This window comes from Tasmannia lanceolata, unplaced genomic scaffold (assembly GCF_043159265.1).
Source record: "Tasmannia lanceolata isolate RefF3 unplaced genomic scaffold, GAP_Taslan_0.1 ptg000018l, whole genome shotgun sequence".
NCBI classification, from domain to species: Eukaryota; Viridiplantae; Streptophyta; class Magnoliopsida; order Canellales; family Winteraceae; genus Tasmannia; species Tasmannia lanceolata.
The window spans coordinates 6,848,899-6,986,268 of record NW_027518695.1 but is presented as its reverse complement, the minus strand read 5'-3'; the positions used below and the strand labels follow the sequence as shown (position 1 = coordinate 6,986,268).

Sequence of the window (137,370 nt, the reverse complement as noted above, 5' to 3'; positions counted from 1 at the left end):
AGTTTGAAAGAGGTGTAAAATTCTGAATTTTTTTATCCTGGATTTTAAGTAAGAAATTCAGGTTTTAGAAATCTCTCTGAGATTTCTAAAACCTGAAAACACGGGACGATCTCCTACTCTCTCGCTCGACGGAAAAAACACTGGACGATCTCCTACTTTCTAAAATGAGCATATCAAAACGACCCCGTAAGGTTTGAGAACCCATCGAGGACCATCTTTATTTTCTTGAGTGAGGGAGGAAACCCACCTAAATGAAAATGGGCCTCACTCACTTAAAACGTACACTCATGTTTGTAACTTATAACACGGGATTTACAATTTTACACCCGTCCCACGGTGAAAAATAAAATAAAAGACAATACATCCTTTCATAAGATATGTTTACAAGTATGTGGGTCAATGGTCTACTCATACCCTGCACATAACATTTGCAACACTTTCAACACTCCCCATAAGCTGGCCCATGGATATCGTGAGCAATACAAGTTCTCTTACCCTTTTGTAACGCAATGGGTAAATCAGGAGATGAATTTGGAGTAAAAAATATTTGAGGAATGATACTTGGAATCCAAGGCCTTTGACTGTTGGATGTCATTTGAATTGTTCGTCGATCCAGCACCCTTCTTTATTTGAGTTCAGACCAGAAGAGGTGTAGCATATCTTGATGTCACATCAATTTCAGTAACAAGGGGTAGAGGAATATCATTCGCCATAGGCATCGAAGGTGGGAAACTCTTTCCAGCAGACAAAAAATAGGGAATTTCTTCATGAAATGTCACATCCATTGAAACATAACTTTTCATGGTCTCCGGGTAATAGCACATGTACCCTTATGGGAATGAAAGTATCCCATAAAGATGCATTTGGTAGCTCGAGCTCCCAACTATCTTTTCCCTTCCAGGAATTTGAAGAAAACAAATTTAGCCAAAAACTATGGGTTTGATAGCACATAAGGAGGTTTGAGGCTTAAGAATTTGAAGAAAAGATTTCCTATTGAGTATTCGTGAAGGCATACGATTGATAAGGTAGGAGGCAGTAAGAATAGCTTCATCCCAATAAGATTTTGGCACATCCATGCCTAGAAGTAAACATCTAGTGACTTCAAGGAGATGATAAATTTTTTTCTTTGCAACTCCATTTTGTTGAGAAGTATAGGGGCAAGAACATTGAAACTCAATACCATTCTCCCTGAGATAACTGCGGAGGTTATGCGATGTATACTCAGCTCCATTGTCCGAGGAAATGATTTTGATATTGTTTTCAAATTTGTTTTTAATCATCTTATGAAAGATCTAAAAGATGGTATAAATTTCATCTCTAGTCTTAATAAGATAAATCCAAGTGGCTCTTCAGCAATCATCAATGAAAGATACACAGTAGTGTTTGGCAACATAAAAACTACTAGAGATGGCCCCAAGCATTAGAGTGCTCAGTATGAAATGGAATTAAACTTTTATTACCATAAAAGGAGAATGAAGTTCGACAATGTTTAGAGAGTTCACATGTCTCACATTGAAGAATTGTTATATTATTGGAATTAAAAAAAATAGAAAACAAGATGCGCATATTGGGTAAAGAAATGTGACCGAGACAATGGTGCCATAACATCACCCGATCTTTATTTGAAACTAATTAATTCAGAATGAAGAGAAACAGAAGTAGACGGTCCATTGTGATCCAAGAGATAGATGCCACCATTTTCATGACCACCACCAATCATTCTCCTCATCATTAGGTCCTGAAAGACATAATAGGAAGGAAAAAATTGTTATGCTGCAGTTTAGCTCACTGGTAAGACTACTGATAACAAATTAGAAGAAAAAGACGGAACACGAAGAACAAATGACAATATCAATGAAGGTGAAAGTTTTAGGGACCATTTATCAAACGCGGCAGTAAGGGAGCCATCGACAATTTTAACATTATTTCTATTGGGATAAGAGGTAAATGAGATAAACCTATTATTTTTACCAGTCGTGGTCTGAAGCTCCTGAAACAATGATCCAGGGGGTAGGAGATAACAAGAAAGCATGATGGGTGGAAGTGTGGTGAACCCCTAATGAAGGCTTTGTAGTGGACAGGAAGCTTGATGTTGTCTCCAGACTAGCAAGGCTCCTATGTAATTCATCAATGACTTGATCTTGAGGGTCACTGGATGGATTACCTGTAGTGATGCATCCATGGTTCTCTTGTGTTTTCTCCATCAATAGTAGTGGTGTGAGCATTAGATCCCCTGAATCTATGACGGAAATAAGGATTAAGATCCCAATACATCTCTCTGGTATGTCTCCTTTTTCCACAATGACTACACTTCAATTTATCCTAGTACATAGCCATCATGTTAATTCAGTTTACTCCTCTACTAATACTTCCATTCAATAGTGGAGTAGGGTTGGAAACCAAAGATGATCGTTCAGGTGGGTCCATAATACCTCGAATCAGCTTAGAATTGTGTCTCCTGCGAGTTCCACCTCTGATGTAGTTGTAGACGGGTTCAAGAGGTGGAAGTATATCCTTCCCAAGAATTTGAACTCTCTGTAAACTCAAAAATGTTCTTTTGCTCAGTTTGTTTCTTCATGTATTTTGGGCTCGGTACATTGAGTTGGTAATAATCCAACTCCTCCCACTTACTTTTGAGCGTGATGTAATATTCCTCAACTGTCATCTCCTCTGGGTGAGATATGTCCTGATGAAGTTGATGAACTCTGTCAATGACGTACTAATTTAGTATTGTTTGTGCCGCAATATCCCATACCTCCTTCGTTGTTCGCAAGAAAAGAAGAGCCCTGCCGATGTTTGGTTGCATAGAATGTAGCTGTCGGAACATTATTGTGAGATTTTTAGCTTTTACTTTTCAAAGTTGGGGTCATTTTCCCTTGATTCAATGATCTTCCCATTGATGTATCCTAACTAGGACCTGCTAACAATGAACATTCTAGCAAATTAGGCCATTCAAGATAGTTATTTATTCAAACTAACAATGGTGATGGACTCAAGGGTGGTCCATGTGACTGCTTTTCAGGGTCTGATTTGAACTTGAACGTGTCACAGAACTTCACGAGGATGTAGTTTTAGACATTTTCTATGTCTTAAAACTTCAAAATAATATGCCGAAAAATTTCAGACTCAAATAGCCCTCCTAAAATAAGAAATATGCCACCCGAGAAATAACAACCTATCATCAAAAATACCATCTAAAAATGGTCATATCTCTCTAGGAACGACTAATATGAAATCATTTCCATTAACCCTCTAGTATTAATCCAACTACATTTAAAAAATGGTCCTCTTAGGTTCCAACTTCCAATATGTGCAGATCTATGGGTCTAAAACAGCCCTCAACTTTCCTAAGAAAACCAGAAACAAATCTTACCTTAACATGATCCTCATCCTCAATCCTTGATGGCCACTCACTTAAACGGTACACTCATGTTTATAACTTTATAACTTAAGTTATAAACATGAGATTTGCAGATTTATACCCGCCCACCCCACCCAATAAAAATAAAAGACAAGCAGCCCTTCATAAGACATGTTTACAAGTATAAGGATAAACATGAATTTCATCACTAATGGATCAATAGCTCCAAATATAATGCCTCAATGCAATGGTGAACTATCGGCAATTTTTTCAAGCTTCTCGCACACATCAAGGATGAAAGAAATAAAGGTGCATTTTCCAGTGTTTCATTCAAAAATGCTTGTGTACATTACTTTTTTCATTGAAAAAAATGTTTTTCAGGGAGCAAGTGAAGATAATTTGGATCACAAAAGTGAAACTTCGATGCTAGGTTCAAACTTCAATGCTAGGTTCCAAGCTCCAATGATTTGAAGAAAATAAAGTTGAATTGCCAGATAACTTCTTCCATGTTAGTGTATTGAAACTCTAATAGGACTACGAATTTAAGCTTCACTGTGGATTCGTCATTTATAGTTGACGAATTTCCTTGGCAATCTAAGGATGACAAAAGTTTGTTGATTTTGGCCAACTTCACACATGATTAACATGGGTAAGATAAACAGGGTTCTTCTCATGACACTTAAAAATAGAACGAAATATTGTAAAGGGTACGATGGTCAGATTCAGATGATTTCGATATCGAGTATGCCTTACGGACATATTATAAAAACCGTGGTTAGGATGAAGGTGTTGAAAGAAAATGAAGATCATAAAAAAATGCACTCTTTACAGACCAAAAAAAACTTACACAAAATGATGAAAGAATTTACATGAAAAACAGTAAATGGTCACTTGAAACTGACTGTTATGGGTTTGGTTTTCTCCCATGTTTCCATGTTTGCATGTAAGTGGGTGAATGTGAATGAGTCTATGTAACTGTTAAAAACCATGTAGTAGATGGTTGTAGAGAGTCCTAGTTCTTAGGAAGTATGGGTTAGTGCTGTCAAACGTGGGCTGAAGTCTCTATTGTGAAACTGCCAGTTACTTCAAAAGCTTAAGCTGTTGGAGAAGGCGATATTTAATCTTTTATACTTTAACACTCCCCCTCACGAGTGGCCCCTCTTTCTTTCGGTTGGCCTACACGTGGCACATGTGGCCCCTCTTTTGGGTTTGGCCATTGCATGTGGATTTTTGCTATCAAGGAGGTTTGAACTCAGGACCTTTGGCTTTGATACCATGTGAAACTGCCAGTTAATCCAAAAGCTTAAGCTGTTGGAGAAGGCGTTATTTAATCTTTTATACTTTAACATCTATGACTGTTGTGTTGTTCGTAAAAAAAAAAAAGTTTAATCTAATGAATGTTCTGCTTTGGAGGCTGGTTTCCCTCAAAGAACAAAGGAGAGAATAACATCCAAGGAAACTTGGATTCTGCCATTCGGATCACTCGATCAGGCTTCCGTGCACATAACACTGATGACTGACCCCCTTTAATAGTAGAAAATTCTTGATATATGTAGTGTAACTATCATTAGGGTCAATCAACGACGTCTGCACAAATTTGAATCTTGAACTTGCTTTTTGTTCTTTATATTCCTCCCCCATGTATGATTCTTGGATACCTCCAGGCAACTAAGTCCGAGAAACATTTCACCTTTCCAACAACACAATTCGATACTCGATAAAGATCCTGCTTCGCAAAACCACCGAACCTTATAGAAGGTCTCGATACGAACGGCTTCTCATTTATATGTCGGGAACTCCAAGAATGAGAACATGGGATTTCATATGTTGATGAGACTGGACCAAAGATAATTTCTATCTCAATATATAATACAGATCAGTAAATGAAACCTCCCCTTCCTGTACAATTTCAGCAAATGCCAATGCAAGCACATGTGTTAGGCCATAAACTTCAAAGTTCTGGCCAGATAATCTGTAAATCATCTGTGCATGATTGAAGAATAATTCCAATAAACTATAAGAACTTCCTATTTGGGTTCCATTAAATACACACTTTTCAGGGTGTTGGGGGGAACTAAACCCATTACAACCTTACCTAATAATTCAGTTGGCTGTTTCTGAAAATCATTCTGTAGCTGGTCTTTCCTTCGAGATATTTTAACAAGCAATGAGTAGGCAATATACAATAAATGTAAGTGTTAATATGATTTTATTTCTAGCAAAAGCAGTATGTTTAGCAACAAATGGAGATATTAAAAAATCATTTCACATTAATCGTAGCTTTTAAGAGATAAGAAACATCAAATAACAGATAGGAAAAAGCAGAAAAAGAGCTCACAGTGAAACAAAAGGGTCCAAACTCTCTATGTACGGATCTTGCTATTTCGTAGAAAAAAGAGATGGTTCCTCTTTTGAGAGTTCTGTTCTAGATATTTTTTTGAATGGTAGTTTTGTTTTAGAATATTCAGATTAGATCAGATTCTGCCCAGAAGTTGCAGGTACTTGATTCTGATTCAGTTTATATCTCAGCAGGGAAACCATGTTTTGAAAACACCTTTTTCTTTTTTTAAGTTCTCTATTGGTTATTCTAATCCAGCGACTGTATACAAAATCAGGACTGTTCATTTTGTGGGCCCCTTTGTCAATGGATCATAGCTTAAAATTGACCTTGATCGATGTCCCTAAGCATCTAATTCGGGCACCACCACCCCGCCGGTATGGGACTTGGTGGGACCCAGCCTGGTATGGGACGGGTTTAAAGGGCCTTGACTAAAGTCACCCATACGAGGGAGGAAAAAATAATTCCCATGCCCAGGTTTAGACACGCGTGGGTGGCATTTGTTTTGGGTTTGAGAACCGATTGTGAGTCCAAAACTGATTATTTGCAAGTTGAAGGTGGACCTTTGTTCGTCAATGATTCTCATTCTTCACCTTCAGAGTGGGTGGAATGGAATTGCTTGGAGTGACTCCGCATTGAGAATTCAGCCCACATTCATGTCAATGGAGGCACCCGGCAGTAAAAAAAAGGTTAGAAATGGACCAAATTTGAGCATATTCATCCCAAAAAAGGCTCACCGTTGGAAAAAAGATAAACGGGTGCAGAATTCAAGGAACAACATTCTCCTAACTTTTTTCTTCCCTGCAATGAAAAAGGCCCAAAAGTGCTCTCCAGAAGAGATAGAATGGTAGAAATCCTTGGATAACCATCCGAGGATTAACTTTTTTCGGGTTTAGCGGCTAAGAAAATGAAGAATTGTGTTAGTGCAGAAGTATTTTTAGTTTCACTGAAAACTCGATCCTCCTCCAAGGAAAATGAGGTTGACGAGTTTGTTAATGCTCTGGGTCTTGAATTATTTCCAACTCTTTTGCCTTCCATAGTGCAAAAAGTCTCGGATTTGGTTATTAGAATAAAAAAAGGGAAATGATTTATGTGCTCAAGTGTTTTGTAAACATGCGCTCCACTTTTCAGTCGTGTAATATTTAAAAGGATGTCAAAGGATATTAAAGTTCTCAAAAGGCTCTTAAAAAAAAAAGACAGGGAAATGATATCAGCATAACCAATTTTTGACATTTGCACTAACTCATCTTGTCTTTTATTAATTAAAGAGCTGCCAAAGGTTATTACAGTTCCCAAAGAGTCACAAACCAATTAAAAAATAAATGACAAGCTGAGTTTGTGCAATTATTAAAACATAGTTGTGCTGATATCATTTCCCAAAAGATATTATCTCTTTTAAAGAAAAGTATATTGTCCTTTGGGAATTGCTAGCGTCCATCACAATTGGCATTTTGCGGTTGGTTTGTCGCATGTCAGACCACCCACGTCGTGAATGGTGACAAAGCTGTTGTCTCCATTCACGAGGTGGTAGGTCTGACCTGCGACAGACCTGTGAAATGCCTTTCGTGATGGACCCTTGCATATCCCTTGTCCTTATGAGGTAGAATCAGTATCATCAATGCCGTGCTGGCTAAATCTTTCAATTACTAGCTGCTATTTCATTGTCCAATTTCGGTGATTAGGTGAAATGGGTTGCTTTAAGGAAACTTTCTATGGAATTTCAAATAGAATTGAATGATATACCATTTGATCAGTTGGGATGAGGCATGACTCGTGCTAGCAATTACCCTACTTTCAAAACTCCTTTATTAAAAATCCACATCTAACGGCCAACCCAAAAGAGGGGCCACATGTGCCACGTGTAGGCCAAACCCAAAAAGAGGGGCCACACGTGAGGAGTGTTAAAGTATGAATGATTAAATAACGCCTTCTCCATTGGCTTAATCTTTTGGAGTAATTAGTCATTTTACAGTCATGGCATTAGAAGATTGAAATTTATGAATAAATCTCTATTCAAAAAATGACTCCAGAAATTTGGGGAGGATCCTCGGTTTGGAATGCAATTGGGAATTACAAGGGTCCTACCTAGGGGTGCAACTCTGGGTCAATTTTTGTGAATTCGGATTAAGCTTTTACCTTAAAATCGGGTCAGGTTCGGGTTGATTCCTATTGATTTTTAAGCAAAATCTCAACCCGACCTGACCCATGTTGCACCCCTAGTCCTTACCTAAGGAAGGCATTCGGTTCAGTGTTGGCAATGGGATAAGAAACTATTTTCGACATGCGAGTGGTGTGGTTGTATTCCTCTTAAAATTGATTTCTCTCTGCCGTTTAATATGAAATCCAAAACAAGAATAAGCGTAGCCAATTCATTTTACACAAAAAATGAGGTGGGTCGGAAGCTTAGATTTTAAAGGATTTTTTTTTACACAGGTATATTGATATGGCTGCTTCCTCCTTAACAAGGATTGAGTCAATTTACATTTGGAGACAGGATTCTAATAAAAGAGTATAGAGATGGTCCATGCCGTGAAGTTTCTCCATACCAACTTTTAAAAATCATCTTATTAGTCAGACATGCCCCAATAGAGTTAAGGCTCTGTGTTGGACCACATGTCTTGATAGGACTCTTGCCACTGACCATCTTTAGCATAGACAGAAGATCATCTTATTATCGAGGGTGATTCTCTCAATGTGATCAGATGAGTAAGAGATATGGCTTCTTACTATTTGAGATTCACATATGTATATGTTATTGAGGAGATTCTAAATGTGATTAGGGGCCAAAAACGGAGATTTTTGGCCTGCCTAACAACCAGCCCATTGCAATGCAAATTGGCATGCTTGCTCCAGGGTTGAAAGAAATGGAATTTTAGAATTTGATTCCCTCCTGTGGAGCTTTGGAATGTTCATTTTTGCCTCTTTTTTTTTGTTTAACTTGTTACTATTTCTCTTGAGATCTCATTGCTCTTGGTGTTTCTTAGGCTCTTATTTTTGCTAATGATGCCACTACCATTCAAAAAGAGGGGAAGAGAAAGAGACCATAACAAGCATTTTATTGTACTATTATGCAAAAATTTCACTAATTTGCTCTCACTCATATTATGCCAACTAAATGAAAGCCTACAACTCCCTCACCTTACTTTCAAATCTCATCTAGCTACCAAAAGGAATTCCAACTAACATGGTATGCTGTCATTGAGAAACAAAAATAAAGAGACAAGAAAGAGAGGACAGTGGAACAAAACTTATTGGATTGTTGCTTCATTTAGTTCCTCAATTATCTCTTTCTTCTCTATTTGTTTAGATGCTTCAGGTTCCCCACCAAAAGCCTTCCTATACTAGAAAATGGAGGAGAAGAAGGATTTCAAAGCTGAAAAAAGGAGGGTTTTTCTACAACTCATCAGTTTTGCACTCCTCACCAATCAATGCAAGATGGGATGGCCTTCTAACAAATCTTCCCTGCAACATGAAAAAAGAAAAAGAAAAAAGCAACAGCTTGTTAACAATTAATTAGAAAAATAGAAGACAGAGACTAGTGCCATTATAGAAAAATATATCTTACTTGCCTTCATTCTGGGTCTTCTATCTGCATTCACTTTCCGGACTTGGTAACGAATTTTCTTTGAAAAAAGCCTTGATCTTCGCTTCTCCTTGTACCTCATCACGCTCGCCTCTCTCACACCGCCATTTTCATCGCTCAGTTGCCGCCAATTTCCGATGTCGGAAAATAAATCAAATTGCGCGAGCCTGGCCTGCCAAAAAATCCCCACATTATAAAAGGCTCCATTTTTGTAATTTTGTAGAGTACATATTTTTAAAGGGATTTGCTAGGCCATTTCTTTGACTAAAATGAATAAGACAAAATCTGCTAAAAAGTGAGCCTGTCTCGCTGTTCTGTTCTGCAAAAGTGAGCCGCGAAATGACTTTCCACGAAATTGCCTAGCAAATCCCATTTTAAAAAATATATAGAATGGAGCCGCTATAAAATTAAAGCCAAGTGATACCCACAGGCCACACCCCCTCACTTTTATAAGGGATTTGCTAGGGACAAAATCTGAGCATACGTGGCTGCACTCTCATGCAACAGCCGTTCCACAAAATGCCTTCTGTGATAGTCCCTAGCAAATCTCTTTTTATAATATGATTCTTCTCTTTATTAAACACGTTTAGGTTGGTTGTTGATAGGGTTTTGGAAGGGTACCAACCTTTTTAACAACTAATTAAAAAAGAATAAATAAATAGAGGGAGGTGATATATTCACCCCTTGTTTTAGTTGGGACATCCCGCCCCATCTAGTGTAAAAGTGAAGGCGTATGAAGAGAAATAATCTTCATAGGGCTGTCCCAAGTAAGAAGAGGGGACGAATATATAGAATGCCACTTTAAAAAGCAAGTCAATGTGTATATTATTTTGCAATGGAAAAACGTAACTGAGAAGACAAAAAAATTAGCTAATCATGTAAAAGTGACTGATAAAAAAGTGACTAGTCATAACAAACAAAATTCAAAAGTGGGACCCTGCCTTACAATGCGCACAGTGCGTAAACAGCACCGTGCGCGAATTAGCATTACTACACGAGATTTTGCTACCCTACGCTAACCCACATCCTTCTGCTCCCTTTTTTCCCTACTTCCTTCTACTTTTTTTTTGGCTTTTAAATTTTTGCAGCCGGGGATTAGAACGTACATTTTCCGGCGAATCTGTCATCGGAATTTCATCGGAAAACGGGGACCTGCGGTCGGACCACGCATTCAAGACCTCTTCATAATTCAATTTCAGGCACAAACCTGACGTTGAATTCTCTTCAGAGGACCCACATTCCTTCAATTCATATTCTTCAACTTTCTTTTTCTTTTTCTCAGAAGGTGAAGATTTGAATTTGGGAAATACATTCAAAACCTCAACGGTGGGAACTCTCCACCAATCCCCACCATCATCACTACGTCTCAATGCTCTCACATTTGCACCAAATCCAAATCTCCCGCCAAAACCCATCGGATTCCAATTCCCAAAGCAACAATTGCTTTGAACACTGAATTCTTTGGAATCATCAAAAGAATCATTGTTCACGCTGAGATTCCCCATGATGCTATCGATTCCCTCTTCGATTTCCTCATCTAGGATTGATTCCGCGTCAAAATCCTCCTCATACCCGTAGAGAGAATTCATGTGGAAATCCATATCTGTTGCAATTTGGCAGGTCTTTTTGGTGTAATTTGGGAATTTGGGCTCGATTCGGAAAGTGGGTTTTTCGGGGATTGGTTGATGGAGTAGGAATCCAGCATTATCAAATGCGGGAAAGCTCGGTAGCAATTCGGGCGATTCAGAGAAAGAATCATAGGATTTGGTGTGTTTGCAGAGTTTTCTGAGGTTTTTGGGTGAGAAAATGTTTGGATATATTGTAGAGAGGAGAGCCGCGGCCTCGGTGTAGGTTTGGTTAGGCCGCTTTCTAGGGGTTCGTGGTTTTCTTGTAGAAATTGCAAGGGCTGAATTGCTTGATTCGGAGAGAGTAGACGAAGGAGAAGAGGAATGGGAAGAACGAGATGAGGACGATGGGGATTTAACGATGTCAAGATCGAATCTGTAAGTCCGGCCACCGCCGGTTATACAGGAAGACATTTGAACTTGTAGAAGGTTTAGAAACCTACAAAAAGGATGAAATTAATGGATAGAAGTTTGAGAGAACCTTCAAAAATAGAGATGGAATCAAAGCATTTGACACTAAATTTAAACGGAATTCAGCTCTAGAAGAATAAGAACTCTCCAAAAGCGATCGAATTAAAGGTTTAAACCCTGAAATTGAGTGGGATTTCTATCAGTTTTGATAAAGAAATTAGTGGAATCTGTAGTGGCAGCAGACAATTATGCTCTGTTTCAAGTATCCAGAAAAGAGAGAATCAAGAGAAGTTGCTGGGACACTAAAAACCTAAATCCAGCACAAATCCTAAAATTTTAGAAATCCCTTTCACACATAGATTTCAATCAAGTGGGTGGAGAAATTGAAATGATTTTAGCTTCAGAAACCAAATAACTCGAATAGCCGAACTCAAATTCAATGAGATAGAAAGAAACTACTGAAATCTAGATTTGTAGTGAATAAAATACCATAAAACACTGACCATAAAAGCCTAATAACTCAATTTCCAATTCCATGGAACAAGCTTAGAACTTGTCCAAACTTCTTATTAGCATAAAAAAGGAAAAGAAAAAAAAGGAAGAAACCCTAAACCCCAAACTTCAAAAACTATATGAGATGGACTCTCCAAAGATCTGAAGACTCAAATATGAAAACCCCAAAAAACCCAACTCGAATTCAATCAAATGGGTCGAAAGCTTCAAAGAAGAAAACAAGATTTTCCGGACAAGGATTCTACAGATTCTTCTAAAACCCTAAAATTCCAGTTCGAATTCTAGGACAGATGTACCATCGAAGAATATATGCAAACTCAAACCCTAAAAACCCTATTTGGAATAAACCAACCTGATACATAAAAAAAAGGGGGTAACGGTTTGAATCTAGACTATTTGGAACTGGGCTTTGCTCCAAAGGAATGTAAAATGAAGTTGAAAGGAGAGGGTTGCCCGATTACGAATGAAATAGACGGATTTCTGTGTGGATACAAAGAAGAAGAATAGGAAGAGGTGGTCACGAGATGGCATTAGATAGAAAAGTTGCGTTAAAACTCTGTATAAATTGCAGGGTTTTCTGTCGACATGTTCAAGGTCTGAGAAAACAACAGAGGAAGCGACAACGTCCGTTTTCGTCAGCTTAGATCTGGACCACTGATTTAATCTAGACATCTCTTTCTACATTTCTGTAGAAATATTATTTTATACGCTCCAATGACAAAAACGCCCTTTAATGTTATTCGAATTAACCAAATTACGCCTTAGCCCTAGCAATTACTCTGGTTGTGTGAGGGCCGCTGCTTTTCTCTGCTATCTCAAAATGACTTAAATACCCTTCATCCCAGGCAGTTGAATACTTGAATTTTGAAATTGGGAAAATTACATTTACAGCCCCTCTAGTTTCTTACACATTCAACTCTAACCTTGACTTTCAAAACGTGACAAGTACACCCCCTGAGATTTCAAAACATGAGAAGTACTCCCCCTCCATCAACTGTCCGTCAGTTTAACCTTACGGAAAGACTTAAACTAACCATGGTTAATATTTTGATGACAGAAATACCCTATATCAAACCCACATTCAAGAAAAAAAACATTGACAAAAAACCAAAAAAGCCCTAAAATATTAGGGTTTATGTGCAAATCATGATAATGGTGTGAATGAGGGCAAATAAAACTCTTAAATCGATGGTTTATGTTGATAAATAAACAAGGGTTTGAATCCCAAATTTTCAGTTTTCAAGTCTGAAAACCCTAATTTTCAATTGGGGAGAAGAGAGCATTTTGGTCATTTCCACCTCGCCGTCTACTCCGTCACGTTAAAAAAAAACTTCAGGGGGTGTAGTTGTCATGCTTTGAAAGTCAGGGTTAGAGTTGAATGTGTCAGAAATCAGAGAAGGTGTAAATGTAATTTTCCCTTTGAAATTTTGATGTCAATATTGCAGGAATACTCGAAAAAAAAATGAAAATTATGGTCGTAGTAAGAAAATGAGAAAGTTGGGAAAATATGGATCTTGAATGTGGTTGTGTCACAAATAAATAAAAAAATGCTTCAAATATAGGAATAATATTTTATTATCTTGTGTTAGTACTAGGATGGGTGAACTCTTGCGAAGTCCTCGTGTTGCACCCTTCATTTTCTTTATTTTATGTCTTAACAACAGTTTACCTACCCATCAAGGATCTATACTTGAGCAATTTCTCATGTTGCACCCTTTATTTTATTTTTGTTTCTTTTATTATTAAAATAAAAAAATGAAATTAGCAAAGAGTTTGAGGAGGGAGTACCAAAAAATTGTACATTTAAAACCTAAGCGAACAATGATTTCGACTATCCAACTACATATTTATTCTGCAATCCAACGATCTACCTCACAGCAATTCAACTCGGGATTCATTCAAAACCTTCGGGTAAGTAAAAAAATAAGCAAAACCCCTTGTGAAGAGATTTCAAGTCTCAAGTTTTTTTTAAAATTTTCTCAAAAAGAAGTATTAAACAAAGCTTTCTTGTTCTTGTTCTTTTTTTCTTTTTCTTTTTTAATTATGAAGTTTTAAAGATTAAAGTGATAACAAATGCATTACGAAACAATAAAACTGAAACTATTTTTCGAAAAAAAATTCAAATTAGGCAGAAAATTATTATCGAGATCAACCCTAGCTATCAATTCTTGAGCCCTACTTGAGGACTTGCATGTATAATAGAGATCGTTAATCTGTAGACCATCCATACTTAGAGTAGGCAACCCATATATGGTCTTGATCCCATGCCGAAAGAACATTCTGTCAGTAAGATAAAGGCCTATAAATATCAATAATTTAGCATTTCTTGGCAAAACCCTAGACAGGCTTTGATGGATCAGGGGGTTAAGATCAATAGATCAAAGTGGGGTCATGACCATTGGATCAAGCTGGGGTCATCAACTACATGCCAGACTAGTGGTCCCCAGTCAAATCAACGGATGTGATCAAGGCCACGTGGCCAAATGTAGGGTTAGGAAAGAGAGTACATCCATCATCTTTTTAGTATTTTTCAAAGGAAAACAAATAGGGAAGGTGGTCTTGCATGTCGGGGTAATTTGGTCATTTTAAAGCATCGAAACTAAAACAAACATTCAATGGCATTTTAGTAGTTTACAGAACACACCAGGGTTGTTTTAGCAATAGGGGTTTTTAATCAAATCCATATAAGCCACGTTTGTGATTGGGGGGGTGTCTGCACCCATACCACCTGCAAATTTTGTGGATTTCCTGTTTTAGTTTTGCTTATCTGATGGCGTTCGTGGATTTCTTGTGTTATTTTTGCTTATCTGATGACGAGTCGAGCTATCATTGGTTATCCTTGATTTTATGTCCTACGTGGCTTAACCTTTATTGGATAGCGGATTTTCACGTGAATCTAGGAAAGAGAGTCGTTGTAATATTTTTGTTTTTTAGGGTCTCTCAAGTGGGAGCTATGATTTGAATCGTTTGGTCGTTTTTGCCCTTTGTGTGTGGCAGTCTAGAGTCATACGTTGGGTACTTCAGGTTCAATCACTTCTGCTGAGGATATGTTACTTCTATTTTCCTTGTTTTTCTAGAAAGTTTTAGTCAGGGTTTTGTAGATTCTAGGGTTTTCTATTTTTTGGATCTTAGGGTTTTGTGGTGATATTGATGACAAAGATACTTTTTGTATCAAAATATCTAATGTAAAGATTTTTTACTGTATTTATATATGGGAATGATATTTCCTGCATGTACACCCTTTGTCCCCGCACCATTTTGTTTGTATTTTCTTGAAAATAAAGTAGTTTTCAGTAAAATAAGGTGGGAATAACATTCCCCATTTACATATAGGGCACGTTTGGCTACCATGAAAAAAATTTTCATACTAAACTGGCGCCTCCAAGTAGGGGTGGTTATTCGGTTTAAACCGAACCGAAAAGACCGAAATGTGGTAACTGAAACCGAACCGAAATTATCCGAAACCGAACCGAATAAAAATTCGGTTATTCAATTATAACTGAATTGTCGGAGAAAAAGAGGGGAAAATCAAAATCTCGGTTTGGATCGGAGGGCTGGGATCATCCGATCGAAATGATTTTTTGAGCACAACCTAATTAAGTTGTGATCAATCAATTTTTTTGGAAAAAAAATGGTTTTCATCCATAATTTCGGTTATTCGGTTAACCGAATTTTATTTTTTTTAAGAAAACCGAAACCGAAACTGAATAACCAAAAAAAAAACCGGTTGGGTTCAGTTATTCGGTTTTAACCGAATAATGCTCACCCCTACCTCCAAGGGGTGAGAGAGGAGTTGCGCGGGTGAAGTGACTAAAAATCAGGAAACAAAATACAGGAAACTACGGTCTCTGGTGGTGATGAGGAGTGGCAAAAAACTCTTGAAACGAAAAAACTCTACTCAAAATCTATCAATTGTTTCATGATTTTTTTGTTGCTTCTCATCACTGGAGACGCTAGTTTCCTTGTAATTGTTACAGGATTTTTAGCTATTTCACCCTCATCTCCACTTGGAGACCCTCGATTTATGATGAAAAAAGAAATCATGGTAGCCAAACGTTCCCATAAGGTATTCAATTTCTAAGAGATCCAATGCCCTTTCACTCTTATGGATGATCTTAAATTATCAACTGTGGGTCCTGCATGTTAGCCGTCCATGTGATCGATTGATCTTGTGAGCCCAAACATAACGATCCCGATCCTAAGGAAAACGAATATTTCACCTAATTAATGTGTAGAAAACCAAAGGTCTTAGTTTACCATGATAGAACCCTAAACAATGCCTTACCGATCGAGGGGATAGGATAGTCCGATCAAGCCTGGACCGGCAAGAAAGTGGTCGATTTTTGGCATGCATATAATCAATGGAACCGATCAGATACATATGGAAGTTACTTGGAATCCATAAGAAGACATGGTGAGATTCACCCACATATGGATTAATATTTATTACAAGACTCAGTCATTTCATCAGATACTAACACGCATTGCATAATTTTTGTAATGATGGAAGAATAGTCTTATATTTATTATTGACTCCGATGTCCCAGAAACTTTTACACTAAAAAAAGGGTTTCCAACCCTTGGAAACTTCTAAGGAAACTATTTTAAGGTGGGCAAAGATGCTCTCAATCTATGAAAAAATGAGATATGGACAAATCAATCCCATTCGAAGATTGGAGAATAGTCAATTTATAAAATCATATTGTGCTTCTATGTGGTTATATAACGTCGTCATTATATACAATTGAACGTGTAAGTCACACCACCATTCCCTTCGAGTGAAACTCTAGAGTTCGCTTAGCAATTTTTCTGAATTTTCTCATATCATGCATTATGTGAAACAATATTTTCACTCCCTTGTTTTAATAATGGAATTCCTCTCATCATTTTTTACTTTTTAATTAGTTTTTAAGACTATTACAAGTTACAAATAGCTATCACCAGCCAATTAGAAAAAGTGGTCAATAAATTGAGGAGAGAGTATTGTACGTCCTGCACACCACAGGATCATCCTAACCATCCACTCGATGGGCCACAAAGTGCTGGAAATTTTAAAGAATTTGAAAAGTTAAAAGTGCTTTTTGCCTTGTCTTTAAAATTTAGAAGGAAATATTCAAAATTTGGTTTCCCTCTTATTTCAAAAGCTAGTGACTTTTGAGTGCTTTTTTGGTTACTTGAACCTAAAATCTTGGAGTGTGTGTGCTTGTTGTGTTCTCTGAACCAAAGGTAAAATAATAATCTCACATTGCTTTGAAAGGAAATGCTTCCCATCCATTTAAGATGGAGAGTTGGAGAAAGGCTTCGGTCTTCACTAACGCGCGCCCGGCCGGGCCGTGGTCCGAGGTCCATGTCTGGGTTTAAATAAAAAAAGATATTTTTAGTGCCCAAAACGGTTTCTATTTTACCCCACGTTTTTTGTTATAAACACCCCATTAATTGCATGAACGTTTTTTATATTTACATCCCAAACGATTGTGATAATAACACCCATTAAAGTTGAAAAATTATTTCATCTCCAACGGTCACAAATGTGAATGTTGAACGAGAAACGTTTCATGGCTTTAATGGTGGCTTTTCCCTCCCCAACAGTCACATCCGTGGGTCTTCATAAAGGGGAAGAAACATCTTTGCTAAAATGCAATTCTGTACGCTTAGTAATTTGAAGAGACGTGTTGAGGAGGCTTTTGCCAACACAAAAAGAAAGAAAGATATTTAGACAGAAAAAGAGTTATGTTTTTTCTGGGTTTGCTTGATCTCCTTCCATCCGTTCCTTCCGTATCCGAGCACAATTTTAAGGTGGTTCTGGGTAGACCAGTCAGCGAGTGCACGTGAACTGAAGCCATATTTAGCTGTTTTATCTTGGAACGTCGATTCGCGGATCCCGGTTGCACCAGTAGGGGCCGGATACAATTCTTAAGGAGAGTGACCATGTGGCACGACTCAGCTTTCTCTCTTCGAATCTGGTTTTTCCAAATGGTTTTCATGAAAAGAGATAATGCAATCTGTCTTTCTATGTTTTATTTCAATTATGGTTGGATTTACAGTACATGGATTTTTTGCTTCAAGTTGCACTATTTTGAGGTCGAGTAATATGTTTTCGATTTAAGTAACCTGTTTTGGGTTCTAAAAACTTGTTTTGACTTCAATTTTCTATCTTTTCGGTTTTACTAAACCATATATCATTTCTTCATTATTTGTTTATAAGATCCATAGAAATCTTATCCGTCCATTTTATCCAACAATAGAATCATAATGTTTAGGCTTCTTAAGATATTGATTATTTTCCAACACAAAGTAAACCTATATAGATCGGAGGAGTGTTGGAGCCACCTTATTGAAATGATTTTTGGGGCACAACCTAATTGTGTTGTAGCCCATCAAATGGACGGTTTGGATCATCCTTTGGTGTGGGCTGTATAGAGGCCCATCAAATGGGAGGTTTGGATCATCCTTTGGTGTGGGCCGTATAGAGGCCCATCAAATGGGCGGTTTGGATCATCCTATGGTGTGGACCGCACAGTACTATTTGAAAAATACTTTACTATACGGGCTTACACCATATGTTAACACTACTCTCTCTCTATATACATATCGTATGAGTGATCAAGGCCGTTGATCTTGTAGATCGTCATGAGGCGGCTCACTTGGTTCCATACCGAACGGACATCCCACCCGTAAGATAAGAAATTACAAAAATCAACAGTGAATCATTGCTTGTCAGAACGCTAAAGCTAAGCTCATACGATAAAGGGGCTAGGATCACCTGTTCAAAGTGGGGTTGATGCTGATCAGATCAACGGGTCTGATCACATCCAGGCCACACACGTGGGGCCCCAGAAGGGGTTGTTGGGAAAGAGGATAACATCCCCTTGACTTTTGAGCATTCTGTTTCCAATTCTAAAAGAGATGAAGAGATAAGATAATTTGAAAAACATTATGACCCTTATTCTCAATTGAATGGACATGAAGTGACTTGCTAGTTTGGTAGTCCTTTGGCCATTTGTTTTGGATAAACATAATCTAATAGACCCAAAACAACTATTAGTCCACGTGTCACTCCCTCCTATTTTACACTTAGATTTACCATTACGAAATTATATTTCCACCCCACTTTTCAGTATTCCCCACCCCTTTGTTTGTCTTTTCTAAAAATGACTGCCTTTTTCCTAGAAATGAAGTCATTTTCGAGAAATGAGAAACAGAAGGGGTGGAAATCCTTGAAAGGGAGTGGAAATATCATTTCCCATGCTTCATATCTCTTTTGTATTTATGGCGATAGAGACATTCATACCGTAGACTCTAAAGTGCCAAAAAAATGCCCCATTCATCTCAATATGGGTCTCTGGAGGACTAAAATGCCCCACATTTTTTCAAAGATGGGGGAGAATGGAAGATTTTTGGGTTATGGGTAACTCAAGATGGACGGTCTAGTAAGACTGAAGGTGGGCCCAATCTGTGTTATAATCATGAGTTTTGGGCCAAAGATAACTCAAGATGGACGTGGTATCAAGTCAAGTCGTCCCCATTTGGCATTACTTCAATATTTCATAAATTCCTGACAACAAAGATATTGAAAGAACAAGGTCATACGTGAAAAAGGAACAAATAGAGAAAAACAAAGAAGGCAAAGTAGCAGAGTTTGGAGATTGGTGCATATGAAATGAAGAAAAAATAGTTCTTACACTAGCATGGAGTGGAGAGATGCAGTTGCCATGTTCATGTTCGTCTGGGAGATGGATTTCGCCACTTCCCGAGAGACAGAGAGGTAACACGGTAAGAGTAGGTCTTTCAGAGTGAGGGTTACGCGATTACATATGAATACGATTTAGGGTTAAAACGAGTGAAAAATACAAATTTTGTTGGGTTTAGATTAGGATCTGATTGCGCGAGACCCCAACCCTAACCCAACCCGAATTTATGTCTGGTTAGACTTTTGCAACCCGAACCCGACACGACGAAAGGTCAACCCAACCCAACCCGCCTAAAAATTGGGTTATTAAGTTATCATTACTAGGGCGTTTCTAGTCTTTATTTTTTAAATAAAGATGAAATTACAATTGAATTAATTATAATCTTCTTTAGTTCTAATAACCAAGTTTTTATATGGTGGCCGCCACATCAAGTATAAAATGCGGAGAGAGAAAAAACCACCCACCCTTTTTTATCCAAACCCCTTTTTTTATTCAAGGGTTTGTTTTTTTCCTCTCTCAATCCTTTACACTTGACGGTCGGCACCATATAATTTCTCCTAATAAGCTTCAATTTAGGACAATCTTACTTATTTCTTTAGTGAATTATTTAATGATGAAATGAAAACAACCTTATTCTGTGCATTTACTTCATTCTCTGTCTTCCCTTCTTGAAAACACACTTCACATTTTCAAGGTTTTGGTAACCCCTCTCTCTCTCTCTCTCTCTATATATATATATATATATATATGCTTTAAATAATAGCACACCACTCTTCAATTTGCAGTTTTCTACTTAGTCATTAAAGGAGGTTATAAATTTCTATCGAGCTATCAATAGCTAACCAGGAAAGTGCTTGTTGAGAAAATCCGCCTATCAAATATGATCCGATCGTGCACAAATAAACGGAAAAGTAAAAGCAAGCATAAGGCGCAAGATGAACACCAAAATTTTACGTGATTTGGCCAAGATGCCTACATCAACGGGTGATAACACAATCTTCCACTATGAGAAAAACAATATACAAAGATTACAATGGATAAACTGAAATCCACAAACCCGCAACTCTTTCTTTGCTTCTCAACTAAGACCATACACGTAAGAAGAACCCAAGAAGACCCAAGAGGAACCCGAGAACTTAAGAGGGCACACTCCTTCTCTCTCCTTCTCTCTCTTACTCTCTCCTGTCTTTTCCTATCTCTCATTTTCAGATCTACACTCTTGCCTCCCACTCTTTCTTCTTGTGAGAAAGAGGGATTTTATATCATAGGTTTTTACAAAACCGTAAAGCAAGAATGGATTCCAAGAGAAAAGATGATTTGCAAGGATGCATATATAAACACTATTCCAGTGCAGAAAGTTCCTCACAAAGGAAAAGAAGAAGAGTCAGCCCAGACAAAGCATGAAAAAATCCTAGAAGAGGTTCCCCTATGAAATAATTTCAGTATTCTAAAAATTCATGAATTGTTGGAATACAAAGAAACTCAGCTAGAGACTCATGAAATTCTTTATAAAGGCCCCCCTCTTGCTTCTTCAACTCTTGAGAATCTTGAGGTCGACCCTACCCACAATGAAGTTGATGATTCAACTGAAAAGGAATGGCGGCTCAAAAACAACACCCATGGACAAGCCCCATGAACGGAAGAAGGTGGCCAAACAAAAGGAGACCCCCTCCACGAGAATGAAGCTTGGTAGGAGGTGCGTAGAAAAAACCATCAGAATTTGAGGAAGAGCCAGAGAGCCAGGAAGTGGAGCCAGAGGATGATAGACGCCTTTGAACAGCAGCGTTTAATGTGAGTCTTGAGATCCTTTGTCTTTTCTCTTTTCCTTAGATACTGCTTCTAAGGATTGGCCGTGTGTTTGTTCTCTTGGTTTGTCTACCTATTCTTATGATAGCGGTAGTGTTTTGTATGCTGATTGTAATATCTTTCCCATTATGATAAACCGGTAGGGATCCCCGCCAAACCCCAGCTTACCTATAAAAAAAAGGTTTTTACAAAAACCTAAAAATTATGTTTCAAATTATAGTACCCATCACCTAAATACATAAGGGATACACACATGGGAAACAAGGCAACTTTCCCATACTGTGTTTAATAAAGTTGGGAGTCAACCCACATCGGCTGGCATCTGGTGACGTGGGCTTGCCCACCATAGATAGAGTTTGAATCCCCGGGCTTATCCAATGCACGTGGTTTATGGGTGATTGCATGCATCTGTAGGGATTAGTCCTGCCCAATGGGTGGCTATACCCTGTGGCATCAAGAAAAAAGAAGTTAATAGTGTCATTATTAAATGCAAGTGCCCGCTTCATCAGCAAGTCCCCTCTTTGAAGATAATTAAAACAGAAATGACAAACTGAGTTTGTTTAATTAAAAAAAATATGGTGGTGCCAATATTAGTTGCCTTTCTATGTTATTGACGTAAATGGTATTTCCATCCCTTTGTCTTTTCCTGAAATGGCCACATTTTCACCTCCAGTGTTTTGTCTGTTTCCTCACTGTCAAGAAAAGACAAATAAATGATTTCCCATTTTATCAATGGGAATTCGTTAATCTAATTTATACATGCCAGTACATATATATTGAACGCAAATAATATGAGATTTCATATGATACGTTGGTGTGTATTTCCATGAAAATTCCAATGCAACAAAACGTACAATACTTGGATGATCTAAACCATTCATTTGCCTACCTACTTGGATGATCTAAACCATTCATCTGCTGGGGCCCATCGTAGCTAGATAGGCCACAACCTATAAATCATCCCCATGGGATGATCCTTAAACCTTGTATTTCTACCACTTTTTATTGTTCCTTGTAAAAAAAATGAGCATCTGAGTATCTAAGGCCATGTTTGGTAGTCATGAAAAATTATTTCATGGTATAATTCTTAGGCCTCACTCTGTGAGAAGGAAGGAGAGGTAGAGAATTGTATTGGCGGGGTAGAGATGACATAAAATAATCCCCAAAATTAGTGAAAAGAAAATACCTATTTAGAATTGGTTTTTGGTTGTCCTAAGTTTTAGAAACTTGTCATATTCCTCTTGCTCCCACACTGTCAATCCTCCCTCCATCTCCCCCGCCCCCACATCTCTCTTAAGTCATTACTGGCCCTACAAATATTGCATGAAATATTTGTTCATTAGGGCCAAACATGGCCTAAATTGAAAATTGGTTTGGACGATGATAAGATTTGGGTTTTTGATCACTTAGAGGAATGCCAAACTCACCCCTAGCCGGGAGAGCCCTTGTACTTTTTTTGTTTTGTTGACAAGGGCTCCTGTGTAGACCTGGCAAATGGGGTAACCCGGGCGGGTACGGGTAGCCTTTCATGAACCCGGAACCCACCCGGGCGGGTACGGGTATACCCGCTGGTAACCCGTCAAATTTAAAGAAGAAATTATATATATATATATATATATATATATATATATATATATATATATATACAAAATTATATGATGAATGGGTGTATGAACACATAAATGTGGTACGATGGATGTACAAGCCTTGATATTTAATCCAACAGCAGCTTCTTAACAAGTCAGTTGCTGTTGGATCAAATATCAAGGATGGGATGATGAGTACATGTTTATACGCCCATTCATCATACAATTTTTCATTTACTTTAACAAATGTTTGTTTTGGTACAACCAAAGATACCGGTCACCTTGTCTAATTGCTTTGACTTGTTTTTGTTGGCCCACCCACATAGTCTAGTTTTTAGTGTTTAGTGTTTAGGCCTTAAGAATAAAAAGTTAAAAACTGAATGGCGGGTAACCCGCGGGCACCCGCAAGCACTAGGGGAGTCAACGGATCCACTTCGGGTCGGATCCACCTATGTCACAGTCACGATCCATTCAAATTCCTTATCAGTCGGGTCGGAGTCGGATTGTTCTTCGGATCCTACTTTCCACGTCATGATCACGGTCAATTTTAATTCGGACCATCCATCGGAGTGTCCTATTATGTCCCACTAAGCTAAGTAAACAATTAATTTTAAAAAAAATAGATAGAATGGCAGTCCACTATTAGTGTGGCTCTATGCATTTTCTTCAAGTAAATTAAAAATTTGTCTATGATTAATCTATGTGTATAATAATGCTTGTAAACAATAAAACTAATCAAAATTACATACACAAATATAATGTATCACTATTATCAAAGAATATGATGCATAAAGAACAAAACCCCTCTCTCTTTTCCTTCGTGAAAGTATGAAATGAAACGACTGAAATGAGTGAAATCTCATTCCCATCCGATTCATTAAGTGATAAAGATGTTTTGACCAAAATACCCTTCATAGAATGGTTAGCATTAACAAAATTTGGAGGGTATTTTTGTAAACCATTTCGGATCGTGACTATCCAATGGGCATCTGTGGTGTGTCCATACACAATCCAAAATTTTTCGGATCCCAGATTTGATGATCCGAAATATGCCCATGGATCCTATTCATATGTTTAGATCCCGTTCATTAACATTCGGATTCGGACAATCCATAGGACCGTCTGGATCCATTGACACCCCTAGCAAGCACTAACGTCCGCCCACACCCACCGGCGGATCACGGGTACGGGTATTTTTTTTCGCGGGTATTGAAATTGGTACCTGTACCCTTACGGGCCGGGTGTACCTGCGGGTAGGGGTCCCATTTTGCCGGGTCTACTCCTGTGAGTCAATGAACTGCTTTTAGGGAATAAACTACTTTATTACCGATTTATGGGGTTGGATCGGCGATTTATCGGGATGCCGTTTTCCGACACACTTGGTTAACACATCGTTATCCTGTGGGGACTAGGTAGCGGCGGTAGTGGTGCAAAAACAAAAACGAAGAGTGAGTTCCGTGAAATGTCCGAAACACCCTTGATTATTTGACAGGACCATCACAAACAAAATGTCCAAAACGCCGCTGATGGCTGTAGTAGCATCATTCAGAACCAACCCAACCGTTTTTTAGGAGAAACATCACTTCCCTCCGAAATTACCAAATTACCCACAGCTAAGCACAGCACGTTGTCGGTTGACCGAAGACAGATCAAAATTACCCGGATGGCTGGATCTCCCTCATCTTTGCAGAAATTATAAAATGAGGATACTGATACTGGCACTATTTTAAATAATTGCCCAAACTCACCTGGTCTTTTCTTTAATTTTTAATTGGATTCTTAGAGCTTTTTAAATAACATTTGACTGCTGTTCAAATAATAAAAGACAAGAAAAGTTAGTACAATTATCAAAACATAGTGGTGGTAACATAAGTAGCCTTTTCATTAAAACATAGGATGATCCATTTGATGGACCACAATGTAAATAGGTTGTCTCCAAATAATCATTTCCATAGGATGATCTCAATCCTCCGGTCTATAAAAGTTTCTATGGTAAGCAGTTTCTCTATAGATCAGAGGGCTAAGAATATCATGTGGGAATGATATTTTGTAGACAACCTATTTAAGTTGTGGATCATCAAATGGACAATTTGGATCATCATATATGGAATCAGCTATACAGTGCTTTTTGAAAAAATATTGGGTCTCTTCGGATGCCACATGCCTGGCATCTTTAAGCAATTTCCAAGCAAAAAATCACTTTTCTTCAATTTTATGATGCTTGGTTGCCAATGTAGCATCGAACTTCCTGGAGACTACCATTCAAGTTTCAAAGGTAATAATTGCATGTCTGGTGACATGGCATCAATGTCCCCTCCCCGTACTTTCCAAGTCAAATTTCTCATCAAAAAAGGATGAATTTGGCTTGGAAAATGATGCTCTCTCATCTCCTTTTATATTTGTAATGACACCCCCCCCCCCCCCCCCCACTGCTCTAGAAGGTTTGCATACAAACACTACTTATCACTATTCTACCACCAGGTAAATTATAGGTAAACCCAATGTTTGTCTCCTCCCAATTGAATACTTATTATACATTTATACCACTAATCTACAAAGTAAAGTACCTGTATCCAAACAGGAAAATCACACGAAAATGGTGGGTAAGGTCATGGTAGGTTTGATTGTTAACAAAGATATGAGGGTAATTGGGTCATTAAAAGGTAAAGAGTGTACAAATGGAGACAGGAAGATGTGAAGTGTTTTTCAAAATATCTATTTTTAATTTTTTTTTAGTTCTGCTGGATGTTTTGTAGGTGACAACCAGTCAAAAAGCTCGATAGTGATGTCGATCGATCTCAACTTATGGCCATTTCTTGTCTCCCCTTGATAGGCCATGTTCCCAATTTTAAAGGTATGAAAATTTCTTCATTTCCTTCTTTTCTTCCTCTCTGTGTTTTTTCCTTTATTTTTCTGTAAGCTCTGAATCTGAAGTTAGGAGTTTAGATCTTTCAACTCTGCTTGTTTCCATAGAATGAGAATGTGGGTATTTTTGTATCGGAATTTGTGATTCGGGTTCTGCTTTTTTCTGTCCTTTTTCTACTTTGGGGGTCTGAATCTCGAACTAGGGTTTTCGATCTCTCTCTCATTTTGCTTTCCTTTCACGGAAACTGAAATGGGTATGTTTTTCTCTTCATTTGGGATATGGGTTCTGTTTCTCGTAATCTATATGTTGGAAATGTTAGGGTTTTGTTAGTATTTTGATTAAATATAGGGTTTTTTGTTTGTTTGAAGTTCTGAATGTTAGAAATGGTAGGATCTCTGTGAATTGCTTTTCTAATATTTACGATCTTTCACATTTTTCGTGGTTTTGCTGTAAATTGGATCATATGTTTGTTTTGCTTGGTTACCTATTTTTTGAATCCCACATATCCAAAATGGTAGGGGTTTTTGCAAATTGGAGCTGTTTTAGTAGTAACACGTATCATTCATAAAGAAAAAAGAAAATTCATTTTCATCATTTTCTTGTTTTCTGTAGGTTTTTAATCTTTCCCCTTGATTTGTTTAGCTTAAAATTGGATCTTGGGTGGGTTTTGCTTCTGCATTTGGTGTCCGGGTAACTGTTTGTGCTCCCAGATGTTGTAGATAAATAGTGGTGTTTATTTATCTGTTATTGTGTGCATACGTCTGCGGGTTTTAATCCTGTCCTTTTGCTCATTTTTACTGGGAATTAGATCATGGGTTGGGTGCATTAGTTTCTTGTTTGAAGTTCGGAATATGTTTGTTGGGTTTCATATATGAAAATATTGATATTCTGTTGAAGTCTCTCAGTGTATATGGTCTTGATTTTCCCCCTTTTTCTTTTTTTTTTGCTATAGAGAATGTAAGTATCTTTTGTTTCTTTATTTGGAATGGGGATTCTGATTTTCAGATCCTTTTTTTAAAAATGGTATAGTTCTACCAATTCTAGTGTTTGATCTTTCTCATTTTGCTCGAAAATTGAACACAGGATTTTGATATGGATTTTGAGTTTTGATTTTCAAATTACAGATGTTGTTTAGTTGGCTTTTATGAATATAGCAAATTAGAAGATTTTCAATTCGGGTCATTTTGTTGGAAATGGAGATCTCGGTATAAATTTTGTCGCTTGATTTGGAGAATGAGTTTGGTTCTTATCTTTCAGATAGAAATTACTGGGTGCTTCAAATTCTTGAGGTTCTGCAAAATTTGATTTGGGGAATCCTTCTCCGTGGATAGGGTTCTGGGTATCTTTTGTTTCTTGCTTTAGACTTTTGTTCCTGGTCTCTTTATTTGATCTTAGTTCTGGTTCTCACATTATTCTCAAAATGACTGATTTTGTGCAAGTCCTTGCATTCTTGTTGGGGCTTTATGATTGTGATCAGCTGCTTATTTTCAGGAATGATAGTCTGTTGGTTGCCGTTTTGGAGTTTTTTCTTAGCAATTTTTTTTTATTCCCTTGGATAAAATATACACGGGGTTAGTTTCCATTTTCCTCATTTTTTGTTGTCAACACTCAACAGTATATCTGAGGTTTTGTCTTGATTTCTTTTGCTGTTTGTGGTGTGGTCTGGTTTCTGTTTTCTGTTTTCTGTTTTCTGTTTGATCTATATTGATGGAAATGAAAGATAATCATCAGATTTAAGGTGCTGTTATGTTAACTTTGTCTGGTTCTACAAGTATTACTTCTTATTTTATGCATTTAATGTTTAGTTCTTGACATTAAAGACGTTGGATGGCTGTCCTGGCAGAATTTCTTTAAGTTCTCATTTGCAATAAGCTGTTTTGCATGATGAATTAGGATATGATCTTAAAAATTTCTTCCCTCCATTGGTTTTTGTTTCTTGAGCTGTTTTGCGACTAATTCTTTTGTACTTTTGGATATTTTGATTATTTTTATAATGGTAGGTGATGTTTTCATTGTTCTTTCCTTCCCCTTTTGTAGTTGCAGCTTTTCTCTATTCACCTCCCTCTTAGTTTCTTATTTTGCTATTTCTTATTGTAGTCAGTGAAGCTGCGGAATTGGAATTTTTCTTCTTTAGTAAATGAACTTTGCCTGCCCCCATGGATTGAGGAATATGTTGACTGTTCATGCAAACTGGTTTCTGAGATACCGACATGATTTGACACAGAAAAGTTTAAGTTTATCTGTCTGAACATAATGTGCTTGTAACTTGAATGAATGCCCAGAGTTCCATTGGTCTAGAACTTTGTGATCTCTCTGTGTAAATGTTTCTATAAAGACTATAAGTGCTTGAGGAATAATGGTGGTGGAGGTCTGATTCATCGTAAAAGCTCAGTTGTTTTAAACAATATGCCACTGCCCCTTTTTGTTTAAATATCGTATGGCTTTACTCTTTTAAGTTTGATGGACATGTGTGGACATATATCTTGCACACTTAAATATCATCTGATGAGCTCCATGGTTTTTTTTTATCAGAATGTCTTTTGAGTCCCACATCAAGGCACTGAGATTTTGTTGTTGTTTCTACCCAATCATGCTGATGCCATTGGATGTAGATCCCCTACTCTTATTTGGTGCTCCCGAGTCATAGTTGTAGCAGTTGGGTTCATAAGGGGAGTAATTGGTAGTTTTCAGCTTGTCGATTTTCGTCGGATCTTTTGATTAATCTTGATGGGTTCCAGATTCCCATCCCACCAGCTCAGCAATGGCCTCTACGTATCGGGGCGACCGGAGCAGGCAAAGGAAAGGCCTCCAACCATGAGCTCCACGGCTATGCCATACACGGGTGGAGATATCAAGAAATCTGGTGAACTTGGAAAAATGTTTGATATTCCTGTAGACAGCTCAAAGTCAAGGAAGTCTGGGCCTATAGCTAACGCTCCTTCAAGGACCGGATCATTTGGAGGCGCTGCTTCACACTCGGGACCAATTATGCCCAATGCTGCGGCTCGGGTGAGTTATTCTACTTCTGGTTCTGCTTCGATGGTCACGGGAGGATCAAGTAGACAGAAGTCTAATTCGGGCCCACTTAATAAACATGGGGAGTCAGTTAAAAAGTCATCAGGACCTCAATCTGGAGGGGTCAACCCAGCTGTGCGTCAAAATTCTGGACCTCTCCCACCAGTTCTCCCTGCCACAGGGCTCATTACCTCTGGGCCTATTTCTTCCGGGTCACTTAATTCATCTGGTGCCCCTCGGAAAGTATCTGGTCCGTTAGACTCTCTTGGGTCTCTCAAGCTACATAGTGCTTCTATAGTTCACAATCACGCCGTCACTAATCTCAGCCAGGAGGATGACTATTCCTTCAAGAGGGGCTTCCCCAAGCCAATATTGTGGTCGGTGATTTTGCTTTTTGTGATGGGATTCATTGCTGGTGGTTTCATACTCGGAGCTGTCCGCAATGCCGTTCTTCTTATTGTTGTCGTGGTTCTCTTTGTCGCCGTGGCTACAGTTTTCACTTGGAATACTTATTGGGGAAGGAGAGGTATCACTGGTTTCATTGCCCGTTATCCCGATGCCGAGCTTAGAACTGCTAAAAATGGGCAATATGTCAAAGTTTCTGGGGTATGTAGCCTCTTGAGGAATATGGCAGAATGCACTAAAAATTTAACCTTTAGTACTTCATACGGCTCTTTTAGAGGGGTGGGCCTGTTTAATTCTATGTGTTTTGTTGCTAACACTACATGTGGATTAAAATGGTAGGTAGTATATAGCATGTGCTGATCTGTTGTATTTCCTTTTGAACTTCCATCTTTATACAGTATTGTATTTTCTGTGCAATAATTTTATGCTATTTGTCACCATTTAAAAAAAAAAAAATTTTATGCTATTTCTGTAATTTTTATGATATTTATGCGTGATAAATGCTCTTCCAGTCTTTGTAGATTTTAAATATTAGTTTAAATGTGCTTCACTTCTAGTGATTAGTGTCAATTCATTATGTGACATGGACTTAAATCCCTTGCAGGTAGTTACATGTGGAAATGTGCCCCTTGAGTCATCCTTCCAAAAGGTTTCTAGATGCGTATACACCTCTACAAGTTTATACGAATACAGGGGATGGGATTCAAAGGCTGCCAATGCCACACATCGCCGTTTTACCTGGGGACTCCGATCTTTAGAGGTGGGTTAGCTAAACTATCATTTCAGTCAGGTTTAACATGTTCTTTAACATAAGTTCTCACATTTTTTTTTTCTTTATTTTGGAACAATAAAAGACTCCTTAGAGAAAATAAGAACATATTACAAAGGGGCAGATGTGTCCCACAATAAGTGGGAAATTATATATGCTGCCCCTTTTTTTACTGGGGACAGCCCCCTCTAGTGTATCTGATGAATTTTGTATATTTATCTTCAATGTCAATGCTTGTAGGGATTCTTTTTTGAGGAGTGAATTCTCAGTTCACCGTTAGCTTTGACTGTCAATTTTATTATATATATATATATATATATATATATATATATATATGAATTCAGATTATGGTGACGAGGAATCCTGTGTCCTTTATCTGCACTTTTTTAAATTGTGAAGAGGACATTGTGCTCTTTGGCTTTCTTTGAAAAGAATTCATTTGCCTAGGTTGTTCTCTTGGTTTTCATGTATTTATCGGACAGTCATTTTCATTCTGATTTTGGATTGTGGCAGAGGCATGTCGTCGACTTTTACATCTCTGATTTTCAGTCTGGATTGAGAGCATTGGTTAAAACTGGGTATGGTGCAAGGGTAACTCCATACGTTGATGAGTCCATTGTTGTTGACATCAATCAGAAGAACAGAGAATTCTCTCCAGAATTTATCAGATGGTTGGGGGAAAGGAACCTTTCAAGTGATGATCGTGTAATGCGGATGAAAGAAGGGTAATCTCAACTCCTTTACTAGCATCTATACTAGATCCTCAACTTTGTATTTCATGTGTCCTATTTGTCATCTTGGACTTTTTGAATTTTTCAACAAAATCACCTCTTAACCATACATTTTCTTATCTTTTTTTGTTCTTATGTTGTGGTTGCCCTATAATATTTTGAGTCTGACTTACCGGTGTTCCAGACCCATGAATCTCAAATGTTACCATTTAAGAGTAAATTTTTTTGAGTGGCGATAATTTCTCATTATTACATGATCATTAACCGTTACAAAAAAAAGGAGCAAGAAAATTTTCCTGGTCATTTGTTGTTTCGGAAGAACAGGTGTCTGGCAGTGATATATTGGACCAGTCATCGATCTTATGCGTATTGTTCATTGTAGTCTAGCTTATCTGAATATGGGAATTAGGACGAGTGCATTTTTTATCGTTCAGAGGATAACAAACTGAGCATTTTGTTTGCCGCGTCGTCCGATTGGTATTTCTATTGACTATGCTTCTATTTTTTCTGACTCTAGGTATATAAAAGAAGGAAGCACTGTTAGTGTAATGGGAGTAGTCCATAGGAATGATAATGTGCTTATGATAGTCCCTCCCCCCGAACCCTTCTCCACTGGATGTCAATGGGCTAAGTGTATCCTTCCCGCAAGTCTTGAAGGGATTGTTTTGAGATGTGAAGACGCTTCAAAGATCGATGTCATACCAGTGTAGGCGCTTGTGTTGTAGAGGTATGCACAGTTTGGGAATTTATTTGTTTGGTTGTTGATGCTGATGATGATGATGATGATGGGCCTTAAGCTAGAGGTGGTATTTTCAACTTGGGTGTATAGTTTGTGTTTTCTTTCTCTTATCAAATTTTAATGTTCGAAAGCTTTTGTAATGAGGATGGCTTGATTGATATAATGGATGTTTATCTGTTTGAAGAGGAGAGAGAGTGTGGGTTGGCTTTTTGTTGAGAAATGTTTTGAGTTGTTCTGACAAATCTTTAATTGTCATTTTCTCAAAATACCTCCTTAACTCATTATTGATCAATAGTCTCTTCATCTCTCACCCTTCCTGGCCCTCTCTTACCGCTTGATAAACTAATATTCCATGGAAAAAAAATATTCATGGCTGCCAAACGTGGCCTAACTACAATAATTGAACATGTGCTAAACAATATAAAAATAAGAAAATATGCATGGTTTAAGATGAAAGAGACTACCTAAACTAAAGAAAGAATAAAAGACAGTAAGATCTTGAAAACTAACAGTACATTATTAAGCAAGTCTACAAGATAAAACACACAAGCAAGATTACTAAGAAACTACATGAGAAAATGATATTTACACAAATACATCCGACGGAGGAACAAAAGAAAATGACCAGATAAATCAATCTTGGGTACAAAAAAATAAATGCAAATAACTAGAAAAATCAAACAAAAAAAGGAAATAAATATTAATGGAGAACACAAGATATTTAAGTGATTTGTCATGTTCAATGGTGATCAAACAACTTTCACTCTATTCAGAGATTATAATACTGTAGTCATAGGGTGCACATGAATATACCTATGATATAATTCGAGGGGATTTGCTAGGGACCATCGCATAAAGGCGTTCTGCGGCTGGCTGTTGCGTGTGAGAGCAACCACACAGGCCCACTTTTTAGCAGATTTTGTCTTATTCATTTAATACATCTGAGGTTGCTGCTCTAACATGCAACAGCCAGCCGAAATACCTTTCTGCGATGGTCCCTAGCAAATCCCTAATTGGAGACAAAATTATACAAAGGGATTGTCTAGGAAATTTCCCGAAAGTAATTTTGTGACCCCTGTCTATTTTTCAGCAGAGAAGTGCCACCTCACATTAATTAAATGAATAAGACAAATTTAAATCTGAGGTGGCTCTTCTCTCTTGAAAAAGAGAGGACCAGGTAATGGTTTCCTACGAAATTGACTATATAAAAATCACCCTTACTTCAGCACTGATGAAGGGGACCCGCTGATGACCTCTTCTTCCAAACTCATGTCATATAAAAAGGAGACATCGTTCAATTTTTTCTCACTCGTTACATGCTACAAGTGAAGAAGCGGTTATTTAAGCACTTAATAAAACTTTTAAAAACAATACCCTTATCATCTACTTATTCGCTGTGTATTTCTTTAATCAGTGATTGATTATACACACATCTTTTCTATGAAAACTATACTTTCAATCGCATCTACTACATTAAGAAAACAATAAAAGGCATTTCTTTTAGGGCAGTGATAAATCGACTCCCCAAATGGATAAATCAACTCCCCATGTGTCTTTCTCTCTCCTCTTTCTCTCTCCAACCTAGAGGAGAGAGAAAGACACATGGGGAGTCGATTTATCATTTTGGGGATTCGATTTATCACTCCCCTTTCTTTTATTATCACGTCATATTTTATAGGGAAATGATATCAACACTCAAACTTTTTAATAACAGGCGCTCAACTCTCTTATCGTTTAGTATTTAAAGGGCTGTCAGAAGGATGTTACAGTTTTCAAAAAGCTCTTTCAAGCCCTTTAAATACTAAACGGCAAGAGACTTGAGCGCCTCTTATTATAACATGTGAGTGTTGATATCATTTCCCATTTTATATTAGGAAAACACTTTTAAAACTGAGCTAAGGTTGCAAAAATAAGGGTTGCATTCACACTTTCAACGAGCTCAACAAGGCTTGAAGGGTTCAACTAAACCTCTTTTTTTTTTTTTTTTTTTACTTGTAGATCCTTTTTAGGTACCGTCATTCATGACGTGAATTGAACAAAATTTCATTAACTATAGATCTAAAAGACAGGTTCAAAATCGATATCATATACTTTTATAATGAGTTCTTTTCTATGTTATGTCATTTAGAAGGTGTATGGCTAAATAGGGTCCCTCCTATGGTTGATCAGAACCGTTTATTTGATAGGCCTTGGTTTAGATACCTTATGACCCAAATATCAAGCCAATCATCTAATTAAATCAAGTCTAACATCAAATAATATGCAATTTTTGTTGCGGAACTTAGGTTTTATACATATATAGGGATTTGCTAGGCAATTTTGTGGAAAGCCATTTTAGGCTGACTTTTGCGTGAGAGAACAGCCATGTTAGAATATGTGGGATCCAACGGTTGGATTGGGTTAAGATCTCACCGTTGGATCATCTTGGAGGTAGATTGGGTAAATTGGCTAAATGAAGCAACTAGATAAATTAGCCGAGTGGATTAGAAAAGGCAAGCAAGAGAGATTAGGAAAGTAGATTTGATTAGGTTAGATTAGAATATTCTAGTGTTATCTCTTTCCATAGTTGTCTTGATTTATTTCTATGTTTATTATTAAAGTGCTCAATAAAAGCACCAATGGATTCTCTTTGTAAGCATCCAAGATTAGTGAAATTTAATTTTCTGTTATTTTACAGCCACATAGGCTCATTTTTTATTCATATGAGATGGCTGTTCTCTCATGCAAAAGTCAGATGTGAAATGGCTTTCCGCAAAATCACCTAGCCAATTCCACAAATATGTAATACAGCAGGACAATGTTTTGATAATGGGACTAATTCACCTTCTTTTATATCTTTTAATCAGCTGTAAAAGGCTATCAAAAAGCTCTTCCAGCAGCCAATAGGAGAGGTGTAAAACAAAGTGAGTCATCCCATTATCAAAACATAGTCGTGCCAATATCGATTCCCTATATATTAAGAATGCTAAACAGGTGGGAATCCTTGCAAAACCGGGCTACAAGGGCACACCCATTGGACCATCTCATCAGAGTGCATTTATAATGGCACATAAAAATATAAAATTAAAGGAATAATAAATGTACTTTGGTTCATAAGGGATATATGTCTATGGTTAATAAATTCACTGCTAAAAATACACATTATTGGTATTTAGGATTGCATGATTGGCATGTTTTTCTTAGTGGGCGGAGATCGAAAGCCAGACCTATCAAATGGACGGTTCAGATCATTCAAATTGAGACCCCCTCTACCATAGTCAGCCTACCTCATTGTTTGTTTTACAATAAGGTCGTGACCTACCAAAGTACCAAGCGTTAGTCTAACTCTAAATTGATTAAATGTGGCTCCCACTTATAAAAATGAAAATATTAAACGGGTCCCATTCCTTCAAAATAAGTGTGTGGGACCCATCCTTTTGGGAATAAATTCGCATTCAAACAATCAAATTGGGTCATCCAATGGGGATAAATTTTATTCAATTTGATTTACATGGTAAGACCCTCTAAGATAAAGAACTCGATTAGCTTCATTTCATTGGATTATTTACTCTCTTTTTTTGAAGTTCAATGCAATGAAGAGTTGAAAGCATTCCCCATTCCTTGAAAATAATTGTGTGGGACCCATCCTTTTAGGAATGTTTAGGGCTGACAACGGGGCGGGGCTGGGCCGAATGTTGCATTCCATGTCCCCGTCCCCGCTTCGGAGATTGCGGGGAATCCCCGTCCCCGCCGGGGAAAAAATCCCCATACAATTCCCACCCGATGAAATAAGAAATGTGAGAACTACTTACATACAGAATATAAGACAAACTTAAATCATAATCATATTTTTATGGAAAATGATATTTGCACAACCTCAGTTGTCTTTGATTCATTAATTTGCTCCTGAAAGCTTTTGGGAAATGAAATGATCATTTGATAGATCTTCAAATTTTAAATAAGTTATTTTTTATGATGCAAGGTGCTAGTAATGAATCGGCGCGGGGCGGGGCGGATCAGGGCGGGGCCCAAGGTCCTCCCCGTCCCCTCCCCGAACGGGGCGGGGCGGGGCGGATCTCCGGTTTTCCGAGTTAAATTGCCAGCCCTATTCGCATTCCAACAATCAAATTGGGTCATCCAATGGGGATAAATTTTATTCAATTTGATTTACATGGTAGGACCCTCTAAGATAAAGAACTCGATTGGCTTCATTCCATTGGATTAGTTACTCTCTTTTTCTTTTTTTTTCAAGTTCAATGCAATGAAGAGTTGAAAGCATTCCCCAAATTATTTTAAATTTTCTAAATTCTCATTTTATGCTCTTTTTCATTTTTATATTTTATTCTTTTTATGTTGTCCACATGATCCAAGGCTGTTGATATTATTTATTTACTCCTCTTTAAATATGATAATTAAATATATGGTTTGTTTATATTTTTATTGTTTGACATGCAACATTGAACATCACTGTCATTGTGAAATGACATAATTAAACGTAATTTAATGGGAATTGCTAGGCAATTTCGCGGCAAGCCATTTCCTGGGTCACTTTTGCAGGAGAGAACAGCCACAGAGGCTCACTTTTTAGCAGATTTTGTCTTACTCATTTAACCTCAGATCTTGTCTAATTCATTTAACCTCATGAGACAAAATCTGCTAAAAAGTGAGCCTGTGTGGCTGTTCTCTCCTGCAAAAGTGAGCCAGGAAATGGCTTCCCGAGAAATTGCCTAGCAAATCTATTAAATAAAATGTATTTTCGAATCTATTCAACCTTACATACCCTCCCTGTGTTGATATTGGCATTCCTCTTTATTTTATACTTTATAAAGTCGGAGTGCCAATATAAAAAAACTAATTCCCATGCACATGCCTCTCCCTCTCTTTGTTGACACGACCTCTTCAAAAAAAACTATAATACCTTCCTCTTTAACATGAAAAGTCAATAACACCGCCAAATCTCTCTCTCTCTCTCTCTCTCTCTCTCGGCCTGCAAACAACGACAATCTGCCAAAGATGAAAACCGCCTCGGCATCTTCTCTCTCTTACTATTTTAAAACAAAACCTGTCGTTTAAACATCACTTTCTTTGGTTACTTTGCTTTGCTTATATTCTACCTCACTTTCTATTTTTCTTGAATTAATTCCTAATTCCCATCTTAGCAACTTTCCGAGATTGCCAATCTTGATTTTTTTTCTTTGAATGGGATTGCCAATCTTGCTTTCTTTCCCTTACTATTTACCTCTTATTGCCCAAATCGGATAGATTCTTCAAAAATATCCCCACCCTTTTGATCTTCTTGTATGATCGTTGATGGGTATTTCAATTTATGGGTTCTACTGAAGTATATGAATCTTTATGAGAGCAGATTTGTGGAGTAAGATTGGTGTAGGTTTCTCATTGTTTTGTTTTGGTAGAAATTGAGTTTCTAAGTCGCAGATTAATTGTGTTGACTTTGATTTTGGATTAGTTTGGATTGCAGAGTGCAAAATGAATATAGAATTTAGGACTTGTTTGTATGTTTTGGTTTATTTAGATCAGATTTGAGTTTCAAGGTTTCGCGGTGATCCTGAAATTTTATGGGCGGAGTACATCCGCCTGATGGGATTATTTCATGCATTGTCTGTTTGTGTGGATAGTTCTGTTAGGGCCCGTTTGGATGCCGAGAAGATTTTGATTTGAAATTCTCACATTTGCAGCCCGATTTGAGTTTCAAGGTTTCGCGGTGATCCTGAAATTTTATGGGCGGAGTACATCCGCCTGATGGGATTATTTCATGCATTGTCTGTTTGTGTGGATAGTTCTGTTAGGGCCCGTTTGGATGCCGAGAAGATTTTGATTTGAAATTCTCACATTTGCAGCCCTTTTTGCGTTGACATTTGGATCCCGATCAAATCCTTAAATTTCCAATTCAGCGACTGACAGTGAAAAAGATCAGATTTCCAAATAAGCTGTGGAAATAAGAAATTGGAAATCCACGGATCTGGCAGTTTCCTTCACCCTCTTGGCTCCTCAACCTCTCCCCTGCAGCAGGAATTACCCCTTTACCTCTCTGTCTCCCTCAACATGAGCTGGCAGATCTATTCATTTTGTACTGAAAACTCAATTCCAAATCCAAATACAAAATCTGAGGTATCCAAAGGGGCCCTTAGTGATTTCAAAATAAAAAAGTTTTTGAAAATGATTATTGAAAATAAAAAAGTTTTATTTTGCAAAAAAATGGGTTTTCTGGCAGAGGTGTAGAAAAGTCCCCAGGAAGACTAAAAGTCTAGTCTCACATTGGAAAGTAAGAAAAGTTCTTGACAATCTCCTATTTTCTCAACGATTTTTCATCATCTCCACTGTCAAGATTTTCTAGAAAGTTAGAGTGGGTCCTGATCCAATGAGGATATTTAGATTTTCCCAATGGATTTTAGGTTTTTCCATCGCAATTTTTGTTTTTGTGATTGGTTTATTGGTATTGGGTGCTTTTTCGAGCTCCTTTCTGCACGACCAATTCTTGGGTACAAGTGAGGAGTTTGAATTTGTGAATAGAGTTCCATCAAAGGGGTCTGGAAATCCTCCTATTTTTTCTTATTATATTTCGGGCACTCGCGGTGACAGTGCGAAGATTTTGAGGTTGTTGAGGGCAGTTTATCATCCAAGGAACAGGTACCTTTTGCATCTGGATGCTGGTTCTTCGAGTTGGGAGAGAACTAAATTAGCCCTCTCAGTTAAATCTGAAAGGGTTTTCAGAGCTTTCCGAAATGTCGATGTGATCGGCCAATCTTATGCAGTTGATCAGATAGGTTCATCTGCTCTTTCTGCCACACTCCACGCAGCTGCAATTCTACTGAAAATTAGCATGGATTGGGATTGGTTTATCACTTTGAGTGCTTCTGATTATCCAATTATTACTCAAGATGGTAAGCTGATACAATGGCTTTTGTTTCTATTACTTTATATTTTTAATTAATTCAGACAAATATCTATATAAACATGCTGGATTTCTGCTTGGTTTGGTTGTAGAAGCTGAAAACTGGAGGTTCAATGGATTAAATCCTATGTTTATATCTTATATGATGTCTAGCAATCTGATTCTTGCTATTGCTCTAATTAGAGGAAACAATACAATGCTGGATTTTGACAATTAGTGGCATATTGGGTATCTTTGAATCTGGATTGGTTCTTTTTTTTTTTCTAACTAGTTTATTGATAAAAGAGAAACAAACAACTAAACAGGGCCACATATCAATTCTCTTCCTTCCCAGAATAGCTAAATATGGCCATTCCTTTCCTTCAATAAGATTGGAGTTTGAACAGTGGGTCTGATTTAGATGACATTTTAATATCTCCAAAAGGTGCTCGTCTAATACAAATCTAAGTAGTTTAAGGCCTAGCCTAACGTGTTCCATCAGTCCTAGGGCTTTTGACGTATTGGTTAGGTACTAAACATTCAGTATCAGAGCCAACACTATGTCTCATGTTCGAGTCACAGAAGAGGGCACCAGTGAAAAGGGCTACGAGCAACTTGTGAAAAGGACTACGTCTCATGTTCGAGTCACAGAAGAGGACACCTGTGAAAAAGGGCTATGAACAAATTGTGAAAAGGACTACCTAGAGTAACTAGAATGAAAGCCATCACAGAATGGGCCACTGACAGAAAAGCTGACCCATGAAAAGGAGCCTCAAGAACATCTAGAGTGAAAGCAGCCACAAAGTAGGCCATCGAGGCGGTCAGCTGCAGAGCGTCGTGGAATGTTATAATCTTAAGTGGTTTAAGGCCTAGCCTAAATATGTTCCATCAGTCCTGGGGCTTTTGGCATAATAGTTAGGTACCTAACAGAATCTTTATAAGCTTTGAAAACTGGAACTACTTAGTAGCATGGTTGGGCAACGTGTAAGTTGAGTACCCACTTATTTATACTATCTTTGTTTTTCAGAAATATTCAAATGTTTGTTGACACTGTTTAAATCATAGTTTCTGTTGAAGTTCATGCTGTAATCTTGTTGTACTTATTTGCAGATCTCCTTCATGTTTTCACTTCTTTACCGAGGGATCTGAACTTTATTCATTACACAAGTAATATAGACTGGAAAGAGTGAGTATTATTGAAGCGTAAGAGCTGGTTTTCTGATTTATCTTTTCTATTTTTGAACCTTACAGACACTGAATAATCAACTAAAAATCATGCAGGTATGTTAGGATTAATCAAGTCGCTGTCGATCCTAATCTTTATTTGTCGGATAATACCCCAATCTTTTATGTTAAGGAAATTAGAGATACACCTGATGCCTTCAAGATTTACACAGGTCAGTTCCCCCCTATACATCCAACTATCCAAGTATTTTGAACTAATTGTATCGTGTTTTTATCTCGGTAGCAATTTCTTGTTCCACTAAAAGATATACCATATTTTAAGCTCAAGACACTTGCTTATAAGTAAGCCACAAGATAAGAATCGAGCTGATTATAGAAATTTTTTCCATTTTCAGTAGAACTGTGATATGAGACTAATTTGAAATTCACTGGGATCGATTCCCAGAAACAGACATTATAATTTATTCTCCATTTCAGAAAAAAGTGAAGGAAGTTTACCCAAATAAACAAATGCTACCTGAATTTTCATGAAATTGATGAACTGCCCATTCTAATTCGCAAATTTAAATTTCAAAATGGAAGATCAGCAAATGGATGCAGATATCTATCCCACTTTGACTAACCATCAGCATCATAAACTACCCATTCTAAATTTCTAATAAAAAAACAGAATTGCTGCATTGTTTTTCAATGGAATTTACAAAAAAGGGGAACCGTGTTAGAAAATGATTTCAAATAGTTCTGTTTTACAGAATTTCTGATTATTTGGGAAATTTCCACACTAGACTTAGCTTGTGACATTTTTCTAAAAAGAGGAATGCATCACCAATTTCACAAAATAAAATTTGCTTTCTGTAAATACCCCCATTTTATTCAGTAAGAAAAATGTGACTACTGGAATTTTTCATTAATCATATAGCGGGAATTTTTCTCTAGTAAAAATCTCTTATTTCATCATATGAAAAGCGAGGGACATTTTCCTTTTGTTTCTGTTGTATGCAACAGGGTCTCCATGGGTGATCCTCAGTAGGCCTTTCATGGAGTACTGTGTACATGGATGGGATAACCTCCCAAGAAAATTACTCATGTATTTTGCCAATGTAGCTTTCCCTATGGAATCCTACTTCCACACAGTCCTCTGCAACTCCCCTGATTTCCAAAATACCACAGTCAACAGTGATCTAAGGTACAGTGTTTGGGACACCCCTTCAGAGTTAGAGTCACAATTCCTCACTCTATCATCCCATTATGAGGGTATGGTAACAAGTGGGGCCGCTTTTGCCAGGCGATTCAAGGAAGGTGACCCAATTCTCCTCAAGGTGGATGAAGATATTCTTCAGTGGCCAATGGGTGGGGTGGACTGGGGAAAGTCTTTGTGTTCAGATCAAGTCGTTAATCTGAGCAGCAAGGAATTGTGCTCGAAATGGGACAACATTGATGTTATCAAGCCGGGGCCTTATGTAAAGAAGCTCGAAGCTTTGATGTCGAAGCTTGTTCAAGATCAGAAGCTAAGATCAAGAGAACACAATTCGCGATGAAGGGCAAAGAGCTCATTTTTCTGGTTTAAATGGGACTGCAACCATGGTTCTAAACTTGGCGACATTGCCAGAGAGTCAGGTGGTTGGCAGCAGAGTTTGTGAAGTGAGCTGACCCTGATGCTTGGGCATTGAGAGTGTTGGATTCCTGAGTCCGATTTTTAAACAGAGGGTCAGATTTTCAGATGGATGAGACTCTAGAGATCATCAACAGAAATGAAGTTGGATCTTCAACTATTTATTGCAGTAAGAAAGCTTAATGACATACTGTCGACTTGTTGTTTGCATTGAACTTGAATTCATTTGCACTCCGTTGGACATAAAAAAAGACATCAAATTTGTTTTATGCTCACTTTTACAACATAAAACAAATTTTACGTTCATTTTTACGTCAAAAGAAATGGAGCCTTGGAAACCAAATCAAAATTATGTAAGGAACTGGAATTATTGAGAAAATATTTACTCAGAAGATCTCTAGGCAAAGTTGTAAGTAGATGATTTACTTGTTCTCACGGGTAAGGCCCCAACACTTTAGCATGCAGTGGGCCGGGCCTAATTCTCTGACTGTTTAGTAATCAATATGGGCTGATGGCCTCTTCCGGACCAATCCAAAAGCCCACCCTACGTTCACTTAAAAAATTGGGTGGTGGGCGATCGGGCCAGATTCAGGTCCAGTTGGAAAGTTGACGTGTTTGGCTTCATCCATCTTAGCAATCAGGTCGTGTTTGGGTTCAACAGAAGTGAAGATAGATGCTAGATATGCAATTTTCAAACCTTCTTGCTTGGTAATTGTTATGTGAAGTTGCCTTCATTTAGTAGAATTATTTTCACATGTTGATATAGGCATAGAATGAGAGTGGTGATAAATTTATAAGCATGATCTACCCTGTCCAAGGTTATCTATAAAAGCAAGAACAATAAATTCTAATGAATACCGTGGTTTCCAATTAATATTAGTCATTAGATGGGAGGGTGACAAATTAATAAGATGAGAAAGCTTCTATGATTTTATTTTATTTTAATGGTAAGTAATTTCATTAAAGGTGAGAAAAGACCGAGGACGACTATACAAACAGAAAGCTTCTATGATTTCGCTCATATGAGTTACCTAGATCTATGTCGTAGAACCAAAAGATGTAAACAGGGTGGCTTGTAAAGATGACACAGACCCTAATCTTTGAAGCAAACACTAGAAAAAATGGGCATAGAATCTTTCACAAAAACAAGCACAAATGGGTACACAACTATTGATCTGATTGTAGAAATACATCAAACAAGACTTGTCTCAAGGGTTAGGAAACCAATAACTGTGAACTTTAGAGACAATTATAGGCATCCAGCCATTCCAATATAGGCATCCAATAATTCTCTCTAATAAAACACCTCAGTATTAATGGAATGGCACGAAACGAATTCATGTTTCATCCCTTAAATCGTTGTCCATAAACTAATGTGGCTTTTTCTGCCATCCATTGTGTTGTATAAAATAATAAGAACAGAACGTAGAAAACAGAACAATTGAATTTATTGGGCAAGGCACTTCTAGAAAGCTATCTTTAAGATAGTAATTTCCTACGTATAGTTGTAGATGGACTCTTGAAATTCTATCTCCAGGATACAATGCCCAACACTGAGAATTTTAACAAGACGGCACTTCTAGTATTCTCATGAATCAGAACCCACTCAGAAAAAAACTTTTAAACTTATATGAAAGAGAGAAGAGAATTACAAAAGAAGAAGATCCTAAACAAACTCGGATCGAGTCTAATTATAGACTTCGAATTGGTGCATAATGCACCCTCTCACGAAGAGACTCACACCCTCTAAAGAAGATGTGTAACTCTTTAAATATAACCGTTTAACAGATAATTGTTTCGACAATTAAAATTTAAACTGTTTGTTTAAATGACAGCTATAGCCATTAAGCTTAACCGTCTTTTTATTTCTTCTTCTTCTTCTTATATATATATATATATATAGAGTGAGAGAGAGAGAAAGAGAGAACGGTTCCTACACATATGTGTAGATAAGTTATCTACACACTAACTTAAAATTCAGTGGGGGCCACATTATTTGGGTGATCCAAACCATTCATTTTTAAGGCCCTCACATAGATAGGGTGTCCACAAAAAATCAAAACCATTCGAACTGTGGAGGCAAAAAATGGACTAATTTGTGAAGGTTTAAAGACATCCATTTGACCTCCACAAATCGTAGGGTTGGGATGATCCTATGGATCTGATTTTTTGTAGACACCCTATCTATGTGAGGGCCTTTAAAATGGATGGCTTGGATCACCCAAACAATGTGAGCCCCCACTGTATTTTAAGCTAGTGTGTAGAGAACTCTCTACACATATATATATAAAGTTCATTCATGGTGCTTTCTCAACAAAAAAAAAAGAAGCTCCAAAGAACTTTAATGTGATGCTCATCACCTATTTATAAGTGAAGGAGTTTGAATCTTAAATCTCCATATGGGATTTAACAAATTTCAAATAATTCCCCACCAAAGCATTTGAAAAGATTACAAAATGAAAAAGATGGAGGGAACTTGCACAACTCTTAAGATTTTGATTTTCCCTTTAAAATAATAGAGGGAACTTTCACAAATCTCAAGACTTTGACTTTTCCCTTCAAAAACATTATTGTAATATAATATAATTTATAATATAAAATACATTATTAGTAATATAATATAATTTATAATATATAACACATTGGGCATCCAGTTCTCTCTCAATTTTTTATTTGATGAATCACTTTACTCACATTTTAGTTTGCAAAGTTATAACCAGATTCAACTTAGTTCTACCTAATCTACATTGCAATTGATTATTCTATTGGTTATCCTAATCAGTGAAGGGAGTACATATGAAATCAGTGCTCATTGAAGTAACAAACACACATCCAACTCTCTTAAATTTAGGGGTGCAACTCGGGTCGGGTTGCCCTCAACCCGACTCGACCCGGCTCTCAACCCGAGGATGGTAAACCCGACCCAACCCTGATCTTGTTTATACTAACCCGAACCCGACCCGATTTCGTGTCTTTGTATAGATGCAAACCAAACTTATGTCAGAGCAAGTCATCAATATGGTGCAAACCCACTGAGTTGCTACTGAACTCAACTCATCCGAAGCAGATGGCTTCATCCCATTCCAAACCTTCATAACCACAAAAGAAATAACGAGGGAGAAATACTCATATCCCATTCCCCAAGCCACTCAACCACAAAAGAAAAAAGAGAAAGATACCAACAAAGATAGAGAGATACAGAGAGAGGAGAGAAATTGAGGGAGAGTAGAGAGAAGAGAGAAACACCCGTGGTTGTGGTGGTTGCAATCGGTGGCAGTCTACTTCTTCTTACGATGGCCGGTTCTTCTTATTATAGCGGGTTTAGTAAGGGAGGAATCACTAGATTTTCAGAGGTAAGGAAGAGAAAGGAAGAGGAAGACTCGACCAAGAGATAGTGAGAGAATGGAGTTAGGGTTCTCCTGTTTGGTGGAGTGGAAGAGAAAAGAATAAAATACTTAAAAATTGAGAAAAAAGAGGGAGATGATGAGACGTGACCGTTCTCAGTGCTCTATGTCAAAGTTCAAAAGTTAATTTTGAAAACATAATGGCGCATTTCTGAAATTTCTCAAAATTTCGGGTTCCGGGTTGTCAATGCCTCGACCCGAACCCAACCCGAATTAAAATCACCCAAAATCTGGTTGAACCCAACGGGATTAGTTGCACCCCTACTTAAATTATTTAGTACAGAGAAGCAGAGAAAGATATCAAATCACCCAAAAGGAAACCTGAAGTTCAACCCATTATATCAGCAGAGGTCAAAAAGAAGATGCACTGAACATGGTTATGAAAAATCTAAATAACAAGACAGAGAGACAATCCAAAACTTCTAATGGGCAAGAGCACAAGAAAACCACATATACAAATAAATAATTACAAAACTGGTAAGCTGGCCCAAAAGCTATCCCTGTCAACTTAACTTATCCTCTCTTGCTTTATTCCAAATCAAATCTTCTGGTTTCATCTCCACTATATTCAAAGGAATTTCATTTCTCCCTCTCTTCCCCATCACCCTCCCCACACTCGTATTTTGATGTCCCCAAAGCAGAGAATTAGTTGTTTGTTTCCCCCGAGGATAGGCGAAACTGTAACCCGCAAATGGGAAATTGATCTGACCGTCCATTTAGCAGATAACATTACTCTAAAAAAATTATACTTGTGTCCTGAAATGAGAAATCGATCTCTATCGTGTATTTGGTGTGCCTCGTGATGGATGGATCACATTGACAATTGGTGAATTGATCTCCATCGTCTATTTTGGTGTGCCTCGTGATGGATGATGGATCATGATGAAAGTTACATGGATTGCACTTTCTAACCACTTAACGGCGGTTCCTTATGTATGGGTTTGTGAGGAGATGGTGGGACTCACCCCATCAAAATGTGAGATCTATAAAATGGTGGGCCCCACCCATCAAAACATCATCTGTAAAATGGCAGGCCAAACCTTGTGCATAGGTTTATGTAGAGATGGATTGGCCCCACCCCTTAAAACACATGAGATGTAAAATGGGGGGCCCTATTCATGCTATGCATGGGTGTAAAATGGTGGCCCGACCCAGGCTATGCATTAAGTGTCAAAATATCATGTTCCATAAAAAAAAACCAAGATCTAGTAGGTTTGCAATTTTCCTTAAAAGTATGTAAAGTTTTGATCTTGGAAATCAATTTCCATAGAAAATGTTATTGCTAAATGCTGGAAGATGGCCGGCCCCACCATATGCATTGGTTTGCTTAGAGATAGTGGGCCCTACCATAGTAAAATATGGAGTATAAATATCCATTAAATTTTCCATGGAAAGAAAACACTTTTAGAAGCTTTGATAGGCAATTTTGCATAAAGTCCAGCTCACTTTTGCAGGAGAGAACAGCCACCACATATTAATTAAATGAATAAGACAGAATCTGCTAAACGTGAGCCTATGAAGCTGTTCTCCCCAGCAAAAGTGAGCTGCAAAATGGCTTTCCTCAAAATTGCCTAGAATATCCATAATCTTTATGCTAGTAAAAAACTCCGAGCGATGCACGGGCCGACAAAGAACTGTGCAGACCAGAGCACAGGTTGATCCAAACCGTCCATGTGATGGAGCACAACACCAATAGGTTTTGCCCCAAAAATCATTTCCATAGGTTAATCCTAGCCTTCCAATCTATAAAGGTTTCCATAATATGCTGTTCCTCTTAAATCTGATGGTTAAGATCATCCTATAGATTTTTTTTTTATTAAAAAAGCATAGAGGGGGGTAGGATCATTATGTGGCTCTAATGGGTGCCTTCATTAAAAAATATAAAGGAATGAGATGTGATTGAAATTATGTGGCTCTAATGGGTGCCTTTGTTAAAAAGAATAAAGGAGGGGGTAATATTACAAATATGTGGGTTGAATGAGTGCCTCAGTTTAAAAAGGTCAAAAAATTGTGAAGAGATGAAGGGGAGGGCTGTCACATCAGCAGTTAATAGATTAGAGAGATAGATTAAGTAGATCGATGCTAGATAGTTTATAAGTGCAATGTCCCCTTGTAGACGGTTTTTTGCAGCCACAAGTTAGAGGAAGATATTTAAGAGCATGATATGATATAGAGCCACAGACTCGTGGCCCACCTAGATATTCAAAACCATTTGATATATGGCCACAAACTCGTTGTCCAGAAAGTGGGCCAGGCCCATAAAGATATCAAATCATATAAATTTCAAATGGGCTGATTCACGTGACATTGGAACCACAAGTTTGTTTGCCGTTATAAAAAGCAACAAATATCTTACGTGTAGGAGGATTCTTGGATAGCAAGAAGGGAGACGAATAGTAAGAGGCGAGGAATAAGGTCGTGAACCAACAAGGGCCGTGTTTTATCTTCTTCTCTTTCTTTTTCAACTCGGACAAGAGAAGAAGTTCCTCATGTATTCTTTTATATAACGCCAGAAATACAAGATTCGGACTTCTGTGCCCGAGAGGCTCTAACCATTCATATTCATTCAGCATAAGATAAGAACCACCGACCCATTAAGAAGTAGAAGACTAGGACTTTTGTGTGAAGGAGGTTCAAGACTTCTTCCATTTCATTCGACACAAGATAAGAACCACCTAATGACATCAGTTATTTGAAGTAGACACCACACTTTTAATAGAGTTGGAGCAATGCTAAGAAGAGGAAAGTTGTTTGGTTACTTCTTAACAGCCACTTTTCTGGGTCCACCTGTGTCATATGTGCACGATCGATCGTAACCCTTTATCCGTCAAGACGTGATTTAGGGTTTCAAGAAGGAAAGCTAATTAAACTGTTGATTTTTTGTAGTGCTTTACGTTACGGATGGGATCAGGACTCCGTGTGTCACTTGACTGACCTCAAAGATACAATTTTCAACTGGGAATTTAAAAGCGTTGCTAAATTGATACCATCAGCTATTTCATATGTGAGTACGGGTCATAAGATAAAGTTAGTAAGGCCCATCCCTTGGGGCACCAATTCTAGTAAACAAAGGCATTGTCATTTCCATAACATTAGAGTATAAGAATCAAAGGACAATTAGTTTAATCACTATCATAAGAAGCCTTGTAAGTAACATTTAAATTATTAATCATTGTAATTTCCCTGCTTCCAATATATAAAAACCCACCTCATCCATTGCACCTTACCGAAACAAACAAATAAACTACTTGTTAAGTGGATTTCTGCACTAAGTCGAACAATAAACTTTAATTTATAGTCATATGACTTATTCTCTTCGACTTTAAAGCATAACCACAAATATGCAGAGAAACTTAGACCTCACATTTTACTTTAATATTAACTCAACACACAATTATTAACAATTTAATTTTTTTTAATCATGCTTAAGAAACTACAAAAAATATTAAAAGACTAAACCAACTTCATGTATTAGGGGTGATTATTCGGTTTAAACCGAACCAAATAGACCGAAATTGAATAAAAATTCGGTTATTCGATTATAACCGAATTGCAGAGAAAAAGAGGGAAAAAAATATCAAAATCTCAATTTAGATTGGAGAGCTAGGATCATCCGATCGAAATGATTTTTTGAGCCCAACCTAATTAAGTTGTGATCAATCAAATGGACGGTTTTGATCATCCTACGGAGTGCACATAAAGCACTTTCTTTTGGGAAAAAATGGTTTTCATCCCTAATTTAAGTTATTCCGAAATATTTTTTTTGTACATAACCGAATTTCAAAAAAAAGAAAAAAAAAAACCAAACCAAACCCACCAATTCAGTTCGGTTATTCTGTTTTAACCGAATAATGCTCACCCATTTCATGTTGCCCAATCTCAGAAAAATATGAAAGAAAAACAAACTTAACAAAATCATTCAAGTTTTTTTACTGCATTCAAACTACAAGGTTAGTAAAAAAAACACATTCAATTACAAACAATTCCCTTCAATTTTTAATTTCCCACCTCAGGCCAATTTTTGTCCATTCCCAGAACCACACACGTGTCATATCCTACGAGAAGTACGTGTGGCACATAGAACAATCAAGATCAATCGGAGCATTCGGCACATCCTTCTGCTTCTTGCTGAGATTTCTTGAATTTTAGGATCCGAGAAAGCTTCGATTCGGCTAACAATATCAGCTTTACGGGTACACCCGAGCACTGTTCGAGCTTCTTCAGCTGACACGTGGATGGTCCACGTGTCTCGCAGAGCTTCGCCGAGAACCAGAGAGACGAAGCGAGGCAGACACGGAAGGGCAAAACGGTAAATTTCTGCAAGCAGATCGTGAAAGCGTGCAATGCAAGAGGGAGAGAGCCGCTGCTCTGTAACCCTAATCTCCGGTTCCAATTTACCAAAATGCCCTCTGCCTTCACATCGACCTTCGTCTTAACCACCGCCTTAGCCGAGATCCGAAATCTTAGGGTTTTCTTCTTCGAGCTTTCCTCTATGGAGAGTTCAGAAACTGAACTAGACCGTGAGATTTTTCCGACCGCCACAAGATTTTTCCAATCTCGAGATCCGATCTTCTTAATCTTTTTCTTCGTATCGGCAGTGAAAGATTCGGCGCTGGATAGGCATGTAGACGAGGAGGAAGAAGAAGAAGAAGAAGACGAAGCAGAATCTCCGTTTTCCGGCAAGCAAGACCGGCACAGGGATCGGATCGGCCGAGATCCGACGCCGGAGAACCGATTCCCGTCAAATCCATCGCATCTGGAGCAGATGATCATACGCACGTGCCGAGCGACCAGGAAATTCGCCTCGTGAACTTTCGCATCGCAATCAGAGCAAAGAAAAGCCGAATCCGGAATGCAATAAAGCGAAGCCTCTCCTTTACACAGTTCGCAAACTCTTGATTTCATCTTCTCACCTCTCTCTCCCTCCAAAAACTATATCTAACCCTAGAATCTGTAAAAATCCTCAAAAACGAGAAACCTAAAACCCTAAACCGCCTCCAGAAGGGTTAGAGCTTATACCTTCGAGGAATTTCCCGGCGATCCAGCCTCTGTTTAGCAAATGAGCCGAATCCAGGCGAGATCCCGACCTGGAACGCGGCGAATTCCGGCAGATGGCGGGAAAAGTAGGAGATTTGTTAGGGCTAGAGCGATTCTGAAGGGAGTATCAGTTACTATATAGGAGGAGGGTGAGGAGAGATTTGAGGCGAGAAAACCGCCAATGGTTTCGGAAATCCAGACGCGGTTTTGAAAAACCGGAAGAAGGAGATTTTGGAAAATGAGGAGGACCGATTTCATTACCATATAGTATATGCTCTGTCCACAAAACCTCGTCTCTCTCGAACTATTTAAATAACTTTTTATTGTGTACATACCAAAATATCTATTCAATAAAGTTGGGCCCCACTGCTTCTTAAGAAAATTCTCCACGACGAATCGAAGCGACCGAGTATTGAAAGACACGTGGCAGATTTGACCTTTGGTAACGTACGTGAAGCGCCAAGGGGAGCCACAAGTTTGTTTATTTTTTGGATGACAAAGTTGCCCTTCTATTTTATCAAAATTATGAGGATAACTTCCATTCTCATTCTCATTGTTTCCGCTCTGATTAGTGTAATAACACCAAATTATTATTCCCACTCAGTTTTTTATAACCATATTAATATGATAGATTTTCAGACGGATACGATATCAGCACAGCCATGTTTGGTAATATGCATATAACCATGGTTTTAAGTTTCGGTCAACATCGAAACTGAAACAACCGAAATCCGAAATTACCGAAACTTATCAAATTTCGGTAATTTTGGCAAAATTTGCAAAAAAATATTAATTTTTATCCCTTTACAAAATTTCAGCTGAAATTACCGAAATTTCGGCCCAAAAAACTGACATTCCGTGCGTCTTTACCGAATTTCGGCCGAAATTTTAGTTTAGGCTAGATCCGAAATATATGCCGAAACCGAAATTTAAAAGCATGCGTATAACTCCCCTTAAGTATAGAAGAGCTTTTATAGGGGGGAAGGCCAATATAAGAATAATACAATGGGCGCACATTGTTTAGTGATCCAAATTGTTAATTTCTAGAGGTCCAACGGAGATAAGGAGTGCACCTAAAATCTTCTCCACAGGATGGTCTTAACGTTCAATCACTACTCTACAATGTTCACAACCAAACACTACTTACCAGTTATCACTATTCTACAAACACAACTTCAACACTATTCCGGGGTAAATCACTAAATCCAAGGCTTATTATCTTCTCCCTCTTGGCTACTTGCACAGCTATTCTGCGAGGTCGCTTGCTTGGTGACATGCCTCACTCAAGGTTATATCACCACGTGGCAGAGTCTAATCTGATATGACTGTCTAAAGGAAAGTTCTGCTATATTTTTCCTACCCAATGTCTCACACAAATCACTGAAAGTCTCTGCACCGCTCGGAGAATGCCACATGTTCCCAATTCATCAACCTCGAATGCGTGACTGTGTCCGCGCCACGTAAGATGCAGTATTCGTGCCGCTCACGAGGGTGGCGTGAGATGGAATGAAGAAAAAGCGAACACACGCACTAAATAGAGGGGCTGTGTTCCCCAACCTAATTTTTTTTTAACTTGGGACAGGCCGCTCTAGTGTATTTATGACTACTCTTTTTTACACCAGAGGGGATGTGCCATGGAAAAAAAGGAGGAAAAATTATAATTTACCAAGGAGAAATAAGTACAAGTGAGGTTCAAATATGTAGACCATTCATTTGCTGGGCCCACCTTGGATAGGCTGTGCAATCAAAAATCAATTCCATTAAGATGATGGTAACAAAGGCTTCTTTAATATTGAATAAAATATTGGTTTCGGATTTTGTACCAGAATTCGACCGGGTCCGAAACCGGTGCCGAAACCGAAATTTTAAACCTTGCTTGCTGCAACTTGATAATATAAACAGGGTAGTGAATAAAACTCAGCATGGACCGGAGTCTCAACACAAGAAAGTGCCATTTGCGTGCTCTAGAATGGATGGTTAAGATCATTCCATAAGGAAAGGCGAACACAGTGAGTGTTCAATCGTCAATCTGGGCCATCCAATCATAACATGTAGTCATGCTTGTGGCATATCCTGTCCTCTGAGGCCACGTTTGGCAGCCATGAAACTTTTTTCCATGGAATATTGGATTATCTTCCTTCCATTTCTTCTTATTCTCGATCCCGTTTTAAAAAAGACGAAGCAAAATTAAGGTGTTGTGGAATTAGAGGGGGATGTGAGGGTGGTATTCTGATTCCCCTCCGATCATAATGGAATATTTGTTAATTTTTTTAATTAATTTTTTGTATTTTATCTTTCTTCTCATTCCGCTGAGGGAGATTTGAAACATGGGTCATCAGAATATGATGTTGATTCCGATTCCTAATTCTGACAATCCAAACTGAGCCAAATGGTGGTCAATTCCAAATTCAATATAAAATAATCCAAGTTGGGTAGCCAACCCTAATGACAGCTTATCCAAGGATTTCTATCGACAAACACATGGCTGCAAACAGCCGTGAGACTAGTGTGGGTCCAGAAATATTAAGGCTAAGCCTATCTTGGCCCTCTAAATCTATAAAAAAATAAGCTCAGGCCCAACCCCTTTCGTAAGCCCAGCAAGTCTAATAATGTTAGGTTGGGTGTCTAGTATGGGTCCCACCGCTTTCGGGCATTCAAGAGAAAATTGAAGGTAACACGTACGAATACCCCAATTCGTGTCCTGCCCTAATCTCTCCCACGTGGCAGTCACGCCACTCTGGCATTGTGGCCCCACCCTTGATTGATCTGAACCATCCCTTCATAGGCCTCTGCTGAGTCTTCTATGGCCCCGCAAGACACAAGTCATCGAATCATAACATACAATAACGCTCAGGCGCTAAGATTTCATGTGAACAACAAAAAGAAAATTGAGGAAAAATACAGATACACCCCATTAACTATAGCCAAATTCCACTGCTAACCCGTAGCATAAAAGGTACCGAAGACACCCCTCAACTTTTTGACATTTTTAAGTAGACCCACTCCGTTGACGGTTATTTAGTTAAACATGATGGAATGCCTAAAACTAACCATGATTAACATTTTGAGGACAAAAATACCCTCGCCACTGGTTTTAAGCGACTTGCAAAGGAATTAGGGTTACGCCATATCTCACCGCCGTCACCTTCGGGCACCACCATCACCTCCACGGCACCGCAAACAATGAAACCCCCACTCCATGACTATATCAAACTCCATGTTTCAAGAAAAAAACACTGATAAAAACAAAGAAAGATCTAAAATATTAGGGTTTCTATATAAAGCATGATAATGATGTGAATGAAGACAAAAAAAAAAGAAATTCCTACATCGAGGGTTTGTGCTGATAAATAAAAAAGAGTTTGAATCAAACCTTAATTTTCAGTTTTCAGGTATGAAAGTCCTAATTTTTAAATGGGGAAGATGAGGGCATTATAGTCATCTCCTCCTCTCGGTCCACTCTGTCACGTTAAAAATATCCACGGAAAGTTTAGGGCGTGTCTTTGGTAACTTCGACCGCACGGTTGGACGGGATTCAAAGCAAAGTCTGTCAAACAGACGGTTTTGATCAACCAAAGGTGGGACCTGTGCTTTGCCATATTGGGCTCCGGTCTCAATCACCATGCACGGCCCCACACAGTACGACAGTGATACCGCGGGTCGCAAAATTCGACGACCTAAAAACGAAGCGGGAGAGCAAAAAGGAATCACCCAAAAGAGTCTACGAGTCAACCCAAGTCTCTCTCTACCCCCTCTATATCTCTCCAAAGTCTAAACTCACTCCCCAGAAGAAGAGAGATAGATGGAGGGCGCGAAGCGCCAGATGGATACCGGCAACGACGTGCCGGAATCTAACGACGGCCACAACTTCACCGGAAAGCGGCGGCGCTCCGCCGGAGGAGGATCCAACAAGCTTCCTCCTCCACCCCTGAAGCTCTCTCCAGGAGAAACCCTATTCCGAATCCTCTGCCCGGACGACAAGACCGGCGGAGTCATCGGAAAAGGCGGCGCCATAATCCGGCAGTTCCGCGAAGAGACTGGCGCCAAGATCCGGATCGAAGATCCCGTCCCCGCCTGTGACGAGCGCGTAATCCTCATCATCGCCTCATCAACTTCAAAGAAAGATAATTCTGAAGATAATGGAGAGAATTCGGGAGATGAGGAAGATGCTGATGTGGCGAATGGGGCGGAGGAAGAGTCGCCAGCTCAGAGGGCGCTGGTTAGGGTTTTTGAGAGGATGTTGAAGGTGGATGAGGAGAGATTGGGGGTTTTGGGAGGTGATGGAGAAGAAGGTGAAGAGAAGGAGGGGAGCGCGGGTTTGGTGGTGTGTAGGTTGTTGGCATATAGTAGTCAGGTGGGTTGTGTTCTTGGTAAAGGAGGGAAGATTGTGGAGAAGATTAGGCAGGAGAGTGGGGCTCAGGTTAGGATTATTGCCAAGGATCAGATTCCAGCTTGTGCTGCCCCTGGAGATGAAGTGATTCAGGTATTGAAATCACTGTTTTCTTTCTGTTCAATTTGGTGAATTTTGATTTATTTGGTTTTTCTCCCCTATTTCTTTAACAATTATCGTTTTCTTATTTTCTATCAATCGTTTTGCCGGTAATTAAAATCTTGGGGGTTTCTTAATGGAATCTATGTTTGTGCTTAATTTACTGTTTTCCTGACATAATGTTCATTATTGTTTGATTGAAACTCTTAGAATTGTATGTTTGAGTTTTGAATAACATGCGTCTGGTAATAAAAAGAATGTAGTTTTTGTTAGAGTTAGCTGCTTAGTGAATTTTTAGCTGGGAGCGGTAGTTATACTAAGTTGAACTCACCAATGTAGTTGTTTCCTGTTGTAATTTTCAGTGTTCAGTAATTTGGAAGTGTTAGAGGTGGAATTTATTTGTCACTTCAATTTATCATCTTACTCAGCTTATTGGTTCTGATTTGTGGGGACATTTGAAATTGGGATTGGTAGGTGGTCAAGGAAGCTCCATCTCTTGGAGAAACTAAAGCATCTGTTTAGGTTTGAACTTGCATTGTAGGGTTTTTCATATTTTGTCGAGAAGCAAATCGTCTATTATTAGTGGTCTTTGTTGCTTAACTGTCATTTCTTGTTGGGGTCCTTCCATCAGAGAGATCTATCTTCGAGCTCTGATCAGTTGTCAGCTTACAAACACATGGATTTTCTACTTAGTTTGTAATTTGTTATTCTTGAAGGTTTTGGGTTCAAAATTTGATTGTTTTGTTCTTTTCTTTTTGTTGCAAATCCTTATCCTGCATCTTGTTATGGTTGGTTACTTAGGCCATATTTGGATACCCACAAGATTTAGATTTGGATTTCTCACATTTGCTGTTAAGATTTGGAACTGGATGAGATCCTTAGATTTCCAAATCAGCTACAATTGTGAACAATAATCCAATCTTCAAATCTGTTCTGCAAGACATTATTTGGAAATCAATATTCGTTGCAATTACCTTCACGCTCGCTGCTCTTTGACCTCTAGTCACCCCCCCCCCCCCCCTCTCTCTCTCTCTCTCTCTCTCTCTCTCTCTCTCTCTCTCTCGTACAACATGAGCATTAGGATCATTGATGTATTTTGTATCCAAAACTCAAATCCAAATCCAAATACAAAAGCATGAGGTATCCAAACATGGCCTAAGGTTAGTATGCATACGACCTGTTGCTTTTGCTAACACTGTTTGTGCCAAAGTTACCGGGATCGCCCTTGCACCCTCTGACCCACGATCCGGGCTCGCCGACCCGAAACGTGGGTCTTTTGCGACCTGGATCACAAAAAATGGCGACCCGGGCGACCCGCGCTAAAGGGAGCAATGCATAGAGAGAGGGAACACTTATGTGGACTAGGAAAAGAGAGTTGCACAATAGTTTATTAGTTTGATCATATTTTTATGTTCTTATTTTAGAACCGGGTAGTTATTTTCTGTTTGCTTTCAGTTAAGATTGAGAATGCAATATATGTTGGTATTTAATTTAGTGATATTTGGAGATCTTCAAATTTTATATATTATGGATTGGATTGGAACTAGAATTTTCATTTTGAATATATATGAATGGCATACATGAGGTTTTTGGTTTTGTTTATTAAATGTATGTAGTATGGACTATAAAATGATATACTTGTAAAAAATATATGAAATTATATATATAGAGTACAAGAGCGACCCAGATTTGTGCTCCAAATCGACCCGCGAGCTAAAATAGCCAACCCACTTAGCCTACTCTCATCGTACCGCGTACTGGGCTACCATCGTACCCCATACCCGTTCCCGTACTGCGTACCGGAATGAACCGCGTTCCAGGTAACCTTGGTTTGTGCTCCTCTCCCTTAACGCACCAAGATCGCTGCAAAGTTTTTAATGCCCCGGTGAAATGATGAAGTTAAAACTTAAGGTTGGTGTACACACTACATACGACCTGTTGCTTTTGGGAAGATGTTCGCATTTTCTTACCTGTGTTTGTAAGCCAAATGGCTATCTAGTGAATTTATTCACCCAAAAGCTAAAAGTTTGATCGTAAGGGCTGTGCAGAAAAGTGTTGAGGGTTTGGAGCTTGCTCAACATTGCAATCTAGGCCTACTGTGCTAGTTTTGGATGATTTTCTAAGCAAGTCAATTATCATTAGTTGGACAGCATTGGACCTATTTGTTAAATAGACCTGGCAATAAATTTTTGAAAAGAAAATTCGTGAAGGAACATCACACAAGGATAAAAGATGTATAATAACTTCTCTACCATTTTCTAGATAAATATTACAAGTGCTCATTTGGCTGTATCAAGGTAGGTTTTGAGACTTATGTTGCCTTGGACTCCTAAACTATTTCTATTGGGGTGTGGTAATACTCGCGGCAGTGTTCATTGAATATCATAAACAATTTGGTAATTGGTATGTCTACCGTAATATGCTGTTACATGGGCTTTTTAATATCATGAATGTATATATGCCCATATAAAATGCATATAATCATACCCCCCTCTCTCTGTCTGTCTCTGCACGTGCGTGCACACACACACTATATCTATTATTGGTTTTCATTCTAGACTATTCTTCTAGTGCTATTTTAGTCAAAAGAACTGGTGCAAACATCTCCATTATTTTCAAAATATTGCGAGAAATAAGTTTAAAAAATATAAATCTATCTGGATATTCCTTTTTAAGAGGCTGCTGTTGGATCAAATATCAAGTGTGGTATTCCTTTCTATTGACCATCTCGGTCCCTTTCTTTCATAAATCTTTGAGCCATTCAGAAAAATAAAATAAATCTCTCTGGATATTGGACACTGACGTAGAGTGGTTCCCGGCCATAAATATGGGTTTCAATTAACCTAGGGTGTATGGAGTTTTCTTTCATTTTGTGTAGGGGTTTGTAGTGTGGTGTGAATAATATCCCATGTGAGGGGCATTCTTGTCCTTTGTGTTAGGTAGGGTTATGATATGTTGGGGGTTACTTTTCATTTTAGGGGACTTTTGATTTTACCAGAGATTGATACATGTTCTTTCGTTTGGGCTTCATACTCCATCAAGAGAGGGAGATTCCTTTCACTTGGAAAATTTCAGACTTTTGGGAGCAAGATCTGCACGAAATTTCCTCCCTTCCTGCAATTTTTTTCCTTTTATCTTCCTTGTTGCAGGCAGTTATTTGCAGGTTCTTGAAGAGCTCGGTAAGTTTTGGTTGCCCTGTCAATTGGAATGAAGTTACTGAGTCTTTGATTGTCTTTCCTCTTTTATTGAATTAAAAGTTTCAATTTATCAATCCAATTGCCTTTTGAATTCTGATTTAGTTTTGCAATGCATCTTGAAATTTCTGTAATATGTGAAAGTTTGCACCCTGAAATCTTATTGTGAGTGCTGGAATTCCAAGCTTCGTGTGGATCGATCCTCATAATCGAAGTGGATGGAGAAGATCCCTGTTGATCACTATAGACCCAAGTGAGGCATGGCAATGGAACATTTGGGACCCACCAACTGTTCAATCCATGATTCATAGATCAGTCCGTGCAAGATGAGTTCACTTCACTGAAGAAGGCTCCGAGTGATTCTAGTTTATCACCATTCTCGTTTTTGAGCAGCTGAGTTCCCCATCTGTTTTTTTTTTCACCAAGGAAGCCAAGACATGGAACTCGAGTAGGGGAATTTCTGCTACAGGACATTACATGCAGTTACTCTTAATATCTGTATTAGTTCCTTAAATTTCAGTTGGAAAGCCCTACTGAAAAGTTCCAATTTAATATAGCTAACCGATGGTCCTGATTTCATTCAGAGATTTTCCTTATAGTCAGTCACGGTTAGGGATTCAAGAGAACCGAACCATTATAAATGGAAAGAGCAACATCTTGCCCCCCCCCAAAAAAAAATAAAAATAAACGCCAAAACACCCACCCACGAATGTACTGATTGTATGCATTATGGATGGTAGATTAGATTGTTGTTGGAGAATTCTGTTTTGGCTACCAGGACTTTGCAATGAAAATAAGGCGTTGAACTGTTAGCATTTGATAGTTCCCCATGGAGCTATACATATGAATGAGGTGCAATCTATAATAGAGCCATGGAGCTATAGTAAATGAATTAGGTGAACTGTCCACAAATCTTTACCCAACATATCTTTCTTAAATCTACTCTGAATGGTCTGATGTCGTTATCTTTTATCTTCTCCTGTGTCAAATTTTCTTTTGTAGTGCTAATTTTGTGTTTATGAACTCTACTAATTGGTGGCTCTCTGGGTCCTGGCAGATAATTGGGAGTGTTTCAGCTGTAAGAAAAGCTCTCCTATCTGTCTCTAGTTGTCTTCAGGATAACCCTAGGTCGGATGCAGCCAATTTTCCTGCTACTAAACCATCGGGGACAATGCTTCACGGAACTGGTCCACCTGCACAAGTGGACACATTTCTTCAAAGGGGTTATGTGCCGGGTCATCATGCCTTGGATTATCATTCGAGGGGCTATTCTTCAGTGCCAGGACCAGATAATGTTGCAGCAAGCCACAGAAAGGTTCCGGAAGAAGAGATCACGTTTAGATTGTTATGCTCAAATGACAAAGTTGGTAGTTTGATAGGTAAAGGAGGCACTATTGTACGCGCTTTGCAAAATGACACTGGTGCCTCGATCAAGGTGTTGGACGCAGTGCCTGAGTCAGAGGAACGAGTTGTCATGATATCTGCATTTGAGGCATGTAAATCCATCCTTTTAATTGGAATCTTTTTACCATAAATAGTAATGAAAGATGTATTGTCTTAGATTACTTAAAATGTGTACTAAATGGTCAACTTTCTTTATAACTGTTGAACTATTAGTTACTTCTTGGCATGGTTTTAAATTTCGGTTGGGACCGAAACCGAAACCACCAAAATCCAAAATTTCGGTCGGAGTTCAAAATTCTAGCCGAAATTCGGGAAATGTAATTAAAATTTTTTTTTCCAAAATTTCATTTTCAGCCGAAACTTCAACACATTAATGAAATTTGTTTTTTTACAGGATTTCGGCTGAAATTTCGGTTTTGGCTAGGTCCGAAACCGATACTGAAATTTTAAACCTTTCTTCTAAGGATGTTGTTGCTATTGATTTTGACTGTTGCAGAATTCAGAGTTAAAACGTTCTCCAGCACAGGATGCCGTGATCCGTGTCCATTCTAGAATCACGGAATCAGGAACTGACAAAGGTAATGCAGTGTCTGCAAGGCTTCTCGTACCTGCACAGCAAATAGGTTGTCTGCTGGGTAAAGGCGGTTCCATTATTGCAGACATGAGAAGAGCAACTGGGGCTAGTATTCGGATTTTTGTGAAGGAACAAGTTCCAAAATGTGCTTCACCAAATGAAGAAGTTGTGCAGGTGATTACTAAGTCTTCTACATGCATGAGGCGTTCAATACTATGCAGTCTGTTCTGTTGTTTGTCTTATTATGCATGTTTAGTTCTAGTTCTGGAAATGATACTAAATTTTTTGAAAGCCTACACCTTACTAGTAATGTTCATGGTGATCTTTGCCCCTTGTTTTCTGGTATAGTGAACATTGTTCTAGTCTTGTATTCGATATTTAAGGAAAAGAAGCTTTCATTTCTTACGAGTTAAGACTATTAGCTACACTCGCTAATATGAATTGGACTTCTTTACCCTTGTAATCCTACAATGATTTAGTTTTAACTTCTGCAGTCAGTTGTTTACCTAGCACCTTCGACGGTTAGACGCTTGGGTGAAGGCTGTCTAGGTTCCTAGATGGCCAGCTGGGTAAGTTGCATAGGGTCTAGGCGAGCCCTTAGCCACTAGGAGACCGCCTAGTTCTAAGGGCAGTTGGTGAAAGAAATGAAGAAGAAGATATAAAGTTGGAGATAAAGTGGTTCCAATTCACTGCGGACACATTTGTCGAATAATTACATAAGATACATGAAAAAACTCATAGGACAAAAACACAAAATCAGGAGGATGCTTCATAAAAACTTGTAGTGGAATGGTTTGTAAATGCAATCTTATTGTACTAGCTTTCACTACTAGGTTCAATGTTTCATCACAGTCTAGTCATTTTGTGTTGAATGTTTCGTCATAATCTAGCCTTGTCAATGTTTGTACTTTGTAGTATCATCAAATGACTCTGGTTTGGTATTGTTTGAGATTCTGTTGGTAAGAAAGTATGAGACTGCTTAGTTGCCTTCTTTTGAGGAGTGTCGTAATTGTCAAAGGATAGGAGCACACAACTCCAGTCTTTATAAGGAGATATCATATCCCTTTTTCTTTTTTTTTTCTTAAGAACCATATAATGGTAAAGATCAAATACACAAGGAAATAGAAATACCATACCACATTATCACCACTCTTAACAAATTCCAATAATTATACACACACAAATTGACAATGGAAATGTCATTGCAGACCCATCAGGTAACCTCTTCTTCTCTCATGAGCACAGGTCAAACTGTGGAGGCACTCATTGTTTGTATATGATTGCTTCTGGGACATTTTTCTGAAAATCTTCTTCGCTGTCATTTTTTCTTTTTGTCAGCTCTATCTATTTTCAAAATTTTCTTAGATATAATTCAGTCACCCCTTGTAAAGCTTAGTCATCAGTATAGAAAAGATACGTCAGCTGATTGTTTGAAAGGATTTGTCTTGTCTTAAGAGAACGGGGGCTCTTTTAGGAGGTGGTGGTTGTCCCTTCCTCCTGGATGCTGCGACTTATGGCCAGTTTTTCTGTTTTTTCAGACTGGAAAAAGTGGGGATGTTTTCTTCTGGGGAAGGTGGAAGAGTGAGAGGTGGCTCCATCTCTTGACTAGCTGGCTACAGATTTTGTGATGCAGTTCATTGGACCTATTGTTTAGACTTTTAAATGTGAAACAGCAGTGACATGCTAGCACAACTTAATGTTCGGTTTGAAGAGGACTGCGCGCCTGTTATTTGTGTGAGTCTCAATTTTGATGGATGTTTTCCTTAGTTTCTTATTTCTAGGATACGGTTAGTGTTCATGTGATTTGGAGTTTGACCCCTTGATGCCGTGGAACTGTGGAGTGAACAGCTCTTGCTCATTTGGGATTGGGCTTGTAGCTCAATCGCTGAGGCTTTGTTTCTCAACCTTGAGGTCCCAGGTTCAATCCCAGCTTACCTACCCAAAAAAAAAAAAAACTCGCTCATTTCTTGCCCTTTCAACTTGACTTAATTGTGAGGGAGATGATGTTGCATTTCAGACTAGGGAGTCTTATCCGCAGTTGGAGTAAATGAGTAATTATCAGCTCATTTGTTTGAGATTTTGAGCTGCTACAGTATGAAGGACACGGCATGCAGTTAATTTCTGTTCTTTCTTTTCTTGTTTAGATTAGATTCTCTTTTAATTGATTTAGCTATAATTGGCCTCGGTTTTCATGGGAAATGCCATGCCTTCTGGATTAATTTCTATATAAAAAGGTTATTATCTATGATGCACAGGTTAAAAGGTAATAACAATTGGGATTTATGTCATAAATCTTATTAATATGAAGACATGAGCTCTAATGTGTGGTAGGAAGTGATCAGTGACAAATCTGTTGTTTGAGCGTAGCAATGGGAAAAATGAAGAAAAAAAAAAGCTTTGTTAGCAAGTAACAGTACAAGAATGGTGTGTGTGTTATTCTGGCCTTGTGAATGGGTATTTAGCAAATTTTCAGATAATTAAGGCTTGGTGTTTGTTGGCAGGTTAATGGTGGCTTGCAGTCTGTTCAAGATGCTTTATTTCATATTACAAGCAGGCTTCGTGAGACGGTATTTCCAATGAAACCTCATCCAAATGTCGGTGCAGGGGCATACTCATCCATGCCACCTGAGATTCCTTCTCCATTGTTTAGATCAAGGCACGACCCTACCTCTCCGAGACGTTTCCCTCCCTCAATCGGGCTTTCCCACGGGATGGATCATTCTACTGGTCTCCCACATACCATGGATCACCACCAACCTGCTCCCCCACACAGTATGGATCGCTTTGGTCTTGCAAATGGTGACCGAGTTCACTATTCGTATTCAAATGAAAGATCAGGACATGGCCCTAGCTTTGATCGCCCTCCTTCTCCGAGGTCATGGGCTCCTCAGGTAAAGGCCGCAAAGGCCATTTACTCGTTTTAGTAGTTCTAGACTTGCGTGCTTTGAATGTGAACTGAATGGCTAGGTCTTTTGATGTGAAAGTGAAACCCATTATTTTCTGCAGACCCTAAACAATGGGAATCCTCGAGGTGCTGCTGATATTGGAACAGGTTTGACTCCTGGAAACAGAGCCATCAGAAGGTACCATCTTTTTGTGGATTCATAAGCTTCACTTTTGCACACGCTTCTAATCAAGTGAGTTGAATTCTGCAGTGGAGTTCTGACACCAGTGGTGACAAGCACAACCGTGGAAGTTTTTGTTCCTCAGCAGTTGTTGCGGTTAATTTATGGAGAGAATGGTACTAATCTGAATCAGATCAGACAGGTAGGTGGGGTCTGTGCCTTATAATTTTCAATTGAATCAAATTATAGCAACCTGCCCACTCGCGTCAATGACCTAAAGCTTCCCTAAGTACGAGGAATTCCGTATCCTTTTAACTCCAGTATCATATATCCTCTTTCATACCACCAAATTAATTTGATCTGTATATGTAAACTTGCTACCAAGTCAGTGAGATTTCAAAATCCTGGGTTGTCAGTAATTTGTTAATGATCTTGGTTTATAATTGTTGTTCGATATTTTTTTAGATCTCGGGTGCCAAGGTTATAATGCATGACCCAAGGCCTGGGGCTACCGAAGGAATAGTCATCATATCAGGAACGCCTGATAAAACCCGTGCTGCTCAGAGCCTTCTTCAAGCTTTCATCCTATGCGGACAGACGTCCCCTTGATAATTTCAAATCAGTATGTGAATGTTTCTCCAGTTACCTTGTTTTCACTGATCATGTTATTGGTTTAAGCTTGACCGTAGTTGCGTCTGTTTGACAGCAGGGAAATGGCAGGAGGCGGCAGAGGATTGCGTGTAGTCGATGGAAATGGGGTTTTACTTTCGGCTGATCCAGACAGATGGTGATAATTATCTTCTTTTAATTCGTTTTCTTTCTTTTTAAGCCCATCATGATTTATATAAACTGGTTTTTGATTGAGAAGAAACATTCACCGAAGAAGATAAATTTTGTACAAATAGTTTTTCAGATTCTATTTAAAGTTTTGATCAAGCTGAGGGACTGTTCAGTCTTCTCTCCACCAGGTTGGAAAACTTCCAACCTCAACAACCCTCTTCCTACATGTGGTTCTCTATAAATACCCAAATTCCCCTAAACTCTCTCTACACAAAAAGTTGCTTCTGCTCCTGCTCCTGCTCCTGCTCTTGTTGGATCATTTACAGACTGGTTACCAAACATTACCCAATATCAAGGTTTATAATTTCGGTTTTGGTACGAAATTTCAACCGAAATCTTATAAAATCACGAAAACATTTCAGTACTAAATCTGGGCTGAAATCTAGGTTAGATTTGTCGCCACTTGTTTTGTCATTCTTAAAGACATCTTGTTTTTCTTCTCTTTTCTATGGCTGAAGTTGATTTTATCACGGTTTCTATTGAAATGTTGTTCGACGGAAATTTTGCTTTTTTATCTGCAACTTTCATTCTTTGTATTTGAGCCCAAGAGTATAGAACGGACGGGATCTGAGTCTGAACATGTGCCATCTTCTGTACAACCTTGCGCCTTATGTGAAATACCGCCTACAGGGTACCTGATCGGGGCATAGCCCCCTCTTTAATAACATGTTTTTGTGGGGCGAAATCTTGTATTTTTCAAAATCAAGTGGATTTTGTTTCAGTAGTAGCATCTTTTCTGTTTCTCTTCAGTGATTCCAAACACCAGCGTGTGTCTCCAGGGTCTTGCAAATGTTACAGAATATGCGAGAATGCTTCGTCTGCAATCAGGATGATTTGGAATTTGACAATTTGAAGGTGACAATCAAGTCAGATGAGGAATTTGCTACTGGATGTGGGAATCGATTTTGGGTCCAATAATCAGTTTTGGACTTTAAAGAAAAATCTGAAAAAAACAAGCCTAGAAAGGCAAGAATGGCTGTTGGAAAAAAAAAAAAAAAAAACTATTTAAGAGCTACCACCACTTGACAGTGCCAACCTATTTAAATGACAGAGATGGGTGGAAAGTACCAAAATCAGAACAAATGATACGAAATTTCAACCTTGTCATTGATAATATCAGAGCAACATTGTCATTGATATAACTGAGTCAAGACACTGCCTCAAATTTTGAGTGTTCATGTGGTAGAAGACAACAAGTAATGGTGTTTCAATCGCACAAAAAAAATACCGTATGTTGCTATAAATTGGAGATTTTGTATTAGTGGGAGTGTCTTAGGAAATACAGGGGCATAAAAAGTGCACTCTTGGGCTCCCCGGTTGGTGAGCCCAACGCTAGTTTTACCCGCGCCATGGTCACCGTCCGTACCACTTTTTTCCACTTTTTAACTTTTTTTGGGGAGATAGTAAATTCGCATCCCCTGTAGGATGATTCGCACCCTCCTAAAGTGAATTGACGTTAGGGGGGTGCGAATCATCCTACAGGGGTGCGAATTTATCATATTCCTTTTTTTTACCGATAAAAAAATAACCGAAGTGTGAAAAGAGTAGTCATAAATAATCTATAAGAGGGTGGCCCGTGGAAGAAAAGTAGGCAAATATATCACTCCCTTTTTGTTCTTGAAAATGAGATCATAAATTCATAATTAAAGTTCAGAATTCAGGCTGGGCGAAAATTTTGTGAGAAGAAAGTGTGTGATGTACGGAGGGAGATGGGATATGCTACTCCATCTCGTTCTCTACCTTCTCTTCATCTCTCTCTCCCTTTCCTTTCTCCAAACCCTTTTCGGAAGGTTAATGGTAGGTCACGGTGGTGTCAATATCAAAAGGACCGCCGATCTTCCTCTCCGATTCCGCTATGATGGCACCTTTAAGATCCTTCAGGTCATAATAATTTCAGATTCATTCCCATTCTCATTTTCGATCCTCCTCTTCTTCTTCTTCTTTTTGTTTTGTTAGTGTGTATAAGCTTGAGGTTTGTTTGGTTTCATCTATCCTGATTTTCTGTTTGTTTAGGTGGCCGATATGCATTACGCCAATGGAGTTATGAGCAGATGCCGTGACGTTTTTCCGTCTGAATTCCGTTACTGTTCTGATCTTAACACGACGCAATTCGTTAGGAGGATGATTGAGGCTGAGAAACCCGATTTCATCGCTTTTACAGGTAAAGACATTTTTCATGAGGTCACTAATACGACGGACTTTGATCTCAGTGTGCTTGCTTCTCTGTCGAGAAACTGTGTGATTTATTTTCTTTTATTGTTGAAATCGCCACTTTGTATTCTGATGAAACGTTTTTGGAATTTCGTTCCCTACTCTTCTACTTCAGCGAATGGGATTAAGATTCATAGATGACCATGGGAACATTCCAGTTCCAGGATAGGGAATATATCTAAAATTCTTAAACTAATGGGTAGCCCGTAAGTAGTTCTGATGAGAAACACATCGGATCTCCATTCTTCAACAGGAATACTTATTGATGATGCCAATATACAGGATGGGTAGCCCAGAAGAAGTTCTGATGTGTTTCTCATTCTTCAACAGAATGCTTAGTGATGATGCTTAAACTAATGGGTAGCCCAGAACAAGTTCTGATGATAATATAGCTTCGATGTACGCTTTCACTTTTCCTCATCACCTGTCCAATACTGTTTGTATATCTAAAATGCTTAAACTAATGGGTAACCCGTAAGTAGTTTTGATGAGAAACACATCAGATCTTCATTCTTCAACAGGCATGCATCAAATGGAGTTAGATCTGACATGTTTCTCATTGTTATTGAGAAACACATCAGGTTATTGTGAAATAACCTGCCAAAAGAGGGGCCACAAGTGCTGCACGTAGGCCAACTCTAGAAAGAGGGGCCACATGTGAGGGGGAGTGTTAAAGTATAAAGGATTAAATAACGCCTTCTCGAACAGTTTAAGCTTTTGGAGTATCTGGTATTTTAACAGTTATAACAAGGGCTGAAATTTTGACCTAGAAGTTTGATTTTCAAGCCTGGTTTAACTAGCAAAAATGCCATCAAAAGTCTCAATTTTTCACTATTTTCTCCTCGGTTTTAAAGCTCATTAAAGAATGAATAAATCTCATTTTGACATAGGTGAAAAATGTGATTTTACATAGCCATCAGTCAGATTAAAATCAACCCAAAAGAGTTAAGGAAGATGATAGCATTCAACCCGCTGAGGAGACTCCCTCAAGTCACTGAGTCATAAATTTTAAGGGAAGTGCTTATTTTTCTTTCCCTTTTTTTTTTCTATCAAATTAACATCGATGGAGTAGATAATTCACTGCCATGTAAGATAAGTTTGGATGCTCTATATAATTTGTTTTCTTCTTTGTCTAAATAGTTTTGAGAATTTTCTGAATAAATTTATGTTCGTGTTCGATCATATCAGTGTAAATCTTAAATACGATAGCCATTTTGGAACACTCGACTTCACAATGTCCCACTCCTGTAGTGGTTTTGTGGTAGCTTTTGTTGTTTTTGTAGATTAGTTTTCTTTCCCTTTGTGGCATGCATCCAAACAGAAGAAATAGATTTCTAAATAATGGAAAGGAATGCATCCAAACAGTACAAAATCTTTCTCAGAAGGGATGGAAGGGCTTTCATAGGAAAGCGAAAGCCCTATCAGAGTGGATAGACCTTTCCAGTCAACCAAATAGGCCCTTATAGAGAACCCATGGCCAAAATTTCAGGGTATTTTAATAATTGGAAGAGGTCTTTTCTAATTTGCCCTAAGTGTTAGTTGGTCAAAAGATATCCCAAATCTTACAAAACCAACATTAAAAAATAGACATAACAATCCCAAAACAGTATGTAGCTTCAAATCAGTTTTAAAATAAAGCCCATATTCAGTGCCCGAAACTTAACGTTACATGCCTCTTTCTCTTTGTTTGAGAGCAAACTATGCCCTCCGTATTAATTGGTCGAAAGATATACATAAATCTTGCAAAACCATCATTAAAAAAGAAATGTCAGGGATTCATCGTGAAAATTCAAAATAAAACCGGTCACCGATGCTTACATGGGCAGGAGTGTGATAACGCATAAGATGTGCGTGAAGCTTAACGTTCCCGTCCTCTTTCTCTACATAATTTGAGAGCTAAACGATGCTTTCTTTAGGCCATAGGCATTGTCCACGTAAAAGCTCTCAATATGGTATGTTCTGGCGTCGAGAGATTGGAGTTGAAGCACGTTACTTATTGTCCTTTCATCCATTTCATCTCGACATTGTTGTTGTCTAGTGGCAAACACCAGCAAGACAATGTCTCCCAAATCCTACAGGTGTTCATTATAGATGTTAAATAGAAAAAAATATTTCAAGAAAAAATAAATTAGGAACTTATTGGGAAATTACATTCTTTACGATGTTGTGTAGTTGATTCTTTGCATCAACAATATGTTCGTTAAGGGTACTATCAATCACGTAAATCAATCCTTGAGCATCTCGGAAGTACCGGCCCCTAAATAGTGGGATATGTAGAAGAATTGTTAAACATTCATTAATAATTTCAAAGCATAAAAATGTAAAAAATCTATATTTAGAAACAAAAACTCTTAACTCATTACCTTATTTTGATCATTAACCTCCCACCCTTTATATTTTGGACTCTATTAGATCGTATCCTTCTTATTAAATCCTATTAAAACACAATTGGAACACAAAAAATAAAAAAGACAATTGCAAAAATTATTAACACCAACTTATTTTCCACTTACCACCATAACTTGGAATCGTGAGGTTGCATATGATGGCATTTTTAGCCTTTGCATTAAAATCAGTTATTAATATGCGCATTTTTTTCTTGCCAACAAACTGTCTACAAGTCTACGTTAATGCCTGTCATATCATTTTCGCTAAGAGACCTATCAGAGAAAATTACAAAATAAATAATGAAGTGCAGTTTAAGAACAAGAGTTAATGGTGTTAGATTGTTAGTAGCAAACAGAGTAGTATTACTAATAGTAGACATGATTAGGGTTAGCTAGGTACTATATAGGGATTCTAGATAGTCCCAGAATTTTAAGTTTTCTACTCTGTTTGACTATCACTATCAAGTCACAAATGTCACAATTATAGCCTCTCAGATTCATCCAAGTTGCTTTGTTCTAGTTTCTTGGGACCAATTCTGGTGGAAGCTTTGAATCCAAGAGTGGCTGTCTAAATCTGGCATTAGAAGCCTAAACCTAATAAATGCAAGCTATCATACAGAAGAAAACTCTTCGGTTGAAACTAAAAGTGGGGAGGTACTTCCAAAAGGGAGCTGAGCCAGAGGCTTTGCCATGGCATGGCACTATCAGGAAAACTAATATACAACTGGCTCTTATTTTCATGGTTAGGACTTTTGTTAGCCGTGTCAGGTGTCATCTCATCAGAAAAAAACATGAAGTGAGAAGTAGTCTTGGTCAATTATGTCGGCTCTGAATTCAAGAATCTGAATGCCTGAAATTGTATGTTAGAAGTCTCAACAACAGACAAAATTGCAACCCTTTTGCTGTTTAAATGATAGAATGGAACCACTTCAAAAAAAAAAAAATTGAGTTGCAAAGGTCAGCTTTCAGAAATTAGAGATGGTATTTCTTTTCTATGTATTGATTGATTTCAGATGTGGATACCTCTTTGATTTCAGAAATATAAATAAGGCAATAGTATAGGCAAGGCAAAATCTTGATGGGGAGTTTAAGAGGAATTTCAGACTCGAGAATACAGTAAACAACCAATACTTGGCACTGACTGAAACAGTCCATGTGGTTGTAGCCAATCATCATTCAATAGTCTACAATGGCAAATTTGTAGGACATTGAAGTCAAATGCAGTTATCAGAATCGAAACAATAACCTAGGCAGGGGTTCGTAGCTCTCTTTGACCTTCCCAAACAAATATAATGTGTATACATTGAAGTCAACTACCCAAGGATTGATTTACATGATTGATAGTGCGCTTAATGAATGTCTTGTTGATGCAAAGAATCAACTACACAGCATCGTAAAAAAAGTAATTTCCCAATAAGTTTCCCATTTATTTTTTCTTGAAATATTTTTTTGTTCTATTTAACATCTATCATGAACACCTGTAGGATTTGTGAGACATTGTCTTGCTAGTGTTTGCCACCAGACAACGACAATGTCGAGATAAAATGGATGAAAGGACAATAGGTAACGTACTTCAACTTCAATCTCTCGGCATTAGGACATACCATATTGAGAGCTTTTGCGTGTACAATGCCGTGGGCCTAAAGGAAGGCATCATTTGGCCCTCAAACCATGTAGAGAAAGAGGACTGGAACGTTAAGCTTCACGCATATCTTATGGGATTATCGTAGTTCTGCTCATGTGAGCACTGGTGGCCAGTTTTATTTTGAATTTTCAAGGTTAGTCCGTGACGTTTCTTTTTTAATGTTGGTTTTGTAAGATTTCTAGATTTTTTGACCAACTAGCACTTAAGGCATAGTTTGCTCTCAAATAAAGAGAAAGAAGCCCGTAACGTTAAGTTTTGGGCACTGAAGATGGGTTTTATTTTAACACTGATTTGAAGCTGCATACTGCTTTGGGATTGTTTTTATGTTTCTTTTTTAATGTTGGTTTTGTACGATTTGAATATCTTTTGACCAACTAACCCTTAGGGCAAATTGGAAAAGACCTCTTCCAATTATTAAAATACCCTGAAAATTTGGCCATGTGTTCTATGTAAGGGTCTGTTTGGTTGACTAGAAAGGTCTTTCCACCTTGACAGGGCTTTTCTAAGAAAGCCTTTTCATCACTTTCTGAGAAAGGTTTTGTACTGTTTGGATGCATTCCTTTCCATTCCTTAAAAATCTATTTCTTCTGTTTGGATGCATACCACAAAGGGAAAGAAAAATAATCTACAAAAACAGCACAAGCTACTAGAAATCACTACAAGAGTGGGACATTGTGAAGTCAAATGTTCCAAAATTGTTATCATGTTTAAGATTTACACTGATATGAATGAACATGAACATAGATTTGTTCGGAAAATTCTCAGAACTACTCAGAGACAGAAGAAAACAAACTACTTTATTCGATGTCTTGTCTTCATTGCCTTATTCATTATTTATTATATAATAAAATGTAACTAGGATATTGTAGCTTACTGGTGGCATGGTTTTAAATTTCCACTGAAACCTACACGAAAAGACTAAAATGTTTTTGTTTCCTTCCCTATCGAAATGCTACCGAAATTGAAACACATAAACAAAAATAGTAAGTGTATTAATGGTACACTATCAGTCTGTGTTCCATAATTATATTTCTATGAATTGCACGTGAAATGTGGTACAAATTTAGATGTATTACATGTGAAATATGGTATGTAATAAATACTTGTGCAACATCACATGTCATTGGGAGTTCAATCTTTTAAACCAGTATGGATGATTGCATTGTTTATGTGATGGTTTCTAAGTTTGTGTATATGCTTATTCTTGCATTTTCGGAAGTTTCATCTTAAAATTCTATCATTTGCATATGTTTCCAGACGTTTCCATGATTTTATGGGATTTCCACTAAAATTTCCAACCAAAACCGAAATGTTTCTGCTTTTGTGGCAACTGAAACCGAAACCAAAACTGAAATTTAAAACCTTGATTGGTGGATCTGCTTTGGATCAAGACATTAGAGTTTCCATCCTTTGCAGTGCGGGTCCAAAGCCTCACATGTAGTGCTTTGAGTTGTTAGAGGAACCAAAATATATTTGATGCAGTAATTTGTCAAACTTTTTTTTTTTGCTTTCGTTGTCAACTTGTCATTCTTGCGTTTATGGGGTTGGGACTTTAGCTCAATGGTTGAGGCTTTGTATCTCAACCTTGAGGTCGCAGGTCTGATTCCAGCGTACCTACCAAAAAAAAAAAAAAACTTGTCATTATTTTGATATTTTGATTTGATTTGTGAATAATATGTTTTATTTTTAAATAATTTTGGTAATAAGTTCATACAAAAAGAAGAATAGACTAGTGAAAAAGAAGTTAAATCCTCTAATTCATGTTGTGTACGATACAAAGTTGTGTGAGAGAAGCATGATGGGGAAGAACATTGATCTGATCTTTGTGGATCATATAGATTCTTACAATGAGTGGATCGCTAAGAACAGCCTCTTATGTCAGGGTTTGTCAACTGTTTCCGTGTACAATACCATTTTTCATGAGGCCCCTCTTTTTGTTCAGTTTTTGTTTCAGTTATTAAAAGCTGCCGAACAGCTCTTGCCAAAGTGGATCATATGCTTGTTGATGTCATTGTGCTTAAGTCCGATCTGGCTATCGAGAAAATATTAAAGGCCTCTCTGAAAAAATATTTCATTTGTTCTTGTCATCTAGGAGATAACATATTTGGGCCAAGCACTTCTGATGCTGCGGAGTCTCTCATTGAAGCCTTTGGTCCTGCCATTGAATCGAAACTTCCTTGGGCAGCAGTTTTGGGTAACCACGACCAAGAATCTACCATGACCCGTGAAGAACTCATGTCATTTATCTCTCTTATGGACTATTCCATATCTCAGCTTAACCCCTTTACTGGCAGTTCTGATGCCGAGTTTAGCGTGGCTGATATTGATGGGTTTGGAAACTATAATATCAGAGTACATGGTGCCTCAGGTTCAGATTTGGCAAATGGCAGCATCCTCAATCTCTACTTTCTCGACAGTGGAGATAGGTCAACTGTCAATGGGGTTCGAGGTTATGGGTGGATCAAGGAATCTCAACTTCATTGGCTTCGTAGCATTTCTGATGAGCTTCAGGTAAAACAGAGAATTCTTTCAGAACTTGGTCACTTCAAATGCTAATTGTCATTCCTGTTGTTCGTTATGCATTTATGTTTCTCGGAGAGGGTTGTGTTCCCCATGTTTTCTAATCCATACTAAATGAAGAAAACTAAAATATGCTGTCCAAACTACGAGCTGCAAAACATGACTAGAGGCTATGTTACACTGGATATTGTCCATTATAACTTCAAATTGGAAAGGTGGTTGAGAACCGAAAATGTGCCTAGGGAAAGAAAAATCTCAAGCTTGAGTCTTACACTTTGTGAACTGAAGATCATGCTTCTCATCAGAAGAGATATCAGGAAGTTGAATGAAAGAGGAGATTGATTTCTCCCTACTGAAGATTGTCTATATAGTTGCTATTTTTGTGACCTGGAACACGGCATGTGTCTTGTGTTAGGTACAGCCGTACAGGTACGAGGGTGTCAAGCACAGCGAACCCTAGAAAGCTCCACACTCCAGTGCCCGTAAAGTAGTTATTTGATAAACTTAAAAGACCAGTATTGGCATCATTGCATAAAGACTCGCGAATGCATAAAGTTTAGAAAATGCATCTAGGTAAAAGAAGTATAGAAATACGATCACACCATATACGATCACACCATATTAATAGTATGGAGGTAATGATATCTACATTCCCTTGTTTTAAAAATGGTAACTCCTCTCGTCATTTTACACATTTTGGAGCAGTAACTAGTGTTAGAACCACGGATGGCACGTCTAGTGAGTTTCCAGTTACAATAGAACTGCACCAAGGATCAGCTCTAAGCCCTTATCTTTTTACGCTAGTTATGGATGAGCTTACGGAGGGTATCCAGGATGAGGTGCCATGGTGTATGTTATTTGCAGGTGACATAGTATTAATCGACAAAACCAAAGCAGGAGTAAATGCTAAGTTAGAGTTATGGAGAACTACTTTGGAATCCAAAGGTTTTAGACCGAGTAGGACTAAGACAGTATATGGAATGCAACTTTAGTAATGTAAGGAGGTGGGATGAGGATGTAGTAAATATGACTGGACAGGAGGTACCTAAGAGGGATATCTTTCGCTTTCTTGTTCAACTCTACGTAAGGAAGGAGAGATTGAAGAGGATGTTAACCATAGAGTAAGAGCAAGTTGGTTGAAGTGGAAGCTTGCCTCAAGAGTTCTCTACGACTGCAAAATCCCTACCAAGTTGAAGGGAAAGTTCTATAAGACAGCTGTGAGGCCAGCCATGCTGTACGGCTTAGAATGTTGGGCCACCAAGAAGCAGCATGTGCATAAGATGACTGTAACGGAGATGCGAATGCTTAGATGGATGTGCGGCTACACAAGGTTAGATAGAATTAAAAATGAAGACATTCATAAAAAGGTGGGAGTGGCACCAATTGAGAAAAAGATGAGAGTGCACCGCTTAAGATGGTTTGGACCTATCCAACGTAGGCCTTTGGATGCTCCAGTGAGAAGAGGTGACTCATGCCAAGTTGATAGAGTAAAAAGAGGAAGGGGCAGACCGAAGACAACTTGGGTAGAAACAGTGAGGAAAGACTTGATAGCTATGAACATAACATAGAACATGACCTTCAAAATGATCCACGTAGACGAACCCAACTAGAGCTAGGATTAGAGTCGGGTAGATTCCTTTCACCTTCTTCATGAAATTTTTCTAAAGGATTCATTTAGCCGGCCCCAACTAGTTTGGGCAAAAGGCTTGTTGAGTTGAGTTGAGTTGAGTTAATGAACTGTTAAAGGCTATTACAATTCCCCAAAAAACTATTTACAGCAGTAAAAAAGTGTTCAATGAAGTGATTAGTGCCATTATCAGGGCGAGGGTCTGTGGATAGTTCTTCTTGATCTGTTATGGAAGATGCAGAATACCACATAATCTCGAACTATTTCCTCTTGAGAACCAGAAAAAACACCCAAATCTCCCTTTTGTTCTCTCTAAAAGAATCAGGACACCCAAATGTTCACTTTGTTCTGCTGGAAAATCAAAATCGGTGTTCAATTCTCAAAATGGGTTTCCTTCAATAATGCAAAAAAACACTCCTTCCTCAATTTGGTCTTGTGCAAAAGAAATAGAAGCACACAAAAACCCTCAAAAAATTTTCATCCCTTCCAACAGAACTGATCTAGGTATCTTTCCTGTAAAACACCGCTGAAATACTCGACTGGGTCTCCTACAAAAAGAAGCAAAACTTCTGAAAAAGCTTAGTGCTTTTTCTTGCCTTCCTCTCTTCTGAATAAAGTACAGCAGATTTGGTTATTCCCACAATTAGCTTTCATTAACATGTTGCAGGTTCACATTTACCAGGATCTGAGAGGAACCTTGGGATTTTGTTACTAACAGGCCAAAAAGCTTGATGCTGATTTGCCGTCCGTTGTCTCCCCAGCCATGGCATTTTTCCACATCCCGATTCCTGAGGTTCGACAGCTTTGGTTTAAAGGGTTTGTGGGTCAATTTCAGGAAGGAATTGCTTGTTCTTCCATTAACTCAGGAGTTCTTCGTACTCTTGTTTCCATGGGAGATGTAAAAGCTGTGTTCATTGGCCATGATCATGTCAATGACTTTTGTGGGGAGCTAGAAGGTATATGGTTTTGTTATGGAGGCGGATTTGGATACCATGCTTATGGAAAGGCTGGCTGGCCAAGGAGAGCGAGGATAATATTAGCCGAGCTTGAAAAGGGAGAGAGAGAATGGATGGGAGTTGAAAGGATTAAGACATGGAAGCGTCTAGACGATGAGAACCTGAGCAAGATTGATCAACAAGTTCTGTGGGAAAAGCAATCAGCTAGCTGACATGGTTGCAGGTAGCGACACTTTTAAGAAAAGTGTTTTGCACTAGATTTTGTACATTATCATACTTGCATTTTTCACTAATTTTCACGGAGGCATTTTTTATTTGTATTCACAGTTACTGTTATGGATGAATGATATCATTTTGATTCATGAATTTCAGAATTCTTGCTTGTTTCTTGGAGCTTTTTGTGGGAAGTAAAACAGTTAAGCGAGTTACACCGATTTTCCAGTTGGGAAGCTAATTGCAAGCACTTGAACTTCCCTGCAGACAGCAAATATGCTGTTGAAGGTCAGCTCACCAATCTTTTTCTTCTGTTGTTATGTAACACAGTCACGGAATATTACACGATCCTTGTTGAACGGTGCCACAGTTTTAATTATCTGCATTTGTAAAATAACATTCTGTAATATGTATTAAATCATCAGTCAGTTTTTCTAAATCTCTCCTTTACTCCATCTTAGTCAGTCTTTTCCAATTTTCTCACTCTACTCCCCAAACCTTGCATCCCTTTCTTCTCTGAATGATTGGCAAATGCTGCCAGAGATGGAAGCAAATGATATTGACAGTGTGTTTCTCAGAAATCAACTTAATGGTAGTGGATTCTCTGACCTGAACTTTTTAATAGAATTGCTACCTGTAGAAGTAGAAAGAAGTCCATTTATAATTTCAATGTTATGGAGTTGTCTTTTAAGCCAGGGATGGCTTGGAGGCTATCATCATTTTCTCTCATCTATATTTCATCTGACTGGAATAATGATCCATGTATTTTTGGTGATTTCCCTACTTGCCTTTCGAGGACAGGGGAAGCCCTTGAGGCACCTTTCACCGGGACAAGGCAGAAGAGGCTGAAGAGCTGCTTTATATGCAAATAAGATTGTATGCATGCATAGAATATTCAATATTATACTCAAGTAACTGTTAAGAGGTACCCATTTGCAAATAATGGTTATAATACTTTTCTATCTAAGTTAATAGCTTCAAAAGTAGCTCTACTCTTATAACTGTTAAGAGGTACCCATTTGCAAATAATCTTATATGTCAACGACTCAACAATGGCTTCTAATTTGCATATAATCTCATATGTAAATAATGGTTATAGTTATAATACTTGTCTATCTAAGTTAATAGCTTCAAAAGTAGCTATACTATCCCATTTGCAAATAAGATTAACTTAAAATAATCATATTTGTAGATAAGAACCAATTTTGCTAGCATCAAAAGGGTCCTTAGTTTCCAAAAATTTAAAGAACCAGCTTCGGATGGTTACTCCATGACTTGCTTTTACAAATTTTTCAAAGTTATTGAGTTTGACACTATCCATGTCATGAAATATCTTTTCTGCAATCAATCTGTTTTTTTTTTTGCAACAGAGTTCTCCATCTCTTAAAAGCCCATCACATCTTCGACTACTAGAATTTCAAATTCTTCCTTTTTCGGGACCAATGTTATCTTCTCTAATTGAGATTCTAATTCCTAAGTCCTAATCATCAATTCCTGTTAGTTTTGCTCGTGTATCAGTATGTTTTTCATTTTGGAGAAAACATCTGTTGTTAGATGGTCCTTTTTTAAAACTTGATTATTAATGTTCTAATCTGGTACATACATGCACACAGAATGTGATCAACACCATTCATTTCGCCTTGTTTTAACCTTTTCTTTTCAGTTGTTTGTTTTGCCATTCTTAAAAGTTTCTAGCTGGATCGTTAGGATCATTTTTTCCATTTTTAAAAGTTTCTAGCTGGTTTGTTAGGATCATTTTTAGTCTGTTATAATGAGGATTATATGTGCTGTCCGGTATTTTTTCAGGAAAAAATATTAGCAGCAAAAGTACATGTGATTATATGTGCTTGCCCCAAAATCTTCTCCATAGAATGATCTTAACCCTCCGATCAGTAGAGGTTTAAAGTCTATGGCACAAAATACTCTACATATTTGAGAAATTATATGATGAAGCGCCTTACAAACACCTACTCATCATCCCATCCTTGATATTTGATCCAACAACAACTCACTTTTTAAGGAGCTGATGTTGGAGCAAATATCAAGTGTGGTACTTCATTATATAATTTCTTGCTCACTTAATGTGCACTTATAAGGTGCAGCCACATTATTAGATGAACCAAACCATTCATTTTTTGGTTTGGTTGCACTCTAAGGCTTTCAATTTTTTATGTTTGGTTGCACAAAAGCCTGGATAACGTAGGCTCTGTTTGATTGCCACATGCTTGGCATCCTCAAGGATGTCCCAAGTAAAAAAGAATATATACTTTTTTTGTAACTTTTATGGTGTTTGGTAGCCAATTCAGCACCACAATCCTTAGAGTTTACTAGATAAGATTCAAAGCTAATTAATGTTTGTTTGATGAGGTGGCACTCATCTTCCCTACTTATTATACCTTCCATGCCATCCCTCTCAAAAAGAGTAAAATTCCTCAAGTAGAATTTGTTTTTTCTCCTCTCTCTCTCTCTACTCTACTCTTGATATATATTCGTAATGACACCCCCTCCCATTACATTTACTAGATTGGCAACCAAACACTACTTATGTTTGTTTACGCCCTATTGACTACTTATACCACTAATCAAAGGTAACTATCTACATCCAAAAGGAGCCTTTAGGGGTTTTGTTTGGCATTTGGGTCCCATGTCAGCAAAAACCCTTGTTTGATTGCCAATACATCGTTGACATCCAAGGAGACTACTAGGGATGTCTCTTGGTTTATCATTACATGTCTGCCATGTCTGTTCATGTCACCCTTGTCCCCTTATGATTGCAATGCCCGTAAACTTTGCTTGGATTTCTTGGAATGATGCTCTCTCTCTCTCTCTCTATTTCTTCACCCTTTCTCTTCTCTCTATATCTACCATGATAGGAGACCAGCTCACCACAATTATAGAGGTAAATTCAATGACTGTCTCCTTCTTGTGAGATACTTACACAGTTACACCACAAACCCACGACATAAATAGTTGCAACCATGGCCCCGGGGGTGACGATTTCTCTTCGTCTGTAGGCATCAATCATGATCCACACCGTCAATATGCCGAGCATGGATGTGATGGGGATTAGACATATGCCAAATATCTTCCATCGCTACCAATTTCTAACAATCAATTTAGTGTCCTACAAATGAGATTTTTTCCGGCATTGATCAGCCACTGTGGGATCCACCATAAAGATAAATGCATGATCAGCCAACGAGGGTTAGTTTCGTCCATCTGCTCATTTGCATTGACGGCAGATGATGTATTTTTTTCCATTAAAGCAAAACCGCAAGGGCATTTAAGACATTTCACTTCCCATAAACAAAAAATAAAAAATAAAAAAGGACCCCTCTCTTATCTCCGATCTCTTCTCTTCAGACTCGTCAGATCCTTCGACCACAAAACCCCCAATTTTTTTTTTTTTTCAAAACCCTGGAACGATCCGATCCGTCCGTCTGATTTGGCCGGAAAATCCATCATCGTTGAAATCTCGCCGTCGATTCTTGCCGTTCATCGCTAAGGTTCGTTTTTCAATACCTTAGATCGCGATCTAGGGTTAGGGTTTTATGTTTTCCCGATCTCATCATATGATTTGATTTTTCTCTTATCCGATCTCCATTTTAACAGATCGAGCTTCTATTGATCCCTTCGTTGATGTTCGATGGAGGCGATTAGATCGCGATCTAGGGTCAGGGTTTTATGTTTTCCCGATCTCATCATATGATTTGATTTTTCTCTTCTCCGATCTCGATTTTAACAGATCGAGCTTCTATTGATCCCTTCGTTGATGCTCGATGGAGGCTATTAGATCGCGATCTAGGGTTAGGGTTTTCTGTTTTCCTGATCTCATCATAAGATTTGATTTTTCTCTTCTCTAATCTTGATTTTCACAGATCGAGCTTCTGATAATCCCTTTGTTGATGGTCGATGGAGGCGATTTGGATCGATTTCATGATAGGGCAGTGATTTTCATTTTCCCTTGAGTTTCAGTTTGGTTCAGAACCCTCGATCGATTTTAGGGTTTTCTCTCTCGGAATAGTTGCAGTTTTTGCAGAGTAATGTGAGAGAGAGAGAGAGAGAGAGAGAGAGAGAGAGAGAGAGAGAGAGAGAGAGGTGATGGGAGACGGACAAAACGTTGATGTGAAGGTTCAAGGAGCTCAGGGACTTAGACAACAACATCTAGATGGTTACATTATACAGCAGGTTCCGGCACATGTAAACGTACAACATGTTCATCTTCTCGCAGCGGCGGCTATGAGTCTACCTGCGCAAATGGAGGATATGCATAGAGCCGAAACCCCAATAGCGATGCCCGCTATCCCGGCAATTCAATTCGTGGATGCGCAGCCCATCCAAGTGCATTACATGCAGGATCCCGATCAAATGATGGATGATGATCAGGACGATGGTGGCGAGGGCATGGAAGGGGATGCCTCGACTGATCCTGGAAATTTGCAGGTCCGCAGCCAGGGTGCGAATCAGCTCACCCTCTCGTTCCAGGGCGAAGTTTATGTGTTCGATTCTGTTTCTCCTGAGAAGGTATATTCTTACTCTGTTTCTATCTCTGATCGTCATTCTTATTCTCTCTTGTGGGTGAAATTTATGTTTTTCTATATTGTGATTCCATTGTGTTTCTTTTCAGTTTTATATGCTTCCATTAATTTGGGTTAGGGTTTTGTTTCTATTCTGTTGTTCTTTGTAAGCTTTCCTGTGTATATGAAGAAATTGGTCATTTCTCTATTCATACATTTTTATGATGTAGAATATGTACATGTATATGAAACGTATATTTATATATGCATGTTTACATACACATACAAAAGGGTAATTGACTTTTTGTAAGTGTCTAGAAAACCTTTAAACTCTTACTTTTAGATTTCTATCAAAGAAATGACCCCATTAAAGATTCATCCCGTCGAAATGGTCAAAACAATGGAAACATTCAGATTTACAGCATATAAAGTTGTTTTTAAAAATAAAAATAAAACCACTGGTGCCGCCGCATATGATTGCAGCTGCTACTGCCTGCTGCCACTGCTGATTGTTGCCGTTGCCGTGCTACTATTGCCTATTGGCTTCCGTGAGGACAAGGAAAGAGGAGAAGAAAGGAAAGCTGAAATTCTGAAATTCCAAGGTGGGGCAAAAGGAATAAGAATTTATTATTTTTTAGAAGGGCAGTTTAGCTTTTTGTTTTTTTTAGAATAATTAATAAAATAATTAAGCTGTTTGTTGATATCATTTAATGATGGGTGGTTAGTTGAAAAGTATGTACCCACAAACGTTGGATGAGTATTTTCTAAAACCAATTCTAGAGGTGGCTTTTTGCAAAGCTTCCATACTTCAGGTTCCTATATGCAAAAATCAATTAAACAAAAAGCTTGTAAAATATGTGCCATGATCCTAGCAAGTGGATTATGTCTTCTCTTATCAATGCAAGTTTTCATTTCCACTTTGATGTTATCCTAATTTGTGGTCTCCTTGAAGTAGCACGGGTCGGACATGATGTATCTTTTATGTGCATGACTCTAGGCCGTTATTTTCATTTGCAGCCTAAAAGCTTTGATGTTACTGTTACACGTAAACCATCAATCAATTTAGTCCATTAAACTTTCATTTTTATCATTTCTTTCTCATTATTCTTATGCTTTCACGTCTGACCGAGTAGACTTTGTATGTTCTTCTTTTTATCATGACTAGACTCCACTCCCCTTGAATTGTTGTTTTCCTCTGGCACTGGGTACCAAAGTCACGCCAGAAGATGGGTGTAATTCTGTTTAAACCACTTTCTACAGGTTCAAGCGGTGCTCTTGTTGTTGGGGGGACGGGAAGTACATGCTGGTTTGTCTTCTATGCCATCACATCAAAATGCTAGGGTATTAATTTGCTTTTCTTTGTCCCCATTCTGTGATAAAATATTCATGTCTGTTGGTTCTTTTGATTTTTTCTGCTCCCTTTGCTTACTGAAGTATTCTACCAGGGGTCGTCTGATGTTCCACAGCGCATGAACGTGCCTCAGAGAGTTGCTTCATTGCTCAGATTCCGTGAGAAGCGAAAGGAGCGAAATTTTGAAAAGAAAATCCGTTACAATGTTCGTAAAGAGGTAGCCCTTAGGTATGAGATTTATGGAGCAGTTCATTTACAGCATCTCCAAATTTGTATTATTGGGTGATTGAAGAACCAAATATTTAACGTGGATAGGAACCATTGCATGTTTTTAATTCATTTGTATTTTTGGGTGATTGAAGAACCAAATATTTCCAATGTATGGTGGTTCTCCACACACCATCTTACCGCTTTTTTTAGATGTTCCAAGTTCTTGGGATGATAGAAGATAATGAAGTTCTTTATATTCATTGGGCAAATACAAGTGCCAATTGGCTTGCAGACTTAGGGGGGTCGATATGGGCTCTGCCACTTATATACGTTCCTTTCTTTGTATTAAGAATTTCCTGTTTTCTTTTGAGTTTTTTGTCTATCTTATTTTTCATTTTGCTCTTTTGTTTGTGGTCTTCTTCCATTGCCTTAAGAAATAGAGTTCTTATTCCTACTGGTTTGGATAGTATACACAAGAAATGTAATGTACAAGTCTGTTGAGTAGGGTTATGGCCCTATGTCTGCTCATTGAGATAGCAAATGAGTTTTTCTTGTACTCTTGGCCTCCTCGGTCTAGGGGCGTTTTCTCCCCTCTTTTATTTATACATATCTCATCATTTCAAAATAACAAAAAAAAATAAAAATGAAGAAGAATAGAATCAGGCATCATTAAAAAAGAAGAAGAAGAGAGAATAGAATCGGGCAGTATTATCTGTCCTTTGGACCCTTGTGAAAACTTATGGATGATGAGATGATGAAATATTTTCTTGAGGTTCTAGTGGGATGCATCTGGTGCTGTGATACTAGTGGGCGCATCTGGTGCTATGATACCTGGATACTTGTGCAGGACCAACATATCATGTCTTACATGATTCGATACCGACACTTGTAACGGATATTCCTGTTGGTCAAAATAACTGTCATGTTTCAAACATATGACGCTCTCTTTGAATTGTCTATAATTCCTTTTGCTTGCTAGTGTCACGTATTTTATAATTTTGAGTATGTGAGTTCTGTAGATTTTATTTGTATATATTTTTTTATGAATTTCATCATCTTAGTGAAATCCAGTTGAGTTTTTATGATATTTTTTTTGTACTTGTCTTTTGTCAATCTCATGGCATAGGGCATATCATATTCATATCCTACATTTTGGAGAATCCTAGTCATGTTTTTGTTTCGGTGCCTGTTCTTGTATCCATATCTGTATCTGAGTATCGTTGTGAGGAGACTGCACATCAAACATATATGTCTTGGAAAAAAATGAAACCAACTTGGAACTGATTTTTTGTTTTGGTAAGCATACATGATTGGAATTTGGCTACAATGTTATGTCACTTTGCTTCTGTTTTGTGAAACTTCGTTCTTAGAAGAAAAGTCAGAAATGATAGGTTTTAGCAAACCTTTTTTATTGCAAAAAATAAGATTATGTTATGCTTTGGTTTTCTAAGAGAGCCATTCTTTGTGTACCGATCGAAAGGGTTGATTTTTTTGTTTTGGTAACCATACATGATTGGAATTTGGATACAATGTTATGTCACTTTGCTTCTGTTTTGTGAGACTTCGTTCTTAGAAGAAAAGTCAGAAATGATAGGTTTTAGCAAACCTTTTTTATTGCAAAAAATATGATTATGTTATGCTTCGGTTTTCTAAGAGAGCCATTCTTCGTGTACCGATTGAAAGGGTTGTCATGAATTTCTTCAAACTTTTATTGTTACCTTATTCTAGCTCGTTATTGGCCTAGGTTCTCTGTTTCTTGCTGAGAGTCTATTATTGTTAATTATCACTATGTGATTGAGGAAGGGTGATGCGTGTCTTTTATTTCCTTTTTTTCAATGATGTTGTCTTTTATTTCCCTTTGGCATACTTCGTTTCCAGTCTTCCATTTCATGACCATCTCAGAGATTTCGATTGTATTGTTTTTTTTATCGTTCTTTTAGCGTTGTTGGCTTTGACACTTAAAAATAAAGAAATCCTTGGTCTCCTCCCTAGTGTATATTTGTGGTAGCCATGTTCATTGAAATGCAGGTGCCTTGGGATTTACTTTGAGAATGTGTAGCTTGAAATCCATCAGCTTATGATTTGTGTTTTAGCTTTTAAACCATTTTTCAGTGGAATTCTAGTATTCTAGTACTGTTAGCTGTTTGCCGTCTCCATATAAAGGAAGAACACATGACTTGGCATAAACTCGGGGCTGGAGCTCAGCAATTTTTAAGGATTAAGGAGGGACAGACTTTGTTCTAATGCATATTACTTACTTTCCGTGTATATTTAAACAGACTTTGATGCCATTCTTTGTGGTTTTAGTGTTGCTTTTAGCAATGGCTTTTCTACCATATTTACTTGTCCGCGGCCACAACTTTTTTAGGATGCAACGGCACAAGGGCCAGTTCACATCATTAAAGCCAAATACTGAAGAAGCAGCAACATCTGTAACTAGTTGGGAATCTCCTCAACGTTGGACTCCCGAGAGTAATGGATCTCAGGCGCTGGCCACCACGCCCCAACCAACAAGAGTGTAAGCTTCAAACATATATTGCTTGTATACATTATTGTTTTTCCTAACAACCCAATTGTATGTTTCTCGATTCTCACTCAGTTCAAGATTGGATGACTAGTGGACTGTTTTCATTAGTTTGTAAAATTCTCATTGGCCAGTCGTCACATTAGGCTTCTTTGACAGCTGCCAATCTTAGAATTTGAACTGCTTTGTTTGAATTTGCTCATTGATATATGTTTTGCTATGATTTTCTTCTACATTTTTTTCCAGTTAATGCCTATTCGGTTGTGTGGTGACACTTCTGGACTGTTTTAAGTCTGGCAGTCTAGAATATTTTTAGTTCTGTCATTTTACATAAGAGGCTGGATTTGTTGTTTGTGCTATTGTTTTATCTTTTTTATCCTTTGCCATATTGTAGTATTGTAGTCTATTGACATAGAAATGGTCGTCATAAAAAGAAGAAGAAAAGAAATGGAGTATGAGTAACATAAACGAGCACTTACAGTGGTTTTTGTGATGACCAAAGGTGTCTGGACATGGAGTTATTGATTAAACTTATATGATTGTCATGGACCCATTATGTGACAAGGACACCAATTTGTTTGAAATGCTTTGTAGAGAGGAGGGAGTATATTCATGGGTATGCTCTCTCCCACAACCGGAAGGTTCTTTTAATGATAACCAATTCATGGGGATCTAGACTCAAGTTTCTGAGTGTACCAGAGACTTCGATATGGATGGACAGCCAGATTCTTTTATCTCGATGTGCTAGATCAATGATATGGCAACACATCTAATCCATGAATGTTGTAGAAATATTTCAGATGTCTGACGGACCAACGTATATTTTTAAAGATTATTCATATGTAATGGGGGCCCCTATGGGATTCCATAAGTTGTTAGAAAAATTTCCTTAAGTAATAGGGTTTTAAATGATTCTTTAGTAAGTCTATTGAAGTCATAGGAGGTAGTAGAGTCTTTTTCCATCAATTTCACTTAAGTTCTTTGAGTTTTGAGTGTTTTAAATGGGCCTCACACTTGTATAACGAAAACTTATGTGAGGAGTAAGGATTTAAATAATTAGAGGGTGGTTTCGTCCTTAGGGTTTTTATTTGATTGATATAAATATTTTATGTTGGGTTTGGAATATACTGGACACTTTGACATTGATAATGGGTACTTCTTTTGGAGAAAAACTTCTTCTTTGGTAAGATGCCAAAGAAAAAACTCTCGGTGGGATGCCTTGAGATAAGTATCTTGTGTTTTCATTACTTGAAATCTATACTTGTCTTGTCTTTTTGGTTTCTTCTCCACAAACAATCTGCCTGAGAATTGGAAATATTCTTTCCCATTGTCTAAAATCTTAAAAGCCTAACTTTTCTTCTTATTTTACGTAGCCTATCTCACCCTAAACACTACACCGACCTCATCTCACCCAAAATCCTCAAACGCCCCTTTCCCAGACATTGGAAAGAGAACAAAATGGGCGGTTCCTTTACCGTCTATGGAAGACAAGGAACCATCATCAAGTTTAACCTTATCTCTACCATAATGAATGGGATATGATTTGAACAAAGATGGAAAGTAAAGAGTGAGAGAGGTAGAGAAAAGAGAGAAAGTAAAGAGTGAGAGAAAAGATTGAGTTAGGGTTCTCCCCCTCACTCATGTAATATAAATAATAAAGAGTGAAGTACAAAGACAAGTATGCTCTTGGGCATTACAATAAAGACCTAAAGACCTGTTAACACTCCCCCTCAAGCTGAAATGTAGATATCTAACATTCCTAGCTTGTACAATTATCAACTAACTTAGCTCTACTTAGAGGCTTCGTGAACATGTCTGCTAATTGATCTGTAGATCTGGTAAACACAGGAGAGGAGATATGTAGCCTCGCTGAATCAAATCTCTAATGAAATGACAATCCACTTCAATATGTTTGGTCCTCTCATGGAAGACTGGATTCGTGGCAATGCAAATGGCGGATTTGTTGTCACAGTATAACTGAGCTGGAGAAGAAGGAGGAAATCCAATCTCTGAAAGTAAGGAACGTAGCCACATGAGTTCGCCACTCGTATGAGACATAGCTCTATATTCTGCCTCGGCACTGGATTTAGACACGACATCTTGTTTCTTACTTCTCCATGAAACAAGATTAGCTCCAATAAAGGTGCAATATCCTGTAGTAGACCGCCTATCAGCCGGAGATCCTGCCCAGTCCGCATCAGTGTATCTTTCAATTCTCTGGTGCCCATGCCTCTGAAATAACAACCCTTTACTGGCGAACTCTTCAGATATCTCAATATCTGAAGTACAGCAGCCCAGTGTGAAGTGCGAGGTGAGCTCATATGCTGGCTAATAGCGCTAACTGCAAAGGTAATATCTGGACGTGTAACAGTAAGATAAATAAGCTTACCAACTAAGCGTCTGTATCACCCTGAATCTTCTAACAGGACTCCCTCCTCAGGGAGTAATTTCATATTCTGGTCCATAGGAGTTGAGGCAGGCTTGACTCCCAAATAACCTGTCTCATCAAGAAGATCCAGAACATACTTCCTCTGTGAGAGGTAGATGCCCTTAGTCGAATAGGCAACCTCAATGCCCAGGAAATACCGAAGACGACCCAAATCCTTAGTAGAGAACTCTGTCTGAAGGAATGATTTGAGCCTCTGAATGTCACATGTATCGCTACCAGTGATAATGATATCATCGACATATACTATCAACATAGCACAACCTGAGACTGAAAACTGAAGACGGAGTGATCAACTGCGCACTGCTTCATGCCAAAGCGAATAAGTGTAGCACTGGACTTCCCAAACTAGGCGCTCGGAGATTGTTTGAGACCATAAATGGATTTCCTCAAACGGCAAACAAGAGAAGATTTCTCCCCCTGAGCAACATATCCAGGAGGTTGCTCCATATAGACCTCTTCTTCCAAATCACCATGAAGAAAGACATTCTTTACATCCAACTGATGAAGATGCCAGCCATGATTCACAGCAAGGGATAGCAGGACACGGATAGAAGGAATTTTCGCAACTGGTGAAAAAGTCTCGCCATAATCAATCCCATATGTCTGCGTGTACCCTCTGGCAACAAGTCGAGTCTGAAGGCGCTCAACTGTGCCATCAGGAAGGTGCTTGACTGCATAAACCCAGCGACAACCAACGGGGCCCTCAACTGTGCCTTTAGGAAGGTGCTTGATTGCTTAAACCCAGCAACAACCAACGGGGCGAGCACCATATGGTAGAGGGACTAAATCCCATGTCTGATTGGCCTGAAGGGCCTGCATCTCAAGATCCATAGCCGCCCGCCAGCCTTGATGATCAAGTGCCTCATGTAGAGTCTTAGGTAGAAAAATAGAGGATACAGACGAAACAAAACTGCGAAATACAAGGGTGAGAAAGTCAGAAGACACAAAAGAGGAAATGGGATGAGCAGTACTACGAGACCGAGTGCGAGAGGCAATGGGAGAGTCAGAATGTACCTCAGAAGTGGGGACCTCCGGCTGAGATGATGATGGCTCGGGCGGGGCTGAATGAGCCGCAGATTTGGCCCGACGCTGATATTGCTTCAATGGTGGAGGTAGAGGGGTTGCACAAGGCGCTGCCGTTGGCATAACAGTAGAATCAACTATAAGGGAGGAACTGGACACCAGAGGTGTAGAAACAGGGATGGGATCAGGAAGAACCGGAAGAGGAAGAACAGGAGGATGCGAGGTATCATCCTGAAATGTAGAGGAGGAGGGATCCAACGAGATGAATGGCAAAAAAAATGACTGAGTCTCAAAGAATGTAACATCCGCCGAGACAAAGGATCGTCGCAGGTGAGGGCTGTAGCAACGATAACCCTTTTGGGGGTTCGAGAGTAACCTAGAAAGATACACCATTCGGCCCGAGGATCTAACTTATCTAATCCTGACCCAAGAACGTGGACACAACAGAGACAACAAAAAACTCGAGGAGTAAGAGAGAAATGGTCAGAGGTAGGACGGAGAATCGAGAACGGAGAAGTGCTACCAAGGACCGAAGAGGGAAGCCTATTCGCCAGGTAGCATGCTGTGAGTACAGCATCAGCCCAACAGGTCTTAGGGACCCGCATATGAAAGAGTAGTGTTCGGGCCCCATCTAACAAGGAGCAAAGCTTCGTCTCAGCCACTCCATTCTGCTGAGAGGTACGAGCACATGAGGACTGATGAAGAATGCCTCACGAAGAGAGGAATTTCTGAAAACCATTTGAGTAAGAGAAATATTCCTTTGCATTGTCAGTGCGAAGACATTGGATAACACATGAGAATTGATTACTAACTTCAGCATAGAAATCACGAAATACAGAAAAAACTTCAGAACGATCTTTTATTAAATTAGTCCATGTCATACGTGAATAGTCATCAATAAAGACCACAAAATAGCGAAATCCAAATGAAGATGTAGTCCTCGCAGGACCCCATACATCAGAATGAACAAGAGCAAAATGGTGTGAAGCCCAACTAACAGTCCTAGAGGAAAATGGCACACGATGATGCTTCCCAAGTTCACAGGTCTCACACTGAAAAGACCTAACAGATTAAAGAAGAAACGAAGGGAATCCTGCGTAAACGCTCCATAGACGGGTGACCTAGACGGTAGTGCCATTGGTATGCAACGACCGAGCCATGTAGAATCGGATGGGACGGAGTGCAGTCGAGACGATAAAGGCCATCCACCTCATGGCCCGAGCCAATCGTCCTTTCAGTCGAGAGATCCTGAAAAAGACAATATGAAGGAAAAAATAAGATAGAACAATGAAGATGCTTTGTTAATTGACTAACAGAAAGTAAACTGAAAGGTGACTTGGGGACACAGAGCACAGATGATAATGGTGAAGGGGAGCAACTGCCAACACCAGTGATAGGAGAGGTACTCCCATCAACAAGAGTAATAGAACATGAAACAACATGATGAAAATCATGTAAAGATGACTGGGTACCTGTCATGTGATGAGATGCTCCCGAATCAATAATCCAAGAGCTAGAACTAGAGAGGAACGAAGCAGGAGAACTACCTGGCTGAACAAGACCAGCAGTAGGAGGGCGGCTGGCAGACCTGAAATGCTGTAGCTCATCATAGTCGGCACGAGAGACGACCATCTGATCGGTCGAAGTAGCCAGTGGTGTCTGTGAGGGGCTGTCAATAGGAGCAGGCGAATCTAGAAGGGCAAGATGTGCAGTACGGCCCTGACGAGGATCTGGAGTGTGACGCAGCTCAGGATGGAGATCAAAGCATGTCTCGTGATAGTGACCGTCACGCCTTCAATGAGTACAATAGGGCCGAGCTCGACCTCCACGGCCACCCTCTCGGCCGCCGCCACGTCTGCCTCGGCTAGTATCGCGACCACGGCCGCGACAAAAAATGCCTCCTCCTCGGGAAGGGTGGTCAGCGGCTCCATAAGCAGCAGTAGTCGAGACATCCACGGGAGTAGGAATAGTAATGCCAAGTGCACACTGCTGAGCTCGTAAAAATACCTCCTGAAGAGTGGATACAGTACCAGACCCAAGGATGTACTGTCGAAGATGAGTGAACTCTGGTCCAAGACCCTCAAGGAAATGAACGACACGGAGCTGATCCTGCTGTCTGGCTGCCGTGGTAAGATCAGTGGTGAGAGGCATAAGAGCATCCAGCTGCTGGCAATAGGAGACAAACTGTCTGTCACTCTGTAGTAATCATGGACTGTGGAATCACCGTGCCTGTGACCCATCCAACGCGAATAAGTGTCGCAGAGACGGGCGACATTCCCCTCACCAGAATATAATGCCGCAGTGTGCTTCCATACCTTTTTGGCAGTAGGGAGATCCATCACGGTGCTAGCAATGGCAGGGGTCATACTCTGCCATAGAAGTGTACGAACAAGGGCATCATCTACATCCCAATCATCAAAGGTAGGGTCAGTCTCAGGAGGGGGATCACGACGAATAATAGAAATCTTTCGTCGGGCCTTTAGATATGTCTCTACAACAATCTTCCAAGTCAAATAGTTGAATCCATCAAGACGGGAAGTGGTAATCGGTGGGAATGACGCATCCACCGAAGACAAAGACGACGATGTAGCCTGACGCGGCTGGGAACTAGTAGAAATTGCTGGAGTACGAATGGTAGGGTCCTCAATACTAGGGGTATCTTCCATAAGAGACCGGGAAGAAGACTGAAGAGGACCAACAACGAGCAAGTAGAGACAGGGATGAAGACTATAAGCAAGCTAATAGACCGCGGCTTCGTGAGGACAACATATGCATAAGGGAGGCATGAGATAGCCTCACGACATAAAGATAAAATCGAGACAACTCCGAGTCACAAACATCGCAATGATGTAAGTACAAATCCAGAACAACACCATGAAGATAGGGATCAATCCAAACAAGAAAATCTAGGGCATAGCTATGACCGAAAAGAGGAAGAAGAGATTATGATGGATCAGATTAGGGCAAAGAAGAGTGGGGAAAAGAGGGTACTGTAGCAGGAACGGTAGCGATGTACTGTAGCGGTACTGTAGTAATACTGTAGCGATTTACTGTAGTAATACTGTAGCGATTTACTGTAGTAATACTGTAGCGGGTACTGTAACAAGAGTGGAGGGGTTATGGTTAGGGTCAGGGATGGAGAAGATGGAGGTGGAGGTTAAGGTTAGGGTTAGGGAAAAAAGAAAAAAAGAGAAGAAAAGAAAACAGCCCTAGGCATCCATGCCCTAGAGCTTTGATACCATGTTGAGAGAGGTAGAGAAAAGAGAGAAAGTAAAGAGTGAGAGAAAAGATTGAGTTAGGGTTCTCCCCCTCACTCATGTAATATAAATAATAAAGAGTGAAGTACAAAGACAAGTATGCCCTTGGGCATTACAATAAAGACCTAAAGACCTGTTAACATAGTCATTGTCTGATGCTCCTGAATTTATGATTCAGGAAGGATTGAAGGATGAATCAGTGGAGTTGACATTGATACATGAAGCATAAGTACCTAAATTCGGAAAGGCAGAAGTGAAGGTGGCAATAGGACCCTCTAACTGAGACGAAGTGTCAAGTATTCCCGGTTTCTTCAAATCGAACTGATACCACTTCCTTAGACTGGTGATCAATATGAGAGTGGTGGGGTTGGAACACGTACCGATAACCCCTTGCAACAACAACAGTTTTAGCCTGGGATTTGTGACGCGTCAGAGGCCGAAGTGAAGGCGGTATATTATGGTATTAAAAGTCTTGATAAAGAGAGTATATGGATCAATCCATTGTGGAGGGGGATTCACTTAATGTGATTCATTGGTTGAGAGGGGCGGTGGTCCCCCCTTGGAGATTTTCCTCTATTTTTGATGAATAGAAGATCTAATCTCGGGCTCTGCTATAGTTTTCAATTATGTGCGGCGATCGGCTAATGGGGAGGCGGATTCGTTGACTGGGGCAGGGGGGTGGTTAGTCGTATGGGTTTGGAGTGGTTTGACTTCCTTCCTCCGTGAGAGTTGTATTTCTCCTGTTCTATTTTTTCTGTTTTTGTGTTTCTTGGTCTCTTGTAGTGGTCCTCCTCGGTCCACTTTCCTTTTTCTTTAATGATATTTCTCTGCCATTTCGAAAAAAAAAAGAGTTTTAGCCTGAATAAACTTCGCTGGTCAACTTGCCAAATCCCAACATGTACCCCTCAATGATGTTCTAGTTGGAGTCTACTCTTCAAAACAAAGATTAGGTCATGAACAAATGCAGTAGAGACCCACAAAACAGTCCAGCATCCGCAACCATTGTATATTTCAGACCCAACAATATTCCAAGTCCATCCAATAGATTTGGAATAGGAATCAGGAAAGAAAAAACAAGAAAGAACTAAAACAAGTTAGGGAGGGCGGCAATATGAGCACTAAAAAAATTATCCAGCACCTTCAATACGTAATGGATTTCTATAGGACTTCCGTTCATTGCATTTCTAGTAAAAAACTACATGAATAGGTCCAACAAATCATCAAAAAAAGTATGCAAGGCACTGCTGCCATTAGATTTACAATTTAACACACAACTGCTGGTTTTCCATTTTTCAATTGAAGTGCTTTGAGACATCCCAACAGGCTTCCAAAATAATCCAGAAAATTACCACAAACAATGATAAATCAGCCATTTTACTCAGGCATCTGATTGGCATTTCTGAGGCAAACCTTGTGGGCTTATTACATTTATATAATATCTCAACACGTATCAGTGTTAATAGGGTCTGCATCTCGGACACCTTATATCCTTTCTGATACCAACAAATATGTCCAGCTTACATAGCTTGATGAGATTGATTTGATAATCCCTACTCTTTGAACGTGCCTGTTGGATATAAACTTTTTTAAGTAGTCCTGCAGGATATACTTCGTTCTTATGGATTTGTAATTTTATTTTTGTATATATAGCCATGTCATTCAGTCTGTACTCAGAACTAAAACCAGTCTGCTAAGTTTTTCATGTTCTTGTTTAATAGTTTTAGGCTAGATGTACAACCAATTATAAATATGTGAGTTCTTTTTGAATTTTAATGGATTTTGTACTTTTTTCTTTTGCATTTGGCTAATCCATTACTGTTGCCTTATTGGGATTGCTGTGTCCATCTGATTGTGTGGATAATGCTTTTTGTTAGCAATGGTTTCTAAGTGCTTTGATTCTCTCATAGAAAATAGTCAGGTTAGTTCTGTAGTTTTCACAACATAATTGGTACCTTGTTTTGGAGAGCTGATTTGAAGTTGTGCCAAAATGTTTCTCTGAATTCTGCTAATGGTCTTGGGAGCCAAGGTGCTAGTTAAAGTTTTGGGGATGAATATAAGAAGATCAAAATTACCTCAATACATTTCTCAATGTTTCTGTGTTCTGTGATTTTGTGCTTTGATCCTGAAGGTTGTGTCTTTTTCATTTGCATTCAGCATTTTTTTTATCCTGTTTCAAAAGTTTGTAGACAGTGAAAATTCACAAAATCCGAGTTTGTAGAAAATCAAGTTTGATGGTCTAGCACTGTATATTCCTCCCAACAACATATTTTGGATTTCTCTTTGCTGGTAGCCTTCAGTGATTTCTTGGTTCTCTTTATCTTGTTGTCGATATACTAAATTTGCTTTTTTAAAGAGCGAGAGGATATTTTTAGGTAAAGTGTGTGCCTCACTGTTACACTCTGAAGATAAGGTTGTAAATTTTATTTAAATATTGTTTTCAGATGTCGTCACTGTGGCACTAACGAGAAAGCTACACCTATGATGCGTCGTGGACCAGAGGGACCACGAACTCTATGCAATGCATGTGGACTTATGTGGGCAAATAAGGTTGGTACTTGTAGTTAGCCTCTGCTTGTACCGTGTCCCAACTTAAAAATTTTCTACATTTGCTGCTGATTTTCTGCAACCTGATAGTATACGACGATGGTCATTGACTTCTAGGATTGTTTGGGTTATGTTGCTGCACACAATACAAAGTGGGCGAAAATTTGCTTATATGCTAGCTATGATATTAGTTGTCAATTCTATTTTGGTGGCCGTTCTGTTTCTCTTTGATTGGAACATACTGAATAACACCGGTTCCGGTGTTCTATCCCAGAAAAAAGATGCTACAAATATATGAAACCGCTCCATAAAAAAAGTAGAAGGAAGGAATAGTTGTAATGCAAACTCCCTAAATGACGCCCTTTCATAAAAAAAAAAATGACGCGCGAAACCCTGAACTCCTGCTCTAAACACCACCACCATCTCCGACGGTATGTTGAACTCTCTTCGTACATGTATATTACTCTCTCTCTCTCTATTTGTATCCCTCATTCTCTGTATCCCCCCTCCTTCCATCTCCATTGGAACTCTCAAACACATTGCAACGCCATGATCAAGCGTCATTTTTCTACTTCAGGGGAGGCCCAGACGAGCAATCACGCCCTAGCCTGTAGATTTATACCACCGGCTCGATTTTGGGGATCTCATACGTGAGGTTAGTCTTGATAATTATTTTGTTTAATTATGGAATATTTAAACATGATAATTGCAATGTTAGGGCTCGTGCCCACACATCATTTGGAATGTCTCCATAGCCCCTACCACCCGCATCATTTGGAACATCACCCACATTACCACGATCACAATCATTTTCCTCTTCATCAACTACTAAAAGCCTGTTAGCATCAATCCCCTCAATTGTTATTACATGAACTTGTGCCAAAGCCTCTGAGATAGAAGGGTAATCATCACCCATTATATGTACCTTTAAAATCCTCAAAATCGAGTCCCCAACATTGCAATTATCATGTTTAAATGCTCCATAATTAAACAAAATAATAATAAAGACTAAACTCATATATGAGATCCCCAAAATCAAGCCCTTTTTTGTTGGTTTAAATCTACAAGCTACAGTGCGATTGCTCGTCTGGGCCTCCCCTGTTGCAGAAAAATGGTGTTTGATCATGGCATTGCAATGTGTTCGAGAATTGCAATGGAGAGAGAGAGAGAGAGAGAGAGAGAGAGAGAGAGAGAGAGAGAGAGAGAGAGAGAGAGAGAGTTCAACATACCATCGGAGATGGTGGTCGGAGCGCCGACGAGGGTGAGCACTATTTTCACTGAGTGAGGATCGTCTTTTCAGAGTGGGTGTTTAGAGTTGGAGTTTGGGGTTTCTCGTGTCATGTTTTTTTCCTTTTTTTTTAATGAAAGGGCATCATTTAGGGAGTTTGCACAGGTAAGCTTCCCATGCAAACTCTTAGCTCCGCTTTCCCGTGTATATATAATCAAATGCCGAATATGAAAATTAAAAAAAGGGCGGCCCAGTGCACGAGGCTCCTGCCATTGCAGGATCTGGGGATTGTTCATAAACGTTTTCAATTTTGAAATCTCCTCATCTGGCCACTCCAATTCTTCCTCATCATTTCCATCAGCAGCACCTCCCACAACTCCACTTTGAGCCTCAATGTTGATGTCATCGTTCTCTTCTTTCTCCGTGGCCACTACTCTATTGGCAACAACTCTATGTTGTTCCACAAATTGCCATTCTAATTCATTCGCGTTGAGAACAACGTGATCTTCCTCTGCTATATTGTCCTACATAACAGCAATGTTCTCAAGGTTGATGGGGTCGTCTAGGGGGTGCAACTCGGGTCGTGTTGGATCGGGTTGAGGCCAACCCAACCTGAGCCTCAGGTCGAGGATAGTCAACCCTAACCCAACCTGCCTCTAAATCTCTCAACCCTAACCCAACCCATCTAACCTGTTTTTTAAAAATCAGGTCGGATTTAGTCGGGTTGGGTTCGGGTTCACCTAGGGCCAAACAGAAAAATATAAGAAAAAAACATAACCCTAAGAGAATCATGATAAAATTAGAGGAAGGAGGTCGGGTTGGGTCGGGTTGCCAAGGCCTCAACCCTAACCCAACCCGAAAGTAAATCGGGCTGGCTTTTCCCAACCTGAGGATATGCCAACACAACCCGAGCAAAAATCGGCTGAACCTGTCCCAAGTTGCACCCCTAGGGTCGTAAATGTTTGTATCTACTCGTCTCTATCATAATACAAAATCCAATTAGCATGTAATGAGACCGATAGCCGCTTGTTAAAAGCACGTTACTACAAAAATATATCTTTCTTGGAACTTCATGTTGACAAAGACTAGATCATTCTATCCCTGATGCTCCCCTTTTATACACTTTTTTGGATGGATGTATTTTTTTTGTACTCTAGTTCCTTTTGCATTCCATTGCACTACAATATTGTCTAAGAATCGAGAGGAAAGGTTTTAGTTTGAGACAATGTGGATGTATTTTTATGTACTAGTTCCTTTTGCATCCTATTGCACTACAACATTGTCTAAGAATCAAAAGAGGAAAGGTTTTAGTTTGAGACAATCATTACTAAACAGTGACCACCATGCAGCTGCAATTATATACTTAGTCAACAATATCTCATTAAAATTTTAAATCAAATGAAAGCGTAAATAAATAATACTTAACAATACAAGTTACTTTACCTGGACTTATTTTCTTTCCGGTTACAAGTTGTCATAGACATACCAAAGTCATCCGATGTAGATCGATACTCAACCTGAGCATTGATACATCCTCTCTTCTTTTTTTGAACTTTATACATTACTTTCCCGTATCATTTTTTGGTACTAGTCCAGCAATGTTCTCCAATAAGTCTTTAGTGATCTCTTTATGCCCGAAGAAGGTGATGCTGAAAAACAATTCTAGGTTAATATACCTGTCGCATGACCATTCAAAAAAAAAAAAAAAAAACTCTACAGCATGAAAGGGATCATCCCATCTTTTATCAATAAGCTCTGGATGGACATGTTATCAGACTTTTTTCCTCAACCTTTTCCTTATGGGTTCCTTGGCTTTATCCACAGAGTGTTCCATGGATGGATAGCTAGATCTAATGTTAAGCCCCAAAAAAAATTTTCATTCTTGGGCTTCACCAATTGTTAAGCCCATGGACTGCTTGCAAATACCCATGAACTGCCTGCAATAGACAATGGATATTGCAGGTATCGTATTTGAATCTAGGCTTCATATTATATACTTACTGTGGGACTGAAGCCACCACTGGAGTCTGGACAACTGCAAATTGTTGTACCATCCAAACTGTGATTCCTAGGTGTGGTGCCATACTCAAAACAATTTTTTTTTTTTGAAGAAATGTTAATTCTATTACATTACTTCCCATAAATTATTGATAAGGTAACATCATCCATTATTAATCTCATCATATCAAGCAATGTACAGTGTCTTTGATGAGCCATCCTGTTTTTTTGAGGTGCCTAAATGTCGGGAACAACGGTTTGATGCATTCTCTCATTCTGTTAACTTTAAAACTAAATAATCCATGAAAATATCTACTTTTTAGTCTCCTCTACTGGCGCCCAACGCCTTTTATCTTTCTCTGTAGTAGGCAATGAGTTGTGAGGACATCAACTTCACTGTTTCCTTCCATTAGAGAGTACATTCAAGTTGTGATGTGGACTGTCTATATGGTGGGTAACCACTAGACCCGTCCAGCTATATAATAGTGTGTTCCTCCCCATGACTAGTTGTTGAAACTTTACCTGTATTGGAGCTCTCACACTAGAAAGTTGGTACCAGTACAAATCACCCCAACAGGACAATTTTTTACGTGCTTTTGAATCCTTTTGACATGTACAGGGAACACTGAGGGACCTTTCGAAGAACACGCCTTTACCCTTGCAAACTCTTCCTGCAAACCCGATTTTTGAGGTAAGCTATTTATTAGTCCTACCCATGAAGTTTTTCCGGTCAGATGGCCTTTTGATTCTTCTATGATAATTTCCTGACATATCTACAGGGTGAATCCATTGTGGAAGTGGATGTGCAGCAAACTGAACAGATGGTTATTATGGTTCCTACAAACGCGATTGCGGCCGATGCCAGTGTCACGGTCGCTGCAACAGCTACTATTGATGGCAATGCAAATGCAAATGGCCAATGAGTCTCAGTGTCTAGCAGAATAGCTTTGTTGGGAGAGAGAATGGGAGTTGAATGGGAGCTCTGCCCTTTTAAGGGTCTCTCTCCACATTATCTATACATGTAACTTTGGATCCCTGAAATTAGTTTATTTTTTTCACTTTGTCTTGTTCTTAGGGCTTTGTAACATTGTGCGATCTATCTATTGTTAAGGCTTTTGTCTGACATGTTGTGAAGGATTTTATTTCTAACTCTGTCAATATTTATATATATGAAATTTGGTTTTTGTCAATTATTCAATTGCATTTGTTAGGATGGCTTTAGATTCAAGTGTCAAACATACGCTTGAAATTTCAAGATTTAGTCATTAGGATTTAGAGAACACAAAATTAAGAAAAACAGAAAATAATGGTGTGTTGTTTGACCCTTATCTACTTTCGAGGGTTGGGCTTGTATATGTAACTAGGGTTGTCAACGGATCCACTTCGGTCGGATCCACCTATGTCACAGTCATGATCCATTCAAATTCCTTATTGGTCGGGTCGGAGTCGGATTGTTCTTCGGATCCTACTTTCCACGTCATAATCACGATCCATTTTAATTCGGACCGTCAATCGGAGTGTCCTATTATTTCCCGTTAAGCTAAGTAAACAATTAATTTTTTTAAAAAGAGATAGAATGGCAGTCCACTATTAGTGTGTCTCTCTGCATTTTCTTCACATAAATTAAAAATTTATCTATGTTTAATCTATGTGTATAATAGTGCTTGTAAACAATGAAACTAATCAAAATTACACAAACATCATGTATAACTATTATCAAAGAATATGATGCTTAAAGAGCAAAACCCCTCTCTCTTTTCCTTTGTGAAAGTTTGAAAAGAAACGACTGAAATGAGTGAAATCACATTCCCATCCTATTCATTAGTGATAAGAGAGGTTTTAACCAAAATACCCTTCATAGAAGGGTTAGCACTAACAAAATATGAAGGGTATTTTTGTAAACCATTGATTGTGACTATCCAATGGGCATCTATGGCGTGCCCATTGGATGGGATATATATGCCCATGGATCGTATTCATATATTTAGATCCCGTTCATTAACGTTCGGATTCGGACAATCGATCGGACTGTCTGGATCCATTGACACCCCTATCTGTAACTCTTGGTTTCGAGTAATTCTCAATCGATTATTTTCCACCCGCGTGCGAGAAGCGTTAATGAAGAACACGTCCTAAGCCTTAGCTGCTGCTTCTTTTCTTGTCAGGGTATAGGGACTTGTCCAACGGAATATAATATGGGCTCCGCTGCATTTTGTTCTATGGAAATGATATATTTGCCCCCTTTTCTTTCCTGCCCGCCTCCCTTGAGTGTGAAAGGAGTAGTCATAAATATACTAGAGGGTGGTGGCTAGGGGAAGAAAACAAATCATGTAATCCAAAAGATTTTTGGGGAACAACCTATCCCTCCCCCCTTTCTTCCCGGGCTATCCCATCCCCTCTTCTACTGTAGTTATGTTCACTATTTTCACACTACAAGGGGGTGACGCGGTGAAGAAAAAGGGGTGAATATATTGTACTTTTCCTAAGCAAATGGATTACCGCATGTTAGAAAAGTAGAAACAAATGATTTCAGTTAAAAGGGGGTGTATTAGAAGTTATCACTGCCCATTTTTATTACGAACAATGTTCATTAATCCAACGGCTAAGATCGTCCAATCTAGATTCTTTACCGTTGCAAATCACATTGATATATAGGTAGTTTTCGTTAGGCCCTCCATGAGTTGCGTACTCTAAGTCAAAGCGCGTCCTCTACGTTCTTCTTTTGCACTTGAACCACCTAACCTCCGATACTCGAGTTCCTTCCTTTTCTTTTTTCTTACCCGTCCTGTATACAGTATTTCTCACTCACAAGAAATTCCTTCAAAGCGATTCTCTCTCTTAACACTAATAAATGGGCGGGGGATCGGCCCTTATTTTCTTCACAAAATCCATTTGAATTGAAGGCGACATTTTTTTATTTTTTATTTTAGAAGCTTGGATGGCTCGGGTCCGATCTTCCTCTAGTCTGTGGCGATATCTTCAGCCATCGTATTACCTCAAACGCCCAAAACGGTTGTCATTCCTCTTCATTGGTTTCGTTGTTTTGACATTTGTCTTCTGGGATCGTCAATCTCTATCCAGAGAGCACGAGGTTGGTCTATTTGTTCCTTCTTTTTTTTTGCCTTTCTATGTCTTTCCTTTTGCCTATTCTTTTAGGGCTTTTTTTTGGCTACCGTGAATTTTTTTTCCTCGAATGTTAACTTACCCAATGGCGAGGGAGAGTGGTAGAGCCATGGGCATATTAACTGGCTTCATATTTATTTTCAGATAGAGATTTCCAAGTTAAATGAAGAACTGGCCCGACTGCAGAATCAGGCAAGTTGTGCGAAATTGTATATTTTATATTCATCTGATGTATGAGAATAGGATTTAAATACATCATAGAAAATTTTGACTGTTCTTTTTGTTTCAAATAATCTGGTTAAGCATTACCAACTGATGATCTGTAAAATACTGTAGTTGCAAGATTTAAATAACTTTTTGGGTGATGGGAGAGAAAACATCCCTTTCACTGGCCAATTTAGGGAACCCACTAAGAGGAACCTTGTTCCTGATGATCCCATCGACAATCAGCGAAGAGAGAGAGTCAAAGAAGCAATGCTTCATGCGTGGACCTCATATGAGAAATATGCATGGGGCAAAGATGAACTTCAGGTTTGCTAATTTTATTTTGAAGATATCGTCATATATGTAATTATCCTTTTTCTCTTTCATTGTTATTTTTTTTTTCGTTCATTGTTATTTTTTTTCACACTAGTTATTTTCATTGCATCTTTTTTTATTTACATTTTGATGTCTTATGACATGGGGAAGTTGGATAAATTGTGCTTATTTGTTGGGATACCAATATGTTCTGTATCTTTTCTTCCAGCCACAGTCAAAGAATGGTGTTGATAGTTTTGGTGGGCTTGGAGCAACACTAGTAGACTCGCTTGATACATTATACATAATGGGTCTAGATAAGCAGTTCCAAAAAGCAAGGGAGTAAGTGCCAAATTTTTGTATTGAAGTTTTCTTGTCTTAGACTTAGCCTCTTCTTTTTCCTTTATAAAAAATGATTTAATCTTGTATCGCTTCAGAAATAAAAGCTTACATTGAATGTCTTCTAAGATTCCGTTCAATAAAAAAGGTTGTCATCAACTTGAAATGGCAGCCATTTGGGTTTTCTTACATCTTTTTTCCTTGATAAATGGGTTTCCTTTATGTATACCTGGGGCATTGCTTCAAGTTATTCTAAAATATGTACTCACAACCATGGTTTTAAATTTTCATTGAAATCTATACGCTGATGCGTGTGGTTTATGGGAGATTGTGCGTATCCGAAGGGAATAGTCCCGCCCTAAAAATTGGGGTGGGGATACCCTATGTCATAAAAAAAAAAGAGCGGCCCAGTGCACGAGGCTCCCGCCATTGCGGGGTCTGGGGAGGGCTAGATGTACGCAGCCTTACCTCTGCTTTGCAGAGAGGCTGTTTCCAAAAGCATTTTTTTATGACACATGACCCTATGTCATCAAAAAAAAAAAAAAAAACTATACGAAATGACCAAAATGTTTTCATTTCCATCCCCACCGAAATGATACCAAAACCAATGCACATTGAAACCCAAATCGTAGGTTCATTAATGGTATACTACATCAATATGTATTACATAATTATATTTATATGAAGGGCAATGACAAATTCGCCCCCACCCCAGAATTTCCTCATTCGTCCCCTTTACCGGTTGTGTAGATTACAACCTGTCAACTTTCTCTCTCTCTCTCTATATACACACACACACACACACACACACACACACGGACCATTATTTTTCCCCCCTTTCCTTTTCTCCATCGCCTCTCGCTGGACGCATACCGCAGAGAAACCCAATCTCGTGCTGCATCCCCAAGAAGGCCGCATGCATTTCGATCTACTCGGCCTCAATTCCATCATCTTATATGCATCTCATTCTCCATCATCTTCCATCTTCTTTTCCATCCTCAACTACTGCAAAATCATATCCTTCTCCATCTTCCCCTTCTTCATCTCATCTCCATAGGCTAAATGTCTCTCCCATGCTTCATCTATCACTAAAACACCCACTTCTTATCCTTTGACGGAATCACCCTTTTGTGAAATTCCTTTCATCCATCTGTTTCCTTTGGTCTGACTGCACCAGGACCATCTGCATTTTCTCCCTCTTTTGCTTTGATTTTAGGGGATTCTATTGGAGTAGTGACTTTGGTGTTTGGTTGGTTTTGGGGGCTTTTTGAATCTGATTATTGATATGGATTTCTCTCTACAGATTAAATGAGGGGGTGTGTCCTTGTATTATTGCATTCTTTTGAGTGTATTTTCATTTTTGAATGGTGTTGAAGAATAGTTTATGGTGTTCAGAGCTGAGGGGGAAAATGGCTGTCGAGAAGAGGAAAAGGTTTGAGGCAGCTGTGGTGGGAGCTTTGTGCTACCAGTAAGGGTTACCGGATGTTTTCCTCAGCTTGTAATATGGGGGCGAATGAGGATCTTATAGGGGGAATTTATCAGCGCCCTTGTACGAATTGCATGTGGAATATTGGGTATAGATTATATAATTATTTATATGAATTACATGTGAAATGTGATATGTACTTCACGCATGTCACTAGATGTTTGATGTTATTAAATCTATATGAATGATTGTCTTACATGTGAAATGTGATATGTACTGAACACGCATGTCACTAGATGTTCAATGCTATTAAATCTATATGAATGATTGTCTTGCTTATATGATGGTTTCTAAGTTTGTATATGTGCTTATTCTAGCATAGTTTACCTCCATACATTTCCGTGATTAAAAGAAGTTCCATCGATTTTTTCAACTGAAATCGAAACGTTTCCATTTCCATGGTGACCAAAGCCGAAATTTAGAGCCTGGTCACAACAACCTCAAAACCAATTCTTAAATAATTGGATCACTTTTTTTGGTGGTTGGATAATTGTTGTTAACATCCTTTGTTTTGATGTTGATTGTTGTTGTTGCTTTATGCTAGGTGGGTTTCAAATTCATTGGATTTCAACAAGGACTATGATGCTAGCGTTTTTGAGACAACCATAAGGTTGCGTTACAAGGTTTAATTGTATGGTCATTCTCAAATTTGTATTCTTCTTGATGGGAGGAAGCCTTGTAATGCCTAATGGCCATTTTTGTAACATCAATTCAAAGAAAAAGATGTTTGTATTCTATGTATGCTGCTTATGCTTACTTGATGTCTCTATTACAATGAATTTCAGAGTCGTTGGTGGACTTCTAAGCACGTATGATCTCTCAGGGGACAAATTATTTCTTGAAAAGGCTAAAGATATTGCAGATAGGTTGCTGCCTGCATGGAATACAGCATCAGGAATTCCCTATAATATGATTAACTTGGCAAATGGACATGCACACAATCCCGGATGGACAGCTGTAATTTTTGAACTTCCTTACTAGGTTAATTTGTAGCTATTTCATTGACAATGCTTATATTTATCAGTTTGTCTTATTTTGTAGCATTGCACTTAGACATGCACTGCTCATGTTTTTCATTTTGGATAGTGTGACCTTGCTGCGTAACACTTCGTAATTATAGTATTTTCATTGGCCTTTATAAATAATAAAATGACGAAGAAGAGGAAAAAAAGGAGAAAGAAAAGAAAAAATACAGAAAAAAACCTAAAAGAAATAAGAAATAACTATTTACATGTTTAAAAAGAAAGGGAAAAGATAAAACCAGTCCATTAGAGGCCAAAGAAGAAGAAGAACAAGAAGTAAGAGGATGACCTGGAAATAAGTCGATTCCATTTTGATTTCGAGTCATGGCCATCAACCTTCACAACATGACCATTCAATAGTATTTTGTGGATAGCTTCAAGTGCTACATGTCTTTGATGGGCTTGGTTGTTCTTTGCAGCGTAAATTTGAAGAACTAGAGTTACCTTGATGTGGGATTCCTTTTTTCTTGTAAAATCGGGTAGTTTTTAAATGTCTTACAGTTGAAATCCATGGATGCCTAGTGTTCTTGATTAGCCTATTGATTTCTTTTTAGGGATTTCCTAGGAACCATTGCATAAGGAATTTCTCAGAGCGGCTGCTGCATGAGAGCACCCACATAGGCTAAGATTTTGGCTTATTCATTAATTCATCCAAGGTGGCCACTCTCTCATGCAACAGCCGTTCCGAGAAATGCCTTCTGCTGTGGTCCCTAGCAAATCCCTTCTTTTTATGTTTGTAAGATGGATTTCCTTAGTAGAATTGCATCTTCCGCTATCTACCACTTCAACAGTGCTTGTAATTCTTTTTTTATTTTCTTTCTTTCTTTTTGTGTGTGTGTGTGGGGGGGGGGGGGGGGGGTGTCGCGTTATTATCTATTCAGTTAATCTAATAGTAACATTATGCACTTTATGTTCTGTGTCATGTGCATTTCCACTTGGATTTTTTAATCAATGTTTATAGTTTTTTGTGTTCTCAGGGTGACAGTATCCTTGCAGATTCTGGCACTGAGCAGCTGGAATTTATTGCTCTATCTCAGAGGACAGGTGATCCGAAGTACCAGGAGAAGGTTTCTTTTGACTATACTTTTGATATTTAAATGTCTTACATGGTTGATTAATGTTGAAAGATTCATAATATTCCTATATTTGCACTTGTTCATCTATTTCAATGTTCATATAAGGGTCTAAATAGTTGTCCATGTGCTCTTTCACATTTACGCACACAAACAATGCATTTGAAGCTATTAGGTTGCTGGGGCCCTGGCTGGTGTGTTAGTGCCAGGAGTTTAGGATTCTCTTATTTGTGCTTATTTGAGGATATTTGGAAGGAAGAAATGCCAGGATCTTTATGTAAGAGGTTTGTGTTGGAGGGGTTATTGTGGAAAGATCAAAGTTTCAGCGGAGGAAAAACTGAGATATTGTGGCTATACAATGTCCACTACCAACAATCCGATTTTCATGAAAGGACGGAACATATTGAAATAGATTGTCTCTACTCCATTCGTAAGGTCCTCCTGTCAACTTGCTGATATGTTCACCAAGGGTCTCAATAGAGTTCAACTCAGAAAAGATTCAGTTCAAGTTAGGCATATACGACATATATGCTCCAACTTGATGGGTAGTGTTGAAGACGTGATTAGTATTTGCTTTTGATTAGGGCCCACAGATTTGTTAGTTTAATTTCTATTTATGTCTCTTGTCTTTAAAGTAGGGGTGATAATGTAATTACACATTAAATTCATTTAAGTTACAACTTAAGTGACTTATTATGATAGTGGATCCCATTTTCGTGGGTTTGGGTTTTCCGTGATAATGTAATTACACGTTAAATTCATTTAAGTTACAACTTAAGTGACTTATTATAAGCGTGGGGCCCATTTCTTGGGTATGGGTTTTCCCCACTATATATAAAGCTTTCATGGGTTAGGGTTTCTATCCACATGAAACGTTTCTTCACTTTCTTCTCCCATTTCTCATCCCTTCTCCTCTCTTCCATTTCTTCTTCTCCTCTTCTTTTTTCCTTTTCGTTGTTTCAGTATTTATTACAATTCATTTAATCAATTGTTTGCATTAAGATGGAAAATTTGCCTAATTTCTGTTTCAGGTGGAGAATGTGATCACACAACTTCATAAAACCTTCCCCAGTGATGGTTTGCTCCCAATCTATATTAATCCTCACTCAGGAGCAAGCTCATACTCCACAATTACATTTGGTGCCATGGGTGATAGGTACTAACATTATTTGGATGGATGTATCTATACAGTTTACTTGGATTTAGCAAATACCGGATTGATTATGACGTTGTCTCCGTGGTTTACTTCTGTTTACTCGAGTCTCGATAAATGATAGTGATCTCATCTATTTTATGTTTTTAACTGCTAAAATTTGAATCATGGAGCGGCATTTAGTTTGAATTCTTTCTCTATCAATCCTAGCCTGTCATTATCTCCAACTGCATCCTAACTTGTCACAGCTAAGTTATGCTTAAAGCTATTTGGGGTTGCATTAGCTAGACGTACTTCAAAAAAATCATGCTGGAAGCTGGATTTCCACAGGAGCTAGCTGGATATAGTGATTGATGAAATAGAAAGAAATTGACATTTCCCATCAAATGGGGCTATTTTTTGTTTCAAGAATTACAAGCTGATTGAAAGGAGCACCTGCTATCTATGTTGTATCAGTATAGCTAGGTGGGCATGCACAAAGAGTCAATACAACTATAGAAAGCTTCAGCCTTCCTTCCAAGAGTGTATGCTATGCATGTGGAAAATAAATATTAGTGAGTTTGTTAAACTACTAGACAACAAGATATGATTGGAAAATCTTCCAAGTAGGGGTGCAACTCGGGTTGGGTTGGGTCAGGTTGAGGCCAACCCGAACCTGGCCCGAGGAGCCATTTACTCAACCAGAACCCGACCCGAGTTCCAACCGGATGAGGTTCAACCCCTTTTTCCAACCTGAACCCGACCTGAGTTCCAACCCCACCCAACCTGAGTTTTAAGCTTGCTAAAAACTAAAAATAAAAAAAATGTTGGGTTTCACTTAGGTCGGGTTGCCCTAACCCTCAACCCGAACCCGACCCGAACTCAACCCGGGTTAGGAAAACCCAACCCGAACCCAAACCACACCCAACCTTGACTTTTTTTTCAGGTTGAACCCGACCCGAGTTGCACCCCTACTTTCAAGTTGATTCAGGAATCAAATAGTCAATGTAAATCGCTCAGAAACTAGTGAAGTTACTCTGTGATCAGTTCAGACAAAGTTACTCTCTATATAAAGCATCTCACTCAACTTAGTAGAGTGACTCAACAGACCATACATTTTTCCTGCCTTTGTATGTAGATAGCGCATTTGAAGCATTTATTTGCCCATGTTTTTCCATTGGCATTTTGACATTTTTTTGTTGTTGGCGTCTTTGTCAATAGAGTCCCATTTGGAGAAATGCATGCCAAAGCTCCATTCCAGTTGCAGGGTAGTTTCTTTTTTCCCATTTGTTAATCATAATCAACATATCTTTCTATGGATTTAAGATTCGTTTCTTTTTCTCATTCTTAGTATTTTGTCTCAGTAAAGTACCCTTGTTGTCCATTTATCAGTCCATAAATACCAGTGTTCTTGCCTTCTTGAGGACTCTATGCTGGTTACTTCCTATATTCATATTATTAGTCTTCATCTTATCTTCATGGCTGCATATTCATTTAGTAAGTAATTAAGTGCCATTTTTTGGCAGATTGTATTCAGTTCTACTGTGAACATGACCTTTCTTTTTGGTCGCTCAGAATGCATTTGGCAGTTCTGCAGCTTTATGGAATTGGTTATTTTGGTTCATTGCATAATATTTAATAGAAGTATTCTCTTGTTCGTCAGTTGCTTTATTAAATGTAACTTCATTTATCACCATTCAAAAAAAAAATGTAACTTCATTTGTCATGCCTAAATAATTGTTAATTCTGATGGTTGTCCTCCTTCAGCTTTTATGAATATTTGCTCAAAGCTTGGATACAAGGGAACAAATCTGAGTCCGTGAAGCATTATAGGTCAGAAATTACCCATTTGAATTGGAAAGTAATGTTTTACTGTATCATACTACTCATTCCGTTATGAAAAAAAAGAACTTGATAGCAACAGTTGACTCATGTTTACCGGGATAACTTTCTGGTTTGGGGTTCTGCTTTTAGAGAACTAGCTATGATGAAATAAGCACTTATCTAGTCAACTATTTGAAACAGACAAATGTGGGAGACATCAATGCAAGGTTTGCTCAGCTTGGTTCGAAAAACCACACCATCATCTTTCACGTACATATGTGAGAAAACTGGTGATTCTCTGTCTGACAAGGTAGTTTCTAGTTTGAGTGCTGAAAATGATTATTCTTGAGGCCATTCTAATATAATCATTTGGAGGTTTGAGTGCATTATTTTCCTTTTTTTTTTGAGATGAAGTGCATTATTTTCTAATATATGCAGATGGATGAATTAGCATGCTTTGTTCCTGGGATGCTGGCTTTAGGATCATTTGGTTACGACTCTGAAAATTCAGAGAAATTTTTGTCTCTTGCAAAGGAGGTATTCATTTTTCTATCAAACGAAATAAGTAATAACTTTGTTACAAATGGAAAAAGGATACAATGGTATAGAGGACTCGAGAAGAATATATGATCACTGCACGAAGTCGTATCCATGTTTAATTTGATATACATAATGCAATGCAATATATATATATATATATATATATATATATATATATATAGAGGAAAAGGATTGTGAGCTTGAGCGTTGGAACCTTATGGTGAGCTTGAGCTCTCAAACCAATGAGGCCCACATTGTTAGGATGATCCAAAGCATTCACTAGAAAGGGCCTTACATAGATAGGGTGTGTACAAAAAATCAGCTCCATAGGATCATCCTAACCCATCCATTTGTGGAGGTCAAAATAGACAGACCACAAATCTGCCCATTTTTGCCCTCCACTTTTGGAGGGGTTAGGATGATTCAATGGAGCTGATTTTTGGTACACACCCTATCTATGATAGGGCCTTGCAAATGAATGGTTTGGATCCTCACAGAAATTGTGGGACCCATGTGATTGGTATACTCAAGCGCACCATTTCCTATTAGAGTTTGAGCGCACGAACATATTCCTCATATATATATATATATATATAATTTTAGGCTAGTGATGTTGGGACTACGGTGTTTTAATAATTGCACAACCCAGCTTGTCTTTTCTTTTTTACTAATATATTCAACAATGTAATATGATTTTTCTTGGTTCATTGTTTTTTGCATGCGCTCTCCCGTTTTTACTATTTTTATGTTACTTTTTGGAAATGAAATCCACTCTCCTTTGTTTAATTATGACACTCTTATTATATGCTTTTCCAATTAGCTGTTAAAGGCTGTTAATTCCCAAATATATATAGACATCCAATCAGAATATTGTTTAATAAAGTGAGTAGTGCCATGATCAAAACAAGGGAATGAAAATATTATTTCCTTAATTTTTTATTGCATATTAAAACATGTTGTATGGCCCTCCCTTGCACGCACTTCTTGATTTCAGCCATGCAAAAACCCACTTCTCTGCCACTAGCTCATCTTAAAATTATCTACGTTGTTGTAATTGGCTTTTTTTCTTACTTGGAATGCCAAGAAAATTTGTAGTTGCCCCTAAAATCTTTTGACCAATTAGATATATGCACCTTTCCCCAACGTACACATTTTATTGCTGATGTAAAACGTAGATCATTTGCTTTCCTCGATAGCTCTGGACTTGCCTTTACCTGTGTGTACTTTATTATTTTTTATTTAATTAAAAGGTGTTCTTCCATGTGTAGCTTGCATGGACTTGTTATAATTTCTATCAGTCGACTCCAACAAAATTGGCTGGGGAAAACTACCACTTTCACACCGGAGAGGTTAGATATTCTCCTTTTTGTCATGGTTCTGTCACAAGATCATTTTCTGAGTGTGCCGGCATAATTTCCCAAACCTAATTGCAGGACATGAGTGTTGGGACGTCATGGAACATATTGAGGCCGGAGACAGTCGAATCACTTGTGTACCTCTGGCGTTTTACTGGGAACAAAACATACCAAGAATGGGGTTGGAACATATTCCAAGCATTTGAAAAGAACTCTCGAATAGATTCAGGATATGTTGGATTGAGAGATGTATGTATTTCTCAGACCTCATTTATTGATCTCTTCATATGCCATTTTATATATGAGAAAAGAGTTCCTACACCCTAGTGTAGATAACTTATCTACACCCTAGGCTTAAAATCAAGTGGTGGCCACTTTGTTTGGGTGATCCAAAGCATTCATTTGATGAGCCCTCACATAGATAGGGTGTGCCCAAAAAATCAGCTCCATAAGATCATCCTAACCCTTCGAACTATGGAGGAAAAAAATGGACAGATTTGTGAAGGTTTATACACGTCCATTTTTACACAAATCGTAGGGTTGAGATGATCCTATGGAGCTGATTTTTGGGGCACACCCTATCTATGTGAGGGTTCATCAAATGAATGCTTTGGATCACCCAAAAAATGTGGCCCCCCACTGTATTTTAAGCCTAGGGTGTAGATAAGTTATCTACACTATGGTGTAGGAACTCTTTTCTCTTTATATATTTGCTTATTCTAACAAAATGGTCGTGCATCTGTATGTATGTTTGTAAATGCTTCGACAAAATTGTACATCCTTTTGAAAACTTTATCTAACCATCCAATTAGCGTCTTTCACCAAAGTGATCCCTTGGTTTCAACTTTCAAGTTAGTACAAACTCTGTTCTCAGATAACTTTGAATTTTAAAGTGAGCACCATAACCATGTTTGGCTTTTTTCTATTACAAGAAAAAAAAATTAAAACATAGGGGAATTGCAGTGTTATCCATATATGATTTTAAAGGAAGATGCTGTTTCCTGCAAAATGGAGTTTGAACTCAGTGTAAGTCCAGGAGGATTGGCCCCATTCCATTAGTTTTGTACCACATGACGTCTTAAGAGATAACCATAGTTTTTGGTGCAAACATAAGGGGTTCACATGATTAATTTTTGGAATTTTAGAGCATAATATGAGCTCTAATTCAATAAAAAGAGCAACATGCATTCCCAAATCAGCGTAAACAAAATATCAATAATCAAATTCAGCAAGGGTTTCCAAAGAAATTCTAAGCTTTAGAGTTCAACCATCGAAGAAACTAAATTCATCCAAATTATGTTCCACATAATAATCTCCAAAAGCGAAAATATCTGTCTAATAAATAAAAAAAATCATATTTCAGTCAAATCTATCCTAGAAAATCAGATTTGTAAAAAAACCTAACTATGCCCCAAACCATGCTAATGGGCTAAGGTAATAAGGGGGTGATGAAAGGATCAGGGTATGGTGTACGAGTGCCAAGGGTATGGCTGATTGGGTTAAGTTGGGGTGGAAAAACTGATCGAAAATGGGTGGGTATGTAGAAAGGAAGGGGAAGGTACAAAGGGTGAGATTGCGAGGGAAAGAGATTATAGGAAAACGAAAATGGAATTAGTATATGATAAGGTTTGCCGGGCTTCATGCCTTGATCATCCGTTGCGGGCAATTTTTCAAGAAGGGTAAGAAAGCAAGCCAGAGAGTGAATAAGATCAAGTGTAGCAAGCCGGAGAGTGAAATAAGTGTTCACAACCAAGATGAAGAGAGAAAAGAATCGAAAATCAAGATTAACAAAGGAATCAAGACTAAGAAAGAAATTAAGATCAAGAAAGGAGAAAGATGGAGGTAGAAGGGGAATCTTATGAACCCAACCGAAGCGGGTGGCTGAGAGAGGAGAGTACGAGGGGGCGGCTTATGAACCCAACCCTAGGATGAGAGAGGAGTAGAAGGGAGTGGCTTATGAACCCAACCATGGGGGGTGACAGAGAGGAGTAGAAGGGAGCGGGTGTTGAGAGAGAGGAGACAACTTAAAAGATGTGAGAATGGAGAATAATCAGGAGAGAGATGAGTAAAGTGAGGGGAGAAAGGAGGAGGGGGAACCTTGACGCACGAGGGGGCTTCCATTTTTTTTATTTCACAGAACTTCCTTTGTTTTGTTTTTGGAGGGGTGTTAGAATTTTATAAGGGGGTTCTTTTAGGTTAAGTGGTGAGTTCAAAGGCTAGCCAATATGGTAAATGGGAAGGGATTTAAGAGAGGGTAAAGGAAAATAAGTAGTGGGCCATGGTATTAACCAATAGGATATAAAAAAATTTAACGGTTTAAGTGATGGATATTAGGCTTGGGTAGTGGGCCGTAAATGAATGTGGACACCCCCCACATCTAGGCTAGCCAAAATACAATAAAATACTAAAATAAATCCTAAATAAAAGAAATAAGACATGTCCACATAAAATCCTTTATTTTTAATGGCAACATGCCCACATAAAATCCTAATCATGGACTCCTGAATCACATCAGTTTTAGTTACATTTTCGTCATTTCTAAGATGAGACAATATATTATCCATATTCATAAATGCATGGCCGATTGTATAGCATTTATATATGGTTTTAATTCACATCTATTCTATTCTGCCCATTTTCTTAGGGCGGGCCTTGGTGCAACGGTAAGGTTGCTCCATTGTGACCTAGTGGTCACGGGTTCGAGTCACGGAAACAGCCTCTCTGCAAAGCAGGGGTAAGGCTGCGTACATCTAGCCCTCCCCAGACCCCGCAATGGCGGGAGCCTTGTGCACTGGCTGCCCTATTCTGCCAATTTTCTATATTTTATGCTTTTATGAAAAATATTTATATATTAATGCATCTTTTGGATTTTTTCCATTTTACTGCAACTGCTTCTTGTATACATTGTCCATTAGTTTCTGGTTATTTTATATTTTAGATGCAAAATATGTTGTTTATTTTGCTAAAAGACACATTAAGCCAGATGGGAACAAGCAGGGCTACAGTTGGTGGAAAAATTCACACTTCTACCCTTCTGCATTTCTGCTAGTAGCTCCTGTGTTCACTTATGATTTTTGGATGCTCAGGTTAACACTGGTGATAAAGACGATATGATGCAAAGCTTCTTCCTTGCAGAAACACTCAAATATCTGTATCTTCTATTCTCGCCACCTTCATTCATCTCCTTCGACGAGTGGGTGTTCAATACGGAAGCCCACCCACTAAGAATTGTTCCCCACCTTGACCAGGGTAGGGTTGTAAGAAGATCTGATGGAAAACAAAAGCCTCCTGTTCAGTTATTGGGCAGGAAGGAGCGTTGGCCAGGGGATGATTAGGCTTCTCATTCGCTTTTAAATTTTGGATTAGGTTCATTTTCTACTAACTTTCAGGTTTCAGCCTGAAAAAAAAGCTGGAGACTTTGATGGGTTTTAGCCTGCAAACGTATTAAAGTCCTTCCACGACCTGGTTTTCCTCCATTAATATTCATGGATTTGCAGCTAATGGAAGAGGATTGGGAATTGTATTATAGATTGATTCCGACCTACACCCATTCAGTTCAAACGCAAAGGTGTAATATAGACTGATGCTGCCGCGCTAGATTATTATTTGCTGTTATAATTATTTTACAGGACAGTTCTTAATATTTGAGGACCAAGATTTCATTAATACTCCTTTAGGTTCGTTATTGACTGCTTGATACAATTTTTGACATACTCTTTGTCAGTGTTTTATGTCTTCTAAGTGTTTTGGTGACTTATCATTGAGAACCCTGTTGAGAGACTATTCTTCTTTGTAGTGATTCTGTACTATAAGGTAGGCTCTCTAATAACTAAGATTCAATTGAAAGTCATTGAACAAGTTACTTGAGAGTATTAGCATTAGTTCTTTCTATTTTCATTTAGTACTATTCATTGCACACTAGCTGGTCAGTGGGGGTAAGAGAGTGTTCCGTTGGCGTTCTCAGTCTCAGTGCGACCTTGCTCGGTAAGGGGATAAAAATGAGCTTATCTTATAACATGACTGCGCATTTCTTTTAAAATTATTGTTTTCAAGTTCTTTCTATTTTCATTTGTGTTTTACTGTAGACTCCCGAAAAAACCGGCTCCCACATTTACCCTTTTGAATTCACAATTACCCGAATGCCGGATTCCTTCTAATTAACGGATCTTCAATCAAGCAGGACTTGTGCCTAATACCTCCGAACTCTAATTATAGAATGAAATTATAGGGCGTTTAGGGCACGTAAAGGTTTTGAAGGAAGCTACAGCTTCTTTTAACCCCCCTATCACGACATACTAATGAGGGCGTTTATGATGGTATATACCTTTTATTACATGACGGAATCCAATACTTTAAGTAATTTTTTATCTAATTATTGTAACAAATTTATAATCATCACATGTTAATAGGATTTGCCATACGATACCCTTGTTAAAATCTGACTCTCGTATCCGTACCCATGCAACATAGTTTGTGGGAGAGTAGTACTAGTAGGTGAAAGTAGGGTTTATGCAAGCCTTTTTACTAAAAAATTGACACTCACATCCTATCTTTACTTACACTTTTCTAATTAGTCACCAAAGGCTGCCAACATTACTAAAAAGCTATCAATAGCCGATCACATAAAGTGTTTGATTAGGGTGTGCTATTACCAAAATACTTATAAAAGAGTGGAACAGCAAGGTCTGTTTATAATGTCAGGCAAATGATATTCTCACCCTCTTTTCCAATATTTCCACCCCTTTTATTTGTCTTCTGAAAAATGATAACAAAAGGGGGGAAATTTAGCCAGTTTTAGTAAATGTTGAACAAAAAAGAGGGTGGAAGTATCAATTACCACAATGTAATTTGAAGCCTATTAATTAGCAACAAGAAAAAGAAAGTTAGGCCATGGCTTAGCAAACAACAGTAGAGTGTAGAAAAGCCCATATCTATCACGTGTAGCTTTTGTCTTTAATTTCACCCTTTGATTTCACAGTCATTCCCATTCATTGAGAAGAATCCAATATCCAAGACAAGTAGAGAAAAAGGGAAATAGAAAACTCTCATGCGAGAGACATTCCTTCAACCCTACCGAAAAAGCTCAAACCAAGAGAAAAAGCTACCCACCTCCTTTTGCAATGATGGCATTGAGATGTGAGATTTTGATTGTCCTTCATCCTCAATTCCCATGCAAAAAAGATAAACTTAGAAACCATATTCTCTTGGTCTTGGCCCCATTAAAAAAAAGTTAAGAAAAAAGTACTATCCCTAGAAAGAGGTGATGGGTTCTGTACAGACAAAGAGAATCCATGTTGGAAGCTTGAAAAGCAGAGCCCAAGAGTGTGTCAGCTTGATAGGCATGCGTTCTTGAAGGGTTGGTCCCATTAGGAATTTTGCAGTCTTGGGTTTTTTCCTTTGGCGTTTTCCTACATCCTTTGTATTCTTGTTTTCATCTTAATCTAATGGTGGAGGTGCTATTCAAAGATAGTATTATCCATCATTCAAACAGCATAAGCTTTCAATTAACTGTTAAAGGTATCTCTCTTTGGGTGGCCACATTGACAATTTTAGTTCATTTAGATTAGTGTTTTGTAATTAAGATTCTTAAGACAATTAAGATTTATCCCATATCCAATGTTCTGTTGATCTGAGCATCCAAACTTGATTAATCTGAAGACTTCCAATCTAACATAAACACGTTATTTTCTTTTACTTTTGTCTTGTGTGGTGGGAAGCTTGTGTTTTCTCAAGGGAGAGCACATTCCATCATTCATTCCTCTCAGTCTTTTTTGTCTTCCCATTGTGCAGAGAGCCAATCAACATATGTGTGATACGAAGTTTGCTTTTTTGACACGGTTTCCTCCTCCCCATGAAAAAACTAATACTATTTACTTAGACAAAGATTCATCTATACATGTAAATCTATTTATTTAAGATTCGTATGTGCTATTTTTTTTTATTTATAAAGAGAAGAACAAGTGGGTTATTATTTCCTTCATTTAAATCCAAAAGTAAGATAAAGAGGGTCTATCAGTTAATCTAGATTAGATACTATATTGTAATCCCAAAACTCTTCCTTACTTCACTATTCACAATTTGAAACTAAGGCCTTGTTCGTTTTGGATTTTGAGAATTGATTTTGAGTCAAAACTGATTGTTGGGTTCAAAATGAAAAGCAATATTTGAGTCCAATATTCCACTAGTGTCAGATAAAAATACATCCAATGAGCTTTGCAATTCAGCTCAAGCTAACCCTATATTCTCAATGGGCTTATTACTAAGGCCCGCATGCACAGCAAACCAGGCCCAAAATCTTTAGGGCCTTCAAAGCCCGTGAATTTACAACTTGGGCAGTGAAACTTATGGATGTGACATACAGCTCTCTCTCTCTCTCTCTCTCTCATATTGTTAGTTTTTGTTTTAAATATGTTGGCCACGAGAGAAACAGTGATTGCACTATTATTACCAGAGGTTCCATTGCATAGAGCAAATATTGGATTCTGCGATATGTTTGGTATGAGATGTGAGAGTAAGTCTATTGGAAAGGCAGCCTAGGAGAGTAGTCATACCCCTTTTCTCAGATGCCAACCTCCTAAAAAGGTAGCTGCCACCCCTCTGCATTTTCAAGGCCTTAATTTGGACTGCTATTGTCCATTATTTACCACATCAATTTATTCATAACACACATGTACGTGGGCAATTTACAAAGTAATTACAGAAACAGGGTGAAAATTGGGGATAGCAGGACGCCAGGACGTTTCCTTTATTGACCTAGGAGGGTCTTCTTATGGTGCAAAAGACCATTTCCCCTCTTCTCCTATATTTTTATATAATTTTTTTTTTCATTTCCTTCATTTCACTGTTGACGCAGAAGAAGAAGAAGAAGAAGAAGAGGAAGTGGAAGAAGAAGGGCAAAAATCGGCTAAACTCAGGTTGAATCGTTGAAAAATTGGGTTGAATTGGAAAAAAATCAGATTAAATCCATAAAAATCGGGATGAATTATGTTACGGTCCTGAGTGGAGGCCCACCTAGGTATGGGACAAGGTGGGACCCAGCTTGGTATGAGACAGGTTTAACGGGCCTCATCTATAACTTGTTCCATCAGCTCTAGAGCTTTTAGAGTATTGGTAAGGTACCTAACATTTGACATTTGATATCAGAGCAACGACCACGTCCCGTGTTCGAGTCACAGAAATGACGACTTGTGGAGAGGACTACTTTGAAATGGCTATCTGGTAAAAAGACAGAGTGAAAGCCGCCAGAGTGAAGTTGCTACAGAGGGGGCTGCCGAGGAAGGGGTGACCTGTGAAGAGGGCTACCTGCAAAAAAAAGGCCAAAGTGAAAGCCGTCAGAAAGTAGGCCGCCGAGGACAGTGGATATAGAAGCGTGGTGGAATGCTACGGTCTTGAGTGGGGGCGTGCTTAGGTATGGGACTAGGTGGGAACCAGCCTGGTATGGGACAAGTTTAAAGGGCCTTGCCTAACATGTTCAATCAGCTCTTGCGCTTTTGGCGTATTGGTAAGGTACCTAACAAATTAGTAAAAAAATCAACCTAAATTGAAAAAATTGGGTTAAATAGGTAAAAATCGGGTTTAATCAGCAAAAAAAAAAAAGGCTTGATTCGGCAAAAATAGGGTTACATCGACAAAAAAACAGTTTTTTTACTAATTCCACCCGATTTTTACATATTCAATCTGAATGTTTTATCTAAGCCAATTTTATACTGATTGAATCCGATTTTGGCTTATTCAACCTGTTTTTTGTCGATTCAACTTGAGTTTTTAATAAGTCAATTCGATCTTTTCCTATGCGACATGTTTTTTTTTTTTTTCTTTGCCGATTTTCTATTTTTAAACTGTTTTTTCTATATTTTCTTCATCATCTTCTTCTTCTTCTTGGTTTCGTCCATGAATCGTGGGCAATGATGATTGATGAACAAAGCATCGACAAGAGGATGATTGGCAGTCCCATGTCAAAGTCCATGGCTCTTGCAACCACTACAACAAATTTCATTAAAGAGACTGAAAAACATTTTCTACGTACCTAAATACAATATGTACTTACATATACTATATATTTTGAACACTATTTAATGTTCAATATATGTACTTTGAATAACGATTGCCTAGGAAGGTATTCTCTTATATCATATATTATTGAATTTTTATATTAAATATTATAAATATGAGAGTATAAACTATCAGTATGAAAACAATGTTGAATCCTAGTATGAGCAATAAGATATAAGAGATTATAAATATATGAAGCATTAATTATCGGAGCCCAAAGTGTGGTTCTTTTAAAACAAGAAAAAAATTATTTTGGAAAAAATCATGAAAAATAAATTAACCAAATGTTGAAAAATTCATTTTCCTTGAAAAAAAATTCAAATAAAAGTTTTCCCTACTTTCATGCAGTCCCCAAGGATTTATTTTCTTTTGCATTTTAAATAAATGGGAGAAAACAAGTTGAAATACGAAGGGTAAATAAAATGGGATTGTAGTTATTTAAAAAAATTTACGTTTTAATACTACGGGCACATTTGGCTACCATGATTTTTTTTATTTTATTTTTTTGCATGATAAATCTGAGGTTTCCAACTGAAGATGAGGGTGATGTGGCTAAAAATCAGGAAACAAAAAACAGGAAACAAGTGTCTCCAGTGATGAGAAGCGACAAAAAATCAATAATTTGGATTTTGAGCAAACCTTTTTTTTGTTTCCGAGTTAGTTGCTGCTTCTCGTCACCACCGGAGACACTAATTTCACTCATCTCCACTTGGAAACCCCCAAAAAAAAATTCATGATAACCAAACGTGCCCTAGTGTACACGTGAAGTCCGCTAATTTTTAAAAAAAGAACAGCTGGGCGCATTTCGTAGGACGATCCAAACTTTTCATTTGTTGGCCCACAATGTAAATAGGCCGTACCCTGTAGATCATCTCCATAGGATGATCCTAACCCTCCTTACCCTCTGATATATAGAGGTTTCTACTTTCTATAATGTACCCCTCTGTAGATCTGAGGGTTAGAGTTAATCATCGTATAGAGTACAACTCTTTACATTGCGGGCCAACAAATGAACGGTTTGAGCTATCTTATGAAGTGGGGCCCACTGTAATTTTTGAAAAATACTTGATTTCAAAGTACCCACATCATATAATTTCTCCATTTTTTAAACCTCATGCTTTGATAGGCAGGGGCCCACCATTTAAAACCTCATGTTTGAGCTGGGGCCACCATCTCCACCCAAACCATAGGGTAAGGCCCACCTCTTTACAACTGAATTTTAGGTGGTGGGCCCACCGTTTTTCATCTTTCATATAGGATCGGACCCACCATTTTGCACCTAATAGTGTGGGCCCCACCATTTTTCCACTTGTGCATGGACCACGAACGTTGGGTGTAACATAGAAGTGTGATATGGATTTAGGCTAACGTCGGAGGAGAAATATTCTTATCAAAAGTACAAAAAGGTATTGTTTGGGGATCAGGGAAGACCAAGTGACAGCAATCATGGCTGCTGTGTCATCGTTTTGCATCCAGAGAAAGTAAGATGACACCTTTTCCTTTCTTTTTTCTTTCTTTTTCTGCCGTAGCTTTTTGTGGGCCCCTTTCTCTGTTTCTCTCTCTCTAGTTAAAGGTAAACATGAAAGAAAATCACAGAATTTTAGATAAAGTTAGGAAAGTGAAATGACTGATCGCAACGGACACTGGTAAAAATAAAAGTTTTCTGATGTATGGAAAAGTTTTTACAGGAAAATTAATTTTCCAGAGTTTGTTAAATAAACTTATTTTCTATGGAAAATTTTTATCCAAGATAAAAATTTCCCCTATTTTCAAGAGAAATTGCAAACCTAATAGACCCTGGATTTTTTTTTTTCAATGGAATATTATTTGGGAAGTGATATATCCGCCCCTTTTGATTACTTGGAACACTCAGTAGAAGTACGTGACAATTAACACCATTGAATCCTTCTGACATGAACTATATCATCCCCTCATTGATACACTGCTGCTGGGTGTCCCAAATAATAAAAAAGGCCCGGATATATCACTTCCCTATTATTTTTCATAGATTGTTTTTTCATAAATTTTTTTTTTCAGATACAGTGGCAGAAAATGAGATTTTTAATAATCACAATTTTTTTGAAAAGGGCAACAGAATATATATATATATATATATATATATATATATATATATATATATATATGTAAAAACAGAACCGAGGTGGTCCTGAAGGAACAAAGATAATACAAAGATTTTTAATAATCACAATTAGCCAATTACAAGCTGCGGAAATCTGTGGCTGCCTTGTCATGGAGGATGCCTAATATTAGGTCTAGGATCTCGTTGGTCTTAAATTGAATACAGTCACATGAGAATGGGAGACTAAGCTAATAGGCCACATCATGAAAATCCACACTATCAATGGTCTTGATCATACATATATGCTATGTGGGAACAAAGGTTTATCGTTAAGATCATATCTTATAAGTGACAGTGAGTAGTGAACTCTTAAATTAAGCTCTTGATTCCTATCTTCTCTATTTTCACCTCATAAAATCAGGGTCGCACGGAGGGTGCGTTTGTTGCTTGTTACATTAACTTGAGTCCAGCATTGATTCCTTCCACAGTTCGATTTTGGACTCTTATTTTCAACCCAGAAAGGAATGCAACCCTATCATGGGGGCAAGTCATGGGACAAATTTGAAAAAATGAGAAAAAATTAAGAAATTTTTTAGAGAAGTGAGAAAAAAATTATATAAAAAAAAATGGATTTATCTCATATAAAATAATCAAAATGTCCTTATCTCATAAAATGACAAAAATACCCCAACCTGCCCTTGAAAATGACTAAAACACTCATATTACATCAGAAATAACAAAAAGAGACCGATATTTCATAATGAGATTATGAAAATACCCGTCTCCTAGAAACTACCACAATACTAATATATCATAAAAAGTAACTAAAACACTCTTATTACATCGAAATGGCCAAAATGTTGAGCCCGGACGGGTGTGGCTCTTCGGCATAAGTCTCAGGCTTGCTCCCTGGAGACGTGTGATCGAATCCCACCCGAGCTTACCCGATGCGCGTGGTTTACGGGCTATTGCGCGCATCCGTAGGGAATAGTCCTACTTCCAAAGGGCGTGGGGACACCCTACGTCACCAAAAAAAAAAAAAAAAAATTCCAAAATGCCCAAATCCATAGAAAATAACCAATGTAACTTATATCTCGTCACCCAATGATTCAGAATGTTAAAATCATTTCTGGTTACCCATTCAGATTGATGTTGCACAACAGAGTCACCAACATTAATTTGTTCCCTTCTATGCCCTCTACCATCAAAAAAATAAAAAAAGAGTTATCAACATTGTGTAACCATTGATCATAATTCTTGTTACGCTTTAGCCCTCAGTCTTAGTTGTTGGACTTCTGCTACAACTCACAATAGTGTGATATTGCAAAGCCCAACCCAAAGTATTCTTCTACAGAGTATTGTCTCATAGCAGTTGGTGTCCCTAGAGGATAAGATCTCAACGCTACATCAAAATGGAACTTGGTAACTGGTCTGAGGAACACCAAAGATGAAGATAGTAAGATGTAAATGGGCTAAACGATAATTAGATTATTAGAGGCTCAAGTCCTGTCTAGTTACAAAGGAATTCAACTTAAATTTCACGTATTGACCTCTCATAAAACTCCTCTCCCCTTCATATATGACCATCAACCCTATGTTTCATGTTTGGGCAAAACACATAAAGATTGATTATATTTTCCCGAGGAAAAGGTGGCTCTCGGTTTTTCAGGTGAGGAGAATGTAAAAGGCAAAAAAATCTCAAAGATCCCGTTTCTCATTTTAACCTTCTATTTTGACTAAAAATTTAGATTATTGAGATTTGAGAGCCACTCATAGTTGCTTCCTAAGATTCTCATTAATATGTTTCCATCATTTAGGCCCTGTTTGTTTGGGATTGTGGCAGCCAATTATTGCAGCAGATTGTGATTACTGGTCTCAAAATTAATGTAATTTTGAGACCAGTAATCACAATCTGCTGCTACAATTGGCTGTCACAATCGGCTGCCACAATCCCAAACGAACAGGGCCTTAATCAGATTAGAAGGAGAAGGCTTGCTGAACACACCCTAGGTTCGAAAGATCACGCAGGATTTTTAATCTCCGATGGGCGTTGAGGATTGTGGGCAGCTCTGGCGAAGTCCAACGGACTATGGATCACTTTGGGGAATGTATGTGACTCTTCAACAAGGACTTTTGAGTTAACGAGTCTTTTGAAATCCTATGTTAGATGTGAATAAATAGGTAACTTTAAAATCCTAAAAAGTTTTATATTGTAACTTTTTAGGATTGCCTCGGGAAATTTAAGGCCCCTAGTTGTGGGTTCGAATAAATAAATATCATGGGCCTACATATGGTGTGGACCAATAAGGGATTTGCTAGCATCCATCGCAAAAGGCATTTCACAGATGGCCTGTTGCAACTAACAGCAGCCACTTCGTGAATGAAGACAAATTCTGCTGAAATGTGAGCCTATGTGGCTGCTGTCAGATGCAACAGTCCATCCGAGAAATGCCTTTTGCGATGTACGCTAGCAAAATTATATATGGATGAATGAAGACAAAATGTGAGCCTTTGTGGCTGCTGTCAGATGCAACAGTTCACTGAGAAATGCCTTTTGCGATGGACATTGAGAAATGCCTTCTGTTACCTCATGAGAAATTTGTTTTGGTTTTCTATGAGATATAGAACATTTTAGTTTTTTTTTTCATCAGTTATGTGTAACGACCCGGATTTTTGTACCGGTTATTACATTATGGGTATTTTAGTCATTTCAATGAGATAAATCCATTTTAGCCATTTTCCATCACATAGAAATATTTTAGGATTTTTAGAATTTTTTTCTATGAGATAAGGGTATATTGGTCATTTCAATGAAATAAGGGCATTTCGGTTATTTTTCATGATATAGGGCTATTTTAGGATTTTTATTTTTTTCATTTTTTTAATGAGATAAAGATGTTTTGCTCATTTTCCATGAGATAAGAGTTTTTTTTTTTATCATTTCCATGACATAAAGGTATTTTTAGAATCATTTTCCTATTTTAAGATATTTTTTTATCCATTTTTTTTTTTAATTTTTCTTTTCTCATATTCCATTTAGATAAGGTATTTGGGGCATTTTTCATGGGATAAGGGCATTTCAATGACGGGAATTTTAGGAATTTTTTCCATTTTAGAATTATTTTTCTTATTTTTCATGAGTTAAGGGTATTTTAATCATTTTTCATTATATAAGGGCATTTTGGCTATTTCCATGACATAAAGTTAGTTTTAGGTTTTTTTTCCCCTAATTTTCTAGTTTTCTTATTTTTCCTTGAGTCAAGGGTATTTTGGTCATTTTCCATGATTGGGGTATTTTTGGATTTCAACTCTTTTTTAAGAATTTTTCTATTTTTCACATGCCATTAAAAAAAAAAGGATTATTCCATTTTTCTTATTTTCATGAGATAAGGGTATTTTGGTCTTTTTCTGAGAGAGCGAAGAAGGTGCTACCTACCGATTATAACTTTGAAGCTCCACCTGTTTGAAAAGGTTTCTCATGTGAGCATTCTAACAAGAAAATGAGATTTCAGGAGAGTCTCTGAGCTAAAGTCCAGACCTTTGGAGTAACTTGGACTTTAGCTTGGAAGCCAAAAGTCGGGTGGGAATAAGGCCTTACTCCTCAAATCCCTTGAGTTCTTGAAGTCCAACATGACTAAACACTCACTTTTAAATTTGAGTCCAATAATCAGTTTTGGACCCACAATTGGTTCTCAAAATCCAAAACATGGCAGGTCCTTAGAAACCCAAAGAATTGTTACAAACTCGCCAACTCAAGATGAACCGTGAGAGAAATATCTTCCATATTTAAAATTGTGTATACAGTGTTAAGTATATAATATAACCCATATATGTTCTAATATAAGCCCAATAAGATAATGGACCGGTGTAGTGGGCCAATATGGGCTGGAGCCCATTAACTGGTTATAACCTTGTTGTATCTATATATAACGGCTGGAGGCAACAAACTTGGTATTCCAAACCAGATACCTTGGGTGTGATGCTTCAAGCAACCTCTTGCTTAACCTAATTACCTCTAACAAACAGTTGTTAAATTGTTATGAAATCTTCTTCCCAAAGAACTTCATTTCTTGAATTATGACGTAAAATGGGCGTAAAAACAAATGTATGCCCATTTTTACACTAAAAAATTAACATCAAATTAGTTTTACTTCAATTTTATGTCGAAATCTTATCTCAATAAATTAAGAAGTGATCACCATCTATAAGTTACAATACACAAATTCCAACGTAATGAGACCATTTAACATCCAATTGCTTAGGTGATTCATTTCACCAAAATCAACCCATTAAAAATTTTGAGAAGCACCGAACAGTTTGGCCTCTCTAGATACCTCTAATTTATAATTTTGAAATTAAATATGATTATTTGCAAATATTGATCTGAGTAGTTTCAAAAATTATAGTTAAACGGCTTCCAAAGATTCTCCTATGTCCCCTCTGCAAACAAGATTAAAATAAAATAATCTTATTTCGAGTCTAATTTTTGTGGCACCCAAAGAGGCTCGAAAGTTTAACATGGCCTGCATCAACCATTCGTAGACCCTTTATTTTCTTTTCATTTTTTATCCTTTTATTTATTTTTATTTAGTTGTATGTTCTTAACCTGAACCTCAAGGTTGTTGCTACACAGTTCATTTTCGGATCAAGCTAATAGAGCCACTCAAAATAGGTAGCTGCTTACCCTTTTGGCTTTTACAGAACGTTTCATTCAATAGCTTGTCATCCTTTTCCTTTGTTGAAAGAGAGCCCAATATTTGAGATCTCTTTAGGCATGCTGCCAAAAGTTCTAAGTCCAAAAAGATTATATTCACTCACATAAATACAAATCTCGAGAAGACCCAAAGGAAATACTTTTCTTGTGGGTTGGGGCAACCGACTTCAAATCCTTACTTTGAGATAAGAGAAAAAAATGGTGCATTTGAACATCTCAAAGGCTTAAGCTTTTAACTTTAAGGGCAGTCATCATGTTCTACTCAGATCAAAACTTGGAATTGGAGGAAGATATCAATTCGAGTAAAAGAAAAGAGAACAAAGAACAAAGGGAAAAGAAAAAAGAAAAAAAAAGACATTAAAGTGGGGAAAAAGACTTCATGAAATATAGCATGAAATGACCACAAAGGACCACTGTGTACCCTACACAGAATAGAACCACTCCATCTACGAAAAAAATCAATTAATGTACAGTTAATGTATTTGGAGCACCCCTAAAGTAAGGTGCTTTATTAGAAAATCCATAATAAGGTGCAGCTCTCACACTACTATACTAATACGAATGTGCTGAAGCTTTTGAAGCAAGTATTATACTCTAAGGGGTGTGTAAGGGGCTTCAAAACTCCCATCAATTAGTCCTATTAGCATGATATGTAGCCCTATTAGCCTTTATTAGTATATCGATTTATAGCTAATCATGTATATATCACAAGATATAGATGTTTTAAAGTTGTTTTATCGTGTTATAATGCCAATTTCAATTAAAATTTTATTTTAGTACTATTTATAAATTTTTAATATTATTTTAAGAGAAATACTAAACTGAAAGACGCCCTTGCAAAAACAAGTTGAAACGATGCACCCATTGGATCAATGTCACCAAGGTGCATTAATTGTTTTATTTACTTTTACATTCTTAAGTGCTATTATATATGAATGCACTTTGATGATGTAGATCCAACGGAGCACCTTGTGGCTGATTTTGCAAGGGTGCCCTTCGGTTTGGCATTCCTCTTATTTTAAATTTACATTTTTATAAATATTAAATATATTTTCTTTTGAAATGGCGCGAATTATATTAATAAGAAGGGTGGGTAACCGCAAGATTGAGGAGGACAGCTACATCAAAGGAGAAAAAGAAAAGAATAAAGACAATGAAAGAAAGGTTCATGGAGGAAGATAACTAAAAATTTCAAGACTCGCACAGTAGACCCGGCAAACGGGTAACCCGTGCGGGTACGGGTACGACCCGTGCGGGTACTGTACCCGCGGGTACGGGTAAAAAATGCCCGTGATTCTACAGGTAGGTTTTTCATGTACCCAAACCCAACCTGTGCGGGTTGGGTAAACGTGCGAGTAACCTGCCGAATTTGAATTTATATTCACCTGATTTTTTTTTCCATAAGCTTTCACGGAACTCCGTGGATACCCACGGAGTTCCTGAATTATTATTTTTTCCAACAGAAGCTTTCACGGAACTCCGTGGGTACCTATGGAGCTCCGTGAAATATTTTTTTCACATGCACCGTCAAAAATGAGAATTATTTGAAAGATAATTCGAGAAGTTTAGTGATAACAGATCTGCAGAGATGAAGAGAAAGAATTTTAGTTCAAAAAAGGGAAAAAGATCGAATCTAAGTTGAAAAGTCGAGATCTGCATAGATGAAAAGTTGAAAACTAAAGAAAAAACATAACCCTTGTTTTGACGGGTAACCCACGGGTACCAGGGCCCGACCCAGACCTACCCACTGGTCACGGGTACGGGTACGGGCCGAGTGAGGGTATTTTTTTGGCGGGTAACAAACAAACTTGTTACCCGGAACAGCAAATTTTGCTACAGGCCGGGCGGGTACGCGTACCATTTTGCCGGGTCTATCGCTCAGTTCACTCAGCTCCAATTATGGCAAGATGGTCTGCATAGGGACGTGCTGAAATCGGATTAATATTAAATACCCATATGCCCTTAAATCAATTTTGGTCATATAACATGTTGTCCATGAACTTTTTCACGAGTAGCTAATACCAAGGTTTGACTAGGTCAAAGTATCTTTATGAGATAATACATTGAGCATTGATTGCCAAAAGGGGTCTTGATGAATAAATTGTTGGGGCTCAAAGTAATTTCAAGCTACAAGGTTTGAATGAGACTCAAGCCCTCCTCTTTTTGATACTAGCTTTATCCATTCCTTTTAGTTCCTTTTCATGCCATAAAACTTTGGGGAGTGGCTCTTCTACTTTTAGACCGTTCTAAGATGCTGCTATTGGAGGGCATGCGTTCAAATTCAATCCTCTCCTTAGCTTGCTTTTCTAAAAGTTTTCAGATGATGGGTATGTAAAACATATGGGAATGTACACCTCTCTTTTAAGCTTTTGTTTCCATGCACAGTGTTTCCACTTGAAATCATTGATATTATTGCTCAAAACCCATGTTTTTTTGAAAAAAAAGAAAGGTTGAAAACTACAAGAGAATAGCAATGATTTTTGCTCAAAACCCATTTTGGAAACTTTTTCTTTTCCATACTTTTCGAGAAAACTGCTGGACCTAAGTTCATATAAGAACAAGATTAGCTTAAGTATCATTTGTTTTATATATAATTAATTGCCACCGATAATATATAGGGAAACATCATTATTATCATGATCATCATCATTGAAAATATCCTACATCATGCACATGGAGTATGCACTGCATGGCATTTGAATGTGAGTTTCAGTGCATGCATGTATGTGAATTGATGCATGCATGTGTAAGCAAGAGAGGCTAAGATGTGCACGGTGAGTTATGTGCGTACGGTAAAATCCAACAGATTTCTTATAATTAGAGAATAATGCAAAGATTACCAGGGTGGTTATTGGTAGTACCACCCATCCATCTATCAATCTATCACCAGTCCCTGCTCAGTGGTCATTTTGATTCGTATAAAGAAAGGGTATATGGGTACGAAACTTTCATGGGTTTTAAACGGTTTGGAGATCGATAGAGGGCAAAGCAGGTCAGAAAAAAGCTTTCATCGACTGAAAAATGAGAACTACCATATTTTGAAGGAGTTTAGTAACATGGCTAGCTGGGTAATAACCATGCCAACCGTAGATGACAGTATCCACATGATCAGAGCCGTTCATACGGTGGGCCACCATGTGAATGAGCCACTGTGGAACTCATAAGAATGTTAGGTGTCCAAGTGGTGCAATTTGAGAACAACTAGGCAGAAAGTTGTATAAATTTTTGGGTCCCATGTAGGGATCATGTATGTGGGGCCGTTGATATTGTAGAACGTCATGGGGTGACCCAAATGACCTTGGTCCCATGCCAAGCTGACATATTTTTCTAGGCCAAAGCCCATGTGAAATATAGAGATCTTGAATCTTCCCAAAAAACATCAATCAAACTTAATGTGCAGCAAACGACGAGATGCGATGAGATGAGATGAAATAAACGAAACTCAACCACAACAAATTAAAAAAAACAAAGACACACCACCCTAATTAAGGTTTAATAAATCATGGGACTGGTATCATCCATTACAAAGGTGCATTTGTGTGATTTTTACCCATTGTATGCGTATAATCCATGATTTTCTGCTCAACTTCATATTAATCGTCCATTTGCAAGCCACTAATTGGAGGATAAGAAAATCGAATACATATGTTTTGGGGCTTTGGCATGTGACCACCAAATCAATGATCTCAACCATCCAATTGAGTGGTTGGGATTATCCAATGATTGCTTTATTAGGCAATTGATCCCCTCGATTTGAGTTCCAAACGAAAGCAAAGATCCTACATGGAAAGTGAAAACCTGATGTGGAAGGACTTATAAGTACTTGGGCACCCTCCCATTAACGGCTAGCTTTTAAAGATGAGTTCTACCCCAGTCCCAACTAGTGGTAACTGCGTTTTACCCTCTAGGAGATCTCTTAGTTCCCACATGGCCATAGCATTAACACGGAACTCCATGCCACGCTATTAGCATGAAAGGTTTTTTTGTCTAGAAGTAAAACCCAAGTGGGTGATAGGAAAATGGAATGGATTAAGACAAAAGAGTCTTAGATTAGACTGTTATAGAGAGACTGAAAAGAGTGGATAAATGCTAAGTAGGATAGCAGACAGAGGGTTTCTTTTTGGGTACTTGAGGAATAAAATGTTTTGGCGTGGAGCTAGCCTTCTTTTCTTTAGGGACAACGAGATGATATACAGGGAAGAATTTTATATAACCGATACTAACATATGAAAAGGAAAAAAAAATGCTTCCTTCTCTTTCTCTCCTTCCCCCTACTCTTTCCACTCTCCTTTCCCTTTTGGTTTTTCTGAAATTTGTGCTGGTTTGGGTTGTTTATTCAAAGAACCATAAGGAAAAAGGAAGAAAAAAATAACTAAATTTGAAGAATGGGACCCATTCATGACCCTATTCAAAGCAACCCATCTGCAGAAATAGAAAAGAAGAAAAGGAAAAGCTAAGCACACTAAACAGTACTACTACATGTCTTGTGTATAGAACTATATATCATACATCAAAACTCAGTGTATAAACTTGCTCTCTCTCTCTCTGAATCAATTATATACGCCGAGTTCCAGTGTATAGTCTATAATGGACTATGGTAAACAGGATTAATCATCATTTATGTGAATCTTTCTTAAATAGTTATTTTTGCAAGTAAAAGGCATGGACTGAAAACTGTTAGAAAAAGCAGAGTCACACTGAGAAAAATCTACTTGGCAGCTTTTCATTGTATCAGCTCTCGGGATAAATCAAATTCATAAAATTCTCTCTGCATTCAAAATTCCCAACAGTTTATAAACAATTCACATGTGCCAAGAGAAAGTGTGAAGGCCAAAATATCGCGATATAATAAAGGAAGGATTGGAAATAGTGCAGAAAGAGAACCCATTAAGTGGAACTTGAAATAAAAAGCAACAAACAACACAAAAGAAGAATAAGAAAGAGAAGAAGAAGAATAAGGTGGTGGCTGGTTCTTTAAAGCTCTCTACAAGCTCTTACAGTTCTTCTGAAATCTCACCATTTCTCTCTAAGTGGGTACTTGCTGTTTTTGTTAAACAAGTGAAGGAGGGGGAGAAAAGAAACTTTCAACATTACATACAAGCAAATTAGCAAGGGAGTGTGTTAAACAAGTGCAAAATCAGTTGCACGAGGGGGTTTTGGGGTGGTGTTTTGGCCAAGTTATGCGTGCAGGAGCTTGCACAGTTCAGCAGACCCTCACATCAGAGGCTGCTTCAGTCCTTAGACACTCAGTAAGCCTAGCAAGGAGAAGGGGCCATGCCCAAGTCACACCCCTTCATGTGGCTGCAACTTTACTAAGCTCTAGACTCAGCCTCTTGAGAAGGGCCTGCCTAAAATCTCACCCTCACTCAACCTCACACCCTCTCCAATGCAGAGCTCTAGAACTATGTTTCAATGTAGCTCTCAACAGGCTCCCAACAACTCCAGGACCTCTCCTCCATGGCCAACCTTCCTTATCTAATGCTCTCATTGCAGCCCTTAAGAGAGCCCAAGCCCATCAGAGAAGAGGTTGCATTGAACAGCAACAACAGCAACCTCTTCTGGCTATTAAGGTAGAGTTAGAACAGCTAATCATTTCAATCTTAGATGACCCAAGTGTTAGTAGGGTTATGAGAGAAGCTGGGTTCTCAAGTACTAGTGTTAAAAACAACTTAGAGGACTCCTCAGTTTCTTCTGTTTTCCAGTGTTATAGCTCTGGTGGTGTCTTATCATCCACTTCTGAAAGATCCCACAGAGAAATCATCTCTCATAGCAATTTCTGGCAGACCCAGTTCTTAAATTCCTCTGCTGAGCAAAACCCAGTTCTTTTTTCTACCCCAAAAAAGCAAATTAGTACCCATTTCATAGATTCAGGTACTGAGAAGGAGGATATCAAGTTGGTTTTGGAGGTTCTGTTGAGGAAGAAGAGGAGGAATACTGTTGTTGTTGGTGACTCTTTGTCCAGCACAGAAGGGCTGGTTACTGAGTTGATGGGGAAAGTGGAGAGAGGAGAGGTCCCTGAATTATTGAGGTCAGTGCATTTCATAAAATTCCAGCTCTCTTCTGCCTCTTTGAGGTTCATGAAGAGAGATGATGTGGATATGAAAGTTGCTGATTTAAGAAGGAAGGTGAGTTCTGTTGCATCAAGTGGAGCCATCATCTATGCAGGGGATCTTAAATGGGCAATTGAGGAGGCACATGTGGAAAAAGGTGTTGGGGTTTTTTCTGTGGGAGAAGTTTTAGGTTATAACCCAGTTGACCACATTATTGCAGAACTAGGGAGGTTGGTCTCTGATTTTACCAGCTATAACAACAAGGTATGGTTAATGGCAACTGCAAATTACCAGACATACATGAAATGCCAGATGAAGACACCTCCTTTGGAAATCCAATGGGGTCTCCAAGCAGTTCCTGTTTCAGGTGGCCTTGCATTGAGTCTTCATGCTTCCAGGTGAGCCAAACCTTTTTCTTACCTTTTCTGAATCTAAGGCAACATACTATGAAAAGAAATATACCATTTTTGGTTTTTGTTTTGAAGATTTATTTGGTTTGTGTTCTAAGCTTCCAGTCTGAAAAAAGGGCCACTGTAAGAAGTTAGGTGAAAATAAAACACACCATCATTTTTCTTCTTTTTTGGTTTATCTGGTTATAGCTTCTGATGATTGCATATTGCTATTATCAAAAGGCCAAAGAGAAGAACCATTGAAGAAAATGGAGAGTGGAAAGTAAAGATGATTTGGATGGTGCATTTATTTTAAATTTCGCTTTTTCTATTTTTTAAAGAGGAACACTCATTTTTATGAACTCTCAATGTTGATAATTGTATGCTTTTAGAGTATTAGTCTTTGACTCTTTGTTAGTCATTTATTGGATAAGTAATAAAAAACTTAAAGAAGAAATGAAATGTAATGTAGTTTTTAGACTCATCTTACCATTTCTTTTATTTTAAAGTTTTTTCTATTCCGGTGAATTTGTCAGGAGAAAAGAAAAAATAATACAAGATAGATTTATAGAGAAACTGGAATATTTTTAAAGGCTAATGTTTCAATACCAAATGGACTATTTGATTCTTATCTTTTTCATGTACTGCAGTATTCTGGATTCAAGAGCAGTGTCAGTCTCCCAAAACCCATCTCAAATGTTGGAATCAAAGCCTTTAGCGATGAAAGAAGAACAAGAAAAACTTGTCTGTTGTGCTGAATGCACTTCCAATTTCGAAAAAGAAGCAGGCATTGTCAAGTCAGCCCAACAAAAACCTTCGTCTCTACTTAGCTTTACTGATATCAAAGACAATGATAGAGCTTCAAACCACTTGCCTTACTGGTTGCAACAACATAAAACAGACAACAATCATAAGGTAAAAATAGTGCTCAATTATCTTAATGAATTTGAGTCATATAGAGGACCAATTTCTCCAATTCTCATACATTATCTGTCTAATTTCAGGATATTTTTCATGAACTGAGGAGAAAATGGAATAGGTTATGCGAAAGTCTGCACCATCCTAGACATAACCAAATTCAATTGCATCCATCCTTGTTCAACGAAAGCATTGATGGAAAGAGCTACTCTTATGCTTCATCTTATCCTCGGTGGTCTACCGGCTTGCAATACAACCAAAATAACATCTTTGGTGACTCAAATTCCACGTCCTATCGAGACTCTGCATCAAAAGGTTGTTCAAACTCCAATTTCATGGCCAATAATGGGGATTCACAGGGGTTCAACACCCAAAGGCAACATCCAACCAATCTGAGCTTAGATCCTCTTAGCAAAACTGAAATCAAGGATGTGAAGATTACACTTGCCCTTGGCAGTCCTCTCTTCTCTGATTCTGTAACATCGTTGAACCAGAGAGAAACAATCACAGCACAAGATTTATGCAGGAAATTGCAAGAAAACATCCCTTGGCAATCTGAAACCCTTCCTTCAATTACAGAAGCATTACTCAATCATAAATTAGGTGTGAAGAAAGGGAATTGGTTATTGATTCAGGGGAATGATTGGGTTGGAAAAAGAAGACTGGCAAGGGCCATTGCAGAGTCACTATGCGGATCGATCGACAGGTTTGTTCACATGGACTTGAAGAGTGGAGACAAAAAGGGCATGCCTTGCGCCAAAATTCTTATAGAAGCCTTGAGAAACAACGCAAGTTGCGTGGTTTTAATGGAAGAGATTGATTATGCAGACACCCAATTCATAGAACTCCTTACCAATGGCTTTGAAGGTGGAATATTTGAAGACACGGTTGGGAAAGAGGTATGTTCTGCTCATGCTATATTTATCATGACCACAACAAGTTCCACAAAATTCGAAAACAGTGGCGAGAAGCCAAATTCTGTAATTCAGATGAATCTGCAATTTGAAGAAAAATCAGCTGATCTGATTGCATCCAATAAGCGAAAAGCCGAATGGGATCTGTCCAATTATTCAAAGAAACTAAGAAAAGGTGAGAAAGAAGACCCATTTATCATCAAGGATGAAGAGACTACCAAAAAACAGTTCTCAAGGCAGTCTAGTGCCAACAGCCTAGATCTTAATGTCTGCGCGGAAGACTCAGAAGAGGACCAACTTGATGAATCCAGTGCGGTCCCCAGCGATATAACACAGGAAACTGAAATGGGTCTTCGAATTCCACACGGGTTTCTCGAATCAATCGAGAACCGTTTTGTCTTTGACATGAATCCAACACAATTCTGCCGAATTTCAGAGAAATTCACATCCAAACTCAATGCGTCATTTGAAGAGGCGTGTAACAATGAAGGGAGAAGGTGGGGTTTTTGTATTGATGGGATGGTGTTGGAAGAACTGATAGCTGGATCACCTTCTTTTCTGGACAGCTTGTTTGAAAAATGGTTGAAAGACGTTTTTCAAACCAGTTTTCAAACTGTCAGAAAGGGCGGGAAGGAAGGGGTGGTGAGGCTCTCTTTGGAGGGTAAAGAAGAGAATGTTTTGGAATTTGGATTCTTGGGTTCGAATCTCCCCAACAGAATCCAAGTAGCATTGTAAATGACTGAAATGCCGCTATGTGTTCTTCTGTCATTTTAATCATAGTACATGGATTCCCATCTGTGTGTTGAAGTAGCTGTGAAAAGAATATGAAATGACAATGCCTCTTTGTTTTTTTTTTCTCTTTTTTCTCTTTTTTGTCTTATTTTTTATTTTTATTTCCATATTTATTTATACATTTATTTCAGCATTTTTGGGATGCAATGCTCTTTTGTTTGCATGTGCTTTGCATGCACGCTGCAAAAGTTCCCTAGAGTCTCTGGCCAAAAGACACTGATTTATTTTCACTTTAAATGACAGACATACCCTTAATAAAGGCTCAAAATCTCTACCCCCTTTGGAGCTTGTGGAATGAGCAGAATTGGAATTTAGTCAGTGTTTCAAAACTTGGGACTCAAACATGAGCTAGATGGGCTGAGGTAGAATGGAGATGAAGCATGTTAATGATTAATAAAGTAAACTTTGTAAACTCGCACGAGTTAAAATAGATTTGATCGACTCGGTAGGGAAAAACTAAAACTCGAACATGATCTCAGCCAAGGTAAATAAGAGTAGACTCCAGCTGACTTCGTAGGGAAAAGTTTGAATTCGAACACGAACTCGATCACTAGGCCATGTTTGACAGCTATGAAAGTTTTTACAGTGGAATATTGGCGTATCAAGTGGTGGGAAAGGGAGGGCCTGTGAGCGAGGAGAGGGTGTGATGTGGCTCGAAAATAGGGAAAAGAAAAAATCTATCCAAAATAGAGTTATTTTTCCTTTTATTTTTATGACACTTGCATCATCTCCTCACTCATGCTTTCTCAATCCTCTCCCTTTCCTACACTCCAAACCCCTCATCTCTCTCTCCAAAAAAAAAAAAAAAAGAAGAAGAATTCATGGTTTCCAAACATAGCCTTAGCTGGAGTTCTGAATATTGTGGAAAAAAGACCGGCCCATTTGTTAGAACTTTAGAAATGAAGCAAGCAACCAGGAGGATTATAAAGAAATGATACTCTCACCCCTATTCTTTCATTTATTTCCCCTCGTCTTTATATTTCCACCCACTTTTATTTGTCTTTTCTAAAAATGAATCCACCTAATCAGGAAAAGACAAACAAAATGGACAATATTTCCACCCCTTTTGTTTCTCTTTTCTTAAAATGGACTGCACTTCCACCCCCTTTTTATTTGTCCTTAGCTTCATTTTCAAGAAAAGAGAAACACAAGGGGAAGAAATGCTGGGAAAGGGGGTGGGAATAGCATTTCCCTAACAGATAATATCTAAAGCAAATTGGGATTAGATAAGAAAAGGTTGAAAAAAAAAATGCAAGACCACTACACAAAACAAGTTGTATAATATTGGGGAGGTGGAACTCACTAAAAAAGTGTCATAATTTGTTTCCCATCCCAATTTTTTTTAATACAATAAATGAACATTCATGTTTCATTATAACCCAAGAAAGGAGTAATCATAGGGGTGTCCACAGACACACACAAACCCTCCACTACAAGCCAATGTACCTTTAACATCTTTTTTACTACATATCATTGCTTTGACTGAAAGACCCATGAAAACAAAACATGTGAAATCATTACATCCAACGGCGGATGTGGGCCTTTCTCAATACAATTTGAATGCATTCATGATAGAATTCTAATGCTCTTTATGCTTCTTCAAGTCAGGAAACTGTTGCCTCTGTTTTCACTGTTCTCAAATTCCTCATGTATCTTATTCTTCTCATTTTTATGCAAATGGGTCCTCATTTCATACTAGTGGCAATTTCTATTCGTACCCCTTTGTAGAATGTGACTTTCTCTATAAATTGGCAGCATCCAGGGTAACATTTCATGTTATTTATAAGGAAATCATGATATTTTAATAACTGCACTCCTCTTCATTTTACACTTCTGAATAAGCTGTTTAAAGATGTTACAATTTCAAAGAGTCCATCAGCTATCAATATATAGAAAAGCTCTTCAAGAGAGAAGTGCTATTATCAAAACAAGAAAACAAGTGGAAAGAAGTGCTTTTATAACTAGGTTTTTATGAGGTGGAAATAGAACTAGCGCTTAAAAATGTAAGGTAGTTAATAGCTATACATAAGTTCAGATCTACTATATACTTAACGAAGGAAAGTTTTTCTAGTCGGCGGACTAGATACATTTGATAGGCCCTGGCATAGATAGGGTGTGCCCAAAAAATCAGCTGCATAGATCATCCTAACCCTTTAATTTGTGGAGGTTAAAAATGAACAGATTTGTGGGATTTATACGCGTCCATTTTAACCGCCATAAATCGAAGGGTTAGGATGATCCTATGGAGATGATTTTATAGGCACATCCTATCTATGTCAGGGCCCATCAAATGAATGCTTTGGATCATCAAAACAACGTGGGCTCACTGTGTTTTTAACTTCCACTTTCCATTTTTAACCTCCAGAGATCAAAAGGCTAGGATGATCCTATGGAGCTGATTTTTTAGGCACACCCTATCTATGCCAGGGCCCATCAAATGAATGCTTTGGATCATCCAAACAACAGGGGCCCACTATGTTTTTGGTCAGCGGACTAGAGAAGGTTCTCTAGTCAGCCGACTGGAAAAACTTTCCTCTATTTAATGATATTTAATAGCTAACGAGAAATTTATATGTATTAGATATTTAATAGCTAGAAAGAAATTAACATTTATAAGGATTTAAATAACCTCGGGGCCACCCAAATGTTCTCATTATATACGGTATAGATAGATATGGATATAGCGATTGTATAGATAGAAAGAAATATAGTAAGGCATTTAAAAGTTCCAAAATTTTACATTTATAAGGTCTAAAATAAGGTATAGGAGGGAGTGGGGATATCATTTTCCTATTTATCTTGTTTTAAGCTATGACACTCTTTCGTAATTTTAGATGGGCCATGTAAGTTCCTCTAAATTTCATTCTGATACAATATCACAACCATTGAATCTTCAGGCCAGTTCGAAAGATGCCTTGTGAACTCATAACAAGTGTCGCACTCTTTACAGCTTGGAGGGATTAATGAGAAATATGAATACAGCTATTTATGAAATAAGAAATTAACCTTTTGCCAAATAGCTCTCATTTATCCTAATGGACCCTTATTTTAATGCTAAGGAATCCTCAATTTGCATCTCCTTTTTTCCCATTTCAAACAAGATGAGGTTTACTTCCTTTAGAAGGAGAATCAAGTAGGACTGATTCAAGTGCACACCACTTTTAAGAATGAGTAATTCTTCAATAACTAATAATTTATTGCAATGCCCTAGAGGTGGGTGGTTTGGCACTTTTCAAAGATCAACTTATATATTGGACAAAACAATTAAAAAAAAACGAAAAGTTATGCATAGTACCATGATATGTAGAAAAAACTGTACCAAATGTATGACATGTTTGGTGCCCTGATAATTTCAAGTTTTCTAAAGCATGGCAATCATGAAGAATGGAAGCAACTTCATTGTGTGAGAATGATTTTTTCCCTTTATGGACGGCTGGGGTGGCTGCTAATTTCCATTTTTTATATAGGAAGAAGTGAACATAGGGATCTAAAAAGAACCCTATAGTCTTTGAGGCACATAAACAAATAGCTAGTGATTTTCCATTTGTTTGACTGAAATGAACATTAGGTTGCCCAATTGGAGAAGAGAACAGCAATCCAGACACCCCCATTATTCCATAAAATCCACAGTTTCTTGCTTATATGGACAATATACACTGCATATATGGGTTCTTTTAAAGTGAATGGTATTAGGAACCAGAAAGACAAGAACACAATACAGCATACTTTGGGTTTTCTGCGCACCTTTGTCAACAATGAAAGAGTTCACATATTTTTCTAGGTTAAGATTGGGATGTCTCTAGCTAAATAGGCCCAAAACAAGATGTGTTCTTTGTATGTGAATGGTATTAGGAAACAGAAATAAAACAACACAATATAGCATCACTTTTTTAATTGGATATTACAGGTTCTTCAATTCCAAAAAAAAAAAAAAACTATCAACATCCAATCAGAAAAGTGTTGAGGGAGTTCCATTACCAAAAACAAGTTAGTTTGGATATCATTTTCCTTTTCTTTATCTATAAAGCCTTTGCAATACACACACACACACATAAATGTAATGAAGTATGTACGACTATATTATGCATCGTGTATAATGGCATATTGTTCAATCTCTCCCACATTTATATGCTATTGAATGAATACTTTAGGACCTCAAATTTACATTGATGTTTCAGCTGAATGGAACAAAATGAGAAAAAGAGACATGAAGAGAAGAAGCTCAAAAAGAAACTGCAGAGAGACCCTATGGTAGGACTTGTTAAAGAGTGAGACAATTGATACAGATAAACTTACAAGATCAGGGTAAGAGATAGCGACAATTGATACAGATAAGCTTACAAAATCAGGGTAAGAGATAGCGACCTAGTATACAAAGAATGCCACTGAATCACTGATGATTCAATGGATGATGCCCCACCACTCAACATTTATGTGCTCTAAAGCTGCCTTTTTTTCTGAGTGGGTGTTCTAAAGCTGCCTTATGAGACTAATAATATGCAAATGGGCAAAGCACAATTGCGAAAAACGAACATATGTTTCCTTCCCCGCCCATGAAGTGGCTATTATTTCACAGTTCACCCAATTGAGCTTACAAAGAACGTGTTGATGTTGCTGAAGATGCCTCTGAAAGTGGATGAGAACGCACAGGTCTGTTGAGGTCAAGCAGTGAGTTTAGTAACATCTCGACCGCACTGCTTTGTAGACGAATGACCTCGAGAATCATAGGCACAACGGACCTGAGAGCAAGCCTTTGTCTTCACTCTTCTGAAGGTGTCAAACTTGGGAGGGTCCTTGATGGGTAAAAGTCGACAGACGGATGTGTAAATATAACCATTTTGAATGCTTGTGATCTATTCTGGGCTGATGGAGAAAGACAAGTAATCAGTCAGTGTGATGTAACTGTTTTACCTTGCCAATTTGTCTGAGAATAGATGATTGTGTTCAGATAAAATAAAAAGAAATATTAACAAGTTGAATTTTAGCTCTGAGCTGATTTAAGCAAAACTTGAGAACACATTACAACTCCCTAGGGTTACATTTACATTCCGAAACTCATACAGGCCTTTCGGGAAAGAGTATGCTTTTCAATATTCCCACGAGGTTAATCCACTAGTTTGAACTGAACCATGTCCTCATAAAATACTTCATTAACACCCAGATCCTAACCAAAAAACACTTGTTTGCATTGATGTGCTCTCAACACCACTTATCAAATGAGACCCAGAAAAACAATAAACAACGCATATCAAAGTTAAGCTTCTAGACAAATAT

At 38.2% G+C, this 137,370-nt stretch overlaps 9 protein-coding genes across 18 annotated transcripts; 7 read left to right on the top strand and 2 right to left on the bottom strand.

Moving 5' to 3' along the window:
* Window positions 1-8,736: 8,736 nt before the first annotated feature.
* Window positions 8,737-12,385, bottom strand: LOC143850853 (protein CHLOROPLAST IMPORT APPARATUS 2-like). Of its 2 annotated transcripts, none has more exons than XM_077360122.1 (3): window positions 10,389-12,385; window positions 9,265-9,454; window positions 8,737-9,161 (listed from the first exon to the last, which is right to left on the bottom strand). In XM_077360122.1, exons 1-3 carry the CDS (start codon window positions 11,319-11,321, stop codon window positions 9,148-9,150), a joined length of 1,137 nt encoding a protein of 378 aa, XP_077216237.1. In that variant the 5' UTR covers window positions 11,322-12,385; the 3' UTR covers window positions 8,737-9,147. The 2 variants fall into 2 exon arrangements, with proteins under 2 accessions (XP_077216237.1, XP_077216236.1); XM_077360121.1 differs by having other exon boundaries at window positions 9,269-9,454; window positions 10,389-12,383.
* Window positions 12,386-25,425: 13,040 nt separating this feature from the next.
* On the top strand, window positions 25,426-31,624 carry LOC143851387 (putative membrane protein At1g16860). 4 transcript variants are annotated; one of them, XM_077360794.1, is made up of 6 exons: window positions 25,426-25,577; window positions 25,671-25,768; window positions 28,313-29,401; window positions 29,805-29,960; window positions 30,483-30,694; window positions 31,218-31,624. In XM_077360794.1, exons 3-6 carry the CDS (start codon window positions 28,508-28,510, stop codon window positions 31,408-31,410), a joined length of 1,455 nt encoding a protein of 484 aa, XP_077216909.1. In that variant the 5' UTR covers window positions 25,426-25,577; window positions 25,671-25,768; window positions 28,313-28,507; the 3' UTR covers window positions 31,411-31,624. The 4 variants fall into 4 exon arrangements, with proteins under 4 accessions (XP_077216909.1, XP_077216908.1, XP_077216910.1 ...); XM_077360793.1 differs by lacking the exon at window positions 25,426-25,577 and having other exon boundaries at window positions 25,593-25,768; XM_077360795.1 differs by lacking the exons at window positions 25,426-25,577; window positions 25,671-25,768 and adding an exon at window positions 25,812-26,033.
* A 4,770-nt stretch (window positions 31,625-36,394) lies between these two features.
* Window positions 36,395-41,360, top strand: LOC143851601 (beta-glucuronosyltransferase GlcAT14A-like). 2 transcript variants are annotated; one of them, XM_077361077.1, is made up of 5 exons: window positions 36,395-38,320; window positions 39,421-39,496; window positions 39,592-39,707; window positions 40,501-40,681; window positions 40,781-41,360. In XM_077361077.1, the coding sequence occupies exons 1-5, from the start codon at window positions 37,798-37,800 to the stop codon at window positions 41,031-41,033; spliced, it is 1,149 nt and encodes a 382-aa protein (XP_077217192.1). In that variant the 5' UTR covers window positions 36,395-37,797; the 3' UTR covers window positions 41,034-41,360. The 2 variants fall into 2 exon arrangements, with proteins under 2 accessions (XP_077217192.1, XP_077217191.1); XM_077361076.1 differs by having other exon boundaries at window positions 40,501-41,360.
* Window positions 41,361-48,417: 7,057 nt separating this feature from the next.
* LOC143851580 (B-box zinc finger protein 32-like) lies at window positions 48,418-49,848 on the bottom strand. Its single transcript, XM_077361054.1, has one exon. The coding sequence runs from the start codon at window positions 49,414-49,416 to the stop codon at window positions 48,604-48,606; it is 813 nt and encodes a 270-aa protein (XP_077217169.1). The 5' UTR covers window positions 49,417-49,848; the 3' UTR covers window positions 48,418-48,603.
* Window positions 49,849-53,246: 3,398 nt separating this feature from the next.
* On the top strand, window positions 53,247-65,185 carry LOC143851231 (RNA-binding KH domain-containing protein). Of its 4 annotated transcripts, none has more exons than XR_013236264.1 (9): window positions 53,247-54,031; window positions 58,289-58,723; window positions 59,132-59,383; window positions 61,711-62,100; window positions 62,216-62,292; window positions 62,365-62,476; window positions 62,740-62,896; window positions 62,981-63,061; window positions 65,128-65,185. XR_013236264.1 is itself a non-coding variant. In XM_077360583.1 (8 exons), the coding sequence occupies exons 1-7, from the start codon at window positions 53,351-53,353 to the stop codon at window positions 62,881-62,883; spliced, it is 2,091 nt and encodes a 696-aa protein (XP_077216698.1). In that variant the 5' UTR covers window positions 53,247-53,350; the 3' UTR covers window positions 62,884-62,896; window positions 62,984-63,210. The 4 variants fall into 4 exon arrangements, 2 of the variants coding, with proteins under 2 accessions (XP_077216698.1, XP_077216697.1); XR_013236265.1 differs by having other exon boundaries at window positions 62,984-63,061; window positions 65,128-65,177; XM_077360583.1 differs by lacking the exon at window positions 65,128-65,185 and having other exon boundaries at window positions 62,984-63,210.
* Window positions 64,612-75,112, top strand: PAP28 (purple acid phosphatase 28). Its single transcript, XM_077360584.1, has 5 exons — window positions 64,612-64,995; window positions 65,128-65,275; window positions 71,450-71,868; window positions 74,223-74,683; window positions 74,833-75,112. The coding sequence occupies exons 1-4, from the start codon at window positions 64,810-64,812 to the stop codon at window positions 74,670-74,672; spliced, it is 1,203 nt and encodes a 400-aa protein (XP_077216699.1). The 5' UTR covers window positions 64,612-64,809; the 3' UTR covers window positions 74,673-74,683; window positions 74,833-75,112.
* Window positions 75,113-78,023: 2,911 nt separating this feature from the next.
* Window positions 78,024-96,964, top strand: LOC143849454 (GATA transcription factor 28-like). 2 transcript variants are annotated; one of them, XM_077358463.1, is made up of 8 exons: window positions 78,024-78,179; window positions 78,552-79,197; window positions 80,451-80,531; window positions 80,636-80,769; window positions 83,120-83,269; window positions 92,446-92,551; window positions 96,394-96,465; window positions 96,554-96,964. In XM_077358463.1, exons 2-8 carry the CDS (start codon window positions 78,775-78,777, stop codon window positions 96,695-96,697), a joined length of 1,110 nt encoding a protein of 369 aa, XP_077214578.1. In that variant the 5' UTR covers window positions 78,024-78,179; window positions 78,552-78,774; the 3' UTR covers window positions 96,698-96,964. The 2 variants fall into 2 exon arrangements, with proteins under 2 accessions (XP_077214578.1, XP_077214577.1); XM_077358462.1 differs by having other exon boundaries at window positions 78,031-78,179; window positions 78,286-79,197.
* A 1,504-nt stretch (window positions 96,965-98,468) lies between these two features.
* Window positions 98,469-112,045, top strand: LOC143851206 (mannosyl-oligosaccharide 1,2-alpha-mannosidase MNS1-like). Its single transcript, XM_077360549.1, has 14 exons — window positions 98,469-98,865; window positions 99,042-99,089; window positions 99,234-99,428; window positions 99,646-99,758; window positions 101,786-101,851; window positions 102,027-102,198; window positions 103,241-103,330; window positions 104,368-104,492; window positions 106,236-106,301; window positions 106,494-106,602; window positions 106,731-106,829; window positions 108,101-108,181; window positions 108,266-108,436; window positions 111,274-112,045. The coding sequence occupies exons 1-14, from the start codon at window positions 98,713-98,715 to the stop codon at window positions 111,520-111,522; spliced, it is 1,737 nt and encodes a 578-aa protein (XP_077216664.1). The 5' UTR covers window positions 98,469-98,712; the 3' UTR covers window positions 111,523-112,045.
* A 15,793-nt stretch (window positions 112,046-127,838) lies between these two features.
* On the top strand, window positions 127,839-132,163 carry LOC143851642 (protein SMAX1-LIKE 4-like). The gene is made up of 3 exons (XM_077361118.1): window positions 127,839-129,481; window positions 130,123-130,387; window positions 130,477-132,163. The coding sequence occupies exons 1-3, from the start codon at window positions 128,214-128,216 to the stop codon at window positions 132,037-132,039; spliced, it is 3,096 nt and encodes a 1,031-aa protein (XP_077217233.1). The 5' UTR covers window positions 127,839-128,213; the 3' UTR covers window positions 132,040-132,163.
* The last annotated feature ends 5,207 nt before the right edge of the window (window positions 132,164-137,370 follow it).

Excerpts from the sequence above, each read along its gene's own strand:
- LOC143851580 (XM_077361054.1), bottom strand. The coding sequence starts at position 49,416 with ATGAAATCAAGAGTTTGCGAACTGTGTAAAGGAGAGGCTTCGCTTTAT.
- LOC143851601 (XM_077361076.1), top strand. The coding sequence starts at position 37,798 with ATGAGGATATTTAGATTTTCCCAATGGATTTTAGGTTTTTCCATCGCA. Across the intron at positions 38,321-39,420 it reads TCCAATTATTACTCAAGATG|ATCTCCTTCATGTTTTCACT; the intron begins GTAAGCTGATAC and ends ACTTATTTGCAG. Across the intron at positions 39,497-39,591 it reads AGTAATATAGACTGGAAAGA|GTATGTTAGGATTAATCAAG; the intron begins GTGAGTATTATT and ends AAAATCATGCAG.
- LOC143851387 (XM_077360794.1), top strand. The coding sequence starts at position 28,508 with ATGGGTTCCAGATTCCCATCCCACCAGCTCAGCAATGGCCTCTACGTA. Across the intron at positions 29,402-29,804 it reads AATATGTCAAAGTTTCTGGG|GTAGTTACATGTGGAAATGT; the intron begins GTATGTAGCCTC and ends AATCCCTTGCAG. Across the intron at positions 29,961-30,482 it reads GGGGACTCCGATCTTTAGAG|AGGCATGTCGTCGACTTTTA; the intron begins GTGGGTTAGCTA and ends GGATTGTGGCAG.
- LOC143851206 (XM_077360549.1), top strand. The coding sequence starts at position 98,713 with ATGGCTCGGGTCCGATCTTCCTCTAGTCTGTGGCGATATCTTCAGCCA. Across the intron at positions 106,302-106,493 it reads GAGTCCGTGAAGCATTATAG|ACAAATGTGGGAGACATCAA; the intron begins GTCAGAAATTAC and ends TATTTGAAACAG. Across the intron at positions 108,437-111,273 it reads GATATGTTGGATTGAGAGAT|GTTAACACTGGTGATAAAGA; the intron begins GTATGTATTTCT and ends TTGGATGCTCAG.
- PAP28 (XM_077360584.1), top strand. The coding sequence starts at position 64,810 with ATGTACGGAGGGAGATGGGATATGCTACTCCATCTCGTTCTCTACCTT. Across the intron at positions 65,276-71,449 it reads CGATTTCATCGCTTTTACAG|GAGATAACATATTTGGGCCA; the intron begins GTAAAGACATTT and ends CTTGTCATCTAG. Across the intron at positions 71,869-74,222 it reads GCATTTCTGATGAGCTTCAG|GCCAAAAAGCTTGATGCTGA; the intron begins GTAAAACAGAGA and ends TGTTACTAACAG.
- LOC143851642 (XM_077361118.1), top strand. The coding sequence starts at position 128,214 with ATGCGTGCAGGAGCTTGCACAGTTCAGCAGACCCTCACATCAGAGGCT. Across the intron at positions 129,482-130,122 it reads TTGAGTCTTCATGCTTCCAG|TATTCTGGATTCAAGAGCAG; the intron begins GTGAGCCAAACC and ends CATGTACTGCAG. Across the intron at positions 130,388-130,476 it reads AAACAGACAACAATCATAAG|GATATTTTTCATGAACTGAG; the intron begins GTAAAAATAGTG and ends GTCTAATTTCAG.
- LOC143851231 (XM_077360583.1), top strand. The coding sequence starts at position 53,351 with ATGGAGGGCGCGAAGCGCCAGATGGATACCGGCAACGACGTGCCGGAA. Across the intron at positions 59,384-61,710 it reads CAAATGAAGAAGTTGTGCAG|GTTAATGGTGGCTTGCAGTC; the intron begins GTGATTACTAAG and ends GTTTGTTGGCAG. Across the intron at positions 62,477-62,739 it reads ATCTGAATCAGATCAGACAG|ATCTCGGGTGCCAAGGTTAT; the intron begins GTAGGTGGGGTC and ends ATATTTTTTTAG.
- LOC143849454 (XM_077358463.1), top strand. The coding sequence starts at position 78,775 with ATGGGAGACGGACAAAACGTTGATGTGAAGGTTCAAGGAGCTCAGGGA. Across the intron at positions 79,198-80,450 it reads ATTCTGTTTCTCCTGAGAAG|GTTCAAGCGGTGCTCTTGTT; the intron begins GTATATTCTTAC and ends CACTTTCTACAG. Across the intron at positions 80,532-80,635 it reads CATCACATCAAAATGCTAGG|GGGTCGTCTGATGTTCCACA; the intron begins GTATTAATTTGC and ends GTATTCTACCAG.
- LOC143850853 (XM_077360121.1), bottom strand. The coding sequence starts at position 11,321 with ATGTCTTCCTGTATAACCGGCGGTGGCCGGACTTACAGATTCGATCTT. Across the intron at positions 9,455-10,388 it reads TGACAGATTCGCCGGAAAAT|GCCAGGCTCGCGCAATTTGA; the intron begins GTACGTTCTAAT and ends ATTTTTTGGCAG. Across the intron at positions 9,162-9,268 it reads ATAGAAGACCCAGAATGAAG|GGAAGATTTGTTAGAAGGCC; the intron begins GCAAGTAAGATA and ends TTCATGTTGCAG.